Below are 144,179 nucleotides of genomic sequence, written 5' to 3'. Positions count from 1 at the left end.
TCCCACATTTCCCATTTTCTAAAGTGATCTGGGCATACTTCACACTTGCAATAATTTTGGGATAACATATTACATATTACTTGGAAGTTTTCCTTCTAAAGATATTTTTTTCCTAGAATGTGAGTTTTGAAGGATAAAGCTCACATCAGATCTGCTATTCAAGGGCAATAAATTATATTCCTGTTAAAGTCAAAATCCTACAAATCCAGAACTAAGTGAGAAAGATCGTGGAAATAGCTGTGATCACCTGTCACATACTTTTTTTCTTGTTTCTACCCCATGATAAATCAGAACACTATGGCTTTGTTGTGGAAGTGCAAAGCACAATGGAATTGCTGAAGGAACATTTGGAGAGAAAGCAAAAGAGCCAGAGGTTATGTTTCCCTGCTTTTGTCCCCATCAGTAGTAAGGTCTCAAGCAAAGGGCACAGAAAAATGAAAGATTCTGCATGAATTTGCTAATCTGAAGGTTAATTAAGCCAATATCTTGTTTCATGAGTGGAATCAGGACGATGAAAAATTTATGAGTGTACCTTCATGCTATTTTGGTTGAACAGCCAAACAAATTGAACTGGTAGTGTATATAAAATTTGGACATAAGATACTTGATTTAGCAATGAACTTCATCTTCCCACCCCCACCTGGCAGAAAAAAAAGTTTCCATTATTTAACAAGAAATCTAAACCCTAAGACTCTAAATGATCCTATAACACACCAGAATTAAAGCGAAACACCTCTCTCTCTCTCTCTCTCTCTCTCTCTCTCTCTCTCTCTCTCTCTCTCTCTGTCTTCTCCATTCTGTAAGTTTTGCTCTCCTTCCCTCCCTCTCTCACACAGACTATACACACCACTCACACACACATCAACAAAATAGCTAAAATGAGAGAATACATCATCAGAAGTTTTGGAGCAAACTATATAGCCAAGAAGCATTCAGTGATCCATTTTAGTGGTTCCCTTACATAGATAAAGACCAGTTCCCAAAACAGATATTGTTACTCAAATGCTGCCAGCATAAGATACAGATAAAAATATTAAGTAGATGTCCCCAATTTGCCAACTCAAAATTGCATATTCTCCTAAGTAATTATTAAATACAAAGAGAAGGAGAAGAAGGAATAAATGTAATGTACTTAGTTTCACCATATTTAAAATGTAACATAAGTCACTACAAAATGGGCAAAAGATCTCAGCAGACATTTCTACAAATAAGTTATGCAGATGGAAAATAAGCATATGAAAAGATGTTCAACATCATATGTCATTGGAGAATTTCAAGTTAAAACAACAATGAAATACTACTACACACATATGAGAATGTCTAAAAATAAAACATTGTCACTGCCAAAGGCTGACAAATACATAGAGCAATAGGAAATCTCATTCATTGCTGGCAAAAATTCAAACTAGAACAACTTTGGAAAACAGTTCAGCAGTTACTTTAAAAACTGAATACAGGCTTTACATATGATCCAGTAGTTACACTGCTATGTATCCACTCAAATGAGTTGAAAACAGCACACGAATGCTTATGGAAACTTTATTCCTAATTGTGAAAAATTGGAAGCAAGGAAAACCTCCTTCAATGGGTGAATGCATAATCAAAATGTGGCATATCCATACAATGGAGTATTACCGAGCAATAAAAAGAAACGATCTATGTCAAGCTATGAAAAGACATGGAGGAACCTTAAAAATACATATTGTGAAGTGAAAGAAACTGAGTCTGAAAATGCTTCTTATTATATGATTCCAGCTATATAATATTCTGGAAAAGCCAAAATTATAGAGATAGTAAAAGATCATTGGTTGCCGGGGGTTCAGGAGATGGAGGAAGTGGTTAATAAGAATAGCACAAGGCATTTTTAAGGCAGTAAAACTATCTTGTATGATACAGTAATGGTAGAAAAATGGCATTATATATTTGTCACTATCCATAGAACTGTACAATGCAAAGAGTGAACCCTTATGTAAACTGTGGACTTTAGTTGTTAATAATGCACCAATTTTGGTTCATCAATTTTGACAAATGTACCCCAGAAGCTGTTAATAATAGGAGAAAGGTATGTGTGGTGGAGAGGGTATAAATGGAAATTATCTGTACTTTCTGCATAGTTTTTCTGTTGACCTCAAAATGCTCTAAAAAATAAAGCCAATTTTAAAAATATAGCAGTTTAATTTACCCAGAAGGGTATAGATTAGATTTTCTGAATCCAACATAATGAATTGAAGTAGGAATTATCTTATCACAAAATAAAATCCCTCCTCCCTATGTGGGACATGACTTCTCTGGCAAGTTGGGCCATGAGTCCTGGGATGAGCCTGACCCTGGCATCATAAGAGTGAGGAAGTCTTCTTGACCAAAAGGGGGAAGAGAAATGAAACAAAATAAAGCTTCAGTGGCTGAGGATTGCAAATAGAATTGAGAAGTCATTCTGGAATTTATTCTTATGCATTAAATACATATCCTTTTTATAGTTTTTAGGGATTATAATAGCTAGAAGGAAATATCTGAAACTGCTGAACTGTAATCCAATAGCCTTGATTCTTGAAGATGATTGTATTACTATGTAGCTTTTACAGCGAGATCATGTGATTGTGAAAACCTAGTGACTGACACTCCCTTTATTCAGTGTATGGACAGATAGATAAGAAAAGAAAGAAAAACAAATGAATAAATAATGGGGAGGTGTGGATAGTGGTGAATGGGATGTTTGGGGTGTTCTTTCTTATTTTTATTTTTATTCTTATTTTTATTTTTTAGAGTAATGAAAATTACATGTTATGAAACTGTTAAAGAATTGTTTATAATGATGTATGTATAGCTATATGATGATACTGTGAACCACTGATTGTGTGCCTTGGATGATTGCATGTTATGTGACAATATCTCAATAAAATTGCATTAAAAATGAACAGGAAAAAATAAAATTCCATTTCTCTCTACTGATTTGTACTTTAAATAGAATATTAACAACCCGAATGCATTTATTTCCATTGGAAACTGGAGACCTTATACATCACTGGTAGAAATGTAAAATAGTACAGCTACTTTGAAAACAAGTCTGGCACTTTCTAAAAGGGTTAAACAAATTTACTGTGCGACCCTCCAATTCCACTTCTAGATTTCTGTCCAAGAGACGTGTAAAATGTCCATATAAGAGTAATTTCACATGAATATTCATATCAGAATTATTCATAATATTCCCAAAGCAGAGATAGCCCAAATGTCCATCAAATGGTGAATGCCTAAGGAAAACATGATATATCAAGACATTTGAACATTATTCAGCTATAAAAAGTAATGAACCACTAATACATGCTAGAGCAAGGATGAGACTTAAAAAATTATGCAAATTGAAAGAAGCCACTGGTAAGAAAACTATACATTGTATAACTCATTTTTGAGAAATGTCAAGACAAGGCATATTTTCAGAGACAGAAAATGGATTCGTGTCTACTAGGGGCTGAAAGCAGCAATAGGATTAACTGGGATGGGTATAGAGTTATTTTGGGGGTGTTAGATATATTCTAAAACCGTATTTTAGTGATGGTTGCTTTATTATGTAAATTCACTAAAAATCATCTAATTATACATTTTAAAAAATTTTTTATAAGCTCAAATTTTATTATTAGATCCAACAGTCGCAAAATTAATCTGTCAGATTGCTACAAAAGTTTCTAAACATGTATTCAGTTTCTGTATTTATATCACTGCTGACTGAAATATTTTTGAACGGATCCTTGTCCAGGGACTACACCATAAGTAGCATTACTATCAGAAAAAGCTAAAATTACCTTACACCTAAATTTTAAATTTAATTATACTTTTAAATTGAGTAGATTTTATGGTATGCAAACATAATTTAATAAAGCCATTGCATACAAATATATTTGAATATAAAGAATACATCTAAAATTTATAAAAGGTTGAATATACAAATAAATTTTTAAAATAGCATAGTAAATAATTATCAAACGTCTTGATATAGATGTTTATTGTTTTATAATAGTAGTGTTTCCAACTAAATTATAAACTTCTGAAAGTTTTAAATAATGTATGCTTTGGCACTACCAAACTGCCAAGCATAATGCTGAGTATGAATAACTATTATTGGATTATTTGATGTAGATATAAGGCTATGCAATGTTACTTAGTCTACAATCCCAATGAATTACTGTAAGACTAAAGCCAAATCAGACTCACATTGACAAACTATAAAACAAACCCAACACAATTTCTAGTTCATTAGCTCAATTGTTTAACTGTCTGCTGGCACCATAATTTTTAGAGCCAGAGAACAGAATACATGGTCTCTGCGATGTATCACTCATAAGTTACAGCATACAATTTCAAATTCTAGATATAAAAAGAACAGGAAAATGTGATCAGTACTCAAAATAAGGTTGTCAACAGAAACAGACCGTTAGATCATCTAGATTGCAGAATTAGTAGAAAGGACTTTATATCACATATTATAAATATACCAAGGAGGTAAAGAAAAATTTTTTTTTATAGTTAGTAAGAAGATGAAGAGTATCAAGAGAGAAATGAAGAATACGAAAATAAAAAGCAAATAGAAATTCTTGGACAAAGAAATATATTTGTGATTAGAGTTCCAGCATGGCCGAAGACAATATGGCAGAAAAGAAATAACAAAACGATTGCCAAAAATTCCTCATAATTAATATAAAATACTTAACTGAAGCTCAGAAAACCCTTGGGGAAATTAATGCAAAAAAAAAACTATAGCCATGTACATATTTATAGCCAAAATGTCCAAAAAGAAGCATAAAACAAAAATCTTTAAGGGGCCCAAAACAAAGCAGGCACGTCAGCAAACATTAGACAGTGACAGCAAGAGCGAGTGAGAGAGAGAGAGAGAGAGTCATATTCCATAGCAATTAACAAATCCAGTAGAGTAACGTGTCACTAGACAATTGATTATGGTCCAGTCTTTTCCCTTGATTGTTGTTTTCTGTGGTTTCAACTTCTCTGCCCTCTAGATCCTTGTTCCACCCCATCTTTTCTTTGCCACAAAGAATGACCCTTGATTGGACATGACTAACATCCCAAAATGGCATATTCTTTGTTTGAATTACCATACATCTTTGAACATGTTCCTTATCTTGTATCTCATCAACTTCTGCTCCCAGTTGGGTTAACCCTTACTCATTTTTAAAGACCCAGATGCCTCTGATTTGTTATTTATAGAGTAGATGGTTTAATAGTCTTTCAACTATTGTAATATGCCTTCATTATTTCCAAAATATTAGATTGTATTTTTATCTCTCCCACTAGAATATGAGTTCCTAAAGGAACAGCTCAGAGCCCAGTGTCTAATAATGCAGTGCTGAGCACAAAATATACGTTCAGTAAATGTCTGTTATGTTCATGAGTATATAAATGAACATATTTCCTTATTTAAAATTAAAAAATGATATTTTAGTCAGCTTTTATAGAAAAAAATATGAGCAAGCCTAGTTTACTTTCTTGAGATTACCCTCCCTTTCCATTTCATAAATTTTAGAAACTCATTATGCAAATATAACATATTTCTATTAAGTAACACACTTGAGCCAAAATCTAAAATTACTTTTTTTGGTCAAGTTTGGCTTAATAGGTGACATTTAATTAGAAGCTAGAATTTATTTTAATCAATGTTATTTACAACATAAAATTTAAATTACAGTGTTAAAGAGTAAAACTACAAGAAAAGAGTCAAAGCAATACCAATAGATATATAGCTTGAGACATAATTTTACGTGTTTGAAAAAATATTTTCTTACTGAGGGACATTATTAACTTCAAATTTAGACCCAGCAGTTACAGAATGATTACACATGATGATTTTTCTCTTTTATGGGTCTATGTATACCTGAAAAGTGTTACTTTTGAAACTCAAAGTAGAGAATGAAATTTGCCTCTTTAGTGTGAAACCTGTTCTTGTTTTGATATTGTACAGATACTCAATTCCTGCTAGAACTTCAAATAAACACAATAAAAATAAGGTAATTTCTCTCATGGCTATCAATGCTCGTTAAACAAGAAAAAGCCTGCTCACATGCTTAAGGTGTTGAAAACTACAGCAAAATATTCATTGCTTTCTTATGGATGACAAAGCTTCTTTCAGAGAATTCCAAAACTGAGACGGGGCAGTTCAGCGGGTCTCATCTTCAGTGCACAATTGGACTGCAGGTCACAAAGTGCTTCCTCTTGTCTCAGAGTCAAGTACTCAGTCAGGCCGGAAGATTCAGAACAAGGGTCCTTCACCCATCTATGCCCCTGTGTTCAAAGGGAGAAAAACAGCTCTGTAATTTTGTTCCATAGCTCTTCTAAGTAGTTTTCAAGAAAACTTCAGACTTGCTGATTGTGTTCAACATACTCAAATCCATACAACAGCAGAAAAACTTCAATTTCCTTAAAAAAAAAACTTTCCCACTTTAGTAGTTCATTGAAATGGCTGCGGGATACAATGTGGAATGAATTCTAAAACACCTTTTGATCAAGGAACGCTATATAATATGGTGCATATATAAGAGCTGTAGAGCTGAAGGAGAATCAGGAATGAAAAAGGGAGTCCAGCAAGCCTGTAAAATGATGAGAACCAAAGCACAAAGTGTGTTCCAGAAATATCCCAGGACAGGCGGAGGCAGATGGGAACAGGACCAAAGCTTTCAGAGGTTATGTCACCAAGATGAAGTCTGACCCAGAAGGTTGCTAATAAAATCTTCTTTGCGGGTGGGCCGCGGTGGCTCAGCGGGCAAAGTGCTTGCCTGCTATGCCGGAGGACCTCGGTTCGATTCCCGGCCCCAGCCCATGTAACAAAAACGGAGAAACAGAATACAATAAAAACAAGAAAATGTTTAAAAATGTTTCCCTTTCTTCCTTCCTTCCTTCCTTCTATCCTTCCTTCCTTCTCTCTGTCTTTCCTTTAAAAAAAAAAAAAAAAAAAAATCTTCTTTGCTTGAGTTGTGTTTCTTTTCAGAAAAACATAGCTGCTAAGGAAGCTGAGCTGTGAAATACTTCAGCTCCTGCAACCATAACTTGCTTGCCTTAGGGAACCAGAAAGTTCCCAGCCAATGAAAAAGCAAGGACCCATTTAATGCTAACCTCAAGTTCCTGACTTGATGCAGCCATGAAAGTCCCATTTCTAGAGCATGCTCACTAAGCCCCCAACCCTCACCCTATCTTGCCTTTGTTCATTGTAATAGTAATTCTCCACCTCTGGTTAGGATTCTGATGTCATTTTCTGAACAGAGATATAAGTAGAAGTATGTTCTAGCATTACCAGGGACAGCAAGTGCTCAAAAACCAATGCTTTGAAAACTCCCTTGAATTCTTTGCTAATGTGCTCTCCCACTTGCCCCAAGCACCTGCATGTGCCACGATTAAAGAATCCCACTCTCCTTCCTTCAGGGCGAAGGCGCCTTTGGACTCCAGTCCACCCTTCTCCATTCTTTGGTTAGAGAATAAAATGTTGCTTTGCTTTACTGAATGGTTTCATTCTACTGGTGTGAGCGATACCCCGAGAGGAGACCTGTATTGGGGAAATCCGGCTACAGAAGGAAAGCACACTATTAGGGAGCTTAGGATCTGAGATTGTAATCAAAGCAGATTGTTAGAAAAATGGAAACCTTGTGCTGGCAACAGGGGGGACAGAAACCAGGATGTGGTGTGGTATTGGGGGCGCATGTGGAGGGCAGATGGAGACTTATTAGGCAAGGCTTATTCCACCTTAACCCTCACTACGATCATGGAAAACAGTGACTATTACACTATTTTTATCAGGAAAACATTTGAAAACAACACCTTAAGGCAATGCAAAACTTTCTCAGAGTCCTGAAGTGGCTCAGACTCAGGTCTCCCCAAATTCCTGTGTCCATCCTTAGCTATCCAGCCTCCCAAGGACACCTGGTCCTTCCTCCCCTGCTTCCTTAGAGCACTTTGATCTTCTCATGCACCTGATTTTATTGGAAACTTAGCAAACGAAGAGTAGTTTTGCTTTTTTATTTCCTGTTCCCCTTTCCCCCTAAGTGCTGTGAACTCCTCTAGAAACTTCTGTCTAATTAAATCTTTGGAAAACGCAGGAAATAAAATACAGATCTTTAGTGTCTTAAATATTGGAGTATCTTCTGATTTAGTTTAGTCTTTCCCTTTATATATATATATATATATATATATATATACATATTTAATTTTTTACTTAAGCAGTTTTATTTCCATTCTATACAAATGATCTCAACTGTACAATCAATAGTTCTTGGTATAATCACATAGTTATGCATTTACCACCACTATCAACATGAGAACATTCTCATTTCTTTTGAAAACAGAAACAAATAAACAAACAAAATCCCCTACCCCTTGTGACCCCCTGTTAATGATATTTAGCTTTGGTGCATTGCCTTTGTTACAATTCATGAAAGAATATTACAATGTCCCTGTTAATTATGGCCCTTAGCTTGCATTAATTATATTTTTTACCATATACAACCTTATTATTAACACCTTGTAATAGTGGTATATGTTAGTTCTAGTTCATGGAGGAACTTTCTTATATTTGTACCATTAACCACCATCTTTACATCCTAGAGGATAAAAAGTGGGTTTTTATCCATTAGGTTTCCTTCTGGTGAATTACAGGACCCAGGCCTTCCTTTCAACTACACACACACTCAGCTTTGTTACTTGCACTTATGGTACTGTGCTATCCATTTCCAAACCTTTGTAGTCAGTTTCCTTTTGCAGCCAATTTTACCAAAGACTCTGTTTCCTTTTTAAATGTTTTCTGCAGGACCTCACATAGACCCATTGAACTGGCCCAGGTGCTGAAACACATTTGCTAAGCAAGCCAGATTCTTGCAGCCTTGCTTCATCTTGAAATCACCCAGCAGAATCAGGTCTGCTTTCTTGAAATCTCTAATTCACCTTCCAGCTCAAACAGCCTGTTGAACTCTTTTCCTCTGCCAGGCCACCCAGATTTCTGTAAGATGTGGAATGAATTCTAAAACACCTTTTGATCAAGGAAAGCTATATAATACGGTGCATATATAAGAGCTGTAGAGCTGAAGGAGAATCAGGAATGAAAAAGGGAGTCCAGCAAGCCTGTGAAATGATGAGAACCAAAGCACAAAATGTGTTCCAGAAATATCCCTGGACATTTGAGGGATAGGCATTGAGGGATGAGGCATTTCTAAAGCCTCATTCCAATTTTACTAAAAAAAATTAACCTCAAAGAACTTTTGTCACCAGTAGAAAGAAGCATTATGACTATTTCAGGATTTTCTGGATTTATTTTTGTTTTTCCAAAAAAAATGTAAAGTCTGTCATGGAACCAAGAATTGATAAGGCACTATCAATACAGATGTTGACATGGTTCCTCCAAGACAAATTTCACTAACTATGACTTTTTAAAATAAGAGTTTTACTTTGTTTTGCAATTCCAATATCCATTTAAAATAATCAGCACTTTTAAGTGTTAAATGGTTCTGACTCATATTGAAGTATATTTTCAATTTTATTAGAAACATTCATGCATTTTTAGGTTGTTTAACACAGATGACATGAAATGGAATAATCAGTGCTTAATAACATGGGATTACTGGTCCAGGTAAGAAGTTTTAGTTGTTAATAACAGGTTTTTAGTGGGTGTCCCTTATTCCACTAGTTCAGTGAAATGATCAGAAGATTGTAATTGTGCTTCATAGAATTTTCAGAATTTTTCTTTGACGTAGACCTAGAAACCTTTTTTTTCTTATGCCTCATTTTCAAAAATCACTGCATTAGACTCTGACATCTTTTTAAAAATGTTAATAAATTGTATAAGAAAGGACATACATAATTAAATTCAAAATTGCAAAAAGTAAACAATGTAATTCACTTCTAACCTATAAAATCCAGGTTATACAATACTAGCAAGAACTGTAAAATAGCAGGGGGAAGCTGAGTTATAGTAGAAAAAATAAAATTTCTTCTTTCATATGGAGTTTTCTTTCTGTTTTTTTTTTTTTTTTTACAGTGGTAGAGCAGGTCCACGCCCATGATTTTCCCAAGTCAGTTGGAGGCGCATCAGAGGAGGTTAGGGTCTGCAATCGGGAGGTTGAGTCTGACCGAGATCATGGCTCTCCTGTCTTCCTCTGTGTGCTCTCAGTGCTTAGCAATATAAATGCCCCCACCCCTTATATATCCTCAAAATGAGCATAACCAAATAAAACAATGTTCTTGCACACTGCTCTACAATGCTGAAATACCAGCAGAGATTTCTATAAGGAACTGATCCATCACTGTTCCTCACATCACTGAGTGCTAGAAACCTACACAAAGTAAAAGCGATTTTTTTTTTTTTTTGTATATTATGGTCATTCCCGCTATCCAAAACAGCATCTCATCTAATCTAAGAACCAGCTTAAGAAACTCTATTGAACACTCACATTGAATGTGCTACTTACCCTTTATTTCATTAATAACATTTAGGTTAATGATTGGATCTTATGTTTTGATATATATCTTTGACATTTGAGAAGACCATTTTTCATGCTAAAGTATAGATAAAAGTCATAAATACTTTATCTTTAAAATTATCTGCTCTATGAACTATCCAGTAAACATCCATAATGATTTAGGACCAGAAAACATAAGCATGCAATTGCATTGATAATGGTATCTGGAAACTGATATCTGTATGGATGCTAGTCCACAAATCATTTAAGAAGAAAGAATAGTAATATTAGATAAACAGCTTCCTCAAGATTGCTTTACTTTAGCACATGCTTTTCATGAATTCCAACCAAACAGGCAGATCTTCAGTAGCAGAACTTGTTTTTTATTTTGGTCATAATTTTTTTTATTTTTTTCCCTTTCTTACCACTTGGAAAGTTACTCAGGCATTTTATGAGATAAGGTACATGAAACTCTGTACTGTACATATCATTACAACTAAATCTTATTTTACTGTCCCTCTCGAAAAGTGAAACCACAAACTGTCACTAGATTAATCAAATCAAAGCAATATTCCCTATTCAAGTGAAGCTACCGTTGAGCTGAAGCTATCAAAACTTCACTAAATCAAAATAGAGATATTGTAGTATAAACATCATAACAAAATTTGTTTGTAGTTGTGAACTCCAGACCCAACATATGTGCCACTCTTGTCTGCTCTTAGATAGTCTTCAAGGACAGGCTGGTAGTTAATAATATTCTCAATCTGGCAAATGTCCTAAATACTCTCTGCACATAATTTTTTCAGATGTAATTAAATTAGAATAAAATTATATACAAAGCAAATAGGAACACTTTTCAAGTTCCATTTTATTCATCAAAAGGCAGAGAAAAACAGCAAATTAAGCAAACATATCTGAACATTTATTTGTGTTTGCCAAGTTCTTATATAGAGCCAAGTATACAGTGACACTTGCTTTAGAAATTATTGACCCACGGTTCTCAATCTGTACATAAGAATCTTGAAAAAAATGAAAACAGATATACCGCGACTTGAGCCCATCCCAGAACAATAGATCAGATTCCTTCAGCTTGAAGATCAAGCAAGGATTTTACTTAGCAAATAAGCTATATTCATGGTCATTTTGTCAGAACTAGTGGTAGCTATTATGAGTCATTCGTTCATTCATACAATCAAGAATTCATGTATGAAGTTGTAATTAAATGATTATTACATACATTATATTCTAGGATATAGAAATACAAAATGAATTAGACAGAGTTCCAGCACTAAAGATGCTCACTGTGTTATGGATGCTAAACACAATAAATACATATTAAAATGCAATGTGATTAGTATAGTCACAGAAATATTGCAATGCAAAGTATTTTATAATGCAATGTGTAAGCAAAATCACCAATCATAGATTGTAGAAAGAGAGTAAGGAAAAAAAGTATGCTTAAAAGTGTTTGAGATGTTAGGGTGGGAAGTGACATTTAATTCCTGAAAGGTGATTTATACTTTTTAAAATAAAATGTATGTGAAAGAGACAGGTAGGAAAGCATTTCAAAGCATCTTCTGAAATGCAAAGGCATAGAAATGTGAAGAGCAAGACTTGGATATGGGTGAAAGGAATATAGAAATTGTGGGAGAAGGATTGGCACCTTAAGGCTTTAAACATCACACTGGTTAGATATTTTCTAAACGTCATTGACAAGGCCAGTGATCCCAAGAATTTGAATTCACAGATCAGTAAAGTAAAAGTAAAGGAAGTACAAAAAAAGAAATAAATCCGGAAAAGAAAAAGAAAGAAAAGAAGTGAAAGAAACTCTATAAAGCTCTCAGTTTTTTATTTTTCCCTGTAACAAAATTGAGAAACAACGTATACCTTTATTGGCACCATTAAAACTGAAATGTCATTGAAAAACCTAGAAGGAGGATATAATGTAAAAATAAATTGAAAACATTTAGTTTTATGCACATCGTGTAACATTGTCTTTTATTTTCTCTTTCTTTAAAGACAGGTAAAAACGTCATCAGGGTTTTGGGAGTCACTCGGGGGACTTGAAAACTTTTAAATCTGGGGCAAAATTAGATTTTATTTTTATCAAATCAATTCTGTCAGAGAAGAAGGAAGTGTGGTGGGGAGCAAGGTTACTTATTTTCTCAGAAATTGTTAAGATTGCATTTGGGTCAAGTTTGCTATTCCAGAATTTTTAACTTCCTTTAGCCAGAGGGTATAATTTAAAGCATCATCTTTTGGAATGAAGTTATTTGCATCAGGTTCATTAATTTAATATCTTCTTCACAAGAGCAAAGCTCACTTTTTCAGATCATTGACATTATTTTAACAAACACACTGAAAGGTATTTTTCTTTTCTTTTAGACTTTTTTTAAAATAAGACCATCTGCTGTGCAGTAGTGTGCTGAAAATGTGACTGATTATATGAAAATCCATACAAATTTATATTAAAAATAGAAATCAAAATTAGACCTCTCCAACTTTTTCACGTAAACCAGAATAAGAAAGGTCATTGTTCTTACCTCAATAGATCTTTAAAAAGACATTAACAAGCCCACTTAGTGAGGAACTATTTAACATTTTCTGGCATTACCAAAAACAATGATTTTCTGGCCTTTATACTCTAGTAGGCATAGTCTCTGACTGGTCAAGAAAATTCTTTTCCACAGGTCTAAATACTTCAGGAGGATAGATTACAAGGAGCTAAGGCAGATTTGCGATCTAATAGTTTTGTGCTCCTTGTAGAATTTTCAAAAGTAACAGAGGTATTAAATTTTGAATAACCTATGTAGAATTCTTATAGTGAATAATTTCTCTAAATATAAAATTAATTTATGTCAATCTTTCACCAGTTGTAAAATTCGCATTAGAAGTTTTCCACATTGTCAATAAGCAGAAATAAAATAGCTAGTAGATGGAGAATTAGAATAATCAGTGTGACTGAAATCATCATGTTATACGTCTGGTTAATATCTCTGATTTAGCTATGTTTCCCCACCTTCATTACAAAAATTGTGGCTTTGCAGAACAATCATGGATAAAATATAGGATTCCTGCATTGGTGTAGAATCTTGCATTGTTGTAGAACATTTGTTAAAATTGATGATAGCACATTTTTATAATTGTGTTATTACTAAAATCCAGGATTTGATTTAAGGATCAATGTGCAGTATAGGTCTTATGGATTTTTATTTTATTTTTTTCAATTGCCATATATGTAATATAACATTTCCTCTTTTAATTACATTCAGAAATATATTTTAGTGTTGTAAGTCATGATCACAATTTTGTGCTGCCATTACCACGATCCATTACCAAAACATTTCCATTATTCCAAATAGGAACCTTGGGCATTTTAAGCCTTACCTTCCATCCCCTTGGAACCTAGATTCTAGATTCTGATTCTATGTGTTTGATTATTCTAATAGGTTCAAATCAATAATATCATACAATATTTGTCCTTTTGTGTCTGGCTTATTTTACTCAACACGATATCGTCAAGGCTCATCCATGTTGTCACATATATTAGTATTCATTCCTCTTTATGTCTGAAGTGCATTCCATTGTGTATATATACATTTATTTATTCATCTATTTGTCAATTGAAGGTTTCTTCCATTTTTTGCCAAGTGTGAATCAGGCTTTTATGAACATCATGTTCAAATATCTGTGCAAGCACCTGATTTCAATCTTTTGGGTATATATCTACTAGTGGGATACCTGAGTGACATGGTTGCTGTATACTTAGCTTTCTGGGTAACCATCAAATTGTCTTCCACAGTAGCTGCATCATTTTACACTGCCAGAAGCAATGAATGAGTTCCTACTTCTCTGCACCCTCTCAAACATATGTCATTTTCCTTTTTGTTGTTGTTGTTTTTAACAGCCGCCATTCTGATGGGTGTGAGATTACAGCTAATTTTAGTTCTGATTGCATTTCCCTGATGGCTAGTGATGTTGATCATTTTTTCATATGCTTTCTAGTCATTTGTGTATCTTTATAGAGATGTCTGTTCATGTTTTTTGCTCATTTTTAATTAGACTGTTTGTCTTTTCATTGTTAAAGTGAAAAAATTCTTTACATATATTTGTTATTAATTTATCAGACATGAGGTTTCCAAATTTGACTCCTAATTTGTAGGTGGTATTTTTACTTTCATGATACAATACCTTGAAGAACAAAACTTTCTTGTTTTTTGATATGATCCCATTTACCTGTTACTTTTTTTTTTCTTCTGTTGCTTTTGCTATGGGTGTAAAGTCTAAGAAACTATTGCTTTTATATTTAAGATCATATTTGATCAATTATGAGTTTATGTTTACATGTGGTGTGAGGTAGGGGTCCTCCTTCTTTTTTTGCAAATGGAGATCCAGTTTTCTCAGCACCATTTGATGAAGACACTTTTCTTTCCCAATTGAGTAATCTATATCACCTTTTAAAAAATCAGTTGGTCATAAATATGAGGGTTGATTTCTGAGCTCTCAATTCTATCACACAAGTTTATATATCTGACCTTGTGCCAGTGTCATGCTACTTTGATCACTGAGACTTTGTAATAAGTTTCAAGGTCAGGATGTGTGAGTCCTCCAACTTAATTCTTCTTTATTAAGATGACTTTGCTATTTAGAACCCCTTACTTAACCTTCCATATAAATTTAATGATTGATTTTTCCATTTCTGCAAAGAAGGTTGTTGGAATTTTATTGGGATTTCATTGAAGCTATACATTGCTTAGGGCAGTATTGACGTCTTGATATTAAGTCATCTGAGCCATGAACACAGAATATCCTTCCATTTATTTAGGTCTTTTAAATTTATTTTAGCGATGTTTTGCAGTTTGTGCATAAGACCTCTACAACTATTTTTAGACTTATTCTTAGATATTTAATATTTTAGTTGTTATTGTGAATGGAATTTTTTTCTTGATTACTTGTTCTTATTGCTTACTACTTAGATATTGAACCACTACTGACTTTTGACTATTGGTCTTGTACCCCACCACTTTGCTGAATTTATTTATTAGATCTAGGAGCTCTGTTGTGTATTTTTCAGGATTTTCTGTACATAGCATCATATTATCTGCAAATAGGGAAATGTTTACCTTTTTCCTTTCCAATTTGGATGCCTTTTATTTCTTTTTCTTGTCTAATTGCTGTGGCAAGAACTTGCGGTTAAATTTTGAATAATAGTGGTGACAATGGGCACCTTCATGTTTTTCATGATTTTAGAGGAAAAGCTTTCAATCTTTCACCAAGTAGATTGCTAGCCATGGTTTTTCATGTATTCCCTTTATCACGTTGAGGACATTTCCTTCTATTCCTAGATTTCTAACTGCATCTATCAAAAAAGGTGCTGGGTTTTTTCAGACGCCTTTTCTGTATCAATTGAAATCATCCTGTATTTTTGTTTTGTTTTGTTTTCCCCCTTCTTTCTGTTAATATAGTGTATTGCATTAATTGATTTTTTGATGTTGAACCAGCATTGCATACCAGTTGATAATGGTGTATAATCTTTTTACTATGCTTTAGATTTGGTTTGCTAGCATTTTGTTGATCATTTAGCATATGTATCTGTATTTATAAGAGATATTGGTCTTTAGTTTAGTTTTTTTTCCCTGTGGTATTTTTACCTGGCTTTGGTTTGATGATGATGTTGGCCTTGTAGAATGAATTAGGTATTGTTCCCTCCTCTTTAATTTTTTGAATGAGTTTGAGTAGGATTGGAGTTAGGTCTACTTGGAATGTTTGACAAAATTTCCATGAAACCATTTGGTACTGGGTTTTTCTTTGTTGAGAGTTCTTTAATTTTTTTTTTTTTTGACAAATGTGTGCATGTAAAATATTTTGGATATGAGAAAGAAAGAGAGAGAGAAGGAGAGTGAGAAAGAGAGAGAAATGGAGGAAGAAATCAAGTGAGGAGCCCTATAATAGAGAATCAGCAGATGGCTCTTTGTTTTATTGAAAAAGTTAAGCTGTTTACCCTTCTATTAGCTGTCATCACCTACAACCATATTCATGGTGGGAAATGCTGTACATCTGTGTGCACCAGCTGCTTGTCTTGGTCACCATGGTGACAGGCCTGCTGGCCTTCATGGAGTTCCTCACATGGAAGAATGTACTTCTGAAGCTTCTGCAGTGAAACCTAATCTTGCTTCAGGGAAGTTTATTCTGATAGGTGAGTTGGGGCCTCCAGTAATTGTCTTTTGTGTCTTTGCCCGTAACCTTCTCTCATTGTTTGCTGGGGTGGTTTTCTCTAAAGCCCAGAGACTTCCCTCAGAGCACCAGCCTGTTGTGGGAATGTGGGTCTCTGAGAGGTAATGTGTCCTCACGTGGCTCAGTGGCTCTTTTGGGACACTGACGCAGCACCTGGGAAGGAAGCAGTTTTCCACATCTTCATCACACACCTGCGTTGTCTGCTATGTTGGAACTCTGGTCTGGTACTCTTAGTCGGAAGCATTTTTTTTTTTTTTTTTTTTTTTTTTTTAAACATTTTCTTGTTTTATTGTATTCTGTTTCTCCGTATTTGTTACATGGGCTGGGGCCGGGAATCGAACCGAGGTCCTCCGGCATAGCAGGCAAGCACTTTGCCCGCTGAGCCACCGCGGCCCGCCCAGTCGGAAGCATTTTGATGCTAAAGCATATTACATAGCCTAATGCAGAAGAAACTCAAGAAATATGTGGAAGGCAGGAAAGAGAGGAAACTATTTATTGAGAAATAACTCTTTGACAGCCACTATACTAGATTTTACATACATGTCGTTTCCTTTTGTCCTCATAATAGCCTGAAAATTAGATGTTAGCACTCCCGATTTAATATAATGAGGATTCAGAGAGACCAACTTAGTTTCCTGGATCACATAGTAATGGAGATAGGATTCTCATGTGGATCTGTATGGCCTCCACTTCCCAGGCTCTTCCCATTTTACTTTGCTGACTCCCTGATTTTAGTATGTTGTTGAAAACATGAATTCCAATAAGTGAACATATATTTTAAAGGGATTGATAAGTCATAATTGAATATACATATATAGATGTAAGGAAAATTTGGGATGGAAGGGAGTGCAGTTTAATTCGGAAGACTTTTTAGAAGAGATTTTTAGTAAACAGAGAGCAAGGGTTTGGGATGATGAACCCAAAGGTTATTTCAGGGATTTGCATTTCACAAGAGAGTGACAAAAAGCACTAGACACATCTTGGGAGGGGGAAGATGAGGTAATTATTAATTCAACCTCTTTACCACTAATTGGTTTGTTGAGATCTTCTATTTTTTCCTGAGTCATTGTAGGTAGTGTGCGTGTGTGTTACTGATAATTTGCCCATTTCATCTAGGTTAATTTATTTGTATACAGTTGTTCATAGTATCCACTTTTACCTGTTTTTATCTCAGTGGGTCTCTAGTAATGCTCTATTCTTCATTTCTGATTTTCATTATTTGTATCTTCTTTCTTTTTCTCCTTGTCAGTCTAGCTAAAGATTTGTAGATTTCACTGATTTTTTTAAAAGAACCATCTTTTGATTTTTTTTATTCTATTGTTTTTCTTTTCTTTTTCATTTATCTCCACTCAAATCTTTGTTATTTCCTTCATTCTTCTTGCTTTGGATTTAGTTTTGTCTTCTTTTGCTACATCTTCCATTTTTGGAGAAGACTATTTATTAACATAAATATTTAGAGCTATAGGTTTCCTTCTCAGCAATGTCTTTGTTAAATCCCATAAGTTTTGGTATGTTGCAATTTCATTTTCATTTGCTTGAATATATTTCATAATTTAGCTTCTGATTTCCTCTTTAAACTACAGGTTTAGGTGTTTAAGGTGTTTAACTTCCTCAAATTTATGAATTTCCCATTCTCCCTCTATTATTGGTTTCTAGCTTCATTCCATTGTAGTGAGAGAATATACATGATGTAATTTAAATATTCTTGAATTTATTGAGACTTCTTTCATGGCTTAAAATAAGGTGTATCATGGAGAATAATACATGTGCCCTTGAGAAGATAGTGTATTCTGTCTTTGTCTATATATTTCTGTTAGGTCAAATTGATTTACTGTTTTAGAGATGCAGGGCCTGAGCTTCCCTTCCATTTGTGAGGTGGACAGAAATTAAAGGTCAACAGACCTCCTCAGAGAGGAAAAGAATAAACAAATGGCATTGTAAACCTCTTATCTTGTGAAGCACTGAAATTCTTCTCCCAGGATATGTTGATAACAAATCTGCATATGTATGCCCTTTATCATGTTGAGGAAGTTTCCTTCTATTCCTAGATTTCTAAGTGTTTTCATCAAAAAAGGAAACCCCTGTGTCATGAGACCTTGATGAAATTCTGCTCTTATGCCCTATGATATGTCCTTGTCCTAAACCCTTATAAACTGCACTTTCCCTCCCCCCATCTTTGTGGAGCACTAGTTCCGTTTTTCAAGATGGCTGTCACCAGGAAAGACTTTCCCCTGCTCATAAGTCCTATTCAGACCCTATTCAAACTCATGTCTGGCTCTGTGCGTGGCATGTTCTTTGGTCTTCAGTTGTGTTGATCCAAGCTCTTGAAGAGACAGTTGGAACAACTGTCTTTTCAAGGGATCCATTTAGATCCTTTACTTTTTTATTGATTTTCTGACTGAGAGTGATGTGTTCAAGTCCATTCATACTGATGTAGAACTGTCAATTTCTCCCTTCAGGTCAATTAGTATTTGCTTCAAAAATTTGAGACTTTGCTGCTAAGTGCATATATATATTTATAACGGTTAGATCTTCCTGTTTAATTGCCCCCTTTATCACTGTTTAATGACCATCTTTGTTCCTCAAAACTATTTTTTACCTAAAGTTTATTTTATATAATATTAGTATAGCCATATCAGCTCTCTTTTGCTTAGTACTCGAGTGGTAGAATTTTTTCCATTCTTTCAGCCGCAACCTAGTTGTATCTTTGAATTTAAAGTGTGTTGCTTGCAGACAGCATAAAGTTGGGTCATAACCTATTGACTGGGGAGTATAATCCATTTACATTTAAAGTCACTATTGATAATATAGGTCTTTCATCTGCCATTTGGCTATTTAGCCTTTGTAAGTCTTTTACCTTAATCATGCCTCACTTCTTAATAGAAACCTACTTTTATATGTATTTGCTCTGTTTTTTTTTACCATGCTGAGTGCCTTTTCTTTTCTATCTGGACACATTTTTCATCTGTTTTCCTTGTATTACCATAGGTTTAAATTTTAATATCATAAATATTTAACAATCATATTTGGTTTGATAGCAACTTAAACTCAATAGCATGCACATATACATTTCCTGTAGACCAATCTACCCCCACCAGTTGTTTTGTATTTGTTATCACTTATATATTTCTACTATGTAGGTCTACAAACTTAAATATATCACTTTATGCATTTGCATTTTAGCACATGTAGAAAGTAAGTAAGAAGTGGAGTTACATACTGAACATACAATGAAATAATACTGGCATTTACAATTATCCAAATAGCTACATTTCCGAAGAGCCATTATTTCTTGCTGCTTTGGACCCCTGTTTTCTAGTTTGCTAGCTGCTGGAATGCAATATACCAGAAACGGAATGGCTTTTAAAAGGAGGAACTTAATAGGTTGCTAGTTTACAGTTCTAAGGCTGAGAAAATGTCCCAGTTAAAGCAAGTCTATAGAAATGTCCAGTCAAAGGCATCCAGGGAACAATACCTTGATTCAGGAAGGCTGATGAAGTTCAGGGTTTCTCTCTCAAGTGAAAACGCACATGGCAAACACAGCCAGGGCTTTTCTCTCATCTGGAAAGGCACATGGCGAATACAGCATCATTTAATAGCTTTCTCTCCTGGCTTCTGGTTTCATGAAGCTCCCCAGGAGGCATTATCCTTCTTTACCTCAACTGGCTGATGGACTCTGCTTCTTTTGGCTATGTCATTCTGCTCTTCTCTCTCTGAATCTCTCTCATACTCCAAAATATTTCCTCTTTTATAGGACTCCAGAAAATGATCAAGACCCACCCAAATGGGTGGAGACATGTCACCTAATCCAGTTTACACCACTCCTGATTAAATCACATCTCCAGGGAGATGGTCTGATTAGTTTCAAACATACAGTATTGAATAGGGATTATTCTGCCTTTATGAAATGGGATTTAGATTAAAGCATGGCTTTTCTAGGGAACATACACACTTTCAAACCAGCACACCCTCTCTAGTGTCCTTTCATTTAAGTTTGCAGAACTCCCTTTAGCATTTCCTTTAAAGCCGTTCTAGTGGTGTTGTGCCCCTTCTGCTTTTGTTTATCAGAAAATATCTTCATCTCTCCCTCATTTTTTAAAGAGAGTCTCATTGGAAATACAATTTTCAGTTGGCAGTTGTTTTCCTTCATCTCTTTAAGTATTTCAGCCCAATGCCTTCCCTCTGTGATTTCTGATGAAAAGTCAACACTCAAAGAAATTGGAATTCCCTTGTACGTATCACTTTGTTTTCTCTTGCAGTTTTCAGAACTGTCTTGCTGTCTTTTGCATTTGATAGTATAATCAGTATATTATGGGGTATATGTTTCTTCATATTAATCCTGTTTGGTGCTCTCTTAGATTCTTGTATGTGTATATCCTCATTTTTGGCTAAGTTTGGAAAGTTCTCTGTCATTATTTCTTTGACTATCCTTTTCGTCCCTTTTTTCTCTTCCCCCTCCTTCTACAACTTCCATAATGCATATACTGATGCGCTTGATGATGTCCCATAGTTGTGTTAGGCTGTTTTCACTTTTTTGTTTGTTTGTTTGTTTGTTCATTTGATTCATTTCAAGGGTCTTGTCTTCAGGTTCACTGATTTTTCTTTTATTAGCTCCATTCTGCTCTTGAAACCATCCTAGGCATTTTTCATTTTGGTAATTGTAGTTTTTAACACCAGTGGTTCTGTTCAGTTCTGTAGTTCTGCTCAGTTCTGTTTTAAAATTTCTATCTCTTTATTTAGACTGTCATATTGTTCATTTCTTGTTTTCCAGGTATCCTGTAGTTCCTTCTCTATTCATTCCTTCATCTCCTTAAGCACTTTTATAATCACATTTTAAATGCTTATTTTGTATGTCTACATTCTCATCTTCTTCAAGGTGCTGTCTACATTTGTATCCTCTTCCTTTGGATGGGCCATCAGTTTGTGTTTCTTTATTTGTCTTGTACTCTTTATTTGAACACTGTACATTTTAATAATTCAAAATGTTAACTCTGGGATTTATTCCCTGGGATGACTGTTTCTTGGTTTTGAAGCCAACTGTTGATAAAAGAAAGCTTGTCTTGAACTTGAGTTCTCCTATCAAGAAATTCTGCCCAGGGAGAACCCAGGGTGCAGGGTTTTCCCTGTCTTGCTGAGCCTCTGCCTTATCCTAGGCTTTTGTTTGTTAGTTGTTTTGAGGTTCCCCTGTTTCCAGGAGTTTGGTTGTCCCCTCTGTTTCCCCGGGGGATATTTCCCCCTCCAAGTTATGTGATGTCTGCAGACCTTTGTCCCAGACTGTCTGCCTATATAGCTTTTTTAAAACTCTTTTCAATACCTCATGCTGCTTTTTCCTGGAGGAAAAATTTGGCAAGTAGAGACAGTGAAATGACATGTAACATCAGAGATCAGAAACCTAAATCCAATCAAGAAATCCAGATGAATAGTGTGCAGGTTTGAACCTACTGTGTACCCCAGAAAAGCCAAGTTATTTAATCCTCATTCAATATTGCTGGGTAAGATTTTTTTTATTGTTTCTATGGAGAAGTGACCCAACCAATTGTGGATGGTAACCTTTGATTAGATGATTTCTCTGGAGGTGTGTCTCCACCAAATCAAGGTAAGGTTGCTTACTGGAGAGCCTTAAGAGGGAATAATTTTGGAATAAGCTTGAGAACACCAGAACCAACAGAGTCCACATTGCCAGAGATATTTGGAAATAAAGAAGGAAAACACCCCAGGGGAGCTTTATGAAAGCTAGCTGATGTCACCATGTGCCCTCCCAGCTGAGAGAGAAACCCTGAACTTCATCGGCCTTTCTTGAGTGAAGGTAACCTCTTGTTGATGCCTTAATTTGTACATTTCCATGGTCTTAGAACTATAAACTTGCAACTTAATAGATTCCTCTTTCTAAAAGCCGATCTGTTTCTGGTATATCTCATTCCAGCAACTTTCAGACTAAAACAGGTGAGAATAAGAAAATCTTTCTTTTATATGCTGCAAAAATGAATGATTATCCATAGAATATCCCCATCTTTGGGCATCCACAAGTAGTCTGGTTCTGACTTTGCTTAACCAACAAGGAAATGACTGACTCCATGCCGCCATTCACCCAGGTATCACAAACCCTTTGTTTCCAAAGGGATCGATTGACTGCAGTGTTTGTATTTACTTTTTCTACAAAGCTGCGAATTTTCAGCCTCAATCCTTGAAAGAAGAAATGTCCATAGAAGTAGCCAGGTTTCACAAGATAGCAAATACTGACACAGTAGAAAAGATTTGGGTACATTTCTGGTGGAATAAGAAGAGAAACCTGAAGACTTTGTTAATAGGAATGCTCAATGATGACAAAGAACTATTTAGATCAATATATAAGAATCCTTTCAGGCTGACACAGTAAGACCACACAGCAGAAAACTAGGATGTGGTGAGAAGAGTGATAATACAGAAAAAGGAAGAAAAGAGTTTGAAGAGTTATATGCTTCTCCCCTTCTATTCTTCCTTAGTATTTCTTAACATGTGTTGATGTATTTGACTCTTTGAGGTCAAACACTAAAGAGAGAAAGAACTAGAAATGGAAGCACATAAATGGGCTCAAGGTAAAGAGTCAGAAATTCTCTGCTTCTAGTACATTTTATTTTATTTGAAGCATGTGGTGATGCATGGCACAAATTACCTGACTTCTCAAAAGCAGTATAAAAGCTTAAAACTCACAGCTTTTCTTTCCCATAAGCTAAGCTTTCCCATGTTGCATTTTATAAAGCTGAAACATTTACTGCATCTCACAGTATATCTTACATGGTATATTTTGTTAACATATAGAGTTCTTTGGAAATAAACAAAAGAAACTCAGTAGGGAGACTTGAACGAAATTGGTTTTATTTTAAGGACCTAAGGGAATCATAGTATTAAATGGAAACTTTAAAACTCAGCACCGGAAAGGACATGAACCAGAAGAAATTTAAGTGTCTTAGTAGCTTAGGATGAGTAAAACACATTTCTCTTCAGTGCTATGCAACCTTACCCAGTGTGAAAAAAGGTAATTCCCTGAGAGAGGTTTTGTGTGTTTTTCTAAAGAAATGGTTAATGCATTCTTGGTAACTGAAAAAACAATAAATATATATTATAACACATATGCACACGTTCAAGTTTTTCAAAATGTTCAATCATTTAAAAATTTTCAGGGGATAATTGTGGCGGGACAGTGCCTTAGGAGAACAATTGTAAAAATGGTGCTTCTGTGAAGATTTGCTCACAATTTCATGATGCATTCTACTATCTAAGCCTCAGATTTTTTTTTCTTTGAACTGTTACTGTTATTTTGACTGTTGATTTCTTGCTTGGATTGCATATCCTTCTTTTTAACTGGATATGCTTCTTATCATTTTCTATCCCTCCATGTTTTTATATGTCATTGAGAACTAATTAAAACCCCTTTAACCATCCATCGATAGACATGATACATGGTAACATACCAATATTTAAATTCAGCACTGCGGTTTCTAATTCTTCCAATAAGTGTTTATTAAATGCCCATAGTGTCATTAGTGCTAGAAAGTCACTAGCAATTAAAATAGTGAAAATATCTTCCCTTGTTTTAATAAAAAAGATCTTTGACGTAATTGGAATTTTTCCTAGGTACATGTTGCTCTATTTCTTTCATTATCTGTTAACTACAAATGCCCTGAATGTTTAGTAGAAATTATAACTATTCCAACATTTTGTAAACTTCAGCATTTAAATTTATATTTGTGTATATGCCATTGACAATGAAGATAGTCATTTGTAATAGTAACTAAAATTGGAGTCCTACTGTAGTGATTGAAGTGGTCTGCTCTGTACTCAGAGAAAGCTGAATATGAGATCTCGCCCAAATCTATCTTGGGGCTTCTATTGTACACCTTGTTCGTGGTTTCTCTTTTTTTATACACTAGTACCTGTATCATTTTCCCTAGTTGAGATATTTGAAAGATTCACCAGACCCACAGAATATATCCATATAAATCTTTTTTTTTTTTTTTTTTCACATGGGCAGGCACTGGGAATTGAACCCGGGTCTCTGGCATGGCAGGCGAGAATTCTGCCACCATTTTTGCACCACCCCATATAAGTGTCTTATATAAAAGCAAAGAGGCCCTGCAGCAGCAGAGAAATAATGCGAGCATGCAGCAAAAGTCTAAGAAGACTTGTGCAGTGCAAGCTCACCAAGGACCCAGCCGTACAAATGGAATGTTCTGAATGTGACTTAAACGGACAAGATCCGTGCAGGGACCTCAGCCGATGGAGAGCCAGGAATAAATGAAGCTTTCAGTACAAGACCCTTAAACATTCCCTTAATCTTACAACCAAGCCAGACCTGTCAACCTGGCTTGCTTAGTTATAAACCATTGGTAAGGAAACCACCAGTGGAGATTGCTGAGGGAGATTCTGACTCTAAATAGCATCTCATAAAACCCACTGCCTTTATCTTCCCCAAGAGTCAAAAAACCAAACATCCAGGTGTCTCCAGAGATAAAAAAGGAGTCGCTCCAGCTATAAACAAACTCTATCTCCCAACACCTGATTTAATCATACGCATTTGTCAACATATTGAATATCTTTCACCTCACCAGATGGGATGAGAATATAGGTCCTAAACCCAAAATCTAGAATGAATTTGTTGAGACTATGTGGTTATGGGGTACCACATCTCAGTTTTCTTTTGTGGGGTCCTGCTGTGTCAACATGAAAGGATCCTCTAAAGATCTACATAGTTCTTTTTCATGAAGTTGTAAGTATGTGCTATGCTACAAAATCATATTAGAGCTTTGCTGACAGTCTAAACTAGATTTTATTTTTTCTCTGCTGGAATGTCTTTCCCAAGTATCCTTTTGAGTGGCCTCATCACATCCTTTATATCTTTACTGAGAACTCACCTCAGTGGAGCCTCTCCACATTATCCTTTTAAAATTTTTAATGCCCTTTTGTCCAGTGATTTTATATTCTTCATCATTGCTTTATTTTTTTCCCTCCTAAGCACTTATCACTATATAATGTATATAATACTTCCTTAACTCATTTTGTTCGTCTACTACAATTGAAGATAAACTTCAATAAAATAGTATGCTAGATTTTTTGTTTGCTTGTTTTGATTTAATTTTTGGTTACTATTTCACTAATTCTTAAAACACTGCCCAATATACCATGCACAGAACATGTTTTGTCTCAATATTGTTCATTGTTTTGTTTTACTTTAAAGTTTTGATCCAAATACTTGACAATATGTCATGAAGAGATACACTAAGTTTGTGAATACCTGTCTCATTAGGTTGTACAATATAGATTAAATGAAATAATCCTCATGAAATTGATTGCTTAGAGTCCAGCAGTTAAAGGTAATATGATGCTAATACCGTAGGTCACCTGAACACAAATCCTAAAAAATTATTAAAGGACTATTTCATCCACATCTATTTTGAGCCTTTCCCTTCCTGGAATTTATAATTTATAAATCACAAATCTTTTTTATCACTACTTTGTAATAGTCTTCTCAAGACCCAAGATTAAATTAATTTTACTCCAAAGTTATCCGTTATCCATAATAATCACATTTCTAAATATATACATTGATATTATGCCATACATAAACTGTTCAGTTATTAAATCTTTTAGTTTATGGTATTGAGTTGCGATCCCCAATATCATAAAATCAGTTTGTAAAAATTATATTTAAAGAAACATTTACTATCAACCAATAGAACATAATCAGCTCCTTAGTCATAGCCATTTATTGTTAACTAATTATAAGTAATTCATTTTCTTGAACATGAATTTCTTTGAATCAACAAATACATTATCTACACTTTGGCATAACACATAGATTCCAGGAGACTATATAATTCATTGTATTTTCCTTAAATATGTTTTAAAAAAACGTTATATTTTCACTATAAGTTTCCCTGTCTACAAATTTCGAAGTCATAATCAACTCCTGTCTTTGCCAATACACACACTGAGTACATTTAGTAATTCTGGGGACTCTACCTCTTTCCATTCTTATTCCTTAACAGTCAATACTTAACAAAGGAACAAGAGCAATCTTTTAAAAGTGTAAGTTAGATCATTCACTCAGAACTCTCTACTGGTCCCTCATTCGGCTTGGTGTTAAAATGCAAAGCCCCAACAGTAGTTTACAAAGCTCAGCATAATCTGGCTCCCCATTGTCCCTCAGATTTATCATTTTCTACTTCTTTCCCTAATGCGCAAGCCACTTTGTTCTTCCTGCTCTTTTAATATGGCAGATATGCTTCTGCCTGAGCGTTTTCTCACTGCCTGAGGTTTCATTCTTGTTATTTTTCTGTCATTCAGATATCTACAAGGCTTATTTTTTCGCCTTTTTCAAATGACACCTCTTCAATTAGAATCTTTCAGTTTATTCGCATTTAAAAGTGCAACACACCTCTCCACTAAGGTAACATTCCTGACTCCCTTATTCTGCTCTATTTTTTCTCTTTTATTCCCCCAAAATCAGTGCCACCTTGTAATATAATTTGAGTTGTATATTACTCATTAAGCATGCTATTGCTTATTATCTGCCCCTTCCTACGACCCCCAAAATTCCATGGCAAGTAGGAATTGCTGCCTATTTTCATTTTCACTGATGCTTCACAAATGCAAGGCCCAGAGTGGGCATTTGACAAATATGTATAGAATAAATGAGTGCATCTGTTCTCATTAAAGAAATCATTTACATTATTTTCCTTTGTGTTATATGTATACTATTGTTAAGTGAAATAAACATGGCCAAAGGATTATTAAAGGAAAAAGCAATTTATTAAAAATATAAAAAGCGTAATTCATTCACATATTTGCATAAGAGATATTGTTAAATGACTGAAATATTTCTGGCACAAGGCTAAGCAGTGATACAAAGGTACCTACGGGGAAGATAGTTGGGCAGGTAATTATCGCATATATGATTCTGTGTACAATAAAATCATACTGGGGTGGTGCAACGGTGACTCAGTGGCAGAATTTTTTCCTGCCATGCCAGAGACCCAGGTTCAATTCTTGGTATCTGCCCCTGTTAAAAAAAAAAAATTATACTGTACTTTCAGCCTCCAAGGTGCTTGATTTGCATTTCGGGTTTTATGTTAGTAACAGAAAAGCAAATAAAGAATGGATTTAATATAGCACATCACATTATAAATAGTAAAATATGCCTCTATTAGAGTTAATGACAGCAAGTAACCTACACCCTCTTCCAAGCATCCTCATGCCCCAGAATATATCATGAACTTCAGTTTTTTTGGGATACATGTTCATTATAATACTTTATTATACATAGAACGGTATCTATTAAGGATTCTACTTTTTAAGTTAGAAGCCTATTTCACTGCAAAAATGCTCAGTATATATTATTAATGTGGGATAATAGTCAGTTTCATCTTTTTAAGATATTTGGAAAGGGTTGCAGATCTCTTTTAAATGATTAGACTGCTTGGGATTTCCTTGACTAGGGGGTGCCCTGCTCTGTGCTGACTTCATTACCTGGAGCAGTAAGGTGAGCTCATTTCCTTTGTACCAAAATTGAAAGCTGACTGCCTCTTGGTTTAAGTGTGACTTATTGCTCATTAGATTTTATATATTATCTCACCAAGCACCATGGGGAGAGTTATCATGGGGACTTTGCTGATTGCTAGACTGCACTTAGCACTGATAAATATGCAGATGTGTAGAATATTAAATGACTTTATTAGCAATCAAGATATTATGCCATTTGGTTCATCCTTCTGATGAAAAACAGTCTAAATCCATCTAATATTTTTTAAAACTCTCATTTTATCCTTTTAAGACTATTTCCTATGTTGAGTGAAAGGGTACAAACAACTGAAATCACCAAAGAACTGTGCCCCCATTGTTACCTTATTTTAACTGAAGAAAGACCAGTAAATCGAAAGCAATTTCAAAAACTTAACTAGACAAAGATTAGAGCAGTAAAAATTTTCAGTTCAATAAAATTGACAATCTAGCCAAAAAATAAAACGGTAAAATTAAAGATTTTATTCAAAAACAAGTGAAGAGTAGAAATCTATTGAAATCATCTCTTACTTTACAAAAAACTTTTAGGTTACCTGGTAGGTTCAAATGGAATCTCTTACACTCACAAAAGTAAACTTTACTTTTTCATGTAACCATTCCTCTAGACACGCATTAGAAGAGAAGACCCTTGTCTACTTTCAAAGCCTGATAGTTTTACCTGTGTTTGGAATCTCAGCCTTTCCCAAGTGCTCAGCATCCTTGACAAATGTCTTGTATCTCTCTTCTATATTTTCAACCTCTTCATTTGTATGCCTCATAAATTCAATGCATTCTTTCAAATTAATTGATCTTCCCTTGACTGTCACTGCTTCATAATATTTTCTCTTTTTCCATTTGCAGCCATGACTCTTAAGAGAAAAATAAGTCAGTGTCTCATAAGCTAATATAACCTGAGTGTGTATGATTCTAGGGACTAGACTCTGCATGTGAATGAGTGTGTGTGTCAATTTGAATAGAAAATTTTCAACAGTGAGATAGGGACAGGCATATTCTATGCCCTTAGAAAATTTTCTACACAATTGAGAATCAAACGTTACTATTTATTGGAAAATAATAGAGAATAGAACTGCTAAATTTTTCAATTCAAAATCCAAATGCTATATACATAAATTTATAGTGGCATTGATGAAAACTGAAATAATAAAGGAATACTTTATACATTCAGGAGAAAATAAAGCATTTTTGCATTGAATTTATAATTAATTTCTTTTTAAAATAACTACAGTCGGGGTGGCATGACGATGGTGGCTCAGTGTCAGAATTCTCGCTTGCCATGCCAGAGACCTGGTTTCGATTTCCAGTGCCTGCCCATGCAAATAAATAAATAAATAAACAGACTCATTCAACAAATATAATGTATTACTAAAATAAGGTAGTAATAGAAAAACAAATCAAAGAAGCAATTATGTTAATAGCTCACTTTTTTTAGTTTTCCAATTCCATATTTTTTTAATTCCATACTCTATTGATCCTATCACTTTTTTGCTGGGTCCCTACATACCTCATTTCTCAACTTTCCTTCCACTCTAGATTAAATTCCATGGCAAGTCATTGCAAACATTGTCTTATCTATGTTTCTTCTGACTCTTTTACTTTGTGGAACTCCCTTGGCAAAAGTATTATTCTGATTATATAAAATTTTCATCCATTACATTTTCTCAACTGCTTAGCTGAATTTAGCTGGAGAAAAGCACAAACCCTGCTAACCAATGTTGCTTTAAATCAAAGACCATTAACCTGAACTTGATCTGGCAGGTTACTAGCCAGTTATACTGTCTTTACCAAATCTCCTGACTCTCTCATTTTCCTATTCAACTATTACATCCTTCCTATGTATTTAAACTGACAAAATATCCTTCTTTTTCCTCACTTTCACCTGTCATCCTGGTTGGCATTCTCAGTTAAATATTAGAAGTAATTCAAAGAGCATTGTGTTGGTTTGAAAGTATTATGAACCCCAGAACAGCCATGTTTTAATCCTGATTCAATCTTGTGGAAGCAGCCATTTTTTCAACCCTGATTCAATACTGTAGGTTGGAAACATTTGATTGAATTACTTCCATGGAGCTATAACATGCCCAATCTTGGGTGTGATCTTTGATTAGATGGAGATGTGGCTCCACCCTTTCCTGGTGGGTCTTGATTAGTTTGCTGGAATCCTTTATAAGAGGAAACATTTGGAGAAATGACAGAAGCCTCAGACCCAACAGAAACATCACATCAGAGCTGACACAGATGAGGACATGTGGAGAATAGAGACATGAATGTTTGGAGATGCTTGGGGTTCAGCAGACATTGCCATGAAATGCTAAGTGAGCCCAAACCTGGAGAAAGCCAAGGGAAGCCAAGACATGAAAGCCAGCCATGGAGAAGTAAAGTGAGGAACCCCCACAGGATGAGAGGATGAAAGCCATGTGTTCTAGTCTGCTAGCTGCCGGAATGCAACACACCAGAGACGGATTGGCTTTTAATAAAAGGGAATTTATTTTGTTGGTTCTTCAGAGGAAAGGCAGCTAACTTTCCACTGAGGTTCTTTCTTACGTGGAAGGCACAGGATGGTCTCTGCTGGTCTTTTCTCCAGGCCCCTGGGCTCCAACAACTTTCCCCGGGGTGACTTCTTTCTGCATCTCCAAAGGCCTGGGCTGAGCTGCTAGTGCTGAGATGAGGAATGCCGAGCTGCTAGGCTGTGCTACATTGCGTTCTCTCATTTAAGCATGAGCCAATTAAGTCAAAAAGTCACTCATTGCAGCAGACACACCTCCTAGTCGACTGCAGGTGTAATAGCAACAGATGAGATTCACCTACCATTGGCTCATTTCCACAGCAACAGAACTAGGTGCCTTCACCTGGCCAAGTTGACAACTAATCTAACTACCACACCATGGAACCCAGGAGCAAGGGGCCAACAGATGCCAGCCATGTGACTGCCCAGCTGTCAGAAGTGTGCCTGACCCATCAGCCTTTCTTGAGTGAAGGTAACCTCTTCTTGGTGCCTTAATTTGGACACTTTGAATAATGAGCATTCATGTACAAGTTTTTTGTGTGAGATGTTTTTGGTTTCCTTGGTTATATTCTTAGGAGTAAAAATGCTGAGTCATATGGTAACTCCATGCTTGACTTTTTATGAAATGCCAGTGTTTTCCAGAGTGGCCTTACAATATCACAGTCCCACCAGCAATGTATGAGGGCTCTGATTTTTCTATATTCTTGTCAACACATTATATGTCTTTTTATAATCATACTAGTAGTAGGTGTGAAGTGATATCTTATTATGGTTTTGACTTACATGGCAATAAGGAAAGGAATAAGGAATAGGTGCTACTTCAAACTCCTATTGAGATTAAACACAGTTGCACAGTGAAAATAGTGTTATGACCTTTATTCTCTGAAAGGAAAACATGCTCACACAAACTCACATACATGCACATACACAAGGACAAAGGGCAACAATAGCATCTACAAAAAAAAAACATACATTTGTGCATATGTGTGTATATAATTTCTCTGTACATAAAATATCTAAAGAAAATCTGTAGGGCAAAAGGATGGATGAAACAGAACAAATTTTGGTACCAATCAGAACTGCATTGGAATCTTGACTTCTCCAGTTACCGCTATTGTTATTGCTTCAGAAGATAACCAACTGACCTCAACATTTAAATAAGAATTGCAATTTCTGGGCGGGCCACGGTGGCTCAGCATGCAGGAATGCTTGCCTGTGATGCCAGAGGACCCGGGTTCAATTCCCGGTGCCTGCCCATGTTAAAAAAAAAAAGAATTGCAATTTCTGAAATTGGAAATATATTTTGGAAATTTCAGGTAATGCAAGTAAAACTCCTAGCAGATGATAGACACAGAATTGGTACTTAAAAATATGGTAGTTGTGAGTACAAAAATCATATACCGAAACCAATGTATAGTAATAAAAATGATAATGATGTGATTTGGATCCAACTAAATATATTTTGAAACACCAGCTCTCCACTCTTTCAAGAAATAAACATGTAGAAATTATCTCTCACTATGATTATTCCAAAAACTTTTAGTACTAAAATGATGATAGTCTTTTGTCAAGTAATAGTTTGGAATGCCCTATCTTTCTATGTTCATTTGTTATCTCCAACTCATGTTTCAAAATCAGGTTCATATATATTGATAACTTTTGTTCTAGTTTGCTGGCTGCCAGAATGCAATATACCAGAAACAGAATGGCTTTTAAAAGAGGGAATTTAATAAGTTGCTAGTTTACAGTTCTAAGACTGAGAAAATGTCCCAATTAAAACAAGTCTATAGAAATGTCCAATCAAAGGCATCCATCCAGGGAACGATACCTTGGTTCAAGAAAGACAGAGAAGTTCAGGGTTTCTCTCTCAAGTGAGAAGGTACATGGCAAACACAGTCACAGTTGCTCTCTCAGCTCAAAGGGCACATGGTGAGCAAGACATCATTTGCTAGCTTTCTCTCCTGGCTTACGGTTTCATGAAGTTCCCCAGGAGGCTTTTTCCTTCTTCATCTCCAAAGGTCGCTGGCTGGTGGACTCTCTGCTTTGTGATGCTGCAGCATTCTCTGCTCTCTCCGAATCTCTTTCATTCTCTAAAATGTTTTCTCTTTTATTGGACTCCAGAAACTGATCAAGACCCACCCATGTTAATCCAGTTTAGCAACCACTCTTGACTAAATTACACTATCCAGGGAGATGATCTGATTACAGTTTCAAACATATAGTATTGAATAGGGAAAGGGATTTTGATTAAACATGGCTTTTCTAGGGGACATACATCTATTCAAACCAGCACAACTTTATTCTCAAGAGTAACTGCTTTTTCCATTGTCTGTCTTGTCTATCTCTGCTAAGATACTTGTATAATGTCATGATTATCTTGTTTACCATATCCAATAGAAAATGAGGGTCTGAAAGTATGACTTCCTATACTATTTATATGTATATAATGTATATATACATATAGCATGTGTATATATACATATACATGTGTAGAATTTAATGAGTACTCAGTGAATATATGTTCAATCCTATTATATTTAATGGATACTATATTAAATGTATGTATATTAACAAAAGGTCAAAATATCACAAAGAAATCCATCTGTTTCAAATGCAGGCTAAATCTTCATCTTTAGCCTGCTGTCATATAAGAATTTCTCACCCTCCCAAGCAACTTTTTCTTCATATTTTTTGAAACATTTTTCTGTAATTGTCTCAATCTTCACTTTTCATGGTCCTGTGCATTTACATGAACCCCCAACCCTACCTCGACTTATCTTTTCTACCTCAGGAATGGTCTCATGCAAACACATTCCTTGTTGCAAGCCTAGCTGACACAGTGGCCGTTGTTTGTATCTGGGATATAGAAAGGATGGCTAAGAAATAGGAGTTTAAGTTAGATTTACTTTCAAGGGCATCTTAATCATTTTCTTTTATGTAAACAGTAGCTATTTTTTTTAAGTAGTTAATTCTGTTTTGTTAGGAAAAATTTAACACAGGTCACTTCCTCTAGTCTTTCCCCTTAACCTTTACTGACTAGGACAGGCAACACGTTAGCATGGTGACCTACTTTGCAGTCTGCTTTATAAAGGATTGCTAAGTGAATGAATAAAGAGGAGGACACTTCAGCTATGAGATTATCAGTGGCTCTAGGCTTAATGTAAAAATCTTTTATGACTGCTATGGGTAAGAAAATGGCTAAACTCACTTCTAAGTTGTAGGACTGGAGAAAGGAAGCAAGTATGAGACAGGAATTCATCTCTGCTCTGCATTCAACAATCTCTTGCTCACATGGGCATTTTGAAACCAACTGCTGAGCAAAACCTCCAGGTGAAAAGTTTCTTCTTATCCAAAGTGAAGCTTTAAGGATTTTTACCAGGTTGAGACAAACACCTGCTCTGAGACAGACCCTAGATTAGGTTCAAGGGAATTATGATAGCCATGGCCAGGCAGCGAAAATTCAGGAAAAAAAATAGTGACATTTAGATTTAAAAAGGCAACACCACTGAAGTCTAAATGCCATGGTGATCAAGACTCTTATAGAAAATGTCAATATAAAAGCTCTTGTTCCTGCATGTGAGTGATTCGTGGTCAAGGACTCCATTTCAATGGCTCTCTGAATACTGACACTAAAAATCATGAATTCCTTAATGGGGGAAAGATAAATAAAAAGCAACAGTAGCAATGAGTTGGTAGCATATTCCTTTGGAGAGGCATCCACAATATATTTGGTATTATGCCTTTCATGGCTACCTAAAAATACTAAACAGAATGATAATGCTTGCTTAAAAGCAAAATAAATATAACCGCAAACATGATTATGATTATAATTTTGATTATTATAAAGATTCAAAACTACAACGTGCTTGTTTATTCAATAACTATTTATATGACAGGTTATTAAAACATTTTATACCATTAAGTTTTACTCTTCCCTACAGAAAGTGGGGTATTCTGAAATAAATGATATAAAGAAAAAGAGAGGGAGTGAAGGTAGGACAACATACTTTCTCTCCAGTGTATTCTAACTTGGAAAAAACTTGTACAGGGAATAACTAGATAAGAGAAGTCATTCTAGATGTGTTAAGAAGTAACTGTGACCATAAGGACATTGTTTTTTACAAGTGCCTTGAGTGCAATTGCGTATTTGTTTCTCAGACTGTCTTTGCTTAATAATTAGCACATAAATAGTCCCAAATAGGATTGGAAGTTAACGTTTCATTGACCTCACTTACAATACCTAAAGGACACATCCACATTTAAATTCAGGGGAAAAATTAGACTAACTAAACTCTCCCGAATATGATAACCTTAACAAACAGGAACAAATTCAAAACAGTGTAATGATTTTTGAAAATTAAGTTTGCACTGTGGCCTGCACTATGGTAAGCATTTACTTGAACATCAGGTTACTGTAACCAAGAAATTGGGATTTAAGGGATGATTTTGATTACTGAATTATTGCATTGATGTTCTCTTTTGCTTTCTGATGTATTAGAGTAGGCAGAGGAAAGTACCTGAAAATTTTAAATTGTAATCCAGGTGCCTTGATGTCTGATAATAATCGTAGAGCCTTTATCTTGTACCCTCACGAAAAATCTTGTAACTAACCTCTCTTGTACCTAATTATCCAGTTTTTCAACTTTAGAATCTTGTACTTACTAAGGACAGCCCCTAATGTTTATCAGTGAAGGGTATTGGGTCAGCCCAGAACTAAGCAATCCCAAGTCCTAAATTACAGTGTTAACCAAAACTATATCTAACCAAAATGGACCCCCCTGGCATGCGTAGTAGCTTAGACTTTAACCTATAAGGCACCAATACCTCAATTTAATACTAAAAATCATGCCCATCATCATATTGTTTGCCATTTTCTTGCATACAGTCTGTGACTAAGTGTGTAGTCAATCTACACTTGCTCAATAATTAGATCACCTCTAATTACATCATCTGGGGCCACAGTGCTCATTATTCTAAAATCTGCCCATCTTTTAATGCTATAAAACAATCATAATTACTGTGGTTCAGGGAGAGACAGATTTTGGGGCTGATAGGCCATCTGATTTCCTGCTAGCACCTAGTAATAAACCTTTTCTCATTTTGAGTCTCAGAAATTGGTCATTTGAGTTCATGGGCAAGAATCCACTGCATTTGTCCAGCAACATTGACATAAAGAACAGGCTAGTAAGACACATAGAGAGTTAAGAGAAATTTCTGCCATTCAAGAGGGAAAGTGAGTACTGGCTGAAAACAAGGTCCCTCAATCCATGCTGCTTGGGTTTGAATCTCAGCTTGGTCATTGCCTCACTTTTACCATAACTAAGCTATCTGAACTCTCATTGCTTCATCGTCCTTATGTATAAAAGGGGGGCTGATATTAAGTTCCTTTACCTTATAGGATCCTTGTGAGGATCAAGTAAGTTAATGAATGCAAGGCTCTTAGAACTGTGCCTCCTCTGTAGGAAATAGTGCAGAAAGAATTATTTTGGCATATTGCAGCAGTTTTCAAAAGAGTGTTATTATAGCTAACTGGTTCCTCAGTTGTACGTTTTGTTGTTGCTATTTTTCATTTTGAAAAATGAATTCCTGTTATCAGAAGTGAAATTAAATAAGTTCTTCACCAGTACTAAATGTTTAGTGTCCTCTGCAATCCTTAAGAATTCAAATTTTTATATTAGGAAATATACCAGTGTTAAAAAAATAAAACAAGATAGAGTTTCCTATGGCTGAGAGGTTTCAAAAGGAGTAAGGAAGCCATTCTGGAGGTTATTCGTATGCAAATCTAGACCTGAGATCCACTGTTACAATACGCAAAGCCTCAAGCAGCAATGTTCTTGAAAATCCTAAGGACATCTAGAAACCATAAAGCAAACCACAAGATAAAAAAACTCAGTTAAAAAAAAGTCATTTGAAAGACGATCAGAGTACCCCAAATATTCAACCACAAGCCACTTTTGCAATCTTCTTTTTCTTTAAAAACCCTTGCATGGAAATGCTTATACAAAACACAATTTGGATTGTTACCTGCATGTGTGCTCCCTGAATTGCAATTCTATGACCCAACTAAACACTTTATTGCCTTGCCCCTTAGATTGCTATTTGTTGGTTGATAGCAGACTGAGACAATGGTACAGTGAGAATCTAGTTTTACCGATAATTGCTATATGACTTTGAATAAATTCCTTTCAAACCAGTTTTATTTTTATTTACATGTATGTACATAAACCTGTAGATAAACCTCCATGTTTTTATTTTGTATGATTGGAATGACATAATAGGTAAACTATGATTGAAAAAAAATAACATTTTGTTCCTTTATAATTCCTAATTATATCAGATTAAGCACCTTTTCCAAATTCCATTGGCCATTAACGTTTTTTTCTTTTGGAAAATGTTTAATAAAATTTTTGTACATTTTACCCCATTTTTAAGTGGTAGAAACTATTTACATATTTCCAGATAGTTCTGCTTTCATAGTAAATGTTGAAAATATTTTTTGCCTAAGCTGTGAATTGATTTGTTTTTCATAGTCCTTTTATTATGATAAAATTTTATTTTACATGGTCAAATAATAATTTTTTCCTTTGTTTATTGTTTCTTGGTTTTGAAGACCTTTTCCAATTGAACTTGATAAAAATAATATTTTGAGTTGCCTCCCAATTATAGACTGATAGAGATATAGAATATAGGTGTAGATAAAGATATAGATATCTTTACTTTATCGTGATTTTTTTGGTACCAGGAGAGGTTGGATATTATTTTTAGTTTTATCACTTTCCAAAAAAGTAATTGACAGTTTTCTCAACAACGATTCTAACTCACTTTTTAAAATCAGTCTTGAATTTCTATCTTTATCATACAATAGATTGCCATCAGAATATATGTTATTCAAGTAACTGCTGAGCTCTAAATTAGTGAAATATTTCATATTATGTATATATAGAGAGAGATTAAACAATAAAGTAGTTTATTGAAGTTTGGATAATTGTGAATTGAAGTGATGACCACTATCAAAGAAATCATTGGAAATTATGTATTATCATAGACTTCCCTTGCCATGAGTTTAATTCACATAAAACTACATCATAGTGGCTAAAGTGGATATAGAGTCCAATCTTATATAAGAACTGCCAATGTAGTTTGCAATATACTCCATTATGTACAATATTTTAAAAGTATAGATCTCATACTAGATGTGTTGGTCTTATCTGAAAAGGAAATTGTTTTTTTAATCTCAAAATTACCATCAGATTGATTTAAAATTGAATAATTTCTAAATTATTCATGGGGAAGAAGATGGTATATAGACTTTGCATTTCACATGACCTTAAGTTCTTAATTTTATGATTTTGAAATTCATGATCTTGAGTACTTTAAAAAAAAAAAAGCATGTGTGCTTGTTTTAGGGTTTCCAAGACCGCTCTCAGTTTCAGTGATTCACTAGAAGGGTTCACAGAACTAAAAAAAGCTTTTTTCCCATGGTTAAGTTTTATTACCACAAAAGGCTATAGAATAAATTTACCAAAGGTAAAAGGCACATATGGTAGACCTGAGGAGAGACCAGATGCAAACTTCTAGTTGTCCTCTCCAAGAAGAGTTATGCAGACAGTGCTCAATTCTCCCCGGATTGATATGAGACAACACACACAGGGTATTGTCCACCAGAGAAGCTTAAATGAACCTTAATGCTCAGAGATTTTATTGGAGGTTGGACGTATAGGCATGGAATACCTACATGACTGACTTTAGTTAGTCTTCAGCCCTTTCAGAGATTAAACTGACACCACTTGGCCCAAGCCTCAGTTTTAACCACACTGTTAATATAGACAATTGCCCTGACCAAAGTCCCTAGATTAACAAAGACAATTTTATCAAGCATTATATTCCAAAGATTTGGAGGTTAACTCCCACTAGGCTATCAAGAGACTAACTTTTCTTTAGGGTGTGCAGGGTTCAGACTATAGGCCTGCTGAATTAATTCTTTGTTATACAATAGGAAATTTATCCACTTAATGGATACTATAGAGATATGATAAATACTACATTACAGATATCATAGATACTAATTAGGAAATGGCTGCAAATATATCCTATACCTAATATCCTAAAATAAAATTATAAATATTTGAAAATATGCTCATGTTTCAAAAGCATAACGAATATTGCTCTATTTTACTGATATATTACAAATATATATATGCACACGTGCACACATGTATACTTTTTTATTTTAAATTAATGTCCTCCAACAGCAGAGAAAGGATATTCTAGAAAACTCTCAATATGTCATTTTCCATACAAGTAAAGAGATATGATGAGCAATTGGTATATGCAACAATGCACTGCAATCTCCAGAAACCTCTTGAGGGTATCAGAAAAATATCTTCTTTGAATATCTAGAAGGAAAGAAGTCAATCTAATCTGATCTATGCAATTTGGTCTTTGAATACCAAAGTTGCTGTCAGTCATCCTTCTGAATTAATGTTTAGCACAGCAGGGAACATGAACTTATGCAAAAGCCAAATTGCTGCCAATAATACAAAAAAACTTCAGAAGTTTTCCATTTGCAAAAGACATATTTATTATAAGATATTCTCCATTTTTTAAAGATATCATTATTAGTTAGAAATAAAATGCATTTTAATTGTGTAACTAATATACATGGCTTGTAAAAAGACTCTAAGTAAAAATATTTTATTAATGAATTTTCCTTTTCCTTTATATGCTTCTTATACTATGCAATTAAAATGGGCATTAAAGTGCTCCAAAGAAATAATTTCATGATGAGATAACAAAATATACATTTTTTTTCCATACATCAAGCCATGTTTTGAACATAGTTTATAACCGTACCGGAGAAACAATCCATTAATAAAATGTTATTTTTTAATCATGGCTATGCAAATATTCTAGGCATACATTTTCCTTAGACACTTTAACATTATGCTAACAAGGATCTTGATCATATTGGTTGTGAAAATGACCTAGAATTAAATCATCATTGTTTGAATTTTTTTCTCTTTTTCTTATCACATACACACACTTAAAAAAGTGGCTAATATATGAAAAAAAAGAAAAAATATACATATGTCCTACTAATGGTAGTAAAGGAATAATAATCAAAAAAATATTCCCTATAATCTGTCCAAAATTAAAAGTACGCTTTTAATAATGGTCAAAATTTCTTTGAATAAAATAGAACTTGTCAAACTTTTGGCTTTTAAAAAATCTAAAACAAACTGATATAATACTCAGTTTTATATGACCATCAAGGTATGGTTGTAAAGTATTAAACAATTTGCAATTTAACTTGAGGATGGTTATCTGGTCTTTCCCCTTAAAAGTAAATAAATGCTCCAACAATTAGGAAAACAGTTTACTGTAGTTGTTAAGAGGTGGGCTTTGTTGTCAGATTAGCTGGATTCTAACTTTGTCTCCCTCAATTACTGGCTATAAAATTTTGGTAGGTGGGATGTGAACAGTATGTGGTTAATATGAATTTTGGTGATCACATGAGTTAATCCATAAAAAGAAGTGAACATGGTGTTTGGTGGTTTCTTGTTATTCAATACCTTGATTAGAAATCTGTTAAATATTGATCTGAAAGGATTTAATGCTTAATAGTGAAACTCTTAGTATACTTAACTATATTAAAGATAACAATGGGGTATTGGCTAAGCATTTGGGCTCTGGTGTCTAATTATTTAGAATTGGTTCCTCTACAAATCTCTTACTAGTTGTTTGATTTATTCAAATTATCTAATCTTCTGTACCTCAGCCTTCTCATCTGCACAATGGGGATAAGTAAGTGAATAATCAGATTTCTGTCACAAAGGTTTATTCAAAATTTTAATGAACTCGTTTGTATTAACACATTGCAGGGATTTATTTATTCTAGGTTTTATTACCATGCTTTATTAATTTTTTCAAGTTTACATATATCCTCCTTTTTGTTAAAATAAAGCCCTGATTCCTTGAACTCTTAATCCTGAAAATGTGATGTTATTTTTTAATTATGTTTTATTATGATATTGCTAACTTCAGGGAAATATGTTAATTTCAGTGGGGGGAAAATGCTCATCAAAAGAGTTAAGGTAGATTACTATTACTTAATCATTTATATTTTTCAAAAATGGTAATATTCATGTGAATCACAATATTTTATATATTGGTAGTATACAATTTCATCTTTAAACACTGGGTCTAGAAAGAGAGAATACAGACCACTTTCCTACCATAAAAATCTAAGAAAACAAATAAATTTTTAGTAGGAACATTGTATTTTTTTCAAAATATAGAAAAAAGGACATTGAGGGAAAAATTGAAAACTTTCCCCCTAAGATCAGGAACAAGACAAGGATGTCCACTATCACCACTATTATTCAACATCGTGTTGGAGGTTCTAGCCAGAGCAATTAGAAAAGAAAAAGAAATACAAGGCATCAAAATTGGAAAAGAAGAAGTAAAACTATCACTGTTTGCAGACGATATGATACTATACGTAGAAAATCCGGAAAAATCCACAACAAAACTACTAGAGCTAATAAATGAGTACAGCAAAGTAGCAGGTTACAAGATCAACATTCAAAAATCTGTGGCATTTCTATACACTAGCAATGAACAAGCTGAGGAGGAAATCAAGAAACAAATTCCATTTACAATTGCAGCTAAAAGAATAAAATACCTAGGAATAAATTTAACTAAAGAGACAAAAAACCTATACAAAAAAAACTACAAAAAACTATTAAAAGAAATCACAGAAGACCTAAATAGATGGAAGGGCATACCGTGTTCATGGATTGGAAGACTAAATATAGTTAAGATGTCAATCCTACCTAAATTGATTTACAGATTCAATGCAATACCAATCAAAATCCCAACAATTTATTTTTCAGAAATAGAAAAACCAATAAGCAAATTTATCTGGAAGGGCAGGGTGCCCCGAATTGCTAAAAGTATCTTGAGGGAAAAAAACGAAGCTGGAGGTCTCACGCTGCCTGACTTTAAGGCATATTATGAAGCCACAGTGGTCAAAACAGCATGGTATTGGCATAAAGATAGATATATCGACCAATGGAATTGAATAGAGTGCTCAGATATAGACCCTCTCATCTATGGACATTTGATCTTTGATAAGGGAGTCAAGCCAACTCACCTGGGACAGAACAGTCTCTTCAATATTGGTGCCTAGAGAACTGGATATCCATATGTAAAAGAATGAAAGAGGACCCATATCTCACACCCTATACAAAAGTTAACTCAAAATGGATCAAAGATCTAAACATTAGGTCTAAGACCATAAAACAGTTAGAGGAAAATGTAGGGAGATATCTTATGAAACTTACAATTGGAGGCGGTTTTATGGACCTTAAACCTAAAGCAAGAGCACTGAAGAAAGAAAGAAAGAAATGGGAGCTCCTCAAAATTAAACACTTTTGTGCATCAAAGAACTTCATCAAGAAAGTAGAAAGACAGCCTACACAATGGGAGACAATATTTGGAAACGACGTATCAGATAAAGGTCTAGTATCCAGAATTTATAGAGATTGTCCAACTCAACAACAAAAAGACAGCCAACCCAATTACAAAATGGGAAAAAGACTTGAACAGACACCTCTCAGAAGAGGAAATACAAATGGCCAAAAGGCACACGAAGAGATGCTCAATGTCCCTGGCCATTAGAGAAATGCAAATCAAAACCACAATGAGATATCATCTCACACCCACCAGAATGGCCATTATCAACAAAACAGAAAATGACAAGTGCTGGAGAGGATGCGGAGAAAGAGGCACACTTATCCACTGTTGGTGGGAATGTCAAATGGTGCAACCACTGTGGAAGGCAGTTTGGCGGTTCCTCAAAAAGCTGAATATAGAATTGCCATATGACCCAGCAATACCATTGCTGGGAATCTACTCAAAGGACTTAAGGGCAAAGACACAAACGGACATTTGCACACCAATGTTTATAACAGCGTTATTTACAATTGCAAAGAGATGGAAACAGCCAAAATGTCCATCAACAGACGAGTGGCTAAACAAACTGTGGTATATACATATGATGGAATATTATGCAGCTTTAAGACAGAATAAACTTATGAAGCATGTAATAACATGGATGGACCTAGAGAACATTATGCTGAGTGAGTCTAGCCAAAAACTAAAGGCCAAATATTGTATGGTCCCACTGATGTGAACCGACATTCGAGAATAAACTTGGAATATGTCATTGGTAACAGAGACCAGCAGGAGTTAGAAACAGGGTAAGATAATGGGTAATTGGAGCTGAAGGGATACAGACTGTGCAACAGGACTAGATACAAAAACTCAAAAATGGACAGCACAATAATACCTAATTGTAATGTAATTATGTTAAAACACTGAATGAAGCTGCATCTGAGCTATAGTTTTTTGTTTGTTTGTTTGTTTGTTTCTGTCTTTTTTTATTATTATTATTATTATTATTTTTTTCTCTATATTAACATTCTATATCTTTTTCTGCTGTTTTGCTAGTTCTTTTCCTAAATCGATGCAAATGTACTAAGAAATGATGATCATGCATCTATGTGATGATGTTAAGCATTACTGATTGCATATGTAGAATGGAAAGATTTCTAAATGCTGTGTTAATTTCTTTTTTTCTTTAATTAATAAAAAAAAAGAAAAAAAAGGACATTGAAATGAAAATCCCTAGCTGCATTTCGATCTTATTTGTACAGATATGCTTCCTAGTGTAGTTGACTGCCTCAATGAAAATAGCTTGACACATTTCATTTGTGGATTAAACTACTTTTATTTAAGTGATTAATTGGAGTGTTGAGACCAATTTTTCTATGTTTCATCTGCATTCTATCAGAGACTAGAATCAAAACTGGAGAAGGCAGCCCTTTGTAGATGAGATCCGGGTGCAAGGCTATGGCTCTCACCTAGTTATGTGACTTTAGGCAAATAATTGACTAGTTCTGTGAGTTCAGCAAGTTAATTAATTTTTCTACATTGCTTTTAAGTACATGCTGCATGTAAGATGAGACCTTGAAATACATTATCTCTAAGGTATATCTCAGCTCTGATCTATTGGAGCTCAAAATGCCCTGAAATTCCAGGCTTATTTTATTTTTTGACAACCAAAAGAATCTAGAATTAATTCAAGTGACATTATCAAATTCTAAAATTTTAGATTTTAAACATTATTAAAATTTAATCAAACACTGTTAAACTGTAAATCCAATTGGTACCAAGATATTTGGGGTCAGAATCATATCTAAATATTAAATAAACCATCTTAATATATTGTAATTGTAAATATTTTGAGAATTACAAACTATAATGGAGCAAAAACATTGTATAGATGCAATATCTACATCTTCACTTATATTTTGGTATATGAAGGAGGGAAGAGGGGCTTATTTGAAGGCCCTTAAACATAACTAGCCTAATTATATCAATTAACAGTCTGATTCTTAGTTTGCTAGACTGGTGATATTTTAACTTTAGAAAAGCAGCAAGTCAGTCCCCCGTCCACACTTTTTTTTTACATGGGCAAGCACCTGGGTCCTCTGGCATCGCAGGCAAGCATTCCTGCCTGCTGAGCTACCATAGCCCACTTTCAATCTCCCTGTTGAAGTTTCTTCCCATCTCTATGTTTTTAAGGATCTCCAGAGGTTTTTCAACCTATGGTTGAACCCAAAAGGAATCCCAGGACTAAATTCTCGAGTTCCTGCTGATCTGCATGGTCTGCCCGTGTCACCCAAGCTTGTGCGGGGCCCACCCACTTTCATCCCGGGCGCTGCTCCGCCACATCTCCTGATGCTGCCCAGATCTGCTCCAGTCCACCCGTCGCCTTCCTGGTAGAGCTGGAGCTGGTGTGCCCTAGTGCTTTTGTGTGTGTGGTTTGCACTGCTCCAGGCCAGCAGGAAACAGTTCCTCCTTTTGCCATATATGAATATTCATGGAGGATCCTACAATGAAATCTCAACTCTTCCAACTATTTTAGTTTTACACACGGTCTTTTTCTTCAGGACATACAACTGTAGAAGATTGGGCATTACATTCCAGCTCTTATGTTCATCCAGTGTATTATGTTGAATTCCTCCCTTTTATTGACACTGCTAATGTCCCTCCACAGTGAATTCATCAGACCCCTATGCCTGTCTGAACTCCAAGTAAGAACAGAGTGCCAATACCATGGAGATCAGCAGATGCAGCTAGATACAAGGTGGAGGATGGCAAAGGTGAGGAATGTTTTGGGGTGTTGTATCATAGTACTTTGAATATATACCTGAGTTCAGATGATGATCTAGGTGATACAATTTCATGAAGAACCCTTCCTTAGTTTTTCTTAATCTATAACGACTTTAAAACCTTCAGTCAACAACCCAAGTCATGGTAGTACCTTCAACCAGCAGCTGGAAGGCAATTCAATTCCTTTCCATCCTGACTCTAACTAGATGGAGCTGAACCATACTCCACAAGCTAAGGGCAGTCCTTACCTGATTGCCTTTCAGACACCAGTCCTAAGTTCAAAGGTCCAGGCTACCTGCACTTCTGACCAAATGGCTGGAATTTGGTGGTGTCAATCAAACTAGGATTTGAAAATTAGCTAGAACGATTCACAGAACTCACCAAAAGTGTTATGCTCACAATTATAGTTTTATTATAATAAAAGGATATAAATCAGAAACCAAAGGAAGAGACACATAGGGCTAGGTCTGAGAAAGTCTCAAATGCAAGATTCTTTTTCCTCCCCATTTGAAGCCAGGAAACATCACAGTCCTGGCACAGAGATGTATCTTATCCATCCTGGAAGCTCCTTGTGGCTTTCATTGTCCAAAATACGTAAGGGATTTATTACTTAGGCATGACCAATGGACTCAGTACCCATGGGGTTAAACTCAATCTGCAGCCCCCCTCCAGTTCCAGAAGTTGAGGAGGTCAGAGTGGCCTGACCTGACTCAAAGTCCCAACCCCCTAATCCTATGGTTGGTTTTTCGGGAGTGGTCAGCCTTCACCCTAAGACTGCAAGCAGGGGTGGCCCCACTCTGTCACCTCATTAGCATGTGAACTATCAGGCATGGCCCTGGATTCTCCATGAATAGCAAAAATGACTTACAGGAAATATGAAAGATATGGAGGTTTCCCCCACCCCCAAGACCCAGGACAAAGGACAGACTTCTTTTGGAAGACCAAATTCTTTACTATGCAGTTACTATTCTAAATGTTTTAAGAGATAGTAATTCACTACGACACAGTGGGGGAAAGTTTACATTAGAATAAACTGAATTTATGTTGTCATTCTAAGCAAAATTGTGACCAATGAATGCATTCTCTGATGAGTTTTCAAATAAACAAGTAAAAACTAGAAAATGTCTTTTTCTAACATGGTAATACTTTTCTTTAAGGTAACCATAGTGGTTCAGTAGTAGAATGCTTGCCCTCTATGTGGAAGACCTGGGCTCAGTTCCCAGGCCATGTACCCCCAAAATAAAAAAAAAAAAGAAACGCAACCATAAAACGAAATTGATTATTTGAAAAGGGAAAATACACACACACACTATATTTACATATATTCATATACATACATACATACATATATATAAAGTGAAGAAAAGCTTGGAGAACACAATGAAAATTACCACTTCAGAATTGTCCATAATTTTTATTGGAGTTTCTTTCCTACTTTAATTCAGCTGCACAGTTTGTTGGTAGCATTATTGTATAATTTTCTTGTTTAACAAACTTATACCATACTGCCATGCAATTTTATGAACTTTGCTTTTCACTTAAAGATTGTTACATATTTGTGTATCTCTACCATTACCTAGAATTTGCAGCCATTACCATAATGCCTATACATTAACATTTTATAGATACAGCACAGACTATTAAGCCTTTCTCCCTCATTGACTATTGAAGTGTCTTTCAATCTCTCACAATTTCAAGTTAAGTTTTAATCAATACATATATGTGCAGAACATTATTTTTATTATTTCCTTGGGGCAGATTAGAAAATATTTGGTTAAGGTGTAAAAGTATTTTGAGACTCCTGATAACTGTCATCATCGTTTTTAAAAAGAATACCAATTTACACAGTTATCTGTGAGATATGAAAGCTTAAGAAACATTTTAACTTTTCTAAATTTTCAAATCTAAATTGTATGCTTCAATAGTTTAAAGTCAGTATATAATAAATAGAGTTGGATAAAAAATAAAATCACTTAAAATAATTTCTAGTTTGTCGAGAAGAGTTATTAAATACACATGGATAATCTAGTTCCTAATGTAATCAAGACCCACTTTGAATGGGTGGGGCCACATCTTCATCTAATCAGAAGGTCACATCCACAACTGGACATGTCACATCTCTGTGAACATAATCTAATAAAAAGTTTACACCTTGCAATGTTGAATCAGGATTGAAAGAAAAGGCTGCCCCCACAAGACTGGACCAGGATTAAAACATGGCTTTCCTGGGGGTACAATACTTGTGTCAAACTTGCACAATAGTGTTAGGTTTTATAACTGGCTATGATACATAAGGAATAAGTATATATTTATAGGGATAAATATATAGGGGATATTACCACATAAGACTTGTAGGATATATGTGAAAAATATTTTTCAAAGCTTCCTTATCTGAGATTTATGAATTTATTTACTTTATTTTCCTTTTGAAACTGTTTTAGTATGCTAAAGCTGTCGAACTGCAATATAACAGAAATGGGTTGACTTTTACAACAGGAAGTTATTAGTTTGCAAGTTTACAGTTCTAAAGCCATGAAAATGTCAAAATTGAGATAACAAGAGGAAGATACCTTCTCTGGAGAAAGGCTGTTGGCATTTGGGGTTCCTCTACCACATGGGAAAGCACATGGCTGGCATCTATGGACTGTTCTCTCCAGATTCTATAGCTTTCAGCTTCTGTGTGTCCTTGCTTGCTCCTCTAGGATTTCTTCTGTCTGTAAGCTCTCTCTCCAAGTGTTTCTCTCTCTTATACTCATAAACGACTCCAGTAAAGGATCAAGACCCACCCTGAATTGAGTATGTCACATCTCAATTGAAACAACCTGGTCAAAAAAGCCTACCTACAGTAGGTCTGTACCTACAGGAATGGAGTAAAATGAAATTGGCCTTTTCTGGGGTGCATAATACCTTCAAACCAGAACAGAGACTATAACTGTAAATTTCACTTTCATAAATAGAACCTAAAAAAATAAAATGATTCCCCCCATGTATTATCTCAAAAGTTATATTCTGACTGTTACTTTCTCTCCTGAAGTAGATTCCTAACTAGTAAAATTTATATATTATAGCCATTTATTAAAATCACATACATGTTTTTTTTTTAAACTGAACTCAGTATTAGGCAGAATTATCCAGTTTCAGAGCTATCTTCTTCCATAGGGACAAGTTCGTCCTCGTAAAATACATGGAAACAAGTCTTGGAACAGAGTAGTTACTTACTCTGTACTGCCTGATTTCCAAGAGTAAGGAGGGAAAAAGAAGCTGAGTCAAGTATGCATTCTCCCTGCACCAGAACTCATCAAACATATTGTTTCTTCCATCTCCATGGGAAGGAAGAAGTGGGGAAAGGGCTGAAAATGTTTAAGGGATAATCTCTATTCTTATAGACCAAGGGAGTGAAGAAGAAACTTTTTCCATAGATATTTTGAGATCCATTGAACACTTTTCCAGGTACTATATACATAGTATCATATGTAAGTCTCCCTACGGTACAGAGGAGGAAAGAGAAACATGCTGAAGTTAAGTAGCTTGCTTAAGTTAAAATATCTAAAAAGAAAAAGAGCTGGCATTTGAATGCAGGTGTTTGGATTCCTGGAAAATTCATAGCCAGTTATAAAACCTAACACTATTGTGCCAGTTTGAAACAAGTATGTAGCCCCAGGAAAGCCATGTTTTAATCCTGATCCAGTCTTGTAGGGGAAGCCTTTTCTTTCAATTCTGATTCAACATTGCAAGGTGCAAACTTTTTATTAGATTATGTTCACAGAGATGTGACATGCCCAGTTGTGGATATGACCTTCTGATTAGATGAAGATGTGGCCCCACCCATTCAAGGTAGGTCTTGATTAGTTTAAAAGACGAAACATTTTGGAGAAAGCTTAGAGCCAATGTAGACAATTGGAGATCAAGGTAGAAATAACCTAGGTGTTAAGCAAGATCTCACAGAAATAGTCAGAGCCTGAAGAGAAGAAATCTCCAGCCCCAGCAGATGCTAAACTAAGAGATGGAACCCAGAGTTTTGTCCCTGAGCAGTTAAGTAAATGACCACAAATGCTTAGAGAGGAAACCACTGACATCAGAAGCTGGAAGCAGCAGAACTGGAAACATGGACCCGCAGACACCGGCCACATGCCTTCCCAGCTAAGCCTTCCATGAGTCAAGGTATCTTTCTCTGGATGCCTTAGTTAGGACATATTTATATCCTTAGAAATGTAAATTTGTAACTTAATAAATTCCTTTTTAACAAGCCATTCCTGGTATATTGCTTTCTGGCAACATTAGCAAACTGATACAACTATATTTTCACAGTGTAATTTCAAATGCTATGCTATATCCTTAAAACTAGTCACTTAATAAATGAGTGTATCAAACTGTAGAGTTATATTAGGGTTAAATTTTTTTTAATTAAATTTTTTTTTTTTTAACATGGGCAGGCACCAGGAGTCAAACCCGGGTCCTCTGGCATGGCAGGTGAGCATTCTTGCCTGCTGAGCCACCGTGGCCCACCCAGGGTTAAATTTAGCCTCAGAGTAACAGGCTGCTGATGCAGGGCCAGAATTGGTTTATATACCCCTGATTGAGGCCTAGTTTGGGCGGGGAAATTTAGAGATAGGCAGAGTATGAGGAATCCAGGAGGCTAGGCTTTGCTGTTCATCTGTATCTTCAGGAGGATATGGTTTGAAGCCTGACAGGTGATACACAATTAGTGCATCATTCTTTCATATGGATAGATGGATGAATTAATGGATGGATTGGAAAATGATTGGCTGGATCGAACCTAGCTGGATTTGAGTCAGGATGGGGTAATTGGCTTAGATTCTAACTTTAAGTTTAATACCTTGGCAGCAGCCGTGAGATAAGAGCACAGGAGTACAGCTAATTAAAAAAGAATAGCTGCATGACACCCAGATGCAGAAAGTGCAGTACTGCAGATCTTCACAAATTTTAATAGATGGGGAACCTGGATGGATCCAAATTCTGATTCAGGCAGTCTGTGGCTGGCCTAAGATTCTGCATTTCCTAAAAGCTCCCAGGTGATTATTGTGCCACTGCTTCAAAGGCCATACGTTGAGTAACAAAGATTTAAAGAACAGATTTAAACACATTTTGTTCATTATAGCAACAAGGCCTACATTATTGTCTATCCTACTATATTAGTTACGCATTGTGTCATAATAAATTACCATATACATAGTGGTTTAAACCAACATACACTTATTAACTTACTGCTTCTATAAGTCAGGGATCCAAACGTCTTCACCCTAAGGCAGACTGCATTCAAGGCATGAGACAAGGCTGGGTCTCCTCTGAATGCTTGATCAAGGAATGACTGCTTTCCAGCTCACCCAAATTGTTGACAGAATTGAATTCCTTATAATTGTAGGACTGAGGGAGTCAGCTTCTTGTTGGCTGTCAGCTGGAGGTAACCCTCAGATCCTCAAGACCTTTCTTAGTTTGTAGAGTAATCCTCAGTTCCTTGCTATAGGAGTTCCTTAACAAGCCACCTATTTCATTAAAACCAGCAAGGGAAATAGAAAGACTAAAGACAAAGCCATGTTTGCATAATCTTGTTGTTCTAATTTGCTAACTGCCAGAATGCAATATATTAGAAACAGAATGGCTTTTAAAAAGGGGAATTTATTAATTTATTAAGTTGCTAGTTTACAGTTCTAAACCACGAAAATGTCCCAATTAAAGCAAGTCTATAAAAATGCCCAAATTAATGCACCAACAAGGGGTTACCGTCACTCAAGAAAGGCCAGTGAAATTCAAGGTTTCTCTCTCAACTGGAAAGGCACATGGTAAAAATGGCAACATCTCCTAGCTTCCTCTTCAGGCCTCTTGCTTCATGAAGCTTTCCAGCGGGCATATTCCTTCTTCATCTCCAAAGGTCTCTGGTTGCGTGGGCTCTCATGGTTCTCAGGGCTGTGCTGCTCTCAAGCTCTTTTCCAAAAAATGTCTCCTCATTTAAAGGATTCCAGTAAAGTAATCAAGACCCAACTGGAGAAGGAGTGGAGCCACATCTCCCTCTAATCCAAGGGTAATACTCATAATCAGGTGAGTCACATCTCCATGGAGATAACTTAGTCAAATTTCCACCCAGCAATAATAACTGAGGATTAAAGAACATAGCTTTCTTGGGGCATACCACAGATTCAAACTGGCACACATGTCAAGTAGCATATTCACAGATTTGGGGGGATTAAGATCTGGGCATATTGGGGGAGGCATTGTCCATTCTCCCACAGTCATTTAATTTAGTTTATTTTCCTCATATAACAAGGAGTTTAGAGGTATAAGTTCATTTAAAAGACCACATTTATGTTCAAGTTAGAGAGAAGGAGGAAGGAGGAAGAAAGGAAAGAGAACACAAGGTGCACGTTAACTCTAGAGTATAATTTATCAACTGTAATTTTTCCATGGAATCATCACAAGATGCAAGAGAGACCAGGAAATCAATAATTTAGCTATTATAGCCAGAAATTTAATGATAAGAAAGGAAGAATGGGGTTAGATTTGAATTTTTGAAGAACCAGTTGATACTTAATACCATAATTTTAATATCTTATTATAGGAAAATTTTATATTTTGCCAATTGTTAAATTATAGGAAAAGTGACACCTACTTAAAAAAGAGATATTTTTCATTTTATTGTAAATGCAATGACTTCATCAGCCTTTTTTTATGAGAGCTACTTGAATAAATGTGATTCCTTTTCTTCTCAGAAGAGCTGAGAATTTGTGACTGTGATTTCCATATTTACACTCTTATCCTATACAGAGTTCCATTAGTTCTATGTAATCCCCCATTATTTATTTTTCTCCTGGGACAGCGAGTAGAGATTTAAGAATGAACTTAAGAAATTAGGTTCTGTAGCTTTCAGCTGTCAGTGAATTAGAGCTGTAGCCTTTCCGGTTACAACCTTCATGGTATGGTAACTAGAGGGCTGTCAATCAACTTTGTCTGCATATATTTTCAGACTGAGCGGAGCAGAGCAAATGCACATTGGAAATGAATTTTGAACAGTTCAGCAGAGGAGAGGTTTTCTCTCAGAGGAACAAGGCATTCCGCAGGAGTTAAGGTCAGAACTGACGAACTTCAGTCAAAATGCTCCCAGATTTATACCGCGGAGGCCGGCAGTAGCCTTTGGAATCCCCTGCCTGCCCTTGTCTGAGCAGAGATCTGAGCAGTTTTGATCCTCAGAGCACAAAACAAACATTTCTTTCAACTTGGCATCGTTTAAGACATAGAGACGATCATGCAACATTGTGCAACTTTTAAAATACCGATATTTAATAGCTGATCTTTTTATTAGAATATTTCAAGCATGTTATATTTTATTCTGTGCATACTGTGAGGTTTTATAGAATAGGGTAATGTTTGACACACACACACACAAAAACCTTATAATCAGTAGGTTTTTATGATTCAAAAGCAATTTTTCAAATAAAGGCAGACAATTTATCCTAAGGCCTGAGCACAGTTTGGGTCAAACAGCACACTAGCAGAGTTCTGTTTCTATTTATGTTACTTTTAGGAAAGCTGTGCCTTGGTTTATTTTCAAGAAAGACAAGATCATTTTCTACCTTTACAATGTGTAAAAGGATACATGTATGGAATGATTCTTTTTTAAACTGAAAAAAAAGGTCGCATATTCTTCCTCTGAATATAAATCAAAATGTTATATATTATCTTTTGAGAAAACTTTAATTGAGATGGCTCTCTGGAGTGGAAAAGAAATCTGTTATAATCTTATAGTACTGGAATGAAAATATTAATATGTATTTCTAATAATAGATCGAAGTCCCAGGTATTTAGAACGCAATCATAATTCATCTGCCAAAATTAAATCTGTTAAAAATCAGTTTAGTAATTTCTAATACATTAGTGAAATACAGAGCTCCCATTAATTGCATAAAAGCTTTTATCATAAAATGTGTATTCCAACTTTATTTTAAAGAGGAAAAATTATCTAATTTTTTCTGCTCTAGATTTTCTTATTGTATCAATACGCAACAGCCCTTATTTGAACTCTACTGGATTTATGAGATTTCTGATAAACAGAAAAGAAATTAAAGTACACAAAACTATACCTTAATCTATGTTTTGCTTTTACTGTCTTTACTAGTCTTTGGCTTTAATTTTATAGAATAACCTTTATAAATATAACTTATTGAAGGACAGAATCATATTTTAATTATATCTGTATATACCCAGTTTCTGAAGTTTATCTCATAAACAAAAGGTGCTTAATACATTACCATGGAAAAGTGAGGCAAGGAAGAGACATAGAAAAATTACTACAGCTCCATGTTCCCTTTCTCTGTTTCTAGCTGTCTACAGATTGATAATGTTAATCCAGTACAAACTACTCAGCTTCTTTAATTGTTTCTGGACAATTTATACTTCAGATTTCCAGTGCCCCTCACATCTGTTGTAAACCTATGCATCATTACATAAAGATAGTTTTTGTTTTGCTATTTTTACTTCTACTTGGAAAAAATTAAGATGACTAGAATTTGATAAAAGAAAACATTAGATTCTATTTAGAATCAAATAAATGACTTCCATTAATTTTCTAAGCATCTACTGAGTGAAATGTTGATGTCATCAGTGTTTTAGTCTCTGTGTCTTACACTAAATTTTAGATATTTTTCATTAACTCTTGGGCAATCATGAACAAGAATATATGTGTCATGGATTTAATTGTACATATCTGTTATAGAGTTGTATGGGATTGCTTTTTCAAGTTATTCATTTAAATATTTTACAGTAACCATTTAAAAATAAGCAAAGCTATTAAACAGTAAACTAAGAAACACTGCTACAAGAGTTCTATTATTCATTCAAATCTAGAAAGAGACTCAAATAAATTCTGTCAGCTATCTGAAATGTTATTCATATCTCCTTCATGTCAAAATGAAATAAAGTATAATACAGCAATATTTCTTCAGGAACAAAAAGTCATCGGACAAATGACCACTTAAATACTTGGTTTCTGGGAACATTAAGGTCATGTCTGCATTAGAAATGTGAAGACATAAATGAGACAAATTTCCAAGATGAAGTAAAGCTGAAAGCTCTTCTTGCCAGGGCAGGCCAGCTGCCTAGCTAAATTATAAAACCATAATGTTCACGACTTTATCCACCAATAAAATAGGAATTATACTACAAGACAATTCTGTCAGAGGATGTTATAGATATAATGAGATAATGTCTTTGAAGTGCTTTCACTGTCTCAGATGGAAGAAGATTACTTTTATTCCTCAGTAAAAAAGAGACCCATGGTCACTAACATTTCACGTCGGTAAATGTACCTTCTTTAGAAAAGTGATGCTATTAAAATAATGATACATAAAGCTCCTCTGCTAAACCTACTATAAAGCTATATTTATCAATAATGTTGGCATGAATCTGCAGCTGACGTTGGGGAGCATCTCAAAAATTATCAACTATTTGTATAAAATTAGCAGCCAAGGGCATTTGCTGCAAGGTTGGCTGTATACATGAAGACACAGTGGAAAATGCAGCTCACTTTGTATAACAAAGGCGTTCCTCTAATTATTATGCATATATAAATAATGACAGTTAATCCTGTTGAGTGTGGACCAAAACTAGAACTTATTACATATAACATATTCAACAAATCTTGCCCTTTGAGCCTCCATAGTTCAGTGATATAATTGATTTTAGTTGACTCACCTAAAGTGAAACGTACACCCAAAACTACTCTACATGGCATTAAATTGGGCCATGTCCTCCTCTTGAACTGTCAGGCTTTCCTTTCAGTATGGTAAAGAATTAATCAGTCATTTCATCAACAAGAGATATCATAAGGCACTTTCTTTCTCTCTTTCTTTAGTGCCTCAGTTATCTGTAAAATTGATGTTGCTTCATATTGTTCTTGTAATCAATAGATCTAGATTCAAAAGAATTAAATGCCTAAAAATAGTGATAAATGTCCATGGATATTATCACAAACTTTTAATCTCCATGGGAGTAAATGTTAGTAAAACAAAATAACAAACCTCTCATAAAATAACCTGTAAATGTCAAAATAGACAATTTCTTGGTAGAAGATCACACATTGCTCCTAAGCATTTCAATCAGAATGTAAATAGTACTGGCGTTTGCCTTCACCATAAAGTACTGATAATCATATATACGTTTAATGCTTTCAATTAGATATTTCCCTAGTTATAAAATGTGTAATTATTTTCCTTCATCCTGCAATGATTTTCTTAGGTGGGCCTTTGTGCCATAATGTATAAATTAGAAGTCTGCTGATAGTGGTTAGTTTAAAGAGGTCATAAAAAATAGGCTTAAGGATAATATGATCCTTTTCTATCACCAGACATTGGTGTAAAAAGATATGATGCCTGGCACCTCTGCAATCATCTTTCAGCAGGAACAGAAGAGAGCCAATATGCTGAGGATGAACAAACTGAAAAATATAAAGAAATTGCACCATTGATGAGACAATTGAGATGTTGAGCTGGGCAATGATGAAATAGTTTTATGTCTAGACTTTGTACTGAATCCTCCAACTGTTTAAGTCATTTGAGTTGGGTTTTCTATTATTTGCAGTCCCAAATAGCTCAGTTTATAAAGGTAACGTGGTTTGAACTACATGTATGTGGACTTCAGGTATTTTCCAGGGGATTCTGAGTTTTCGGATGAGATCAACAATAATGGCCTTGGAATAAGCAGGAGTCTATAACTAACTTAGAGTTCATCTCCCTAGGAATGCTGTCATTGTCAGTCATGCAAGCCCAGAAGCAAGAAGAAGAGTATGATCGGTGAAGGACAGTGGCATTTAGAGGAATTTTATTTAGAGAGCCATTTCCCCTGTTCTTTTCCGTTGTATTGAGATAAACAAAACAGCGATTGTCTTCTTATTTTGAGAGACTGGAAAGTGAGTCTCTGCTTTGAGGCAGACAACTTCAATGGCAACATTTTTCATTCAGGCCTGCCTGATCCAACCTGTGCTGGCAGCAAGTACAGCTAGGTGGCAGACGTTACGAAGAGACCAATATTAATTTAGAAATTTGGAATTCCACCACTTCTGGGTTCTCCTCTACTGGCAAATGGTTAAGGTAATTATTGTTGAATCTTAAATGTGTCAAAACATCTCAGAATTTCTTAGATTTCAAACTTTGGGAAAAGGCAAAGTGTTCTGCTTACTGGTCCGGAGAGGGCCCAAAATAAAAGTTCTTACCATTTAGAAGAAGCAAGGCCTTATACTGCAATCCAAATGACGGAGGCCTGGGAAACTAGTTTAAAATAAAATTTACCTAATATCAAGCTAGTTAAGATTCAAGTCAAAGCACTCTGGCTCTTAATAACTAAAAGTATTAGGTCCATATTAGTAATCATTAACTTACACAGTGTCCAATATTGAACCCAATCATTGAGAAACAAAGAGTTGTACAAGATCAGTGTTAACCCAAAGGATGAGGGACCAATTTGGCATTGGGGCAGTTTTTGCATGAGATTGGTGGAGAGCATTTCATGACGCTTGCTAGAGGATATAATGCTTAAAATAAATCTTTAAAAAAATGGTTAAGAGGGGATTGTGGGAAGATGACAGAGTAAGAAGCACCAGAAATCACTCCCTCTACCAAAACAATTATTAAAGAAGCAGGACTGTTTGAATTGAACTTTTGAATCGTTGGGGTCGAATATGGATCACTGTGCAGCATTTAGGGTAGAGTGGCAGGAAAAGGTTAGCAGAAAACTGTGATGTATATAAGAGTGAATTTCACTTGCTGTGCAGCAGCTACCATCACCTAATCCCCAGCCTTTGGCAGGCAGAAGTAAGGTCCTCAACCTTGGACACCTGGTGCAGTTTGGTGGTGCCTGGGTGGATTTAAGACCTAGTTCTCAAGATTCTGGAGTATGTGGACCAATTGATGATCATTGCTCTTGATTAGCTCTGGCTCTGAGTGCAGCTGTTGTTCAAACCACCTCAGGCAAAAGTGGCAGGAGAGATTCAAAGAAAGTACCCTTCTTCAAAACTTACCAGAGAACAGTCAAAGGGCTGCATTTACTGAAAAAGTGCCAGATCAAGAAAACACAGCTTCAAAGAACCATAGGAGAAGCTAGCCCCCCACCCCCCATCCTCTCTCCAGGGCAATGTAGAGCAGCTGGTGCTCCCTTTTCAGCCTCCTTCAGGCTGGGAAAGACTAGGAAACTCCTCCCCAGTTCACCCCTCACTCCTAGAATTTGCACTCCAGACAAAGAGCTTGGGACAGCAAAAGTGGTATAAGAGACTATTGAATTGGGTTGCCTAAGACAAAGGCTTATCTGCTTTAAGTCCTGCAAGGGATACTAACAAAAAGGAGAAGTCCTGCAGGGGAGTACAAAGAAAGTCAATTCACGAAGATTATGAAAGCTGCTTTTTACATTGGTTTATCTGATTTTCTTAGTTTCTGACACTCAAGAAACTCTGTCATAACACTAGCTGGCTACAAACTCAGGAAATAGACATTTCAGAAAAAATCACAGAGTTAACATTTTAAAATATTAAAAATGAATAGTTTGAAACAAAAGATTAAAAGACACACAAAGAAATAGGAAATTATGGTCCATCCAAAGGAAGAGTTTAAAAACCCTGAAAACACCAAGTGAAGATACAGACTATTCACATACTGGGCAAAGATTTTTTTTTAATGATCTTCTATATGCTCAGGGAAATGAAGGAAAATTCAGAGTAAGAATTAAAGAATATTAGGAAAACAATGAATGAATATAAGACTATCAATAGAGGGATAGAAATTTTAAAAAGGAACCAAACAGAAATACAGGAGTTGAAGACCACAATAACTGAAATGAAAAATTCCCAGGAGGGTTTCAACAACTGACTGGAGTTGGCAGAAACGTGGATTAGTGAACTTGAAAACAGGACAATTGAAATGAGACAGGTAGAGGACCAGTAAGCAAAGAATTAGAAAAAACCAAGAGACCTATGTGACACTATCAACTGCACAGTTACACACATTATAGGAGTTCCAGAGTGGGGAAGGAGAGAAAGGGGCAGAAGGAACATTAATGAAATAATGACAGAAAACATCCCCAACTTGGCAAAGGACATGATTATGAATAGCCAAGAAGTTAATAGGGCACCCAACAGGAGAAGATTGAAGAGAATTATGTCCAGACACATGGTGTTCAATCTATTGAATGCAAAGGACAAGGAGAGAGTTCTGAAAGCTGCAAGAGAAATGCAAAATGCTATGTACAAGGGAGCCCTAATTAGATTGAATGCTGATTTATCATCAGAAACTATGGAGGCAAGGAGGTAAGTGGGCTGGAATCCTTAAAACGTTGAGAGAAAACAATTGCCAACCAAGAATTTTATTCCTGGTGAGTTTCTTCTCCAAAAATAAAGACTAGATTAAGACGCTCCAAATAAACAAAAGCTGAGAGAGTTCAGCACCACTAGACCTGCCCTACAAGCAATGCTAAAGGGAGTTCTTCAGACTGAGAGGAAAGGACACTAGACAGTAGATCCAAGTAGTATAAAGAAGTGAAGACCTGCAAATCAAAGTAAAAATTTAACCAGTTAGAAAACTAGGCTGTTTCAGTCAGTCAAGATGAATATATAAGCAATATTAACATGTCCAAATCAGTGATCACTATCCTGTCTGTAGCTATACTTTTTTACCCAAGAAATTTAGTTGCAAAGGTAACAGCTGATTTCAGAATCGTGAGAAGGAATAAATATATTTCCATGGTTATAAGTGGTTAAAGAACAGGCTGAATTAATTATGTTCCTTAATCATGAGATTCTTCTATACTTTGTACATAAAATACTTTACTTTGTTTTTTTCTGCCACTTCATCTGCACCCCACTAATGTGTTTGTTACATCATCGAATATGCATGTTATCTTAGAAAGTATTTAATTTAAAAATGGCTAAGAAGTGGTTTGACAGGACAAGAATATCCCAGGTAGTTGGATCACTATGTACAAAGGAAATAAGTAAAGTTAAGTATGAAACTCAGGAAACTGTTTGCTCTTTAATCTCTCAGATTCCAGTAGATGAATAAACTATGTTTTAGAAAGGAAAGGATTCTCCTAAGTACCAGTCAGTCCCTTGAATGTGTTCACAGTACTCCCCGCAGATCCCCGATGCCTCATTTAACCTCACAAAACAGTTGTTGCCTGTAAGCATTTCTGTTCCACATTTATCCTTAATTTCTCTAAAGGTCAATATTTCTATCTTGTTCTTAGCTTAGTTCTTGAAGGCAAAGTAGAGTATCTGGCACAAAATGATTCATGACTGTGTGTATATACTCATATCAAGATGATTTGCTTTGATTGCAAGAGAAATGAATGCTGAAAATAATTAAATATAGGTAGTTAAGACCTAGGTAATTGTTTATTAGTGTTTCAAAAACTAGCATATGTTAAACAATGAGGAATTATTCTTGGAAAACTAATGGAACTATTCAATGATAGTAACTTGGCAGGGAGATAATTATAACAATGCCATTAACTGAGTGATTACAAGTTTCTAATCTATGATTGAGCCTAATTGCCCAACATACCTAAAGACACAGCCTCTTATTAGTAATAAAGCTGGCATTCTGATATATTTTTGAATAACCCCAGTGTCTAGTTCTCCTTTCATCCCAAACTTGGGTAGAGAAAAGTGGTATTATTGTAAAGATTTAAAGACATTACCTAAGGATTCCTGTAAACATCAACATCACCATAGAGGAATATATTTCTCATGGGGATCTGTGGTGCTGAGAATGTCATTATGGAGAAGATTACATCTGAGTTGGAGCTGGAAGCCTGATTAGTTTCCCCTACTCAACAGGTAGGTAGAAGACACACAGATGCTAAATGTAAAGGGGGAAAGCATGAATTGCAGCACAGAAAAAAAAAATACAAAACATTTTCAGGAAATGTTAGATCATGAATTGATTCACAGAGTAGCAAGAAGGAAATAGGCATGGAGTAAAGTAAAAGTGCTAGGTTTGTTTACAGAGGGTCATGAATGCCATATTTAGAAGTTTGAACTTTACTCTAAGATCAGACAAGCCTCTGAGTGTCTCTGACCAGATCTCGATTCCTAAAAGGTAATATGGGAAGCCATTAGCAACATCTATTAAGAAAGTTTGGGATAACCCAGAGGAGCTGGAATATTAAAACAAACTGCTGTCTGACTCTGCTTAAATACCTCACTTTTATAATGCTTATATATTTCAGTAAGAACTGTGAAAATTCCACTGACTTTTATAGAGTAAATTGAAATGAATGAATCATTGATATTGAAACAATTGATCTTATGGCTCATTAAAGTTTACAAAGATTGGTCCAGTACATAATCACGAAGGTCAAGTGATTTATGGAAGAGACAAAACTCATATTTTTGTTTCATTTTCCCTCATGCTGTCTTTATTTTTTAATTTTAGATAAATATATGTAATTTCCTCTCATGAAACCACTTATAATCAAGACTTTGGCTTTGACTTTCACTGTTTAAATACCTCAGACCTTACACCAAAATCTGATTTCTTCTCAGTGTAGGAGTTTGGAAACAACATCACTGAAATAGAGCTTCAATGGATAGGAAGTTGGCAATCCTTCAGAATTTTCATGGGACTTTTTATCAATTCCTATCCAAAACCTATGCAATCTTTCTTAGATTTCCTTTTGTGTCATAGTTTACACTTTTCAAAGCAATTTTTGCAGATCCTAAAATTTTCAGTCTGGTATTGAGAGAAAGTAACAATGTCTTAGGTAATCTTCAATATCTATTACATGGGAGAAACTCTTCCATTATTCATGAAGATCATTAACAGTCAATATGTTGTATATATTAATATTGAATGCTTTGAAATTGTTTTTCTCTGTTAAATAATAAATAGCCAGTTTTGTTTAAATGAAGTAATATTTTAAAAAGTCACTGTCCTTCATAAACCATTTTTATTCATAAAATATTATTTCTGATTTGTATTTTGCTGAGTTAAATCTGCTGATGCTTTCTTAAGTATGTTTGTGTCTAGGTTTGAAAGTGCTGTTGGACAATAATGTTCTTTTCTTTTAATGTCTTTAGCAAATTTTGGAATGAAGGTTGTGTTAACTTAAGAAAATGTATTCTTGTTGATCACAATACTCATGGCTTTGAGACTTTGAATTGGTAAATATTCATGACAAAGTGTGATACTTTCTGTGGGATCTCAACCACACAGAAATGTACCCAGATGAAAGACCTAGAAGGATATGGCAAACTGTAAACTGCTTGGGATTCTGGATGACATTTGTGCTCTTTGCTTCTTATGCTTTTCAGTTTTCTATATTGCACAATTAACTTTTAAAAAATGTTTAAATATTTTTAAAACTTTCAAAAAAAATAAATAAAATGATTTGGAAACTGTCCCTGAAAGAAAATGAATGAAGACACTTGAAGGGTCTGTTTTGGATTGGTAAGGCTGAGGAAATGCAATGTATAAAAATGGGTTGACTTTTATCATAAGGATTTATTAACTTGCAGTTTACAGTTTTAGGCTGTGAAAATGTCCAATTCAAGGCATCAACAGGATGATAGCTGAACACTGAAGACAGCCTGTTGGCATCCAGAAACCAGTGTCACATGGGAAAACACGTGGCAGGCGTCTGCTGGTTCTTCTCTCCCAAGTTTCAGTGCTTCCAGCTTGTGGCTTCAGTGGCTTCCTCTCTCAGCTCTGCTGGGGCTTTTTCTATGAGCTTCTCCTAATTTCGTCTTCGCTTCTGTGTCTTTTTAGCTTCTGTCCTTCATTCTCTTGTAAAGGACTCCAGTAAGAAGATTAAGACACACCTTAAATGAGGTGGTCACATCTCAACTGAAATAGCCTAATCAAAAGTCCCTCAGGATTGGATTAAATTTAAGAACATGATTTTTCTGGAATACATAACAGTTCAAACAACCACAGGGTATTTATTGTAAGTATTTGATAACCACTTTTTTTTTTTGCATCTGTTTTGGTAAATTGTGTTTTCAAAGAATTTTTGGTTCACCTAAATTATGGGATGTATTGGCATAAAGTTATTTATAATAATCTCTTTTTATCATTTTGATATCTATAGCTTCCATAGTGTTGTGCCTTTTTCATTCCTGGTATTAATAATTTATCTTTCTTTTTTTCTCTTGACCCATTTTACTAGAGTTTTTCAAATTTATTTCTAAGGAACCAACTTTTGCTTTTATTGTTTACATTGTTTATCTGATATGATTAATTTCTGCTATTTATAATTCAGCTCCATTGCATGGATGGTTTATACTTTGCTATCCCTGTCCCCCACCAGGTTTTTTGGGGTTTTTTGGTGGTGGTTGTTGTTGTTTTTTGCATGGGGAGGCACTGGAAATGGAACCCTGGTCTCCGGCATGGCAGGCAAGAACTCTGCCACTGAGTCTGTGGCCCACACTTGCCACCAGCTTTTTTAAGGAAGAAATTTAGATGAATGTTTTTAAACTTTGTGTATATAACCTTTTAAAACTTAAAGTTTATTTGTGAGAACTGCTGTAAATGTTGTTATGGGTTGAATTGAATCTCCTCAAAGATATATTGAATACATAATCCCAGTTTCTTACAACGTGTCTACCTGATAATAGGGTCATTGCAGATGTGATTAGCTGATACGGGGTCATACTGAAGTAAGATGGGTCATTAATCCAATAGGGCTGGTGACCTTGTAAAAAGAGCACAAAACACATGGAGACAGAGACACACTCAGGAAAGGTCAATATGTAGATAGAGGCAGAGACTAGCTCTGAGCCAAGGAGCACAGAGGATTACAGTTTATTACCGGAAATAACAATGAGGCCAAGAAGAGTTCCTCCCCTAAAGCTTTCGGAGAGACCCTGGTCCTGTCCATACCTTAATGTCACACTCCACAGCCTTCCAGAACTGAGATCATCAATTTTTCTTGTTTTAAGCCACCAAGTTTATGTCATTTTGCTACTATAGCCCTACAAACTAATATATAGATATTCTTTAATTTCTGAATATTGGAGATGCTCTCTATAAAATACTGTTATTGACTGATTTAATTCCATTGTGGTCAGAAAATATTTCAATTTTTGTATTTATTGAGACATTTTTTGCCGCTCAGTATAAGTTCTTTATTTTCTTGAATATTTTATGTGCGCGTTTTAGAATTGTATTCTTTAATTGTTGGGTATTACGTTGTAGAAATGTCCATTACATCAAAGTAGTTGACTGTGCTTTTCAGATCGTTTATACCCTTGTGGGTTTTTTGTCTAGTGGACTATCGATCACTAGAGAACTGTGCTAAAGTACTAACTTTGCATATTTGTGTATTTGTATATTACTCTTTTAGTTTTGTTAATTTTTTGCTTTAGGTATAATTGTTTGATCTTAAGTCTGTTAAGTCGCCTTCTTGACGATTGGTAGTTCCCTCTTTATTTCTGGCGATTGTTGTTGTACTGAAGTCTACATAGTCTGGTAGTAATATCATCACTCCAGCTCACATGTAATTAGTGTTTTCCTGGCACATCTCTTTCCGTCCTTTTACTTCGAACATTTACATATCTTTGTATTTAAAGTTGTATCTCTTGTAGACAGCATATGGTTGTTTTTGCATGTGTGTTTTGTGTAAATCAAGTCTGGCAATGTTTGACTGTTCATTGGAGTATTTAGTATAATTAATAAAATTATTGGAACAGTTGAACTCAGGTGTTCCATTTACTACTTATTTTACTTTTCCCATACCTCATTTCCTACCTTTTATTGTGTTAATTAAATACTTTTAGTGATTGAGTTCTGGAATGTCAATATCTATCTTTAATTCACCACGATCTACTTACAGTTAATATTTGTACTATTTTGAGCAGAATATACAAACTTTGAAAATATCTTTTCAATTATTATCTCATTCTTTGTGTTATTGTTGTTATATACCCCAGATTTTGTGTAATGATTTTAAATTTGAGCAGCCAGTCATATATTTTTTGAACATTAGAAACATCTTTCTACCTTTCCCACATATTTACCATTTCCTGTGTTTTTCATTTCTTACTGTATATCTGAATTTCCATCTTATTTTATTTCATTTTAGCGCAAAGAGTATCACTTAACATTTTTTGTAGTGCATGCCTTCTGATAAATATTTTCTCAGTTTTCTTTTATCTGAAAATGTTTCTTTAGCTTATATTTTATAAATAATAGAATTACTAAATTTATATTCCTGGGTTGATAGTTTTGATTTGTTCTTTCTTTCAGCACTTTAAGAATTTACTCTATTTACTTCTGGCCTCCTTTTTTTTTTTTTTTTTGTAATGAGAGATCAGCCTTATTTTATCATCATTTTGTTATATGTAATATGTCCGTTTTTTCTGGCTGCTTTTTTGATCTTTGTATCTTAGAAGTTTTATCATGGAATGTTTAGGTTTATGTTTGATATTCTTTGTATTTATCTTGATTGGTGTTCACTTTTCTTCCTCAAGATGTCAATCAAAACTGTAAAACGAATTTGGAAGAAAAATTTTTTACAACTATTTTTACTGCTACATTTTCTCTCTCCTCAACCTCTGGGCTTCCAATTACACTGATGTCACACCACTTGACTTTGTTCCATTGTAATTGGTCTTTGTTGTTCAGTTTGGATAAGTTCTCTTCAAGTTTATCAGCTTAATTCTTTTGCACTGTAAGCACCACTATTCAACTCAATTAATAAAATTTTCCCTTTGCTAATTGTGCTTTATAATTCTAGAACTTTCATTTGTGTTTATTTTTTTATAATTGTCATTTCTCTGCAGATAGTGCTCATCTGTTAATTCATTATGACCGTATTTTCCTTCAGGTACTTGAACATATTTAAAGTAGCTGCTTTAGAGGTCTTTTCTGCTATTTCCATGTCTGCCCATTTTTTGTCATTCCCAGATGCATCATTGCAATGTAAGAATTTATTTTTAAATATTCCATAGCTTTATTATTTTACAGTTGCTGTATGTAGAAGCATGAGTATGACAAGATATTTCACATCACAAGAAACCTCTATTGATGCATTTTTGTTAGTTTAAATTAGTTTATTAGTTTATATCTATAAAGGCATAATGGGCCATAATAAAAGAATCTTTAGCCAATGCTTGTGTATAATGTACAGAATGTCCTTATTTCAAGGTAACATATCCAAGGACCCTCTTTTAGACAAATATCTAGAGGTGGAGGACTCGTGTAGAAATTGTTCAAAATTGTGAGTTGAAGAGAGAGAAGTCATAAGTAAAACAGGAAGAAAATGAAAGATATTTTAAGTAATAGAGAACTTGTGTTTTGATTTATTAAAAGTGTCTTCTATTTCTGTGTATGACCAGAGTGAAGTGTCCGAAATAAAAGTATTTGTACTCTCTAATATCAGAAAGCAGGGACTGATCAGAAATGTTCCAAATAATCCAGGCAGTAGAACTTTGTGATAGGTTCTCCGACTATCTCCAAAACCTCTTAATAAGAAGCGCCCTCCTTCTTTACGCTGTCTTCTGATAAACAACTTCTGAAGGTCCAAGCACTTTCAGCCTGGTAATGTAAGTACTCAATTCAACTCCCCCCACTGGTTGAGAGTCAAAGAAGTAAGATCATTGTGAAGGGGTTGTGTGTAAAAAAAAAAAAAAAAAAAGTTCAGACCAAGGGATAGTAAAAGAGAAGGAGATATATACAGTGTTTCATGATTTTATTGAATCAGCCCAATTGAAAGGCTGCTCCAGTCAAGCTTCCAGTGTATACAAAAAGGCCCACGGCAGTGGAGAACACAAAGACACAGATCTAACTGCAGAAGAAGGCTATTTTTCTATTTTTTAAAAATTTATTATTATAAAATTAAAGGTAAATAAATATCAAGGGAGGAAAGAACTGATCACTCAGAGGAAAATAGCAGCACCTTTCCTGGTTTCTCTCAAACCAAACAGGAGGAAAAAAGTTCAATAAGCAGAGACCTATAGAAATGGAGTTTTATATATTTAGTTCAAATAATTTGCCTGAAAACAGCTTCTTAAAATGGCTCTTACCTCCATCAAAGGATAAAAATGGCTTTAATTTAATGTTAGTAAGAATAACTGAGAACAGGATATAACTATATAATTTTTAAAGAACCCCTTGACTAAAAAACATACATTAAATAAATGTGCTCATCTATCATACTTTCTCAGAGAACAGTCTTATAATTTTTTTTCAATTACATAAAATGTTGATTTGGTCAGCATTTTTAAGGCAATATAAATTCTATAAAAATTCTGCTTACAAACATAATCAATTTCATCCCAAGTGATGTCAGATATTTATAATTTTCCTTCATGCAGTCTGCAAATGTTTAAAATTGGGTGGCCATATTAAATACAGTTATTTTCTGGGAGAACGCAATTTTTGCCTAAGCAATCATGTTTGTTAAGCAGATTCCTTGTACATTACTTGTACCTTAAAGAAGCATTTTTTGTTTTGAACGTACTCAGCATTCTGATAGCAATTCTTGTTTGTCATTCTTGGCTAAAATAACTGGTTTTGAGGAGACAGAGATAATTTGTTTCTTGTTTCTTTTTGCAGAGTAAATTATACAAAACCAAAATTATATGTGTGTTGACATTGTATATAGCTGTTTATGGAAATGAATATATGTGTACATATGTAGAGAGAGATGTTTAATTTTCTAATTCTTCATTGAAAAGTTTATTCTTTGTAGTATGAATACACATTCCAAGAAGACCTAGTAATATTTAATTGCATACATACTTCTGTTCCTAATCTTCTATTTATGTGTCAAAGTGATTGTTTAAACAAATTAAGAAATTGATGCATTTCTCCCAAAACAAAATTGTCATATAAAAATAAATAAGTGACAAGCTGGTGCGATGGTGTCTTAGTGGCAGAATTCTCACCTGCCATGTTGGAAACCTGGGTTCGATTCCCAGTGCCTACCCATGCAACAAAAGATTTACAGAAATTATTCTAATTAATTATATTAGAAGAAAATAGAAATGATATGTAGAAATGAAATCAGGGGTTAAGGTTGAAAAGTAATTGTAAGAGACAAACTTTAATTTTGAAATTACTTTTTAAGTTTTCCTTCTCTGAAAATTGGGAGTACAGGGATAGGAAAGTGGGAGGAAATGGTAGGACAGTTGAACTGTCATGAAGAGTTCAGGGCTAAAAAATTGACCTATGACTCAATCTATTTATTAGTGGGAATACTTAGTCATCAAGTCTTATGCCAACTTCTAGGGAAAGTGAAATAAAAATTTTGAATTCCTACTATGTATCAGGCAGTATATATATAAATCCCACACATTATCTCCTTTATTAATATGGTACTGTTACAGCTATCCTTTTCAAGTAATGGATGTAATAGTTTTAATGATATATTTATTTTCTGCAAGTTGGAAACAATACAAAGGTTTCATAGTACTTACAGTCTACCTACACATCTAATGCCAAATGTTTGCCTAGAGATAGAACCTACTCTATAGTAAATGGCCTTTCTCTATAGGTAATGATTTAAATAAAACTACATATGGAAAGTAATAAACTTAATAACTAATTGTAAATCATGTTATCTATCCCTCAATTGCTCCCGCACTTCATCCCTACTTTTTTCTTTTCTTCTGTCATTCCTTCCATCTTTCCTTTCTTTTTGTTGTTCTTCCCATAATATTGTTTTTACTGAGAATGAAGAATTGCCTTCATATCCTAGAGCTGATCCACAATTTTAATTCGGCTTTACGACTACGTACTGAAATTTGGATTGAATAAACATTATTCAAGTGTTGCTATTTTATCTGCATAACTATCATTTCATTGCCTTAGGATGACACCATATGATAGTCTTCACTTCTTGCTTGGCTTCTAAAGAAAGATGATTACAAAGATGATTATTATTTTTAATACAAAAAAAATAAAAGATTTTCTCACAGTACTCTCATCATCAGTTGATATTTAAATAATTCTCTTTCACAACAGTTTTATCATCATCCTTGTGAATTGTCCCTTCAATTTTAAATTTTTGAATTCTGCCAGACTGAAGTTCTCACTGGTTTTGATTGGTACCAATTTTATTTGAAATCTAAGTTTATCAAAACTTCATGAAATTCTTTCTTTGTTAAGATATACACAATTCCCTCTTTGTAATTACTCTCCTTTGTATTTGTATTTTACCATGAGGTATTTTCAGTGTCAAAAATTAGCAAAAGATTGACAAAGAATGCATTTCCATGGATAAATACTTGTACTCGGTAAATACACGGGTTGTATATGTGTGGATATTTGAATGAGAACTAATTTTATTGATGATACCTTAGTACTAAGTATTTTCATACCATCAGAATTTGCCAAAGCTTCATTGACAAATCCACACAACAGGTTGGCTTAAACAAGAAGAATTTACTGGCTTATGAAGCCAGATGTCCCAAATAAAGGAGCTGGTAAAGCCAGGTTTATTTGCAGAATCTGGGGCATTCTGGTGATGAGTAGCTGCAGTCACCACAGTTCTCTGACTTGCAGCTCTGTCTCTATGACATGGTGATACACTTGTCTCTTCCTGTGACTATCACTGGTTTCTAGTTTCTCCTGATGAAATGCATCCACATTTCCTCTTTCTAAGGCCTTCAGTCCTAATGATTAAGACCTACCCTGATTTAATTTGTTACACCTTAACTAATAGTAACAACTTCAAAAGCTCCTATTTATAAATGGGTTTACTACAATGCACATTGAGACTGGAACATGTCCTTTGTGGGGTACATGATTTAATCTCCAAAGGATATTATAAAATTATTCCATTCCTTTTGCAACCTTGTAACTGAAGAGACTCAGAAACTGGTCACCTTGATGACTAGGCTTCTTATATTAGAATAAGTAAGATGGGGCCTGATGCTAATGGCAGAAATTCCAGATTAGAGGAGAAGATGTGAGCTATGACCAAAATCAGACAAAAAAGAAAAGAAAAACCTAAACAAGTACATTAATATTTTATTTAGCCAAACCCATTAAGTCTCATCACCAATTCTTCAGTGTTGAAGAAGGTAGATTATAGAATCAACTTAAAACCTTTGCTATTGTTTACTTCATCTATGTGTATGGATCTCACATCAAAATACATTTGCAGATATATACTCTCTCCACAAGGTGCTAGGTTAAAAATATCACAAGGTAATGTTATATCATTGTGATAGGAAGGGAAATTAAGAAAAATAATTGGTCTCAGATTTCAAAACCTTACAAAATGTGGATTTATATCAGATAAGATGAAGCTTTTGGTTAGGTAAAGACGTTTTGGGGCCTTTTAAAAGTGGATGTTTACAAATATAAGGATTTTTCCTAGATGCTTATGAGACATTTTGGATAACGGGAAGTAAAAAGGCAAGAGGAGAGAATGTTTTAGATGAAGAACAGAGCACCAATTGAGTGTCCTTTGTTCAAAAGCAAAAGAAAAAAAAAGTGAATATTGAGGGACTTTAGGAAGAATAATATCCAATTTTCAATACTATTGTTCCATGGTGTTATGTAATTCTTGCACTATTGTCATCAATCCTGCATTAAAAGTCTTAAAATCAGTGACCATATGCTGGTGGTCTTGTGGAAAATAAATGAAGGTGGAATTTGTTCACATATGCAGGGCGTTATTGAGTCGGTGAATCAGTGTAAAGATCTGAGCAGAAATTTTTAATAACATTGACCAGAGGAATCAAACATCCCTCCATATTACCCACCCAATCCTAATGGATATTGAGGGGCGGAATATAATAGGTTCTCAAACTTTTGGGGAGAGATATTAGAAGGCAGGATGATTTGAGACCTTATGTCCTGACACAGACAGATGTTACATGAATACTGAAGTTAAGAATCTGTCTACCACAAAATGAGACATGCAGTCAGGTCTTCCAAGATTCCATTTGTTTGTGCTGCATGGTATACAGGGAAATGCTGAATAACACACACTGGTAGTGTTGAAAGGGTCAGAGAAGGTGACCCAGTATAGACCCTTGCCTGAGCTTTTGGGCTTCATCAGGAAGAGATTAGAGGACAAATTTAAATTTGAGACCCCTTTTCTAAGGTAATCTAGTCTAAGTACCCTAGTTGGAGATTTACTAAATCCTCCTTAAGATAATGACTTGTCAGCAGGAAACGTGATAAAAAGTCTTGGGGGACTTAAAGAAAATCACAGCAATTTTAATCTACCCTTTCTTGATTTTGTGGATATTAGCAGAAAGACAGGAACTTGGCTGGTAATGCAAATATATTCAAACACTATTTCTTTTATGTCTTTGCTAATCACATGTTAAATAGAACAATCATTTTTATTAAGCTATACAATAATATGAATTAAGTACATATCACTAACGTGTGTGCTTAAGATCAAAAGAAGCATGGAGTATATTTTCTGCCTAAATATTCATTAATTCATTGATGAGAAAGATATCATGGTGGAGATGTTAGAGGACATGATTTGGAGTTAGGCAGGTCCAAGTTTGAACTATGGTATGTCACTTACTATACCCCAATGTTGCATTGTGAAAGTTCCTTACAAGTGTTTTCTTTTTGTTGGCATTCTTTTGCTTGTAAAGGGGATAAGCATATCTACTCCCCACTGGGGTTATAATAAGAATTACAATATACAGGGTAGCATTTCTCAAGCAGAGAATGTGTAATGGCAGTGAAACATAAGGTGAGCTTAGTTGGTACATGGAAAAGCGTTGTTAAAATATCACAGTGGTGACATATTTAATTATGTGTGGGTGTGTGGTGTATGTGTGTGTGTGTGCACACGTGTATTAATTATGAAACCCATAATGTCACAAAGGAATTAAAAATGAATACAACTTAATTATAAAGAAAATCAAGCAAAAAAATCAGAAATGTTCTTAACGTGGCAAAATTATGAAAACAAAGTTTCCACATGTCTTTATGGAAATACATTTAAAAAAGTCAAAGGAAGATTATATAGAAACCATGCCTTCAAGTCCAGTCAACATTCTAATACTGTAGTGATTGTCCTGGTGGCTTTCATATATATCACTTTATGTAACTCTAAAAGCAATCCTGTGAGCCATGAACTTCACTTCACATTTTACAAGGCAAGTGAACCATAGTCCATATACTTCGCCCACCACCACACATTGGGTTTGGCACATCAAAAACACCAGCCCAAGTCTTCGAAATATCTTGGCCCTTTTACAATTCCACTCTGCCATAACTACCTCTTCTCCTAGCCTTTCTTTGTCTCAAATGATGTGTTATTTTAAATTGTATGGTTCAACAACAGAATTGTTCTGAACAAAGAATTCTGTTGGCTGATTTCACCAAGCCAGAATACTTCTTAACTTAAAGAAAAAATGAGAGCCTGCCCATGATCCCCACAAAAAAAAAGTTAAATTAAAATGAGAAATATGGGCATTCTAGCATAGATAATTAACTTGGAAAAGCTAAAAAAGGAAAACATTCCAGTGAATGTGAGGGCTACATGCTTTCTAGTCAATAATTTCCTGATTAGAGGAATCATTGTGGGGATTCTTATTATCTATGGTTACCATTGGCTTTTCTCTGATTAAATGGGAAATTCCTAACTGAGGGGAAGAAAAGAAATAATACATGGTTTTTAATTAAGTGACTTTTAAAAATTAATTCATTGTGTAATGATGGTCTAGAAAATCAAATGAAGGCAAAATTATAAGTGAATCGAGCAATAAATTCAGATTGCTTACACATAATTGCAAGGGTTAGTTAAATTTTGGAGAACGATAATCATTTATAAAATTACTTCCTTGTTTTCCTTCACTCTAATATGTACAATAAATATTAAAGAAGGAATCAAGCCTCTCTTTTCATCCTTGTTACTTAGTAAAACAACATATTTAGGAAAAGATATCAAGAAGCATCTGAAAGCAACATGTGAGAATGATTTACAGAGCTCTTTTACAGTTACTGAGGAAATTCCGAAAAGTAAAAAAAAGAAGAAAGTTTGTATAGAGATTAAACATGTAAAGGAAACTATGGATGAGACAGTAAGAGATTTTTCCTTGGTTCTGCAGATAAAAAGTGGGTTTTGAAATAAATGATAATCAGATAGAATTAAGGAATTATGTAACAGTTCAAGTGGACAGGGTTACGGAAAATAATTATCAGCCTATGATTGGTCTTGGCAAAACTTCCTCACAAATACCGAAAGTCAAAAGAATAAGGAATTGAGGGTAGACTGTGTGGTTCTATAAAAAATCATTATCGATATATTATTACATGAAAAGGGGGAAATTTGATGAATTTTCAGGCTTTATAAGGAGATTCATTATATCAGAGAGGAAATACAGAGCTAGAAGAGTGACGAAACTATCTTTCCTCTATTCTTCTTTGCTCCCTTACAATTTTCCCTCCATAAATGTTTTTTGATATTACACTCTGCAAAAACTCTTCTTCTGAGTGCTAAAGAAGAGACAAAAATGAATGTGAAGTCTCTGCTAATGAATACTCATATATTAGTGGACACAATAATATCGATTATAGTTCATTCTAATTCGGGTAGAACAGAGTAAGTACCATGACAGAGTGAGTACAAATTAGATGAAAATTAATTCTTCACAGAGCTAGAAAGGGAAAGTTTTATGAAAAAAATTAATTTGTTCATGAAAGGTTCCTAAGAAAATTAAGGGACGGAGATAGGCAGGAGATGAGAAGAAGGAAGGAATTTCCTTCAGGATTCAGACTCCGGTAGCAAAAGCTAAGTGATGGGGAAATTTAAATATCTGTTGAGATTGCCCAGTAATTCAGTGTTCTTAGAATAGAAGGGTCAGTCATAAGGAAAGTGGCCAAGGATAAGCCTATAGAAAGGTAATTTGACTCGAGATTGTGGGGGGTCAGGGAGCAGAAGGAGCCAGACTATGGGCTTTTTTATTATTATTCAGAAAGGATGGAAGAAAAGCTTAAAAGAGACTTTGAACAAAAGAGTAACATTAAAGTATTGAAACTCTAATAAGAAAGTGGCAGACAAAGGATGGACTGAATGAAGAGAAGAAGCTTTGAAGCTAGTACAATAGTAAAATTGAGAAGCAATAGATCTAAATTAAAGGGGAGGGAAAAGTTCAAAACAGACACTAGAAATATCCCAGAAATAAAATCAAATAGGACATGAAATATAACCTTTGGTGACTCAGTTGAGAAATATACTTGGATGGCTTTAGGAAAGAGCATGGATATTTCTTTTGCCATTCTTCAATTTAACACATGATATGAACTAAGTTATTGAAAAATGCAATAAAAATTGCTTGATACTGAATGCAACATGAGAAATGTAAAAAACAAAATAAAATTGACTGAAAATTTTAATGGGCCATGACTTTTAAACCAGATTATTACATCACAACTATATTTACAATCTTCTGAATTGGTCCCTAGCATTAGGGTTAAATTCTTTTATCATTAACATGTGTTCGAATCTGTTCCATCAGTTCAATATACACAACCTAAGGCACTGACTCTATTTCTATGTAAGATCGTTACCTTCAATGTCCAGAAGATTTTTTCACTCTGAATTTAAACTAGATTAATAAATTTGATCAAAAATATCAGTAACAGAACTAATTATAAATATGCTTGTTACTTATATTTGAAAAAAAATCTTAAAATGAAGTCGCATTTGAAATTCATACACTCACTGTCTCCTGAAATTTGCCTCTAAATACCTATCATGAAAACCATGATACAGTTGCATTTTAAATTAAACATCATATATAAGTGTAAGTTAAGTGTAATTTCATAATGCCTCTTAATTACTTGTTTAATAACTGTCAGACCTCATAGGATCTCAGAAATTAAATATGCAAAAAACATATAACTCGGCTTTTCCATCCCCTTGACAGTGTATGAATATTCTCTGTTAAGAAATATGGTGTTTTACAAAGTGTGTTTTCTATTCTAGCTTTAAATTACTTTGCCTTTAATTTGTATTTACCCAACAGCACTGTACTGTGGAATACATTGGTTCCATAGTTTACTTTAATAATCAGACTGATATTTGAGGTGTGGGGATGTTCAGGAATCAATGGATTCCAAAAATGTCATGTTACTCATGAAGAAATTAAGCAACACCATGTTATATAGCTTGCCGTAAGTCATAAAAAAGATGAGTAGTAACGCTTAATCCGTATTTCAGGTTTGTAGCTTCTCTACTCCAATAACTCTAACATGTTACACCTTTCATTCAAGATTCCTAAATGGGGCCGGAGGCTGCTTTGCATGTTCTTTTATATACATCATGGATATAGTTATCCGAAACACTAGTTTGCTTTTAAATTCAATTATATTAAAGCAACATGTATATACATTTGCTTTTTTGACTTCACATGCATTTTCTCATTAAATAAGAAAAGGCAACTTTCCCAAGGAAACATTGATAAGACTTTGTAAATGATTCAGAAAGGGTGGTGAGGGAAAAAAAGTGCCTTGAAATATCCCCAGATATCTGGTTTGAGATAACCAAGTGAGGATATGGAGTGTGCCATTATGCATGGTATACATTAGAAACACTGTGTATGAGAGAGAGGAAGAGAATTAACCTGGAGTTCAGCTAAGTACACCTTTCCTATTTGCTTCCCAATTGAAAGCTGTCTCTCCCTGGTGGCCAGTCCCCATGCTCTACCCTTTGGCTGTTTAGAGTTCCACTGCAGGACCTCAAACCACAACGTCCTCTCCTCCAGAGTTGCTCAACATATAGCAATGCTACTTTACACATTTCGTGTACCTCATAATTTGAAAATTATTTTTATGGACTTTAAATACTTTTCTGCTTACCATAACCCCTGAGTCAAGTGGACAAGTTTTATAATCCACATTTTGCAGATGAGTAAAGGATGTTTCATGATTTTAACTCATTGTGATAGACTTTAGACTGACAGCCAGGTCTGCTGCTCTCAGGGAAGCATTTTCTTTCTTCCTCATCTCTTAAGAATGACCAGAACTCAGATAGTATTTCTAATTTACTGCAAGTAATTAGAAGACAATTTAGATAACCATTGAAGAGTCATTGCACAATGTTTTGCAATCAATTTATTATATAGTACAGATATCTCGTGAAATTTGTAACATTTGTACAGTTTGTAATGCTGTAAGAAATCGCATGGGTTTCTTCTAAAAATATATTGATAATGTTTAGAGTTATAGCTCTATGACAAGCAATTGTTGAATCTGGTACTGAAAATATACAATTTCAGTAAAGCTTTATTTTTGGAAAAGTTAGGGTATGATTGTTGTTATCTAAGGACTGTTATTCCAAAATTATTCTTCAGAAAAAGCTGAAATGAAAAGGGGTGTTGATTTTTTGCTTTTGGAATCTCAAGTTGCTGAAGATAACACTTTTGACAATTGAGTCTCTCATGAAAACACATTTCATCAACAAAATATCATATATGACATGCAAACTTATATAACAAGTGGTATAAATTGATGGAGCATGTTGAAAAATTGTATTCAAAGGTAGGACAGTTGTAAATTAGATTTTATGATAACACTTTATACATTTTGTGAGGAAAAAATATGCTAAAACTATCAGTTCAAAGAAGCACTACGAGTGGAATGAGATTCATCTACATTAAAAGAGATCCATAATAAATTAAATATTTAAGTAAATAAAAGAAACTGAAAAGCCGAATAATCAGATATAGATTGGTGTATATTTCTTCCTCTTTCATGTCCAAAGGAAGAATATAATTTTTAAATTTGGACAGCAGAATTTCTTCATTACAGTCATGCAAATTCACTTTGATTAGTAGAATTTTCAAATGGCTGACAATGCAATTAAGAAACAAGTTCTTTTAATTTAAGGAATCATTTAAATCATTTGAAAGGAACAATTCCTATGATTATTTATTTTACAAAGATGCATTTGATTGAGAGGGATTATTGGATGCTATTAAATGTCTTTCATAGGAAATATTAATTAGTCAATCTATTAATTATAATTGTTTTCAAAGCTATTTCTTTTAGTTAAGCCTATTCTATTTTTAAATGGCCTTAGCCAATGTGCTATTAGTATTTATGAAATTAAACTCTATGAGTTTGGAGAATTTGTAAGTAGATTCAAGTACATCAAATGTCTTTCATTGGATTCAATTCAATAAAATGTATTTTTCCTATTTTGTGAGAAGACCTATGTCATGTCTTTTGAAATAATAAGAAAATTAGCACTTGGACCTGGCACTCCAGGGCAAACATCTGGGGCTGCTTGTTCCCGGTTTCATGTTCAAGGTATGGTCAGGCCTTTCCTTTACACCTAACACCTCCCCAGGATGCAGAAACAGAAACAGACAGAAACAGCTGTACACAACAGAGAAGATGGCAGGAGCTCGGCGCCGACTGGGAGATGGCCTCTGGGCATGTCTATACCTTCCCCAGCAACCCTGATTCTGTCAACAGTAACAAGAAAAACAAACGATTAAGGAATATGCATGTTCTTCAGTTTAAAAGAGTTCAGTCTGCAAAACTACACAAAATTATTGTTCGTTCTTATATTTTCTTCTATCTTTAATATTTATTGGTTTATTAATCATTCATTCAGCAAATATTGTGCCCCTACTATGTGCCATGTACTTTTTTAGGCACTGAGGAAAATCACTGACAAAAAATTCTCACCTTTGTGCAGAGTGCATTCTAGGGTGAGAATCTGAAAATAAGTAATTATATTGTATTTTAGGTCATGGTAAAGGCTAAAGATGAAAAGCAAAATAGGAATCATGAATCCTGGATACAATGGAAGTCTGGAAAATCTAGTTGCCAGGCTTCAGCCCCTGTGATCAAAAAAAAAGAGAGCCTAGGAGAATTTGGAAGCCAGTGCTTGGTAACCAAAGAAATAATATTCAGCAGAGTACATACCACTTTGATCAACATTTAAAATTCAAAATTCAAATTGCTGCTGGTATTAGCAGCAATATCAAATGCAACAACATTCTTTCTAAAATAATTGTGGTATACTGACAAACTCGGCTGAGCTTTGTCCCCAGTTCCTGGGGAAGCAACCTGGCATAAGTTGTTCTTTAGGGTGGGACCCAAAACCATACTTGATAGTTGCAAGACTGGGTCACCCACACTTGCAGGCTTAGGATGGGGCTGGTCACACCAGAAAGGCTAACCAGATGATTAAGGCCTTGGAGCTTGAGTCATCTCATATCAGCCCAATTCCCTGGCCTCTGGGAGCAGAGGGGGCCTGCAGACTGCATTCAACTGGGTGAGCACCGATAACTCTATCAGTTATGTCTACACAATCAGACCCCATATAAATTTGAGACATTCGATGTCATGAGGAGCTTCCACGATCTGTAAGACACATCTCTGTGCTGGGAGAGTGACACCTTCCGACTCCATGTGGGGAAGACCCAAAAGGAGGCATTTGAGACACTTTCAGACCTTGCCCTCTGCATCTCTTCTTCTGGCTTCTTCGTATTTGCATTACTTTATTATAATAAAGTTATCATAGTTATAGTGCTTTGAGTAGGTTCTGCAAGTCATTCTGACGAATTATGGAACCCAATAAGAAAGTGGGAACCCCCAAATGTATAGCCATTTTTTCAGAACTGCATGTGGCCTGGGCCCCTGAATTTGCAACTGGCATGTGGGACTATCCTGCGGAGGATTTCCCTCAGCCTGTGGGGTCTGCTCTACACTCCACATAGTTTAGTCCTAACTAAATTGGACTGAGTTATTGCAATATTTGTAGTGGATGTTGGAAGCTGTTGGGGAAGTTGTAGCAGTTTCTACACAATAAAAGTGTGATTTCACCTATGGTTTTCTCATCTTTCCCCCAAAATAAGGACCCAAAGTTTGAACTGTCACCAAATGTATCCCCGAGAGATACTCACTTTTCTTTAATTTCAGTTGCAACCCCACTTCAATATATTTGGTCTGTAAAAACTAATTTATATGCCAAAACACACCTACACTGTAAAATATTAAGTGATGATTAAGGGAAGAGAAATTGATTAATATATATCAATATATAAATAATAAAGCCAAGAAGAGCATATGCAGATATACTGAAGTTCGTTTTTCTGTATTGGTCACAAAGTTGTATTTTTCATTTTTAACTTTCTCCTTCCAATAACTATTCTTTATACTCTTGCGCCCAACTAACACTCATTCGGGCTGGTTTAAAAATTCATCGTGAAGAGTTCAGAGACCTTAATGATCCTGTCCTTATTGACTTAAGGGAATACTGTGCAGTACCCCAGAAACTTTCCTGAGCTTCAAATCTTTGTCTCTTTGCCTCAGTGTGAAGCAATTTTGTATTGGCCCTTGTACCAGTTACTATATGACACAGCATTTCAAAAGTAGTGCCAAGGAATAAACATAAAATAGAAATCTGTGATTAATTTTCTGAACAGACTGGACCTGAAAGCACTAATAACTTTTTTGCCACCCTGAGGCATATTCAAAGTTCATGTTCAGGGTGGCCATGGCGGCCGAGATGGAGGTTATACATAAGCTTTATAACATGGGTTTTCACTTAGCAGGACGGATGTTATCACCATCAGTACTTTGTGTGTCTACCCTGCCAAAAACAGCAGCCAACACTGACTCACTAATCATGTTGTATGTCCTAGCTATTTTCTCAGTAACAGAGTAATTCCAGAAGATCCTTTTCAGTATGGAAACGCCAGAGATTTCTCCTAATAAAAAATAAATTTACTGGATATGAATTTTCTCTCAACACACCCTCTTATGACTTATTGAGTGTTTTGTTTGTTGTAATGATGCCCCAGGGCACTTAGAGGAAGATCTAGAAGTTGCTACAAAACATTATGTTTGCAGAAGTTCATATGTTTGTGTGCTGTCACTGATTGAATGAGGCCATGGTTTCTGATTCTTCTCTACTTCCAAATCTCATACAAATGATTCTTTGTAGAATGTGAAATAACATTCTGAATCCCTGAAGAAAGGAAGTTTGATATATGTCATGTCTAGGCTTCTTGTCTAGCCCTTGTAGTACAAGAGATAGCATAGAAGGAGGTAGGGATGAATACTGATTGCAATATGGGCAGGCACTGGAAGGTATTGCCCAGACATAGTGATATAACTTTCCCTTTTAGCACTTTACCCCTACACTCACCATTTGAATCAGGTCCTTCTCTTTCCTCATCACTAGAATTTAGAGGTGTGTGGTTAGCACAGCTTGGGAACTGTATTGGAGTATATACATAGGTGAAGCAATTTTTCATGGATCTCACAGGAATTATCAAAATATCATCACATGCTAAAAAACTGTTGACTCGATGCTGGTCACTGAATGTTTAGAGTTTAACAAACCAGTCTTCTAGACAGAGGATACCAAAGCCATGTTGCCAATATAGATTTTAAAAGGGCTATAACTATTTGACCAATAATAAAATGTAGGAATTTCAGAAAAGGGCATCTGACATATACTGTGAGTGAGTGAAATAGATTTAAAGACAATATATTGGCTGAATCCAATGTAGAATGATGAAACTAAATTGGGCAGCCAAAGATAAATGTAGAAGAAGGCAGAGTAATGGTTACAACTGTGAAAGCACATGCTGCTGTTGAGAAGCACAAGCAATTACTAATCTAAACAAGGTGCTAATGAGGATGGGAGATATTTGAACATCTTGTGAAAACTAAAGACTGCTTTTTCCCCTGATGTGGTGAAACTTTGTTGTAGATGCAGAGGAAAATCGACTGCTCAGCCACAAAATTAGAACTCTCTACTGAGGTAGAGGCGGGTTGAAGGGAAGGCACTGCCAATAAGGTGCTACTGATAGAACTAAAAGGAACCACAATCTTGATTTTATATGGTATTCAACTATGGACGATCAAGATGGAGCCAGCCAGAACCCAGGGAAAAGAAGGCAGAAACAGGCAACATACATTATCTCTCATGGGCTTGTTTCTATGGGGCGCTTCTACGATTCTGGTCTTCAAAGCCAGCTCAGTAGAACTGGAAACCAGGCAGAGTTTTGTGACAATAAGTTAACAAATAACTGAGAGTATATATTTTCCACTAATGTTGTCTATGATAAGCATTCTAATAGAAATAGCCACAGACTAGACCGGTGACTGGTCAACTATTTGAAGAAATTAGATCCTTATTTGGGTAGCAGTTTGTACACCCAAACAGGTAATGCTAATAATAGAAGGTTCTGTGAAAAATATCTTATTTATAAAGTTAATTTACTAATGAAGGAAGTGATACTGAATAAAGTGAAAAATAAGTCAAATCCCTAAATTGAGGATATCCAAAGCAGAATATGAGGTAGACTTAGAGACTTATTTAATTTTATAGTGTCTATTATTTTTTTTCATGAAATATTGTGATATTCAGGGTGGGCCATGGTGACTCAGTAAGCAGAGTTCTCGCCTGCCATGCCGGAGACCTGGTTCAAATCCTGGTGCCTGTCCGTGTAAAAAAAATAATAATAAAAACATTATAATATTCAGAATTTTGGGGAAATTCTACAATGGATGTAGAATTATCTGACATGCTCTATATGAGTTGTGTGGATATAGGATATGTGTCTGTGTGTCAATGTTTATAGTTTTGGTGCTATTTCCACAACAGAAATTAGCTCCACAGTTTAGGATTTAAATATACACTACTGTTTTACAGTGATACAATAGATACGACAAAATATTTTGCCCCACAAACTGTTGTGAGGATCCTATCTGTCTCTATCTAATTTTGAGCTTTATCATCAACAGACACTCAGTAGAGGTTTTCTTAGCAAGAGGGGTTTTACATTACATGCTGTAAATCACAGTTCAAAATTACCTGAGTAAATTTATTTTCTTTAACAAGTGCTTTATAAATATTCATTTAAAAAGTCATGTTTATAAATTGAAACGGTCCTTTGTAAATGTCCAATTACAATCATTTGGCAAGTATAAATACACTTTGTGGCAAACAATACCCTGATTTATGCGTATCCCATTAGATATGACTGTGAACTATAATTATCCTAGTGGACTATAATTTTGCCTGCCCAGTCATTCATAGAGTTTAATACACTCAACTGAGACTGAATTTTCAAAGCTGTTTCTCACAGTGGCAATGATGTATGTGTCACCGCCCTCTCTCATTCTGTTTTGTTGAATAAATAATCTCAGCTAGGACCTCATTCATGCCATTTAACTCAACTTAATATGTCCAAAACATAATAATATTAATTACAATTCATTTTTGCTCACTCTGAACATACCTGCTTGCAACCTTTGCTGACTTTTTTTTCTTTCTGGTATATTTGGTCATTAAAGGCTATCATGATGGTGGTTAAATTATCTCCTTGATGAAGCAAATTGCCTCCTTTATAGCATATTATGTATGGGTAAGAAATTGCAGCTAAAATATGGGTGTCACATTTGAACAAAGATTCATGTTTGCTTCCATATTTTACCTTGATGACCCATCACTCCTTCTAACTTGATAGATAAAATAGATATTTAGACTTTGATATGCTTTTAGTAGCAGCAAATATTAATGCATAACTCACTGTCATCATGAGAGACCATAAAAGCAGAATCCCTTTAGGTAGATGTTTGCATAACATCAAAATAATGGGCCAGTTCATATAAATCACCCATGGATAGCAATGCAATGTTATATTGTACCATACTAATGTGAAATGCCTCTGTATAATGCAGTTTGAGTTGACATTCACAGTAGAGTTGTGGAATGTAGTTCCCATTTTTTAAATTTTAGCTGACTTTCTATGTAGAACAGAATCTATCCTAATAAAGCAATTATTTCATGTTTTCTCACACCATCAGTAAGATTCAATTTACAACAATTGCTCTTTCCAACATTTTGCTAGTTGTATACTGTTCTTATTGTTTCATTTTATAATGCAAAATAAGGTAAGCTTACAGTGAAATATGAAAATATAAAATTGAATGCATCAATTTAAAAATAAATATGTAAAAGACAAATGCTGTTTTTCATAATGCAAATACCTTCACTCAGCCACTGCCATCTATTAAAGCTCCTGCTTCTGAAAGTGCTTGCAGATTGTCATCAGTGTTTGTCCTTGACCTGCTCCCTACCAAATATAACCACAACTGTTTGGTGATGCCTGCTCCTGGGATCTGCCTCACATTGTCACTGTTGGGGACATCGTTATTGCCAGGAAGCATTAAATGGTGGTTCTCCCCTGTGCCTTGAAGACAAGAGTGGTGGAATCCCAGACCTTCAGAATGGACTGTTAACTGGTCCTGAGTACAATGCTGTATTCTATGCCAGTGTATATGTTTTGGCTATAATATATTTGATATTTCAAAGCAATATTACTTTCTCTTAAGGCATATTATGGAAATTTAACATAGGCACAATTTTCAGTTTTTATTTATAAACCTGTCTTACCTTTAAAGTCGGGAACTTTATGTTAGTCAGGGTTCTCCAGAGAAAACAGGATGAACAGGATATATATATTTTATATATATATAAAACAAGTTGGAAACTCCAATGGAGGAGAAGATGAATTCCCCAGGAGAAGCTGGCTGGCTGAAGTAGAGGTAGTAATTCTTTCTGACTTGTGAATCCTCAGTTCTGGCTTTAAGATCACCAACTGATTGACTGAGGAGGATCCCCTCATTGCTGAGGGCAGCCTGTTGATTGTAGATGAAGTCACTACAGAGGCAATCAACTGACTTTAGATGCCAATCCATCTATGAAATACTCTGACAATAACAATCAGTCCAGTGCTTGCTTGACCAAACAACTGGACACTAGTCCAGCCAAGTTGACACATGAAATTAACTAGCACAAGCCCACAGGGAACTGGGCATGTATATTCAAGGTGGAAAAAAAAGTGTAAATATTAACCAACAGCTAGAATATATAATAGCACAGAGAATTTGAAAATTCATGATTTCAAGCAGATGTGCAATAAACACTCCTTGGGAGGATCCTTTTCAAGGACAATGTGCTGGTTTGAATCTGTGGTGGACCCAAGAAAAGCCATGCCCTTTGATCCTCATTCAATGTTGCTGGGTGGGAGCATTTTGATTGTTTCCATGAACATATGACCCATCCAACTGTGGGTGGTAACTTTTGATTACATGATTTCTATGGAGGTGTGTCTCCACCCACTGAAGGTGGAGTTGCTTGCTGGAATCCTTTAAAAGAGGAAACAGTTTGGAGACAGTCCCTTTTGTTAAAACCACATGAAAGCCAGCAGATGCCACCATGTTCGCCATGTGTCCTTCCAGCTGAGAGAGAAACGTTGAACGTCATAGGCCTTCTTGAACCAAGGTATCTTTCCCCAGATGCCTTAAATTGGACATTTCTAGAGACTTGTTTTGATTGGGACATTTTCTCTGTCTTAGAATTGTAAACTAGCAACTTATGAAATTCCCCTTGTTAAAAGCCATTTCGTTTCTGGTATATTGCATTCCGGCAGCTAGCAAACTAGAACAGACATAGACGTTATCTTTACCAAAGGGCTTCCAATCTCTTATGCCCAGTCACAATAGTTTTCTCCCAGAATCCATATGTGTCTGCCACCCAAAAAAGAGCTCAGTTTAGTTTCATGATAATACAGCCAAATCATAAAATACCTTTTAATCTGTGTATACTATTAAATATACTGACATATATATAACCCTTTATATTCACCCTTATACCTTTATATAAGCATTGCTTTTTGAATTTTTGTTGTTTAAACTGTTTTTCTTGTTATTGTTATTTTTATTTAATATTTGTTATCACTTCATTATCATCCATATAGAAAGATAGTTGCATTTTTTTCCAATTTTATTTACTTAAGGTTAAGGTTAAAGAAAAATGTCAACAGTTTTTTTTTTATCACAATAATTACAGCACCATAAAAATCACTAAACTTTTAAATCTCTGTGGTCTATGTCCATTAAATTTCCAGTCACTTCTAAGGATGATGCATTATATTACTTCAGTGAATGCTGGAAATGATGTCCTGTTTCACACTATGAAAGTCCAATTTCTATGCACTGGTCTTCTGTAAGTAACACCACAGTTTTGGTATTCACCTTTAGAGATCAAAATGTCCCAGACTTCACATTCAAACAGTATTAAATATTAACTGTTTTCCCAGGGAAAAAAAGCAGTATTCTTCTTTGTTTTCTTAAGATAAAAAAGCATCATAAACTCACTTGTGTTCCCTCTGTTGCTCGTTGCCTCTGTTAGCAACTCCAAGACACATTAAATGAACAGAGTGTTTGCTATGACAATAGACCCATTTGAAGAGGTGAAATCAGAAGGGTTTAAAAGTAAAAGGAATATTCTCTTTTTCAGTATGCTGGCTAATGGTATGTGCATTCATTTTGATTGAATTGTATGACTGATGGAAAGAAAGTAACTTTTTGGTGCAGAAGCAATTACAGCAGGAATTGCTATCCTTTACTGAATGAACAATGCTATTTATAAAGGAAGAAAATTACAAAGGTTTTGTTTCCTGCTGCTAATTTTGCTAGGGTACTAAATTAGTATGATACTGCTGGGAGCTGCAGGAGATCTTTATGATACAATAACAGGAAGCAACCAACCTGATGAGTGGTGTTAATCATTAGAAGCTCCAGGTTACTGAAATAGTCAACAAGCCACCAAGGAGGGATTGTCCCCTGCCCCTGATTCAAAATCAGTGTTGAAGGTAACTTTAAATAATAACTAAAGCAAGCCAAATCAGTGATTAATTCTTGACTTAACAGCATTTAGCAGGAAGAAACACAACTCTTAATGGGGATGGCATGGCTATGTTAAAGGAAAATCAACAACAAAATGATCCCACTGCTATTTTCCACTTTCAGCTGTGCATCTGATTACAAAAGAATTAGTGAATATTTCAGAATGTCGATGTACCACTAAAATAATTTAAACTTTGCTTGAGAGATAAAACCTGCATTTATCAAAATATTTGCAAGGTACATAGTATGAAAATATGTGCATATTAAAACTCTGAAATATTTGCAAATTAAAGCATTTTCCATCATATTATATATTGTGGTAGACTGAATTATGGACCCCACTTTGGACATGCTCTTGGTTTTGGTCTGCATATGGACCCATTGTAAATAGGATCTATTGAAACGTAACTTTAGTTAACGTGCCGTCCAAATAGATCAGGTTGGACTTTATACTTGTAAGAATCAAGCCTAAATTTAGCTTTCACAAAAGGTGACACAGGCAGGGAAAAGGGAGGGCCTCTGATGCAAGCTTAGAACTGGCACCAAATCCTTAATGGCCAGGGTCATTAAAAATGTAAAACATACTATCATAACCTGCCAACCCCCAACTAGGACCATTCCAGCCAATCCTAAAGAACACCTAGGGCAATATATAAGATCCCGCAAGGGTTCCAGGCACTAGAGTAACTTTCCAGAAACCTACAACCTCCAGATGGGTCCCTGGTCCAGGTAAGTCCTGAAACCTAGAGGGCCCAGACTCTCTAGAACATCAGATGGTTCCATCTCCCTATACCCCATATTAGTGACAGACCCTTCCAATGTGAGTAAGTTAAAATGGTCACAGCCCAAACACCCCTAAAGAGAGATATGGGAAGTTCAAAGGTGATGGTGGAGTTATACAGAGAAGATAGGATTTAACAGATGAATATGAATGCTGAATCATTAAACTGATATCTCTTTTAGTCCCCAGCATTTTAGAGTAGCTAGAAGAAAAACCTAAAATTGTGAAATTGAAATCCATGTCAAACTCTGAAATATGCTCTACAACTAATTGTGGTGCTGTGCTTTGAAATTTACAGCTTTTTTGAATATGTTATTTTTCACAAAAAAAGAAGAAGGAAAAAAATTCAACTATGATGATAAAAAAATATTTAAGCCCTTTAGCCTCTTATATTCTGGAGCAGCTAGAAGGAAAAATATAAGAGGAGCGTGTGGTACCCCATAACAAACCTTGGGATCTGTCCTGTAACTACTTGTTGAAGAGTGCTTTGAAAACTGTTGCTTTTTAAAAAATGTCTTTGCTTTGTACAGATGTCATATTGTACAATAAAAAAAGTTTAAAATAAAAAAAAAGTAAAACATGATCAAAGGAGGAAACTTCGGGGAGAAGTTCAAATTAGTTAGATTATCCGGATAGGTTGTAACCTCTGGAGCATGCAGTCAGTGGAGAAACAGGACAGATTCTGCAAATTAGGCACTGTACAATCATTTCTGCATTCTATTGTTTGAGGTGCTAGCCACAATTTTGTGTTTGGCTAGGCGCCAGGTCTTGCATGATCGTGAATAAATTATTTTCTTCTCCACAATCGAATGAGCATTAGTTCTCCTTCAGGTACAGCATTCTTTCTAACATACTAGAGTCATTTATAAACTGAATGAAATTCAGTCATAAGGAAAGGATGCCTCAGGGAGCAGCCAAAAGCTGGAGGTCAATAGAACCCAGAAGGGAAAGGAGAAGACAGCACCACGTGCACTGTTATGTGACAAAAAAGCCAAGGAACACCAAAGATTGATGGCCAGCCAGAAGATGTTAATCCCAAGAGTCAGCAAGCCTTCTAGTCTCTGAAACTGTGAACCAATTAATTCTTGTATGGCATTTGTTTGGCAGCTAGGAAATGAATACATCCATGAAAGTAGGATCCACTGAATATTATTAGCTCTGGAACTCCTTCAATTTTTGCATAAGGAGACCAAGGTTACTGTGATGTTAAGTCCTCCAGAGATTACAAAGCTACTCAGGGCATAGCATGTCAGTTCAGTGTATATCCTAACAGAACTCCTTCAACAGAGGATGGAAACTATTCTTTCTGCATGTATGTCCTACCTTGTAGTCTTTTACCTTCTGGTGGTTACAGAGTATACACTTATTGCTTACTTCGGTGAATGAATGAAATCATCAGGTGTAGGTTCTAAAATGCAGCATAAATTTTAAGTATACTTATGACGCATCTAGAGGAAAGTAAAATTTTCATCAGAAGAACACTTGTCAAAGAGAATTAGCATAGCATATACCAGGTTGAACACGAAAGAATCATATTTTATATTTCACAAGTCATGTAACATCTTCATTGTTATAAGGTCACTGCAGGAATAATTGGGTTGCAAGGGTTATTTTTCACTTTCTGAGTGGTAAATGCCAATGTTAACATGATGAGATGATCATCAGTGACCATACTGGACATATCCTGCTAACACAATTGGTTTTTACACAGTCGTACAATCCATACATCCCAGGATTCACACTTATTCTACTAGAAAATTGTTGCTGACTGCTAAAAAAAACTGGATTTTTCTTTTTTCTTTTGTTATTTTCTTAAACCATGCATCAGCGGAAGGCCTATTCACATATTCACAGTCATCCTTCAAGCTGAATTACAATACATGTTGCTTGACTCCCGAAGGCTATTTTCAATATTCAGAAACTGACAAGCAAGTCTGACTGTTGACCTACTCCGAGATTCACTAATTATGTTTGACAAGAAAATCTTGATCCAATCACAGCATTCTGCAACTCATTTCTTTTTCAGAACTTTTAAGCCTTTCCAGAATATGGCAGAACCAGTTGCCAGGCCATTTGCCTGTGTTTAGTACAATGTAGGAAATTGAATTCATTATATTATGATGAAGGCAGGCCATATTCACCAATGTGAAATAATAGCTACAATGATAATGCATCCTGCAAGAGAGCTTCTTAAGTTTGTTAAGTACTTCTGTCATGCCTAATTTTCTTTTTCTTTTTCTCTTTGGAAGCAGATTTGCTGGCATTAAAATAGTTTATAATAATAGAAGTTCATATTTATGTAATACTTTTTAGGAAGGACACTTATCAGATTCCTAAAAGGATTTCAGTCCTTAAAATCTCACTAAACTATCACTTTTCTTTATATTAAACTTACTGTGTTTACCCAGGACCAGTGCCCTGCAACATCTGGCATAATAGGGACAATATAACAAATACTCAACATTTATTTGTTGAATAAAATTGCTAAGAGAATAATCAGTAATTATTTCAAGTTTTAAGCAATGGACTGAGCCTTTCTGAAGCATTTAAAATTATCTCATTTTATTATCATAGCAGTCATAGGAAATAAGTCCAGTTATTATTTCCATTTTACAGAGGAGGGAAATGCTAAATGACATTATAAACAGATTTTGGTGGCTTAAAGTTATGAAGCTATATTTTCCCCCAGAAAATTGTATTCTTAAATTTAATCCATTCCTAAGGGTGTGGATCCAATTTAAGTAGAACTACTTGACAAGGCTACTTCTGTTCCTTAATCGGTATAGGTCTTAATCCACGTACCAGAGTCCCTTGTAAAGGGAATGGATGCAGAGAGAGAGAGAGAGCCACAGAAGCAAGAAGCTGCAAAAATCTGGAAAGCAAGGGAAAGACCAGCAGATACTACCATGTGTCTTGCCATGTGGCAGAGAATCTAAGGATTGCCCACAGCCAGTCTTTAGGAAAAAAACATCTCCCTGATGATGACTTTATTTGGACAGTTTTGTAGCCTCAGAACTGTAAACTAATGCATCCCATTTCATGGAATCTGCTTTTAATACCCTAGCAAATTAAAACACATTATCAAGGAGATTAGAGATGAATTTCGTACTTAGGCTTTCTAACTTCAGAATTCACTATATTATATATGCCTACATGTTAAACGTGAAGATATTTTAAAAATCAAAAGTGGTGGAAACCATGTTATTTTGCTTTTATTAGCAAGCTATCTCTACTGCACGACTGCATTGAATTTCTGAGGAATTTCTGTGAGATTGTGAAACCATTGGCATTGCATCCTTAGAACTAAGTAGACACAGCCTTCGTACTTTCCTTATAACGAACTTATGATTGGTTTAATGGGTACCAGATATGCATGTAATGAATTAGCAGTTGTGCACCTCTTGGATTCACACCATGGAAAATTTTGAATATAGAAAAAAGTCTACAATTCTCCAACTCCACTCAGCCACACTGGCTCAGATATAAATGGCCTCAATGCCAAAGTTATTTATGTTTCCAGAGCACTGACATGTGGGGCATAGAAATCATGGAAGAGAATCATGGATCATCTAGTCCCAATTATTACTCAACAGATAAACAGCCTTCAGTAATTTGAAAATCTCAATGCATACCAAATCATTATTCAATTTAGATATAAATATATGCACAATACTTTGAGGAATGATAAATAGAATACAAATGAAACTCTGTAACATCACATGCTCCTAGCTTTAATTTAATTTGGTTGAGAATATACTAATTACTTGGTGATTCTTGAGTCGAAAGTTCAGCACTAGAAGCATATTTCCCTTTAAAAGCCATTATCATTTTTAGAGTTCCTTAAGCCAGAAATCCATATGCAATGTTGTTGATTTTTTTTTATTAATTAAAAAAAGAATTAACAGAACAATTAGAAATCATTCCAATCTACATGTACAATCAGTAATTCTTAATAACATCACATAGTTGCATATTCATCATTTCTTAGTACATTTGCATCGATTTAGAAAAAGAAATAAAAAGACAACAGAATAAGAATTAAAACAATAATAGAAAGAAAAAAAAAACAAAAGCAAAAAACCTATACCTCACATGCAGCTTCATTCAGTGTTTTAACATAATTGCATTACAATTGGGTAGTATTGTGCTGTCCATTTCTGAGTTTTTATATCCAGTCCCGTTGTACAGTCTGTATCCCTTCAGCTCCAATTACCCCTTCTCTTTTTTTTTTTTTTAATTAACGGAAAAAAAGAAATTAACCCAACATTTAGAGATCATACCATTCTACATATGCAATCAGTAATTCTTAACATCATCACATAGATGCATGATCATCATTTCTTAGTACATTTGCATCGATTTAGGAAAAGAACTAGCAACATAACCGAAAAAGATATAGAATGTTAATATAGAGAAAAAAATAAAAGTAATAATAGTAAAATCAAAACAAAGCAAAACAAAACAAAAGAAAAACCTATAGCTCAGATGCAGCTTCATTCAGTGTTTTAACATGATTACTTTACAATTAGGTATTATTGTGCTGTCCATTTTTGAGTTTTTGTATCTAGACCTGTTACACCGTCTGTATCCCTTCAACTCCAATTGGCCATTATCTTACCCTGTTTCTACCTCCTGCTGGACTCTGTTATCAAGGACATATTCCAAATTTATTCTCAAATGTCTGTTCACATCAGTGGGACCATACAGTATTTGTCCTTTAGTTTTTGGCTAGACTCACTCAGCATAATGTTCTCTAGGTCCATCCATGTTATTACATGCTTCATAAGTTTATCCTGTCTTAAAGCTGCATAGTATTCCATCGTATGTATATACCACAGCTTGTTTAGCCACTCTTCTGTTGATGGAGATTTCGGCTGTTTCCATCTCTTTGTAATTGTAAATAACGCTGCTATAAACATTGGTGTGCAAATGTCCGTTTGTGTCTTTGCCCTTCAGTCCTTTGAGTATATTCCCAGCAATGGTATTGCTGGGTCGTATGGCAATTCTATATTCAGCTTTTTGAGGAACCGCCAAACTGCCTTCCACAGTGGTTGCACCATTTGACATTCCCACCAACAGTGGATAAGTGTGCCTCTTTCTCCGCATCCTCTCCAGCACTTGTCATTTTCTGTTTTGTTGATAATGGCCATTCTGGTGGGTGTGAGATGATATCTCATTGTGGTTTTGATTTGCATTTCTCTAATGGCCAGGGACATTGAGCATCTCTTCATGTGCCTTTTGGCCATTTGTATTTCCTCTTCTGATAGGTGTCTGTTCAAGTCTTTTTCCCATTTTGTAATTGGGTTGGCTGTCTTTTTGTTGTTGAGATGAACAATCTCTTTATAAATTCTGGATACTAGACCTTTATCTGATATATCATTTCCAAATATTGTCTCCCATTGTGTTGGCTGTCTTTCTACTTTCTTGATGAAGTTCTTTGATGCACAAAAGTGTTTAATTTTGAGGAACTCCCATTTATTTCTTTCTTTCTTCAGTGCTCTTGCTTTAGGTTTAAGGTCTATAAAACCGCCTCCAGTTGTAAGATCCATAAGATATCTCCCAACATTTTCCTCTAACTGTTTTATGGTCTTAGACCTAATGTTTAGATCTTTGATCCATTTTGAGTTAACTTTTGTGTAGGGTGTGAGAGATGGGTCTTCTTTCATTCTTTTGCATATGGATATCCAGTTCTCTAGGCACCATTTATTGAAGAGACTGCTCTGTCCCAGGTGAGTTGGCTTGACTGCCTTATCAAAGATCAAATGTCCATAGATGAGAGGGTCTATATCTGAGCACTCTATTCGATTCCATTGGTCGATATATCTATCTTTATGCCAATACCATGCTGTTTTGACCACTGTGGCTTCATAATATGCCTTAAAGTCAGGCAGCGCGAGACCTCCAGCTTCGTTTTTTTCCTCAAGATGTTTTTAGCAATTCGGGGCACCCTGCCCTTCCAGATAAATTTGCTTATTGGTTTTTCTATTTCTGAAAAATAAGTTGTTGGGATTTTGATTGGTATTGCATTGAATCTGTAAATCAATTTAGGTAGGATTGACATCTTAACTATATTTAGTCTTCCAATCCATGAACACGGTATGCCCTTCCATCTATTTAGGTCTTCTGTGATTTCTTTTAGCAGTTTTTTGTAGTTTTCTTTATATAGGTTTTTTGTCTCTTTAGTTAAATTTATTCCTAGGTATTTTATTCTTTTAGTTGCAATTGTAAATGGGATTCGTTTCTTGATTTCCCCCTCAGCTTGTTCATTACTAGTGTATAGAAAAGCTACAGATTTTTGAATGTTGATCTTGTAGCCTGCTACTTTGCTGTACTCATTTATTAGCTCTAGTAGTTTTGTTGTGGATTTTTCCGGGTTTTCGACATATAGTATCATATCGTCTGCAAACAGTGATAGTTTTACTTCTTCCTTTCCAATTTTGATGCGTTGTATTTCTTTTTCTTGTCTAATTGCTCTGGCTAAAACCTCCAACACAATGTTGAATAATAGTGGTGATAGTGGACATCCTTGTCTTGTTCCTGATCTTAGGGGGAAAGTTTTCAATTTTTCCCCATTGAGGATGATATTAGCTGTGGGTTTTTCATATATTCCCTCTATCATTTTAAGGAAGTTCCCTTGTATTCCTATGTTGTTGATTTTTGTTTCCTTTCTTTGGGACACTTCATCTTATATAATTTTAATGAAAACTAATTTTAAAAAAGTGTTTTACTATTCTGATAAAGTGAAAAATGAACAAATAAAGTAGGCAATGGCAGTAAATCTAGATTAAAGAACAACAGATATTACAGATATGCCAAGAAAGTCCATGTAATTGATGAGTAAATTAGAGGAACAAATCTAAGATTACAAAACAGAAGAGGAACAGGTATCACTATATGAGTGGTTGGCCATTTATAGAAAAGTGATCGCATTCACTAATTCCAACTATTTGATTACTCAGAGTGCATTTTGGTTTGGGGTAATTTTCCTTCTCTCCTGAAATGTTAAGGTATTTTTAGCTTCCTAATGTAAAACTTTTGGGGAATTCAAAGAAACAGAACAAATAGCATCAGAATCGTCTGGAAAAGCTGAGGTTCCTAGTTTGTGTATTTGCTGTTGTTTCAATTGTGCCAACTAACTAAGGTGCTGCAAACCTAGGAACATGCTACAAAAGACTTTCTTGAAAGACACAAATTTGAAGTTCCTCCAAAAGCAAGCATAAGCATGTGTATGCTCTGTACTGCAACTGTTAGAGTAGTGGGGCTAAATGTGGCCATGGAACTCAAATCTGCATTCAGAAATACGCTTTACCTAGAGGTGTGGCTGCTGCGAAGTATTGAAGCATGTTTGGCCCACAGGCATATACATGTCTGGGTGGTTAGGAATATCACCTATTATATGATGCAACCCAATATAAAAGGGTGAAGTCATTATTGAACATCAGCCAGAGGATCAATATTAGGTTTTTTTCCACAGGCAAGAGGAAATGTATTCAAGCAGAATTTCCCTATCCAAACTACATAGGGAAGTCAACCTTGTCTGTCTGGTCTACCCACTTGGGTGTGAGCCTGAATGAGTCTGTGGCTCCTGCTGCAAGTTCAGCAACATTATGCATTTCTGCAGTATCCGTCATTTGGAACGTTTGGAGATCAGCCCTTGCCAGACTTAGTGGAACTGGAGCAAGAACCACCATTTCACTTGGGAATTCACGTTCCCTACAGGTCCCTTCATTAGGCTTCATTTAGGAGGTAAAAACATGGAGTCACTAATGACAGCCTTTAGGGCATATAAACATTTCTTCCACAGCAGTGGACTGGTTTCATCACAAGCAGAGTATGCTGTCCTTTATATCTGTGCTTGTTCTGACAGTGGCAAGAGGAGTGATGTGTGTGCTCTGCTATTTACTTTATCACCTCCCCACTCCATGCCCCTCAAATGTTTCATCCAACTATAGCAGTGATCATGGAGACTAATTTGCATTTCTGTGCAAATGCAAAAATGTGTTTTTAAATGGATGGTCAGTTAAAAGTACAACTTGGCTCACTGTGTGGCACTTGGTTGAAAGACTTCTGAATCGTTTTCTGATTGTGGATTGTTCTAAAACAGAGGAAATGAGGGTGCCATTCTCTGGCATTCCAGCCACCTGTACCCTTTTTTACTATAGGGAAAAATTAATGAATTATTAATTTTCCTGAATCACTGTGAGCAGGCCTGTGAAGCTTTCCTGGAAGTGTAATTAGGAAGCTTTTGTAATCATCTCTGAGAGGACAGCCTATTTGCATGAATCTGTTAACCCGTCTTTCTTCTAGCCAGCAGGATACTGGAAATGTGACACTTCTGAATTCTTAGAGCCCCAGCTAGGATCACAAAAATATTGCAGCTTCATGGGGTATCCAAGTGATTTTTTAACAAGCCTTCCTGAGCTTCAGTGGAACCCAGAAACAAAAGCAATATGTTTTAAGGGAACTTCCACAGCTGTGAGAGGCAAGAACTATGGGTTCATAGAGCTTCATACCTCCAATTAAGAAAAACTTATGACACACTAGGCCTTTCCACCACTTGAATCTATCTAGCTTTCACAATAGTTAGTATATCAGGTTCAGATCCTACCAATACAGGTACATCATGAGAGAAATTCTAACAGATGAAAGAGAGACACAGTAAATGTCTATATAGAGAATCCGCATGAGTACATGTGAGGAGATAAATAACAATGGCAAGTAAAAAGTCAGGAGCCAATCGGGTAGAACAGAGAAGTGAGTGTGACACTATATGGAAATATAAGTAAAATGAAAAAAGTGTTCGTGGAACCAAGGAAGGTACATGATTTTATATCCATTAATGCTTGGTAAATTCTTAATCTATCATTGATTCAGAATGGCAAAATACCTGGGACTATGGTAGGCTGTTTAAATTCCCATTTACCATGCCAAATAGTTCTCTGTTCTCTTCACTATTCATAAGCTTGTCTAAATACATATTTTCTTGGAGTAAGAAGGAATTTTATTACCATTCATGTTAAGCATTACATTATTAACTAGAAAAAATTCTAATATATATATATATATATATACCACTTATAGTTTACTTTGATGATATACATACTTTGACTTTGCAGTACTACATAAATATTTACATAAAGTTTTAAAACAAATTCAGTAATGCCCACTTCATTGCCATAGAATCATCCACAAATTGATTTTGTGAAAACTTGGAGGTTTTCAGGAGGAGTCAGGGTTTAACAAGAAAGAAGTTGAAGAGGAATGTTTGGGGACCTATGCTAAGAAGTCTATGAAAATGAGATGAGTTTGTGGCTGATGGAGTGGAGAAAAAAGAATAATCCAAAGACTGAAGGTCTGACTGATACTGTAGAACAGACATGGCTGTTATAAAGGAAAGAACAAGCCAGAAAAGATGCCAGTTCTCCTTAAAGACAGGATAATGAAGTTTGTTTGCATTTGGAGTACTCCTGATTAAAGACAAGGAATAGGCTGCTGAAGTGGGGTAGAACTGAAAGGAATGCAGGCTATTACACATGATGTATAATTAAAACATTTAAGTAATGGTGGAAATTGTTGCAAAGTCTCTGAACCAGAAAGCAAGAGGGAGAGTAAGTGTATCCAGAGAGTTTGGCTTCAAAGCATTTTCTTTCTCTCATAATGAAAAAACCATTATTTTGAAGGAGTAATGGGGAGCAATGCTGGATATTTCTTCCAGCCAAGCTGTGGAACATGAGACAATGTTTGAGTACAGGCTTATTATATAGAAAGTCACTTAACAGCATTTTTATAATTCTTTCCTTATGAATTAAATTTGAGTTAAATATTTTGAATGTGTGTCAAAAATACTTCCATTTTGATTCGAAATACTTTCCATTGCAAAGCTTTATGAAGCACATATGACATTTTGTCCATTTTTCCACTGATGTTAATTTGCTTGATCATTTGATCTGATGATGTCTTCTAAATTCTTCATTGCAAAAGTGAAAGTTTCCTTTAGTACTATGTAGATAAGTTATGGGGTGATGCTTCAAAACTGTGTAAATGATTTTTAACATCCAATGCTACATTTATTAGCTGATATTCTTCTTTTTATTTAAAACACTTTCTTTTTTTCAAAGTCATTTTTATTAAATATCATTAAAGACTCATGAATAATGTGTTAAATACAGAATGTTATAATTGATTATTTTCATTATTCTTTTTGATGTTTAATTGTCTCTAATTTAGCCCCTAGGATCCCCTTTTATTTTAGCTAGAGTCAGTGTACTTTGACATATCCCTATTAGTTTTTGAATACTTCCTTGCTTTCTGGACCTCTTATTTATCTGAAATTATTCTGTTATGTGCATATGGATCCATTTTTTCTTTTTTCCAAATGATATCTTAGTTGTTATAACACCATTAACAAAAAAAACCTAATTTGTGTTTTTTCCCCAGTGATTGCTAATGCCGTATTTATTTGTGCAGTGTAGCAGTTTAAATGTACTTTTATCTCTTTCCATCAGAAAGCTGTCTTTTTGGGCTTCAGTTATAATTGGTAGACTTAGTTCAATAGACAGTTTATGTGGAAAAGGAGCAAATAGTATGCATTTTGAAAAACTTTGGTTCAGTAAACCATCCAATGATCAATCAATCCTTATCTTGAAATAATAAATACATAATAAATAATAAAGATCATTAGCTCTTATTACATATGATTATAAAGAATCAATAGAAAAATGAAAAGTCACCTATATTTTAGTATTATTAACAACTGCCTAGGTGGAAGAATTATGAAAAAATAAAATAAATGTAATGCAGTGCTTCAATCTCCCAGTTATTGTTCAGTTTCCTAGTTACTGGATAGGTAAATACTATCCAATGTGTTGGTTTAAACGATGGAAAAATATCAATTTATGATTTTGAGGCTAGGAGGAGTCATCAAGATGATATTTTCTCTCCCAAAGATGGTGCCATTTTTAGACTGGTTGCCAGTTATTCCTAGTTCTTGGATTTCCTGTCATAGGGCACGGCACATGGTGGCATGTTCTTTCTCTTCCCAGTTTCTGGCTGTTCTCCATGGTTTTTCTCCCTCTATGTCTGAATTCTGTTGTTTTTATAAAGGACTCCAGTAATCTGAATTGAAGCCCATCCTGAATTATTGGGTCAGACTTCAAGAAGTGACATCTTGAAGAGATCTTTTTTTTTTTCTACAATAGGTTGACAACCATAAGAACATGTCCAAACTGGGGTACAGAATTCAATCTACTATACCCAATTTAAAAGGAATTATCTCACTTGCTTTAATTTCATGCACTATGGTTTTGTTTCTCCTGTATGATCTCATGTCTTAAAAAAAATGTTCCTTTGCTTCTAATATTGTCAAAATGATGCATTTTATGCTCATTAATTTTACTGGCCTGACGGACTAAGGGATAATTTTTAAATTATAATTCCCATGTGGAAAAATATAAAGAAGCACAATAGAATGACACATAATTACTTTATCCATTAAAAGAAAGCTTCAAACTAGTAACTAATTTGTAGAGGTATGAAAAAATTAACCTGAACTGTCTCATTTGATTCTAACTATAATGCTGTTCTTTGTAAACAAAAATAATATTACTGACGGATCCATAAGTAACACACTCTGTATGATGTCCCAGCATGGTGATGGATTTCCATGACTTCATTCACATTTTCTGAACCAGTCTCCCTGAGAGCAAGATATTTGACTTAATTCAATTTGTGTCCCTTCTAGCTGAACTAACTGTACATTGTTAGACTGCTGGCTCTACAAAGAATCAATTCTGGAAAATTTTTAAAATGTATTCAATAAAATTTGAAAGACTTTGAATGTTATAAACAGTAAAGTTATAAGGAGTTCACTGCAGAAACTAAGTTTGAGAACCTACAAGATAATTAATTGGAAAACGTTAGGATTGTAGTATCCTCTTATAAAATGTTGATTTCAGACCACCAATCCTAGATTTAAACTGGAATCTTCTCATCAGCTGTCCTACTAACTATTCCAGGAGAAATTTAATTGAACAACAATATTAATCCATTAATCCATAAAAATTAAAAGACTGACCTAAAATTTCAGGTAGAGTTTAAGACTACTTTATACCTAATAGCAGAAACCTCATTCAGTTTCTGTACTGATACTCTATCCATTATATTTTCTGAAATACTGGGATAAAATGGATATCCTTAACAGCATAATGTCCTAAATTTTATAAACCACTTATTCCACCATCAGGAATATTTACAAATTGTAAAAATTTGTAAAAATTTTAATGCTTTGCTTGTAAGAACTATAAATGCTTTAAAAACGTGCTATAATCTCAATCCTTCACTGGAAATTTGCTGGGAAGAGGAATCTTGCTTAAGTCTCTGTTGTCAGGAAGCCTCCCCCACGCTATGCAATGAAGAATATGATAAAGGTTATAAAGGGCCCCGTTTCTGAGCTCTTCAGCTTCCTTCTGGAATTTTCTATTCTTTTCATTGTCTCTTTTAGGGCCTGTTTTCAGAATATAAAGAGAAACCTTCAAATCAGAGAGATTTGCACAGAACATGTAAATCTGTGATGCTTGATCTCAAAAGACAGCAATGTGTTTTTGACATTTGTCAGACAAGTAGTACCTCTGGAGTTTCCTAGTCTTAGAGGAACACTTTCAGGAAAGATTTGGTGTTTCCATAATAAAAGAAGAAGGGAAATCCAATTGAGCCAGTCATTTCAGCAATCTCAGCCTAGGGATTTGGTAGAATGACTAATGCCATAGCAAGAAGAACTATAGCGGGGTTATAAATACTGCGTGTCTTTGGTAATTAGTGAAAATAGAAACCACTATCTGATTTTATTGGACAGCTAAACCCAGAAAACTATGGGTATCTTTTTGAAAGACTGCTACAATCTCTGCTTTAATTCTTTCTTTGTCTATTTTTTCATATTTCGATTATATATTGGTGCTTTCTTAACTTGTAACTATAATGTGAATATCTGCAGCAGAAAGATTGTTTCATCCAGAGAGTGTCACTGCTCTTAAATAATATTGATACATTTTTTCTTTATTTCTTCCTTCTTTCCTTCCTTCCTTTCTTCCTTTCTTTCTTCCATGTAGTTATGTACTGAAATATCAACACAAATAAAGGGCTTGTGATCCATCAAGTTTTAATAACTAAAACAAATAAATTCATTAATAGTAAGTAATATTCACTATAGGATTTATGGTAAAACTCAGTTATTATTCCTATGTACTTGTGAGAAACAGAAAATAAAAGAAAGTACATGTAGCTTACAGAGAGTCTGAATCAAAGCTTTGTGTTAGATAATTTATACAAATTATATATCATTTAGTTTTAACAGCAACAAAAAACTATCATAAAATGCAGATATTATTTGATTTAAAGATTGATATTTTGATCTATTGACTGAAGACCCCGATTAAAATCATATGTATTAGTAAATTTTTGAACAAAGAAATAGAAATTGTTAGATGATTTTAATAACAACTTGAGTTCAACCTTAATTAGATCAAATGCTTTCGAACTAAACAAAATGCTTTAGGTTCTTTAAAGAGTGCATACATTTGGAAAAATAACTCTTTTATCCAGGTACCATGCACCCTCTTTAGTTCTAGTTTACTCTTGAGTGATGGACCATAATCGTTTTCTCAGTTCTTAATAAACTTCTCAATCTGAGGAGACTCAGTTGAAGTGGATCTCACCACAGAAGCACAGAGCATTAAGAAAAATTTATTTTTTCAAAATTCTTCTTAAAATTTTCATCATCATAAGAACAGGGTTTCTATACCAGTATTAAATAACATTGTTGGAAAAAGGATATAAACTCTACATTCCTTTATCTTTTCAAGACTATTCTCTTTGGGGGAGTCCAATGTGTAGTGACCAACTGCTGTACATAAAAGTCTAAGTTTTCCATGAATTCCCATAAAGTTAACAAGATAGTTTCTGAAACTTTCCAGCAGCTTTTGTAAACACAAAAATTCACCTGAATGCTTGAGTCTAGCTTGTTCTTCAAATTTGTTGTGCTTTATTCTCTAGAGTCCAAGATTACTGGATAAACAAACAGTAATTTTGGAAGCAAACTGATGATTCCAAAAAGTTTAATGCTATTCTGCAGCTGAAAAACCATAGAGTCTCATAAAATCTACCATAATGGCATGGTTATTCTTTTAAATAAAAATATGTTATAGAATAATGAACATACCATTTGAAATGGTTTTTAAAAAACTGAAATTGTTTACATATCTTTTGTTGCTCATTTGTTTTTTATTAATTTATTAATTACACTGGTTCTCCTACATATTTGGGGAAATGGTTCACAATTATTTTTAAGTAACTCAATATTATACACCATAGGCACAGAAATATTAATAATCATTGTTCACTATGCATAGATAGAAGTATATATAACCACTGAGGAAAATTCAAGGTTAAAAGTGGAATATTATAAAATCTTGATCATGCTTATAAAGAATATGACTTCGGTTTACTGAAAAGTTCAAACAATTATTGAAAGAATCTGTTTTCATAGATATATTAGGTTTATTAATCAGAGTTTAAGTTTATTGGAAGATCTGGAAAAGGAAATCAAGTATGTGCAGTTTATCAATACAGTTAATGAGCATGTTAGTATGCATAATGACAGGTAACTAAATCACTAAAATACTAAATGAATTTCTAAGAAAAACATCTATATAAATCTGGGGCTGGATAAATTCTTGAAAGTTCATAGGACTTATACCTGGATAATTTACATGAATAAGAGTTTGAAAAATGAAAACTTCACTAAGTGAATAAATACCATCATATTGACCTGAGAAGACATAACTTCAGAGTTCAAAGAACAAGAATATTTGTGATTAACAGATTATATACATTATATGAACTTGGGTAAGTTATTTAGCCTCCATTATGTGAAAAAGATAACTCTTGGAAATGCTGTTAAAGGATTAATTGCATTTAATTAATTGCACTTACTCTACTTGAACCAGTGCTTCTGTGACTTTTTGTTAGAGTCACCTGAAGTGATTAAAAACAAACCAAAGAAAGCTATAAGTATGACAAATAACTCCAAATTACTAGTGATGGAACCTGGGCATCAGTGCTTTTATGTTTATTTGTTTGATTTGTGTATTTATTTATTTTTGCTGTAGTGGGCCAGCAGTCTTGAAAGCAAAACATTTCATAGAAATAGAGATATCATATGATTTAGTCTGTTAACGCTGCTGGAAATACAATATGCCAGAAATGAGCTGCCTTTTATAAAGGGAATTTAAGTGACAAGTTAATAGTTCTAAGGTCATAAAAATGTCCAAACTAAGGCATCCAGAAAAGGATACTTGAATCAAAAAGGGGCAAATTACGTTTGAGAGTTCTCTGTCAGCTGGGAAGTTACATGGGAATTTCTGCTAGCCTGACTGCTAACTTTCTCTCCTGGCTTCTCCTTGCAAAAGGCTTCCCTGTGGGCATTTTCTTTCAGTATCTCCAAATGTCTCTGTCTGTGCTCTAGCTCTGAAACTTTTTCCAAAAAGGATTCCTCCTACAGGACTCCAGTAACTGACCCAACTTGAGTGAATGGAGCCAAGTTGAGGACTTAACTGCTCACCTGGAGGAAGTAGAGAAAGAACAACAAACTAATCCCAAATCAAATAGAAGGTGAGACATAACAAAGATTAAAGCAGAGTTAAATGAATGGGATAACAAAAGAACATTAGAAATAATCAGTAAAACCAAAATCCAAATAGGCCTACTCCAAGATGCATAGTAACCAGTTTGTCAAATGTTGAAGAGAAGCAGAAAATCCTAAAAGCGGCGAGAGAAAAACAATCCACTATACACAAGAGAAACTACATAAGACTGAGTTCAGACTATTCAACTGACAAAATGGGGGTTAGAAGGCAGTGGCATGATATATTTAAGGTCCATGAAGAGAAAGACTTCCAGCCAAGACTTCTGTATCTAGCCAAATTGAACACCATAAGTGCATGGAATCTTGAATAAAGTATGAGATTTTGTTGGTTTGTCCAGGTCAGTGTGATGCACCACTAAGTCCCAGAGTGATGTGAACAGTGAATAAAGAAGTATTTGCAAAGTCCCCTTGGGGAAATGGGGAGACAGGGAGAAAAATTCAACTTCCCTATTTGGAGAATTAGTGGGGGCAACCAAATCAATAGGCTGAGCCCTCAATCTTGGGTTTGCCCTTACGAAACTTATACCTGCAAAGGATAGGCTAAACCTACATAAAATTGGGTTGAAGAGTCACACCCAGAGGACCTCTTTTGTTGCTCAGATGTGATACCACCTCTAAGCTGACACAGCAAGCAAACTCACTGCCCTCACCCCTCTATGTGGGACATGACTCCCAGAGGTATAAACCTCCCTGGCAATATGGGACAAAAATCCCTGGATGAGCTGGGAGTTGGAATCAAGGGATAGAGGAAAACCTCACTTAAAACGGGGAAGAGAGAAATGAGACAAAATAAAGTGTCAGTGGCTGAGAGATTTCAAACAAAGTTGAGGGGTTATCCTGGAGGTTATTATTACATATTATATAGTTCTCCTTCTTAGTTTATGGTGTACCAGAGTGGCTAGAGGGAAGTACCTGAAACTATAGAGCTGTGTTTCAGTAGTCATGTTGCTTGAAGATGAGTGTATATTGACATAACTGTTACAATGTGACTGCATGACTGTGCAAAATTGGTGCCTGAGGCTCCTTTTATTTAGAGTATGGAGAGATGAGTAAAAATATGCACAAAAATAAAGAAATAATAAGGGGAACAAAGTTTAAAATAAACTGAGTAGATTGAAATACTAGTGGTCAATGAGAGGGAGTGGTAAGGGCTATAGCATTTATGAGGTTTTACTTTTTTCTTTTTATTTCTTTTGCTGGAGAGATGCAAATATTCAAACAATGATCATGGTGATGAATATACAAGTATGTGATGATATTGTGAGCCATTGATTATACACCATGTATAGAATGTTTGTATGTGAAGAATGCTTGTGTGTTTGTTTGCTTTAAGGTTTACAATAAAAATATATTTTAAAAAGTGAGAGAGAGATTAAAATTTTAACAAACTAACGCTAAGAGAATTTTTCAACAAAAGATTGGATCTACTAGAAATAGTAAAGTGAGTTCTTCCAGCTAAAAATAAAAATACAGGAGAGGAAGGTCTGAAAGAGGGCAAAGAACTGAAGAGTACCAGTAAGGGTAACTTAAACTTGTTGATTCTCTGTCTGTTTGTTCTATTTACAGAAAAATGTGGTGTATTGAAGTCTCCTACTATTATTGTTGAAATGGCTATCACTCCCTTCGGTTTTGCAAACTTTTGTTTCATGTACTTTGGAGTTCCTCGAGTGGGAGCATAAGCATTTATGATTGTTATTTCTTCTTGGTGAATTTTCCTTTTTATTTGTATATAGTGACCTTCTGTGTCTCCTGTGATGTCTTTACATTTAAAGTCTATTTTTCCTGATATTAGTATAGCTACTCCTGATTTCTTTTGGTTACAGCTCATGTGGAACATCGTTTTCCATCATTTCAATTTCAATCCATTTCTTTCTTTGTGTCTATGATGAGTCTCTTGTAAGCAGCACATAACTGGGTTAGTTTCTTAATCTATTATGACAATCTATATCTTTTAATTGGTAATTTAGTCCATTAGCTTTCAAAGTTATTATTATAACAGCATTTCATGAATCCACCATCTTATCCTCTGGTTTTTATTTATAAGAACTATATATATTATTTTCCTTTTTTTCTCTTCTTTCCTAATGAACAGAGATGCAAAAATTCTCCACAAAACACTTGTAAATCAAATCCAATGACACATTAAAAAATTATGCAGCACAACTAAGTAGGGTTTATAGCAGGAATGCAAGGGTGGTTCAACACAATATCAGAAAGCTTTAACCATTTCATTAACAATACAAATAAAATACAAAGTCAAAATCAGTACAGAATTTCATCAAAGTCAGCTACAGGCATGGTATGTCATAAAGCAAAATTCTCCTCTGGCTCTGGACATGTAAAACACAGAATAAATTATCTGCTACCAACATACGAAGGAGGGACAGTCATAGGCTACCTATTTCCATTCCTAAAGGAAGAAATTGGGAGAAACACAGGAGTTCCAAATGTCTGCAGGGCAAACTCCATTAGATTTCAAAGTTTAAGAGTCATTTAGCCTCAGGGCTTTAGAAAGCAGCAGTACTCACCTTTTCAAGGGCCTATGCAGTAGGCTGATTGCTTCTCCGCTTTGTTAAATCCTCATATGAGGCACTGTTCTCTAGGCCCTCCCTTTCTGGAAGCTTAGAATTTTCCAGACAATCAATTTCTGTTTCTTTGTACCCAAGAGTTCAGTTCTCAATTTATTTCTTTCCTGTCATATTACACTATAAGAAGCAAGGAGAAACAAGGCTGCACTTTTCACATTTAATTTGGAAATCTCTTCTGCTAAATATCCAAGTTCGTGACTTTTACAATCTGCCTTCCATCCTAAACCAGTCTTCAATTTTGCCAGATTCTTTACCACTTTAAAACAAAGATTCCCTTCCTTCCAATTTGCAATAACATGTGCATCATTTCTGCCTAAGGCCTTATCAGAGGTATCTTTAGAATTCACATTTCTACCAACAGTCTCTTCAAAGTATTCTAGGCCTTCTCTATCAAGATCCTCAAAACTCTTCTAGGATCTTCCCCTTATCCATTTAAGAAACCCATCCAACATGCTCGTTATTTGCAAGCCACAGTACCCCACTCCTGGTACCAAAACCTGTTTTAGTTTGAAGTCTGCCAGAATGCAACACACTAGAAATGGAACAGCTTTTAAAAAGGGAATTTATTAAGTTGTAGGTTTACAGCTCTAAGGCCTTGAAAATGTCCAAATTAAGGCATCCAGAGAAAGATACCTTAACTAAAAAGAAAGTGTTGATGAAGTTCAGGATTTCTCTCAGCTGGAAAGGCACATGGCAACATCTGCTAACTTTCTCTCCTCACTTCTCATCTCCTAAGGCTTCCTTGAGGGCATTTTTCTTCTGCATCTTCAAAGATCTTTGACTGTGTGATCTCTGTTGGCTCTATAGCTTCTTCCAAAACGGTTCCCTCTTAAAGGACTCTAGTAAGCAATGCTGCCTTGAATGGGTGAAGACACATTTCCATGGAAACCAACTAATCAAAAGTTACTAACCACAATTGAGTGGGTCATATCTCCATGGAAACAATCAGAAAGATCCCACCTGACAATATTGAATGAGGATTAAAAAGCATGGCTTTTCTGGGGTTCACAACAGAGTGAAACCAGCATAGAAGATGTCTACTCTTACTCTCCTGTTAATCATTTTTCTGGAGGTCCTAGTTAGTGTCACAAAGCAAGACAAAGTTTAAAAAATATACATTACCAAAGATGATGTAAAACAGTTTCCTTCACAGAAAACAAGATTTCTTAGGGGTTTGAATATCCAAGGAAATCTAGAAATGTTATAAACAACAAATAAATTGCATTTTCACATACTGACAATGTCATAAACAACAAATAAATTGCATTATCACATAATGACAACTGGAAAATAAGATAAAAATAATATTTAAAATAAAATAAATTTAACCCAATATATGAAAAAGCAACAACAGTATACTGCTAAATTGCAAAACATTTCTCACAACAATTTAAAACTTAAAATTAGGAGAGTGATACCAATTTCATGGTTTGAAAGTAATAATATTGTCAAGATCACGATCATCTTTGAATTGCACCATATATTCAGCATAAACTCAGCAAAAAATCTCATAAACCTACTTTTTTGTTTTGTTTTAAAGGACATTGTGAAGCTGATTTTAAAATTTGTTTTGAAGTACAAAAACAGAAAATCTAAAATAAAATATACCTAGAACAAAATTGGAGAGCCTGCACTATCATAGTTTGAAAACTATTATCAATGTATTGTGTTGTGGTATACGCATAAAGATAGACTTCTTATAGATTAAATGAAATAATTCAAAGCGTATGAAAATACATGAGTTATATCTACTAAAATCCACTTGTGTCTTGCCCTCCAACTGATTTCACTTAAAGTATTTTCCCGTATAGCATCATTTGATTTTGTTTTTTTCTCATGGGCAGGCACACAGAATTGAACCCAGGTCTCCAGCATGGCAGGCAAGAACTCTGCCATTGAGCCACTGTCGCACAACCCATCAACTGATTTTTGACAAAGCTGATGTCGACAAAGAATAGTCTTTTTCACTAAACGGCAGCAGGATGACAGAATTTCCAAAGAAAATTATTTGAGCTTCTCCTCATGCCAAATGAAATTATTAATTAAAATTGTGTCATAAGGCGGGCCGCGGTGGCTCAGCGGGCAGGAGTGCTTGCCTGCTATGCCGGAGGACCCCGGTTCGATTCCCGGCCCGAGCCCATGTAAAAAACAAACAAACAAACAAAATATAATAAAACAAGAAAATGTTTAAAGATGTTTCCCTTTCTTCCTTCCTTCCTTCCTTCCATCCTTCCTTCCTTCTCTGTCTTTCCTTCCCTTCCTCCCTCTCTCTTTAAAAAAAAAAAAAAAAAAAAATTGTGTCATAAAATTAGATATGAAAAACTCAAGCTAGGGCGATGCGATGGTGGCTCAGTGGCAGAGCTCTCACCTGCTGGAGACCCGGGTTTGAAAAAAAAAGCTCAAGCTATAAAAGTTATAGAAGAAATACGAGAAAAATTTTTCTCAAACATAGAAAGGGCAGATTTTTGAAAGAATTTGAGAAAAAAAAAACCATAAAAGAAAGAAAATTATGAATATGCATGTTAAATATATGCATATATATATGTGTGTATTTATAAATGTTAAAAATTTTGGTGTATTCCACAATAGAATATTTCTGTGTGTTAAGAAAGAACAAACTATGGATATACACACAACTTGAATAAAAAAGTACAAATCATTATGCTGAACAAAAAAGAACACACTTTGTTATATTATTTATATGAACTTTTTCATCAGGTGGGGCTATTATATAGTAATATAAATTTAGCATAAAAGGGCAAAGAGCAACTTGTTGGGGTGGAAATGTTCTTGAGTGATTTCAACATCACTATTTAGCAAAATGATGAACTGATTATAAAAATGAGTGCATTTTATTATACACTAGTTAACCAACATAAAATAGATATTTAAAATAAATATTCAACAACAAAACTCAAAAATAAAGCCCTATCCCAGAACAATTAAATAAGATTAATCTGTGGTGAAATATGTTTATCAGTGCTTTTCACAAATCTTCCTGAGTGGTTATAATAAGCAGACAACATGAAAAATATGTGATTGCATGGAAATTGGGGTGTCATTCTTGTGGACCTCTAGTATTTAGCTTAAATCTTGTTTGCCAGCAAGAGACACAGTTTTCCTTTTTTTTTGTTTGGTTTTGTTTTTATTGTTACAGACTTTACTCATCAAAGATGAGACTAGTTTTGTTCTAACAGACTCTTGGTGATCATTCCAACAACATAGAACAGGGTAGGCCATGGTGGCTCAGCAGGTAAGAATGCTTGCCTGCCAAACCTGAGGACCTGGGTTCAATTCCTGGCGCCTGCCCATGTAAAAGAAAACAACAACAACACAGAACAACACCTTTGACTCAAGAAAGAAGTAAGTAATTAGTAAATCTTCATACTGAGTGCATTGTTCTTTTGTCTTGCATAAGAGAAATTCCAAAACAATAGCAGTAAATATTTTATGAGACGGGCTGCTTTATTTTACTTATTTTTCCAGAGCATGTTATGCTCAAAATATTTCACACAAATAAGTGGTGTTTCACTTTTGATTAATGTGCAGTCCCATTAATTTTAAAAATCTAAAAAGAGAAAGAAATATCAATGACTCTTCTAGAATTTTTTCTTGTGCAATCTCAGTGGTCATGAACTGTTTTATGTAATAATATTAAAAAAATAGACATTTTGGAGATATAGTGAAGAATACAAAGTAGACAAATTTGAATATGGACTCCTTTCTTTGATAAGATTGGAAGATTCAAAACTGACTGATAACTGCTACCTCCCTGTCACTACTTACGCACTATACTGTGTCAAGATTAAGAATGCCAGTGTCGGGGTCTGACATCCTGAGATGAATCCTCTTTCTATTACTTACTAAATAAGTAGCCTAGTATAAGTTAATTAATAATTTGGTAAAAATAACTGTCTCATAATGTAAGCATTCATTGAATTGATGTATATTTGTTGTCTAGAATAGTGCTGTGTCTATAATATGCACTCAATAAATTACAAGTGCTATTACTGTTATCACCCCTTGTTGACAAACCTATAAGATAGACATTGATTTTTCCACTATCTAGACCCATTTTATAATATCATTATATGGTATGGGAAAGCAAAATTTGCAGTTATTAAAATAAGATGACAGCATATGGCCATTTAATATTAACCCAAGAAATGAAGAAAACCATGAATTTAGTCTCTTAAAAGAAATTACTACGTTTGCTGTAATGAGGGAGGAAGTTCTGTGTTCAATTAAGATTCTCACAAAGCTTTTGTAGGAAAACTTGGCCTGCCCCATTTGCTGAAGCAATAGTACAGGATTGGCAAACGCATAAAATATCTGCTCTTACTCCCTCTCTGCCATGGCAGATATCACCATTGCGTCCTCAAACTTACCTTGTGAGATTAAGAGGGTCTGAGAATGCTTTTTGTAAAGATCCAGGTAATATCTTCCCCTGAAGTTGATGCATGGGCATAGATTATCCTTATAACTATGACCATTATGAACATTTTTTCCACTTAGAAGAAAATCTCAAAACGATATCCAATGAAATTTAAACTGAAAATAAAATTGAAACAATAAAAATAAGAACTAATACAGTGCAGCTATAAATTAAGCATATGACTAAATAAAATTCATAACATTGCATCAAACTAAGGTAAATTAAACTGCAATAAAACAAGAGCAAGAATAAAATAACAAAGGTAATTAAAAATAAAGAAGTGTAAAAAAAGAAATAACCTTGAAGAGGTAGGTAAAATTGAAAGCGGACTAAATCCCAGTGTTTCAAACCCTTTCCTCAGAAACAACCAATTTTTGTGAACTAAAAGAAAAAGTGGGATCTATAGACTTTGAGATTAGGAGTCGAAAGAAGACTCGGGATTTAGCATGCTGTGGCTTTTACAATCCTTTTGTTCACATCTGGCAGTTTGAACTGTCAGGCATCTATCCAGCATTTGAATGGACAAGGGAAGGAAGACATCTCGCAGGCATCCTCAGAACTCAGCTCCTCATATTCATGCCTGATCGCTCTATAGTGGCAAAGTAGAGACACTTATATCTATATAAAATAAATGCTAGATACACATTTGAACAATAATAAATAGGTGGCAGATCATAAAACTTAAGCAAAGATGTCTTTTAATTTCCACCTTGATTTTTCTTATAAAATATTGCGAATATTATTTTCACTTAAACGAGGGATTAACTGATTTTTTTCCTTAAATGCCATAAAAAGAAAAACAGTTATTTCTCTTTAAATCTACTCATAAATAAAATTGCTAATGTTATGCCATTCAAAAGATTATTATGTCTAGTACAAGATAATCCATATGAAGAACAGATTTTATTGCTTTAGATGAATTTGTCAACTGTGAATTAGAAAAGAAAACTATATTAGGTTAAATGGATTTATGGGCAAATAACCAACTCTTAGCAACAGAATGTTAAGGAAAAGCTGGTTTAAAAGTTAAGGCGCTCATAATGCCAGCTCAGAATTTATAGCTAGCAATTTTATAGGCCAAAGCTACTACGCAGCTTTCCTTATCCTGCAGTATGAATAGGATTACTCTTCAAAGCATTATCCTAATGTGGAATTAAACTGTCAAGTTGGCCTGCTTGCTGCATGGACTTGTGCATAAGATGAATGTAAGCCTGGGTTCAGTTCAATATTGGTCCATCTCTTTCTTTCCTTTGAAATACAAAAATACGGTTACATGCCCAACATTCCTATTTAAGTACTAAATCACTGCAGCTTCTTTTATTGAAGGGTGTATTAACAACTACACCCTTGTAGTAATCAATCTTTATTATAGAGCTAATTTTTTATTGGTTGAAATAAATAACTGCTGCAATTTCAATTATTTTTGTTTAAATAAAATTGGGGTGAGGATCATGATTAAATAAATAAAACATATGTTACATAAAATTGGGAAATGGGTAAAGAACTTGTAATAACTGTCAGTCTCTACTAGTAGCAACCATAATTCTTTAACTAAACTTATTTTCTTTGATCACTAGAAACTCTTGGAGCCTTCTACTTTGTGTTCTGTCCATGAACATCTTCAATGGTTGATTAACTACATTACCATGAATTTACAGGACATTGCAAAGGTAGACAGAAAATTATTAATTGTACATTAAAATAATTCGATAATTTGCTACTCTGAATCATACTGAGTGTAGAAAAAAATGAAAAAGATTTAGTTTCATATGAGAGAAGAGACTATAAAGAAGCAAAATTTCAGTGTGTAGAATTAGCTTTAAAATTGCTTCTTTTGGGGAGATATTTATAATTGGTTTCCATAAGTATATAGAAAATCATTTAATTGATGCTTTCTGTAGCAATCTACTTCATTTTTAAGCAAACTTTTCACTATCATGTCACAAAGTAAACAATTTAGCCAAATCCAATAAAAGTATTTTTCAGAAACTTTCTTTAAATCACTTCTAACGAGACTAAATATTGAGTTGTTAATGTTGAGTCAATTCTTGTTTTTTAAGTATTCCGCATTATACTAACTGAAGAGAAAAAAAGTAACTTTCTCTATTTTCTCATTGTTTAGAGAAATAATTATACCCAGGAACAGCAATTTTTGCATGTGAGTATTCTTAACAGTTCTCTGCCTTATCTAGTTAAAACAAATAGTTATGTAGATATAAGGTAGATATGGAGAAAGATTTTAGGGAGAATCTTCTGTGACTTACTTCATACATTTCAGATCATAGGAACATTCAGTCAATTAGTGTGTAGCACAGAGTAATTTTTCTTCAAAGTATTAAAACAATGTGGTTTTTAGTTGTAAGTTAGAAACAAAACCAAAATACATTATTTATATGCATTTTCATGTGTTTTCCTATGCAAAAGTAATACAATGTACCACCCATTTATAAAATCATAAAATAAAAGATTCGGCAGGCACAGAAAAAATGGACAAAACCACAATCTTGCAGGTACATTTTTATTTCTAGGAAGATTTTTGAAACATTTGTTTTCAATCATTTTAATATTCACTATTACTATAATTTTCAGATATTTTACATCTTTAGGCAGTATAATTTAGTAATTCACTAAATAACAGGACTGGTTCTAGTTGTAAGAAATTCTTCCAAGTATCAGAATATTGGAATTCAATTAGGTATATTAAACTCCTTTAAATAAATTAAAGCTTTTAAGTTAGAAGAGATCACTGTGCAAATTATCTTAGATTAAGGAGAAAAATATCATTAGATCAGAAAACCTCTTAGAAGATGTATGTGCTGTCATTGAACATGTCTATAGTTTGAGACAGCATTTCTCCTACATTGTCTTGTTGAAAGGAAAAAAAAATGTATTCTTTATTTTAGGTTTGAATTATGGAAAATTTCAATTATTTAAAATTCCCAGAAATGTTTCCCCTAAAATAAAATATAAGGCGGGCCACAGTGGCTCAGCATGCAGAGTTTTCGCCTGCCATGCCGGAGACCTGGTTTTGATTCCGGGTGACCGTGTATGCAAATAAATAAATATATAAAATAAAATAAAATAAGATACAAATCTCAGTATGGTTGGAATATTTTATAATGAGAAAAGTATGTATTTTCCTTGGTAAATGATCTCAAAACGGAAAGGAATATATGATCATCATAGATATTTTTTAAAAATACAGAGTTTTAAATGTCACCACCAATCCTACCAACTAGAAATAATCGTAGCTGATATTTTATCAGATTTTCTCCTAATATAGGTATAATATATACATATGTATAAGTTTACACCATATTTTTTCAACTCTATGCAACTTGCACATATTTAATCCTATCACTGTAGTGTGAGAGTTTGCCCATGTCAAAAGAGACATTGTGGAAAACACAACTTGCATAGTTACTTTATATATCATTGCCATTGTTTTCTTAACATAAATTTTACAGACTCTTGTGGAAGCTTCCTAGAGTTTCTGAAAATTTCCTTAGGATAGTTTCCCTGGACTCAAATGATCAGATATTAACTTTTAGCATAAGAATAATGTAGCATACATAACTTGAATTGTCAAAAAGGAAATGCAAATACTCCCACCAAAAAATAGAAATCTACTTTAAACCCGCAAGTAGTCTTCATTTCTCTAAGCCTCATGTTGACCTAGGGTAGATTTCTCAGATATTAATATCACCATAATTCTTCATAGTCCCTTCTTTAAATGTTTCCTCTCTTCATGCATGTGTTTTCTCGACTCTTTCAAATCAGTTTCTTCTGATTTCACCTGCTTGAGTGAGACCATCATCACAGATGAGGAGGAAGGAAAAAAACAGTATCTGCTTATGTGAAACAGTAGGAAAAGATCCATATTCTTTATTTGATCTAGGTGCTTAGAGCTGCTGGCCCTATATTTACTTTACTCTGCTGTTATGCAATCTACTATTGACTCTCCTCCAGGACATTGGCTGATTGGTAACCTAGCTGCCACGCCCCCTCCCTTTTTTAAATGCAATTTTATTGAGATATATATTCACACACCATATAATCATCCCAATTGTAAAATCAGAGCTTTCCGGTAACATCATATAGCAATGAATTCATTATCACAATTGCTTTTTGGACATTTTCATTACTCCAAACAAAAAAAATTAAGTATAAGCAAATAAGTAAAAGCGGAAGTAAAAAAGAACCCCCAAAGCATCCTATACCCTCCTCCACCCACTGGTTGTTTAATTTTTTCTTTTTGTTTTCTAACTCATCTGCCCATTTGTCCACACCGGATAAAGGGGATGTCAGTCACAAGGTTTTCACAATCACATGGCCACTCTATAACTTACTCAATCATCTTCAATAATCAAGGCTATAGGATCACAGTTCCATAGTTTTAGGTATTTTCGTCTAGTTATTCCAATACACCAAAATCTGAAAGGATATATCTAAATACTGCATAAGCATAACCTCTAGAATGATCTCTCAGCTCTATTTGAAATCTCTCAGCCACTGAAACTTTATTTCATTTCTCTTCCCCCTTTTGTTCAAAAAGGATTTCTCAATCCCCCGATTCCAGGGTCAGGCAATGCCTCTCCACCTCTACTACTTAAAATAATAATCATAATGATATTCCTTACTATTTTCTGGTCTTTCCAACTGTGAAGAGATGGGGATTATAAAATGGTGTGGATTAATGACAGTCATCCGAGAATTCTACCTACCACAGTGTGATTTATTGTAAAGGGACTTAATAGTCTAGGCTGTTTTACACTGGAATTGACACTGAGACCCTTGTCTTTTTTGTGTGCTGATTAGTTTATATAAAGGAACCATTAATAATCTCAGTTGGGGATGGGGGTTATGACTTCAATTTTCAGAAATCTGGGAGACTAACTAGAGAATCAAGCTGGACACTTGCAGATCACTAAGTTGACTTCTAGTTAATTGACCTATTTTAAATCTGTCAGTGCTTTCCACACCACACTGTGCCTCATGTCCCATAATTCCAACTAACAGTCTTGTGCAAAATTAGTTTTTAGTTGTTTGTTTACATTTTGGATAGGAGTGAAGGAGGACAGTTTGGACACTAAATTCTCCATTATTGCCTTTCACTTATCGTTCATCAGTTTTTTATCCCATCTGCATTTTGCCTTGAATCACTTTGTATATTTGCCATACAGCGTTCAAATTTTATCATTTTCCATCTGCCATGATCTCCTCTCTTCTTTTTTATTCCAGTAGTAGCTATCTATTGCTGCATAACAAATTAGCCAAAAATATAGCAATTTTATATTTTTGTGTTATTGACTATAAAGAAAGGTATATATTTCCTGGTGCCTACCCAAGTCAAAAAAAAAAAAGTTTTTTTTCCTGGAAATTCCTTATAATACTATGAATTACATTTATCTTATAAGAGTTCCAGAACAATATCTTTTCTTTCTAGAGTTAAACAGCAAACATTTGTTATTTTACAGCTTTGGTGGGTCAAAAATTCAGAAGTAACTTAGCTGGGTGATTTTGGCTCAGAGTGTTTCATGAAGTTGTACTCAAGATGTCAGTGCAGCAGTCATCTTGACAGGGAACGGAGAATCTGATTCCAAAATGGCTTACTTACTTAGCTATTGGCAGGAAGCTCCAGTTCCTCACTGATTGTTGGCAGGAAGTCTCAATTCCTTGCTATGTGGGCATCTCCTTCCAGCTGCTTGAATGTCCTCACAAAATGGCAGCTAGCTTTCCACAGAACAAGTGTTCTTTTAATTTAATTGTCATATGACTTGGGAAGGAAGATGAGATAAATGCATGCATATAATCCACCACTTTGTATGGCGGTCTGGACTAAAAGTATATTCCATTCATTTGTGTCTTTCTTTTTGCATTCTATTTTGACATGGTTTTATTTTGTGCTTTTGTGTGCTCATATTTAACAGTGTTATTTTTCCCTCATTGTTCTTCATGTCAAATAATTCACAGTGGTTTCCTCTCCTTTGTTCTCCAGGGGAAAATGTTTCTCCTAAGAATCTCCGGCATAGATTTGGTAACTACTAACATCATTAAAATATTGAATTTTCCAACCTGGAAGCATCATTTCTCTATTGGTTTTACATCTGCTTATAAAATGTTATGGTTTTATAAACTCAACAGTAACAATGAAAAATTAATCATATAAAATATCTAGCTGCATCTTTGGAAATATTAGTCTTGTAACCTTTTTTTTAATCTGAAATCTAAAGTTTACAAATTAGCTAATGTTGCCACCAGGTATTTTGGGCTATCACATATCACTTTTAGAACATAATGCTTCTTTTCTCATGACACGAAGTTTCTTTAAATCAAAATGAATCTTAATATAGGTGGATAAATGACCCACATTTTTCCCACAAGGCCACAATTAATACAATTAATTTTACTCAAAGTGAAGTGATGCTTCTGTTTCAGTGTTATTGACTATTAAGAAACGTATATATTTTTTCCTGGAGCCTACCCAAGCAAAAAAAAAAAAAAAAAAAGGTATTTTTTTTTCCTGGAAATTCCTTATAATATGATGAATTTCATTTATTTTATAAGAGTCCCAAAAAATGTCTTTCCTTTCTAGAGTACTCACTGTTTCAGTAGCAAATAAATTTTATCAAAATATCATTCTAAATATCATGGTAACAGGAAACTTCCACACAGGTCATTTTGGGGGGGGGGGTGGAAGAGTGTAAGAGGGACTTCTACTTTAACTTTAGATTAACTTAGTAATTACTTGCATGAGTGCAAAATCAGTTTGTAACTATTTGTGCATATCAGAAAATGCCCATTTTTACCAGCAAATGATAGTTTTTACTAAATTTTTAATGCTACCAGCAAAACAAAACAGAATTGACAATATACTGAATACTATTACTTAGACTTTATAGCCAAAAGCTACAAAGTAAATGGTTCCTTTGCTGGGGAATTTAGATGATTTCCACAAAAGGATCAGCAATCTCATTAAACTCATCTGAATTAAGGCAGCTTTCTTTAGCTGTCCTTCAAACCCTACTGATATGCTACTTTTACCTTATGCTAATACCAGACCCTTCTGTTATAGTTTTTCTCTTTGATTGAAATAATAACAATTAAGACCCAGGGTTGGAGAGACTGCAGAGGAGAAAAAAAATATTTAATACCGTCTTGTGACTAATTTAGGTGCAGTTTAGTTTCCAGGGTTTGCAGATATTCCCAGGAAGGCAAAAACCTGTTGAGAACTGATGATGTAGATGTGTCTTTGTTATATGTTAAAGATATTTTATAGAAATATTAAAATAAAATAAGATGGGCTTATTTTATCGTGGACATGATGATTATATATATATATTTATATATAAAGAAAAGATGGATATAATTATTGAGATTTTGGTAATCAAATATACTACATTCTTATGTTTAAAGTCTATACAAGAACACTAATTTAAAAATTCTGTTATAATTTCTTTTTTCTTTGCATGCTATATGGCAAGGGTCACATTTCATTCCTTTTCCATGTGAGTATCCCTGTATAACAGCACCATTTGTTGAGTTTTTTGTCTAGTTGTTCATTTGTTTGTTTCTTTGTTTGTTTTGGGAAGTGCGTGGGCAGGGAATTGAACCCAGTTCTTCAGCATGGCAGGTGAAAATTCTACCATTGAACTACCCTCGCACCCCTATTATAAAATTTTTAAATTTAGGATGAGTAGGAGCATAGAAGAGGGATACTTTAATATTAACACAGATGGGGAGATATCAGTTGGTACATGAGAAGAATATGGTCTTGATGCACGAATGGGGGATTAGCAGAACCTAATAACGATCTTGCCTGGTGGGTTTAATGCAATCAAGTAGCTTGCCTAGATGTCATGAAAAGTAGTGATACCCAAGGTTGACTGAGAATGCATGCCCCATTAGATGCACTCACATTCAATTTTGTAAAATCGTTGCTTAGCTGAAATTTTTTCAAACTATATTCTTAAGGACACTAATTTATATGCAGAGGAGAGAGCCCAGATTTGAATGAACTGAAAGTATAATACAATGCAACTGGACCAAAAGATTTTATGCAAACTAAAATATCTGGAAAAGTAATTAATAGAAAAAACAACTGGGGTCTTCTATACCATGCTAGAGAGTATGAGACTCACTAAAGACCATTGAACATGTAATCATAGTAGAATAACATGCTTAGAATATTCATTTTTTGAATATCTTGAGGTTGAGTTTGAAGACACTTGTTAAAAGACAGCTGTTGAGTTATCATGTCCATATCGATGACCAGAATTACAGAAGTAACAATGGACTTGGGGAGCGCTAAAGATGAATTCAAGTTTAATAAAGAGCCAGCAGCCAGTTTGGCATGACACAATGAGTGCATTGCAAGGATTATGTGAATAAGATTCTAAATTGCCTCTCAGATTTCTGCTTTTAGAAACTAGGTGGCTGGATTCACTCCCGGTAGGAGGAGGGGTGAGTGAGGAAAGCCGGATGATGAGTTCACAAATAACTAGATGGGGACACCAAAAATGTTTAACAAGTAAAGCTTAATTTTAGTTTCCTATTTAACTTATTGTGATGTAAAAGCTTTGGCATTAGTGTTCAGCTTAAGCAATTTTCAGCATTAGCTTGGCACCAGTTTTTCCCATTGGCACTCTTAAAATTTGCCCTGGCTTCAGTGCCAATACTGCCAGAATGTTCTTGGCAGCCTCAGGATCTAGGTGTCAAAATGTAAAATGATTCTGTTCCACTTTCTTTTTAAGTGAATAACTTTTGTAAAGCTAACTTTACTTCCTATTTTGTGATTTAAAGTGAATTTCTGGGAAACATTTTTCACTTAAATGTTTATTAATTAATTCAGCAGTTCCACTATTTTTCTTGTGGTCCAGCCATTTCATTATATCTGTCACATTCGCCCAAGTCCAGTCCTCAATCCACTGAAAAGTTAGCCCTTTAGAAAATAGCACCATGTATTTAGAAAGCTGCTTTCCTGCAGGCATCACATTAATGCAGTTTGATTTGTTTTAAAATGGGTCCCCTGGAAACAGATTCTGATACAGGGAGTTGTGTGCAGAATGTTTATTGGGGAGTACTCTTGGGCGATAGAGGTATCAGCAAATGAAGAAGGGTTAGACAAAGCACGGAGCTTATCCATAAACCTATGGCTGCCAAGCCATCAGCTAATTCCACAGAGAGGTCTACAGCTGAGATGGCCCATTCCAGTAGTCCCAAGTTTAGGAAGGTAAAGAGGCCAGGTCTTGGCATTCCTGCATCAGCTGAACTCTTGGCCACTGCTGGGTAGGAGAGTAACCTTGGATGGATGAAGCAGTTTCCTGTGACCAAGGCAATCTCTAATGTGAACAATCAAATCTGGCAACAGGAGAGTGGATGCCTGACACTCATTAGGAAATCTGGGCGAAGCACCATAGAATCTACCACATAATCATTTAGATCATTTCTAAATCCTCCCTGTTTTTAAAAGGATGTGAATTCCCATTGTCTAGATTAGCTCCAGGTAGAACTTTCTGGTCCAGTTCTACATTTACCTTCATCTATGTAATTTTTAAATTAAATTATTGGTTATTAATTTTTGGCTTCTGAGTTTCTAAGTTATTTTTATCTGACTATTTGTACATTTGGGTTCAAGGCATTGAAAGCAAAGTGGTCAGACCTAAAGGCAGTGCAGCATAGAATTGCAAATAACCTTGAACATAAACTGCATGTTGCTCTTCAAAGATTTGTATAATACTAGGATATAAAAGCTTGAACAGAATGCAGAGAAATAAAAGCCTGAAAGACAGTTAATTATATAATGTTTGGAATACTAAGTCTGTATCGTTGAACAAAAATCCCTTTCCTTTTTTAGGTACCTTTCTTATGTGCCTAAAAACACTCAACCAAAAAACAAATTCTAAAGAGAACAAGCGTTTATTCATATGCAACTATTTATTTGCATTTTTAAATAGACAAATTGTTGGAAGTGTACAATAAAATCATGAAGAAAGTATGGGGTCCCTGTATGGTCTTTCTCATGCATGCAGTTTTACTCTTGATTTGCTGTGGTGAATTTGTTATAATTGATGAAGATGTGTTATTATATTTATACTATTAACTATAGTCCAAATTATAATCGGGCTCACTGTGTGGTAAAATTCTACATATTTTTTTAAATTTTTATTCTGGTAACATATATTATCTATAATTTCACATTTTAATCACTTTCAAATGTACAATTGAATGGTTTTAAGTACATTTAAAATGTGTTACCATCACCATCATCCATTACCATAACTTTCCTGTCACCCCAAATAGAAATCCTGTACCAACTAAGTATTAACTCGCCATTTCTTACACCCATTCCATCCCTGGTAACCTGTATTCTTGTTTCTGACTCTGAATTAGCCAATTCTAATTTTGCCAGATATGTGAGATCATGCACATTTTGTCCTTTTGTGTTTGGCTTATTTCATTCAACAGCATATATTCAAGTGTCATTCATGTTGCCACATGTATCAGAGCATTATTCTTTTATATGATTGAATAACACACTATACACATAGGCAACACATTTGTTTATCCATCCCCTATATTAGGACGTTTGGATTGCTTCCATCTTTTAACAAATGTGAATAATACCACTACTATTTGTTAGACTCCCTGTATTCCATTTCTTAGGATATAAACCTAGAAGTGGGATTGCCAGGGCATATAGTAATTATACACTTAATATAAAAGAACTATTACAGTTTCCCGCAGCAGCTGCACAATTTTACATTCTCACCAACATGAATGAGTATTCTTGTTTCTCCACATCTTCTCCAACACTAATGACTAATTACGTAAGCATCTTTTCATGTGCTTACTAATGATTTGTATATCTTCTTGGATAAATGTTTATTTCAAGTCTTTTGCCCATTTTCTTGATTGCATTGTTCATCTTTGTGTTGTTGAGTGTAGGAGATCTTGATATCCTGGATATTAAGCCTTTATCAGATATCCAGATATATGGTTTTCAAATATTTTCTCCCATTCTATAAGGCCATTTTTTTTTACTTCCTTGATAAGTCTTTTTTTTTTACTTTTGATGACATCCCATTTATATTTTCTTTCATTGCTCGTGCTTTTGGTGTAAAGCCTAACAAACCACTAAAACTCTACGTTTTCTTTCAGGAGTTTTATAATTTGGGCTCTTATGTTTAGTTCTTTGTTCCATTTTGAGTTAATTTTTGTATATAGTGTGAAGTAGTGGTCCATCTTCATTTTTGCATAAGTATTTTTAGTTTTCCCAGTACCGTTTACCGAAGAGACTTTTCTTTCTCCATTGAGAGGACTTGAAACCCGAGTCAAAAGTCAATTGGCAATAGGAGATGTGAGTTGAATTCTCACCTGCCATACGGGAGACCCAGGTTCGAGTGCCAGCCCATGCACTTCCCAAACAAACAAGCGTCAAACAAAAAAACAAACAAGCTTCAAACAAAAAAACAAACAAACAAAAATTCAGCAAATCGTATTGTAATAATAAGATACTCATGTGGAAAGAGAATGAAATGTGACCCCCACTATATAACATACAAAAAAAAAAAAATCAATTGACCATAGATGTGAGATATCTCAATTTTATTCCAATGTTCTATATGTCTGTACTTGGATGAGTACCACACTGTTTTCATTACTGTAGCTTTGTAATAAGTTTCAAAATTGGGAAGTGTGAATCCTTCAACTGTGTTATTCTTTTTAAGATAGTTTTGGCTATTCAGGGCCACTTATCCTTCCACATAAACTTGATGATTGGCTTTTTCATTTCCACAAAGAAGGTTGTTGGTGTTTTGATCGGGGTTGCATTGAATCTATAAATTGCTTTTGATGTAATTGAAATCTTAACAATATTTTGTCTTCCAATTCATGAACACAGAATGTACTTCCATTTATTTAGCTTTTCTTCAAATTCCTTCAGCAATGTTTTATGATTTCCCATGTACCAATCCCTCTCACCCATGGTTAAATTTATTTCTAAATACTTGATTAGTTCAGTTACTATTGTAATTGGAATAATTTCTTGTTATACTCTTCAGATTTTTTCATTGCAAGTGTTTAGAAACATAATGATTTTGTATGTTGACTTTGAATCCTGCCCCTATTGAATTTATTAAATCTAGCAGATTTATTTCAGATTTTTCCATATATATATATAGAATCAAGTCATCTTTAAATAGGGAAAGTTTTGTCTCTTCCTTTCCAATTGACCACCTTTTATAACTTTGCTTTCTTGCAGTTATAAGTATGCTAGAACTTCCAGCACAGTATTGAGTAATGGTAGTAACAGTGGGCCTCCTTGTCTTTTTCCTGATTTAAGAGGGAAAATGAGCACTTTCATCACTAAGTAGGATATTAGCTATGGGTTTTTCATATAAGTCCTTTGTCATGTTGAGAATGTTTCCTTTTATCCCTAGTTCTCTAACTGTTTTTATCAAGAAGGGGTTCTGGGATTTGTTGAATGCTTATTTGTGTTATATGAAATATTCACATTTTCTTTTCCTTTTGTTCTATCAATTTTGTGTGTTACATTAATTATCTTAGGTTGAATAACACTTGCAGACCTGGAATAAATCCCACATATCATGGTGTATAATTCTTCCAATTTGCTGCTGGATTGGTTTTGTTAGAATTTTGTTGAAGATTTTGCACCTACAGTCCAAAAGGAGATTATTTTGTAATTTTCTTTCCTTGCGGTATCTTTTACTGTTTTTCAAGGTGATGTTGGCCTCATAGAATGACTTAGGAAATGGTTCTTTTCAATTTTTGCAGGGGGTTGAGCAAAATTGATGCTAATACTTCCTTGAATGTTTGATAAAATTCAGCCCATCTGGCCCTGGGCTTTTATTGGTTGGGAGGTTTCTGATGATAGATTTAATGTCTGATTGCTATTGGTCTGCTGAGATCTTCTGTTTCTTCTTGAGTCAATGCAGGTAGATTTGGTGTTTCTAGGATTTGTCTATTTTGTATAGGTTATCCAATTTGTTGGTGCATACTTGTTCCTAGTTTTGCCCTATAATTCTTTTTAATTATGTGGTGCTGCTAGTTGTAATGCGTCCCCCTTTCATTTTTGATTTTACTTAGTTGAATCCTCCCTTTTTTTATGTCAGTCTAGCTAATGGTTTATAATTTTTTAAAATCTTTTCAAAGAGCCAAATTTGTTTTTTGTTGTTTCTCTTTATTGCTTCTTTTTATTATCTATTTCATTTATCTCTGCTCTACTAATTATTTTGCTTCTTTTGCTAACTTTGTGTTTAATTCACTCTTTTTTTTCTAGTTCTTTCAGTTGTGATATTAGGTCTCTGATTTGAGATCTTTCTTCATTTATAATGTAAGCATTTAGAGGTATAAATTTCTATCTCAACACTGCTTTTGCTGCATCCTATTAATTTAAATATGTTGTATTCTCATTTTCATGCACCTCAAGATATTATAATTTCCCTGTGATTCCCTCTTTAAAGGATTGGTGGTGGTAGTTTGGGACTGTATGTACCTGAAAAAAAAAACATGTTCTTAAAGTTAAACCATTCCTGTGGCTGTGAACCCATTGTATATTGGAACTTTTGATAAGGCTACTTTGGCTAGGGGTAGCCCACCTCATTCAAATTGCATCTTAATCCTGTTACTAGAGTTCTTTATCAGAGAATGAAATTTAGACAAAGAGAGCTAAAGACACTGGAAACCAAAGCTGAACATTGATGGAAACCTGAAGAGAAGTCAGAAATCAGGAAATCTCACCATGTGCCTTGCCATGAGACAGAGGAAACAAGGATTGTTAACAACCAGCCCCCAGAATGCCAGATATTTGGGGAGTAAACATTGTCTTGATGATGCCTTGATTTGGATTTTCTTTTAGCCTCAAAACCATGAGCTAATAAATTTTCATTGTTTAAGTCAAAACATTTCATGGTATTTGCTTGTGCCACCTAGGAAACTAAAACAATTGTTAAAAGTGTGCTGATTAATTTCCATATTTGTGGCTTTTCCAGTTCTCTCTCTATTATTGATTTCTAGCTTTCTTCCATTTTGGTCAGAGAGTACATATTGTATTACTTGAATGTTTTAAAATTTATGGCACCTGTTTTTTTTGAATTGATGTATGGTCAGCCATGGAAATTGAAAAGGTATACTGGTGAAGTGTTTTATATGTATATGCCAATTCTAGCTATTTTATAGAATACTCAAGTTTTCTATTTCCCTCATGACCTTCTTTCTAGATGTTCTAGCCCTTATTGCAATTAGTGTATTGAAGTTTCCTACTATTGAAATGGAACCACCTATTTATCCCTTCAAATTTGTCAATATTTGTTTCACATATTTTTGGGCTCTGCTCTTAGTTACATATGTTCTATAATACTTATATCTTCTCATTAAATTAACACCTTTATCAATATATAGTGTCTTTCTTTGCCCCTTGTATCTGCTTTTGACTCACAGAGTATTTTAGGTTTATTAAAATAAATGCCCCATCTCTCTTTTGGTTACTACTTGCATGGTATATTTTTCCCATCTTTTCACTTTCAGCTTACTTATGTCTTTAAATTAACAGCATATAGCTGGGTCATGCATTTTTATTCATTACACTAATCTGTGCAGTTTCACTGGAAAATTCAATCCATTTTCATTTAAACTACTGATACAACAGTATTTTATTTCTATTTTTTTCTATTTGATCATTGTATGTCATATTCCATTTTTGTCCCTCAAGTCTTCCACCAAGTTCTACTCTCATATGAATTTGAGTTTTTGTACCATACCACGTTGAATTCCTTTTCATTTCCTCTGTGCATATTTTTAAAGACATTTTTTGTGGTTACCATGGGACTTAAATTTAACATAATAAAATTTATAACAATCATGTTTGAATTAATATCAGCTTAACTTCAATATATTTGAGCTGTGTTTCTATACCCCACTTAACCATCATTTTGTTGTACTTGTTACACATTTTATCTTCATACATGGTACTTTCAAAAACATACACTTATTACTTTTCATGCATTTGCATTATAGAACCTGTAAAAAGTAAAACGTAGAGTTGCATACAAAAATACACTATAACAATCCTGGCACTTACAATAACCCATCTGGTTATCTTTAACGGAGATCTTTTTTTTCCTCATTCTGCTTTTGTCTACTGTCTTTTGTCCTTTCCTTTCAGTCTTAAGAATCCCTGCAGTGGGTGGGCCATGATGGCTTAGCAGGTAGACTTCTCGCCTGCCATGCCAGAGACCCGGGTTCGATTACCAGTGTCTGTCCATGAAAAAAAAGAATCCCTGTAGGATATTGTGGTAGTTAGATTCAATTGTCAACTTGGCTAGATGAAGGTGCCTAGATCTATTAATGTGGACATGAGCCAACGGCATGTGAACCTCCTCTGTTGCTGATTACATCTGTAGTCGGCTAGGAGGCGTGCCTGCTGCAATGAATGATGTTTGATGTAACTGGCTGGTGCTTTCAGTCCAAGCAGCTCAGCATGCCTCATCTCAGCACTCGCAGCTTAGCCCCAGGCGTTTGGAGATGCAGAAATAAATCGCCCTGGGGAAAGTTGTTGGAACACAGAGGCTTGGCGAGAAGACCAGTAGAGATCATCTTGTGCCTTGCTGCACAAGAAAGAACTTCAGATGAAAGTTAGCTGCCTTCCTCTGGAGAACTAGTGAAATAAATCCCCTTTTATTAAAAGCCAATCCATTTCTGGTATGTTGCATTCCGGCAGCTAGCAAACTAGAACAGATGTTTTATAGAGCAAGTCTAATAGCAGTAAATTCCCTCGTATTTTGTTAGTCTGGGAATGTCTTAATCTCTCCAATTTTTTTTCACATAGGCATGTACTGGGAAGTGAATCCGGGTCTCCGGCATGGCAGGCGAGAACTGTGCCACTGAGCCATGGTTGCCCGCCCTCCCTTTCATTTTGAAAGACAATCCTGATGTGTATAATCTTTTTGGTTGTCACTTCTTCCCTTTCGACGCTTTAAATATTTTGCCCCACTACTTTCCTACCTCTTGTTTTGGATGAGAAGTTGGTTCCTAACCTTTTTTGGATTTCCTTGACCAAACACAATGCTTTCCTTTTAAAGCTTAAGAATGTATGCTATTTGAGATTTGCTGAGATTCATGTCTTTTGTTAAATTTGGGTTGATTTATTCCATTATTTGTTTGAATAGTCCTACAGCCCCTTGTTCTTTTTTTTTCTCCGTCTAGAACTGTCATAATGTGTATATTTGCAAGTTTGATAGTATCCTAAAAGTCTCTTAGACTCTGTTTGCTTTTTTTCATTCTTTTCTTCTTTCTGTTTCTCAGCACGAATTATTTCAACTGTCTTATTTTTGTGTTCACTGATGCTTCTTTCTGTCAGCTCTAATCTACTGTTGAAACTTACTAGGGAATTTTTATTTTGGTTATTTTCTTCTTAAACTCCATTAGTTGTGTTTGGTTCCTTTTTAAAATTTTCTCTTTATTGAGATTCTCATTATGTTCATTATTTTCCTGATATCTTTTAGTTCTGTCTTTGTGTTTTCCTTTATCTGTGAGTATTTGAAGATCATTTCTTAAAAGTCGTGCTCTTATATGTCATAACTCACATCTTATTCTTTGATGTTTTCTGAATTTGAATCTTGTTTCTTTGGATGAGCAATCTTTCCTGTGTCTCTGATTTTCTTGTGATCTCTTTGTTGCACATGGTACATTTTAAAATCTTACTATATTAACTCCAGGATTTTCACTCTGAGTTATCTGCTTCTTAAGTTTGTATACACCTAGTCAATGTGACAGATTCCCTTGAATGCTAGGAACTAGAAAAACAAACAAGTTGAAGCCAAAGTCATCTTTCACATTCATAGTCCTTGCAAATTCAGCCTGAACTGGCTCATATGCTCATTCAGAGTTCAGTATGTTATCATGGAGATCATGCTGAGGCAAAAGAGTGATTCCTCCTTTTCTTTATGAGCCTGGGTCTTGTCATTGATTTGCACTAGTGGCCTTAGAAATTTCCACATTTACAGAAATTTGAATGTCCCCTCTACTCCCTATGAAATAGATCCCCTCTATTGCATGTGTTAGAGGAGGTAATTTTTTGTTTTAGCTTACCCCAAGCTGCTTCTGCCTGCAAGACAAGTTTGGGGGCGGGGTAATCCAGGGTGTTTTGTGGTTATTTGGAGCTGCATGTACCCAGAAAAACATGTCCCTAAACTAAATCAAATCCTGTGGGTATAAACCCTTTATATGTAGGATCTTTTGATGAGGTTAGTTCAATTAACCATCTGAATTAGAATGTGTCTTAATCCTGTTACTTGAGTCCTTCATAAGGAGAATGAAATTCAGAGAGAGTGAAAAAAAGCCACAGGAAGCAAAGAACTGGAGGTCAGCAGAATCTGGAAGAAAAGGGAGAGGCTAGGAAAGGCTGCCCATGTGCATTGCCATGTAACAGAGGAGACCAGGACGAAGGGCCACTCTAACTTCATGTTTAAAAAGGAGAGATGGAAACGAGTTGACTTGTCCATCTCTCAGAGGATCTGCAAGGCTTTGAGGTTTTTTTCTAGCAGAAGTTAAATTACAGAGAGACCATTTCCACTTTCTCAGCCTTAGCGGTATTCTTGATTACAGCTTATTTGTTTAAGTTGCTTTTCTCACATCTCAGTTATGACATTTACTCTAAGACATAGTCTATTCTCCCAAAGCTTGGCCTTTCTCGAGTCTCAACTGAATGTAAAGGAGTTCAGGGGGATCACTGTTCTCTGACTTGGCTCGAACTCCAGTGTCTTTCAGTTCTTCTCAATCCCTTGTGTTTCCCTTCAGCTCTTACCACTCCTGCAGCAGATTCTCTCAACTGGGAGTCATGGAACTCCCCACCCTCTTGCATAGTTGCAAATTATCCCTCAGCCACCAAAACAGAGGGAACACAACAGATATATGAGGCACCTCTCTGCAGCTTCCTCTTCTCCACTAATCTCACCTAGTTCTAATTTCAGCACCAAGCTCCAATACCTCCTCCATCAGCTCGGTGAGTCTGCTGTACTCTGTTTAGACTGCAACTCCCTGCCCTGTGTTGGCAGAGGTTCTCCCAGCAAGAAAACTAGAAAATCCAAATGCATGTGGGGTTTCATCTCATTTGTTTCTATTTTCTCAAAATGTGATCCAAAGCCTAAAAATATTTGGTTCATGTCTTTTGTGCATTTTAAAGGTTATTTAAGGTGAGGAAAACAGTCTGATGCCAATTGACAGATGACTATCAGTGAAAGTTGAATTATCCAATTAAAAAAATTCTTTATTTGAAAATAAACCGACCTAAAAGAATCAGAACAGTTTTTTTCAATACATATTTTACAGCCACGACCTGAAGCATTATTTATTTGTGTAAAATTTATATTGAGGAGATATTTTGCACACAATTTTGTTAATGCCTCTAGACAGGGAGCATGTGATTTAGCTTAGATTCTTTTTTAAAGGAATCAGCAATCAAATATACCATCAACTGTTTCTAATTATCATAACAAATTTATAGATGTATTTATTAAATACCCTAATACACAGCTATCCCCCAAGTTAACCCAATGATGAATTCTCTTTTATTCTGTAACACAATGCAATGGTCAATACATTTTAATTATTTGAAAATGAATTAATAAATCCAATTGAGTATATTTCTACCAACTTTATTTTCACATGCGAAAGGTAAGACAGTTGTGCTTTTTAACATGAGCACAACCAGCAAATCATATTTTATAACAAATTGACCATTTTATAGACATTTCTTACTATTTTGAACAACAAGGAGTTAAACTATATTGGTGCATTTATATGCTAGTAACTTGAAAATTGTTATTTCAGATAGAGAAACTCATATATCATTATGTGATCATTATTAGACATGAAACAAAGAAAGAATATGATGTGTAAAAAAAACAGTAAGTGTGCTAACAGGGTTGCCTTTTTATTTTTATTTTTTTCAAACATAATTTGAGGGCAGACAATGCATTTCTCAGTATATTCTCTAAACTGAGTAGCCATCTGATAAGAGTTGTATTAAAGTAAAGGTCAAGTAATGATGACAAGACTTCTTCCATTTCACTTCGCTAGAGTTTGACATAAGCTGCAATTTATGCAATGTCACCAAACATCAATCACCCATGTAATGCCAAATAAAGAGATGAAATGGCCAAGTAAATATGTCCTTTAAATAATGCAGGGAAAGAGAAGAGATAAAATCAGCTGTGACAGGGTATACTGAAAGAAGAGGTCCAAATATTCTTTTACTTGAAAGGTTTGTATTTTAGTGACTCAAAACCTTGCCAATTTTTCTGTTCCTGTATAATACATTAACTATTGTTGTCCCAGATTAGTTTTGTTAATACACTGCAGTAAAATTAATATTGTTCCCTAAGAAAACGTGGATGAATTCATTTATTACTGAATACTTTTTATCTTATTGGTAGACACTTTGATAACTATGCTATAAATACTACTGGCATCATGATATTTTATGAATGTATTCTCACTCAATATCTTCGTTATCAAAGCAAGTTTACTTAAACAAGATGAGGACGATGATAAAAACCATGATATCTAAAAAGAGGTGCTGTTATAATCTGCAAAACACTTTCTTAATTTTTAAAATTTCTTGGATTTCTGCAGTAAAAAATAAGGACATTATTAGGAAACAATTCAGGAATAAAATGAATGACTCTGTACTTCATGTCTTTAATCTGTGTGACTACAGATAAACTTGACAGAAGAATATTCATTTGGGCACAGACTCAGAGAAAATAATGGCTGGCCCAAGCAACATGAGAAAGCATTAGCAGGAGAGGAATATAGTGGAGGAACTAAACAAGACCATTATAGAAATTTTGCATCAAACCATATCCAGAGAGGTGCTCTACTAAACTTTAGAGGTCGATTTTTTACAAGTTCTTTTTATTAACTTTATAATTATATTTTCAGTTAAAAATGATCTACTTAGGATATTTGAAAAGATAGGTAAATAAGCTTGATGAGTTCGCCTAATGGTGGCAGTCACTTAATGAATGGCCAAAGGTGGTAGAGTGGAAAAACACTGCGCCTCCTAAACTGGAAACTTGTTCAACTAGCAAATGAAGGAAACCCATGATAGATTCCTAAAACACGAAGGTGCTGAGTTATGAGATGGTGACTTGTAAATTTCTTATAAAGAGAAAAGACACCTAAAACCATTTTGACACAGAATCCATTTGACTTATTCATTTTTTACTGCATTTAAAAAGTGTAATGAAACAAACTTCATATACTCTCCTGTATTCCTTTTCTATTTCCTCAAGACCCTATTTCTTCACAGGTTATTTCTAAGCAAAAATTGTTTTATTGTAACCAAATAATACGGATTTTAAGAGAGAAAGCATGATTGTTTCCACAAACAAAATTTGAGTTCTTGGTACGATGCAGAAAGATGATGACAAAGGATATTGCCTTTATAGAAAAAATGGAAATGGGAAAATTATCTTTACCCTGATGCTATTTTTGTTAAATGATATAAAAGCAGCCATGCATTTGGATTCTAATATTAAACATGTCAGAAAGAACAAAATCTGTTTTCAGTAGTCTTTGCCTGATGATCAGAAAGAATTAAAAAAAGATAAACAACTATAAATGACTTTCTTAAAATGTATTCAGCTATTTCCAGTTTTCCTTTTTTTCTCACATATGCTTATTGAAGTCACTATAAAGAAGCCTTTTAAATTCTATGCCCAGATGAAAATGGCTTCATTATTTTATTCATTGTCAATAAAAATAAAGAGGACAGAAATAACAAAGCGAACAATGAATAAATCAACAACAACTCTGAGTAAAATAGTTTATAATTATATCACAAATTAAAATATCTTTTGATTGGTTATAATATTTCTCTTGTTACACATTTTTATATATCACAGAAAGCTTTAAAAGGAAATTTTTCTTCTTTTTATGGTCCATTTAATAATCATTTATTGAATCAAACCTTATGCCATCCACTGTCTTAGTTATTTGAGATACAGAATGGCAAAAAAGTGATTTTTCTTTCTTTTCCCAAGGAGCTCAGTCCAGTGGGAGAAGAGAAAAACACGAGTGCCCCATTCCTGTGAAAATGATGAATGGTATACTGGTATGAATGGAAAATAACACTGCAGCATGGTAGAATGTGTTTTGAAATATGATATGAAAAAGCATTTCTTTAACACATTGTATTTACATTTGTTCAGGAATATAATCTCTAATTTTTTTTTTGCGTGGGCAGGTACCAGGAATCGAACCGGGTCTCGGGCATGGCAGGCGAGAACTCTGCCTGCTGAGCCACCGTGGCCTGCCCTCTAATATTTCAATACGAGTTTTATTGACTTTCCTTATGCTGGGAATTTTTTATTTCATAAAGAAAGCTTGTAATATTCATGCCCAGGGCTGTATTTTAAATTTTCAGAAAATGTTGGCATGTGCTCTGCATGATCGCTGTCACACCGAGCCCTAACGCTGCTTAAGCTCTGTGCCCACAAAATACTGTTAATTTGAATTGTTGGAACGTAAAACGTTTATCTGTGAACACTGGCTGTATGTTTGGAGGTGTTACAACTTGTGATGTCTAAAATTGGAGGCATCAGCTATACGTGCATCCTATTGTTGTGCAAACAAAACTACAGGTGTTTTTTTGGCTTGTTTTCCTTGTCATATGGTTAATTTACCCAGACCTTTCCTCGAAAACATTTAATGTGACAATATGGCACATGATCATTCACACAGTAAATGCCATTACAAAAATCATTTGCTTCTGTAGTGCAAACACTTTCTCTATGAATTCATTTTGTTTTTCAGTGTTAAGATAAAAAGGGAATTTTTAATTCCATTGGCATTGTCGTCTTTCCATTATATTTCTTCTATATCTCAGGATACTGGCTACACAACCCAGTAATTGCCATGTATATAAAGTATCCAGATCTCATTTCAAGATAAGAATGTGATTTGGGTTATTTTTCACATATAACTCTTTATTTTTCATTCCTCTGTACTATTTTCTGAAGGAATTGACCATGTCTCTAAATGAATGCAAAGTTCCCTATTATCTGGTACATCCCCTTTTTAATCTTCCTTACCATTTATGAGTAAAATATACTACAGTGAGGATACTAATTGATTGTGATCCAAATAAGAAAATATGCAATGTTTTATTTAATTTTATTTTTGCATTACTGAGAGATCTTTTTTATTTAACACAGGGTGACAGAATCTTAAAGCAAACTCATTATTAGAGAAATGATGTGTTTGCATTAGGGTAGTTTATGCAGATAAAAACTTTCATCTTTTCATACTATAAAAAACTTCTTATAGTCAAAGTTAAAACAAATGAATAAATGGAGAACAGTTTAATATGACTAGTTTGGTTGTTAAATGTACTTTGTTCAGTGTAGATTACAGCCTTTTGTCCTTTTGACGGTGTTGAGTAGCCCCAAAAATCAAAGGATGTGGTGAACATGCTTTTCATAAACTATATTTCATGTAATAAAATTCTCCTTACAAAATGTTGCATATTAAACTCCTAGAACAATATTCACTTAACAGTAAAATTCCGTACACATCATTAGCATTCCCTCTTCTACATCCCTGGTCACTGCTTTGGAGCCAAGGTGAGGTAGGTTATAGTTACAGTTACACAGTTGCAAGGTACCAAGGATATGTGATCAGCCATGAAGATACGACTTCCCTTTACCACCATGAAGATACGACTTCCCTTTACCACCACGAGCACTCTGTAGTCACCCAAGGGGGCGCACGCGGAAATTCCTGCGTTTAATAGCACAGTAAGAAACTTGAAAAGGTCAAGATGATGATTCAAGCTTAAAATAAACCTTGTATTTTATTTTCTGTATCTCAACTTGAGATGGTCTATTGAAATTTCAAGAGCACCTTTCATTATTTTGATCTCACATGTTATATTATGTGGTTTTGAAAGAGAGAGCTGAGAGGAAGAAGGGGGGCAGAGGAAGAAGAAAAAGGACTCACCATGCATTTGACAAGCATGATATGATATTAATATTCTCATTCACTTTTACTTGCAGCAAGCATCAGTTACTAGCAAGATGTAGAAAATGAGAGAAAACAAGACTTATAATACAGGGTATAGACTACAAATAATTCAGGGAATCATCTCTCTGCTAATAAGTCCTTAAAGGGTAGCACTCTCTTATGTTTACAACTTCCTTTAAGGAACCCTTTAGTTCCTTATTATGAGAACAAAATCAACCTTCGATCATTCACTTATTAAAATATTCAACAATTATTGAAGGAGTACATTTTATTTGCCAAGGACTATGCTAGGTGTTAAAGATACAGAAGTAAACAAGACAGTCAAATTCTGGGGCCTCTTGAGGCTTACATTCTAGCGGGAAAGACAACAATATCAAAAAGAAATAAAATATATTGCTTGCTGAGGTTGACAGGTGCTATAAGGAAAAACAAATGAGAGAATATATGCAGAAAAAATGGCAAAGGCAGATGAACGCAATTTTGTTTAAGAAGGTCAGGAACAGTCCACTGAGAAGCTGACATTTATGCCAAAACTTGAAGATGAAGACGAGCAGTCCCTGAAAACATTTGGGACGAGAGCATTTTAGTGCATGCCAAGGTTCAGGCCAGGCCTGGAGGTGCTCAGCAGCCCCACAGCACCAAAGCCCGTGGGTTAGGATTCAATGGAGCAGTAGGAGTGGAACTGAGAAAGGTAAGGATGGTGAGTTTGAGTATGGCCTTGTTACTTGCTCTTGCAACTTTGGCTTTATGTTCAGGCATGTCAGTGTTCAAAACAAAAAATAATAATAATAATAGTGTCACTTATTGAAGGTATTTGTATTCAGTCTAACCTGACTTTACTAAAACAAAGAATCACGAAAATGCTAGAAAAATTTTACCGTAGAATAAGATCAGGATAAAATAAGAGTACTTGTCTATTCTATATTCTCTGGTTCAAGATTTCAACATTTGTGCTAAAGTAAACTTTGCCCCAGCTATGTGTTTACTAAAGTAGGGAAGATGGTTTGATTGCTGAAACCATCTGTGGTTGAATTTGGACATATCACTTCACTTTTCAGGTTCCCAGTGTTTTCATCTGTAAAAGGATAGAAGTGAAATAGAGGGTATATTAATGTTCCTTTATGCTCGAAAATGTCATGACTAAAATGAAAGCAATATTGCAAATATAGCATGTATGCCACAGAATTCATGTGAAAGAGCAGACTGCTAATCTTCTGTACTTTTGAAACCAAAATATTATATGCCCATCAATGAATATGGTATGAAGAAAATAAGAGACCCATAAGAAGATAGGGGAAAAAAAATGTTTAAAAAAAAAAAAAACGCAAAAGAGTAAGGAGAGTTCTTTGGGCAACTTTAAATTTCAAGACAGTTCTCCCAAGCAACCAAAGAACTATGCTGCCACCTACTGCCTCAATGATTGTCACCTACAAGATGTTGCTATTCCTTACCAAAAATAAATACTAAGAGTAATTAAACTTAATCATAAATACTAAAGCGTAGTAAGCACCTACATGGGGTCACAGGAAGGCTCTCACTTTCTAAAACAAAGATTACAGAATGTTTGTACATTCATTTTAAGTAATATACCTGTGAAATTCTGTTTATATTTCTTTATTTATTATAAAACAAAACAAAACTGTTATTTTCAGGTGATCTTTGGTGCAGGCTATTTCTCATGACCGTTTAGGAGACAAATGTCATTGATGTTTTGATCAACGGCCCAGTGTTTCTTTACAATGGGGTATACCATGTGTGCACCTTTACAGAAGGGCGTTTATCTGGGAGTCTCAGTAGAGAAAAATACAAAACATTTTCAGCCTTAGAAGTCAAAATATAAACTATTTTTAAAAAAGGAAAACCCCAAAGTAAATCTTGCTAATGACTAGTCGTATTAAAAATGAGTCGTGTGAGTGCTGACGTATGCTGGCTTTTTGAGCACTAATGTTCCTAAAATAACTACAGTACATAAAGTCCTTCCATTTGGAAACATTAGCACCTAAGCATCTTACAGAGGTGCTGAGAATGCAGCCGTTTGTTCCTCTGTAATTCTTTATTTTGTAAGAAAGTGCATAGCAGTGTGTGCCGTTTTTAAGACGTTATCTCGTCATTAAGGGCTGGCAGTGAATGACATTGATGAATTGATGCCCAATATCTCCCTCCCACCGTTTGTATGATTATGCAGTTCTTTGACTTTGTTCTTGTTCTTGTAAACTAGTCACAGCTGAGACAAACACATCTCTTCTTAACAAATAGAAACACTTATTTCCAGAAAACATAAAAATTGAGAGGAAATTAGTAAATCAGACATTAAAAATATTTAAGCTAGCGTAATTTGTAGTCTACACTGTTCTAAAAACGTCTCTATATATGTTTCCCGAGTTTCATTTGAAACACAGATTGTAGAAATTTGAGAAGGAAAGGGTGCATCAAATAATTTCTATTCTCACTCAAAGAGCAAAGCCACTCTGAGACACTCCGAGTGCTTTGAACAACTTAGCTTTAATGTTTCTATCCCTGAATCCTTAATCAAATAGATTACCTCATCAGAAAGATTTTTTTGAACACTTGCTGAAAATTTAATTTTCCTTTAAGAAAAGCAAACTCGTATTTTTCCCAAATATGTTTCATGCTGCATGGTACTTAAAACTTTGATAAAAATCACATCACTTATCTTTATATGTTATTATATACTCATATTTTCTCTCTCCATTCCACACTGTCATTATCTTTTACACCCTTTGTCTCTTTTTCTCAGTATCTTTTAATTCTGTCTTCTCTTAACTCTTTTTGTGTTTATCCATCTTCTAGGACATTGAACAACCAAGCTGAAGCAAGCACAGTTTCCTATCTCTTCATTTTTTGTCTGTAAAACATTCATTTAAAGGCACTAGGTACTTCTGATAATATTTTAAAGTAGAATTTAAAAATATTTAATTCATTATGGCATCCTGAGGACTAGAGGAAATTTGAGTATGATCCCTTCGGATCTCCATCTTTTATGCTACCTGTTTCTGAATTTTCCCTGAAATATAATTAAAAAAATGTATATGCTTTTTAGAAAGACAGACTGTCATGTGCGATAAAAGACTATCTTTTCCAGTTATGATTCATAAAGTAAAATATGTATATCCAAATTATACTGTTCTAGGTTTATATCAAATAGAAAGTAAATATAGTCAGCATTTTTTGTTGCTTTAGAAAAACAATTATATTTTTTGCAAAATCATGCTAATTATTGAGTATAATCTAACAATAGCATTTTTAATTGTTTTCCAATACAAAACTTTATTCCAATTAGAATGTATCATTAATTTGGGGTGCCATAATTTATTTTAACCTTTCTTTATGTTTTATGAGAAATCATATAGAAATAATATTTTAATTAAAAACATTTTATGTCTTTGCAGTTAATTTCTTATGATAGGCCTCCAGAGAGGATGCCTGAGTCAAAAGGTGCTCGTAATTTTAGCATTTTTGTCATTTCTTCCAAATTGAGGTAAACTCATTACCAAATAAGCCCAAATCCTTGTATCCGTAATTGCTGAAGAAAGGACCAAACATACACTGCTTACACCTCTGAAGCAGCTGCCGGAGAGCTCTATAAACCAAGGAAGGCATATCTCTTTCGAGGCTTCCATCATCTTATTTTTTAGATCTTCAACTTGAGGAGGGATGATTGTCAATCCTTCCAGTTCCTGAAGAGTAGTGACAGCCCTGGCATTTTACGTGGCATGTATGCTACAAAGCCACATTGAACAAGAAGAACGAAAACACTGTTTGTTTGGATTGCAATTCCATAATCTCTGAATGAAGACCTGAGTTTAATTTAGAAAGAAAAGGAAAATCTATCTTTTAGTTCTAATTTGATGTATAATCTGGGAATAAGAATAATCTAAAATATTACTGGGTTTAAAAATTTCCCGAGTTGGTTCTCATTTAAATATTAATACATATGTATAGGTTTATATAATTACATATTAGCCTGTATATATGCACACATATATGTGTGTATTGTGTTTATATATAAGGCATGTGTTTATTGATATTTATATGTGTATGTGTGCATATGTGTGTATATATATATATATTTATATATATATTGGAAGATACTAATTACATAATGCAAAACAAATTAGCAAATAATTGAGATCAATGTTGTGTTACTTTTTATTAGTCTTATGGTAAAGTAATTGGTTAATCAATTAAGGATTGAGACTCAATATCAGGAAATGTAAATGCCTAAGCATATAAGATGAACCTTTGATGTTGGTCCCACCATATATATTTCTAGGCTAAATTTTAACAGTGGACTTTAAGATGTCAATACAAAATAAGCAGAAATAAATACAACTTAATTAATTTAATAAATCCTTTAGATGTTTTAAATGTCTTTTACTAGGATAAATATTCATTTTATATACTAGCTAATGATACAAGTACAGTAACTTCTTCACTTCCATTAGCTTTATAAGCAGTCCATAAGTATTTATATCATTATAACTTTCATTTACTGTTGTTCTTGGAAAGTACAGGTTAAGAATTTGAAGTTAATATAAACCTTGAGAAATAAAAGGCAGGAAAGCAGGCAGGCAGGCAGGGAGGGAGGAAGGAAGGAAAGAAGGAAGAATGGAAGAAAGGAAGGAAAAAGTAAGGAAGGGGGTCTTAATTTTTTGTGTCACATGTTTATGGAAACCCTAATGATTCAGATGAGAATAGCCTAGTGATAACTTCCTTTCTTTTTATTCCATAATAAATTCATGCTAGAGACATGTGGAATTAATTGGAGGGGAGGTTTCAAGATACATGGGTCAAATAGTCACACGACACTGGCTTAAAATTGGTTTTGCATGGAGAAAATAGTTTCTAATGTTATCTATAATATCTCTAATATCTATTCCATTGTTGAATAACTGCTACTATTGGTAACCAGAGAAACTGAGTGTATTTGTTAGGGTTCTCTGGAGAAACAGAATCAATAGGGAACACTCGCAAATAAAAAATTTATAAAAGTGTCTCACATGACCAAGGGAACACAGAGTCCAAAATCCGCAGGGCAGGCTGTGAAGCCAATGACTCCGATGGAAGGTCCGGATGAACTCCACAGGAGAGGCTCACCAGTGGAAGCAGGAAGAGAGCCTGTCTCTTCTGAATCCTCCTTAAAAGGCTTCCCATGATTAGATTAAGCGTTACTCATTGCAGAAGACACTCCTCTTTGGCTGATTACAAATGGAATCAGCTGTGGATGCAGCTGACGTGATCATGATCTAATTCTATGAAATGTCCTCAAGACAGGCCAACACTTGCCCGACCAGACAAACAGGTACCACAACTTGGCCAAGTCCACACATGAACCCGACCATGACACTGAGAAAAAGGTATTGAGGGCTGAGATGACTCCAAAATCTCAAAAAACATTTAATAGAAATAAGTGTCTTATTTTGTCAGGGTTACTGTAACAAAATAAGAAAGACAGCTGCCTTAAATAAAGGGAGTTTATTGTCTCACACTTTTGAAAGCTAGGAGCACAAAATGAAAATGTGGACAGGATCAACTTTTTTTAGAAGTCCATAGTAAGGTAGTGGTGGCTTGCTGGCTGCCTCTGTCACATGGCTGACTCTCTCGGTCTGTCTTCTACCTTGGTCCGATGTGTCTCTGCTTATAAGGACTCAAGTGCTCTAGGAATAGGCCCACCCGGATTCAGTTTGGCCTTGCCTTAACTAATATCATCTTTAAACATCCTGTTTACAATGTGTTCACACCCACAGGACTGGGGGTTAGGACTTGAACATGTCTTTATGGGGGGCAATCCGTGAGAGTAAGCAACAATGTATAACCTCGCCAGGATTAGTGAAAATGACATAAACATCAGCTTTGATTTTCCCTAAGGGGACTATAAGGGATGTGAGAGCTTATCAAAAAATGTCTAAAATGTTTTTTCTGTATTTAAGTCACTAGCAATCCAGTTGGCCTCTCTCTCTCTCACACACACACACACAAGCATATGCCTACAATTAATACAGTAACTTGATACATCAATACAGCCTATCAGGTTTACCAGTAATATTGCATTAGGGGACAGTCCTACGAGGCCTACGGCTTTTCCCCAGGACTCACAAAGGCATCTGTGCTCAGGACCAGGTGCGTCTCCCTGTTGAGATAAAACATGGTCCTCTAGTAGGTAAGGGGACTGCTTATACATTCCTGCCCCTATCATCCTGAGCGTATGTAAATACTCACTTGAGACAGTCTGACTACAGTGCTCATGTTTTATACCATCAGGCTATTGGGCTGACACCCCAATGGTGCATCTGCCCCCGGTGTGGAGGGAGTGGCATCTTCCACTGAGGTACAACACGAGAGAGACACCGTGTATAGAAAATCTCCATGTGTTGGCCAGGAATTGACACCCACCGGTTATGGGGAACCAATACCCACCAGTGAAGCTGACTTTACTCTGCCTTTTCTCCGTGTGAGTGTGATGGTTAGGTTCACGTGTCAGCTTGCCTAGGGGATGTTGTCCAGTTGCCTGGCTAAGCAAGCACTGGTCTAACCTACTGCAAGGACATTTCCTGGCTTAAATAATTGCTCTTTGGCTGATGACATCGACAATCAACTAAGGAGAGCGTCTTCAGCAATGAGAGATGTTTAATCCAATCATTTGAGAGCTTTAAAAGGAGAAGTGATGACATCAATAGTCAGAAGCAAGAACGCTCATCTCTACTTCAGCCAGCCAGCTAGCCTCTCCTGGGGAACTAATGGAAAACCTCATGGGAGTTGCCAGGTTGCAACCTGTCCTACAGACTTTGGACTCATGCACCCCCACAGTTGCATGAGACACTTGTATAAAATCTTATATTCACAGAAATACCCTGTTGGTTTTGTTTCCCTAGAGAACCCTGTCAAATACAGTGAGCGAAATGTCATTCCATCTCATGCTGTGCGCGTACTGCTTCTGCTGGGGATTCTGACAGCTCAACCCTTGAAGTGGGTATGTTCCCAGAAGACTGAGCTCCTGGTAACAGGCATTGTTATGCTCTTGCCACCCTCCAGTGGTGAGACTACACCTTTGGAGATGATAATAGAGTTTCTCTTTTTTCCTGATAATTATCTTACAATTGGGGTGTTGGGGGGAAGTAAGTCTGTAAATAAATGTTCTCTCACCTAGGGCATCTTAGAGTAGGCAGCAGACTTAGGAACTAGAGAAGGAGGAAGACAGAGTTCTTAGATAGAGGCTGCCCACAACAGTATTTCACTATTTCATTTTATTTTATTCCTCTTTATTTTATACCATTAATTTATATGTTGAGTCCATTGAAAATATAAGCACCCTATGGGGCAGCTTATACATATATGTGACTTTATTTGTATTAGGAAGCCTATTTTAGGAAGGAGAATGCGGTGATTTTCCTAATTAACTTCAAAATAAATTTAATAACTTGAATTATACCTTTGTATATTGTATACTAAGCTTAAAAAATATCTATTTGTGCATTATTTTTATGCAACAAGCTTGAGAAAAATATGTCACAGTCAACAAATTTTGAAGCATATTGGAGAATTTTACATGCTAGATGTTTTACAATTTATTTCTTCCTCCCTTATTGGTTTAGAACTTAATTTCATTCCTAGATGAATATTCTTTGTGTATTAATGAATGCTTTGCTCAGAAGTTATTTAGGTAAAATACAAATAAACAAAAAATATATATTTGCTAATATACCAATCAGAAATTAGTATCAAATATCACATTTACGGGGATGCAATTATTAGATACCCAAGACTGCCCAGCTATTATCCTGCTTCATGTTCTAGGATATTTTATTTATATATTTACGGACATATTTAAATAATGTGGAATTAGTACTTCTATGGAAGAGGTTATATTGCATTTGCAGCAGACTTCACACTTTAAAACGTTGCAGAATATTCAACTTCAATTTTACTTCATAGTTTTCATCTTACTATATACAATTATAATTTCTTTATTGTTCTTCATTATTCCAGATTAACCTACTGGTCGGGGGTTGACTAAGAAATAGTTCATTGCAAATCATATACATATTAATTTATTTTAGGTCATGTATTTCAGGTACATGTTTCACAGTACCTGGACTTGCCTTAACTAATATCATCTTTAAAGATCCTGTTTATAGTGTGTTCACACCCACAGGACTAGGGGTTAGGACTTGAACATGTGTCTTTGTGTTTAATGAGTTTAGATAGCAGGTGATTTTTATCCTCCACAAAACCACAATAAAATTAAATATTGCATAATTCCTAAATTGAGGGGAAAAAGCTGAAATATGAAATAAAGCCAAATAGCTTTCTCACAGGAGATTAGACAAAAGTCAACTTGTTTTTATTTTCAGGGAAAAGATGCTATGCAATATTCAATACTACATCATATCTCTTTTTGTTTCCTCTGTCACCACTGCTGTTCAGAACAGTTTGTTTATGGGAGGTCTCATTAATGGTTCTTTACAGCTGACCCCTGCTGTAGAGGGTATTACCGCTCCACAGGTTTCTATCACACAATTTTCTGGGTATGTCAAAAGCATATGTCAGAGCAGAAAGGGCAGAGATAAACCTTGGGGATTCTAAAGAGTGACACCTGGCTGGAATTCAATTTGTCAGGAAATGTAAAGCTGTGTTGCAAAGCACCAAGAAGCTTGAGTTAGCTTAAAATGACTCATTTGTTGGAGTTTGAAATTAACTCTAAGGACCCTTTGTGACAGTGTTCAAACTCTGTACAAACATAATGCTGAAATATTTAAACCCAGTGCAAATTATGTTTTGATTCAAGACAATGAATATGCTTAATTAAACTGGCACTGAAAATGTAAATATTTCAGCTAGTATTGCATTAACATTAAAACCCAGGGAATTAAATTGTACATTTCTAATCTTTCATAATGATGGAATTCACAATGTTATTGTTGTATTTATAAGGGAGTTTCATTGTTAGGGAGCATATTCATTATGATACAATGGATTCACATCTAATTCCGCAGCATGGAATGGATTCAATGGTGCAATATTGCATACAACACTAATAACAGATTTTCAAAAAAAAAGAAATCAATGCAATATAATATTGGATTCTAAAATCGAACTCATGGAGAATGAGAAGATAATGTCACTAGGTGATATTTATAATCATAGCTATATTCAGTTTTAGCAGGCATTGTAAGTAAATTATTTTGATAATAAAGTCAATAATTGAAAGCTTAATTAACTAACTAAAAGTAGTGATCCTTACAGGGGAAAATATAATGCTTTATTTAAAAATTATTAGCAAACAACAACAAAACAAAACAGCAAATGAATAAAAAATACTCTTGATTTTCTAAAGTATCTACTTTGTATATGTAAATGATCCTTTATCATTTTATCTGAAGCCATTTCACCTTTTCTTGATCTAATGTTTAATTACTTCACTTATTCAAAAATTTTATATAAAGACAAAATATGTGAACTGGAGGTCCCTTACCCCAATATTAGAAATTGAATGCTATTCAAATTGTGAAAAATTCTGGAATTTTTCAAAGATTGCTTAAACTTTGTTGAATTTTAAATATGCTCTTAAACATTGGGGAAACAGTAGATGCTTTAAAATGTTTAAATGACATTGCTATTTTGAAATTGAGATAGCGTTCATCTGTAACATTCAATTTGCTAATCTCCTCTTTTCATATGCTTAATTTCCCTTACTACTCCATAGCCACCCTCATGCCAAAACAGAATTATTCAAGTGTATTTCTACTCTCCCAATCATTTGCATAGATATTCAAGAGTCTCAAGTGTTAGCAAAAAAATTAAATAGGTCTTTATGGAAAATTACTCATTGTATATTATTATTATTAACAAAATTCCCTGTGGTAGACAAACTCTAAATGCCAATGGTCCTTCCTCCTTCCATCCATCCCTTGTATAATCTCTTCTTTTTATGAGTGGCCTAGAATTTGTGACTGTGCTTCTAATGAATGAAATGAAGTAAAAGTAAGGGGATATCATTTCCAAGCTTAATTTATAAAAGGAAGATGACTTTGGTTTTGTGTGTGCTCTCTCACTTCCTTATTCACTTATTGAAAGACAAGCCACCTGCTATGTCATATTAGGCCCTCAAGAGAAGCCTACATAAAAATAAATTGAGGCAGACCTCCAACCAACAGCTAGTGAGTAACTAAATCCTGTCGATATCTTCAAGAATGATTATGAAAACTGACCCTATCCAGTTCAATTCTTCAGATGAGACTGCAGGCTTAGCCAACAGTCTTAGCCTTCTGAGAGACCTTGAGCTAGAAGATCCAGATAAGCTATGGCTGAATTCATTATCCACGGAAAATGTGAAATAATGAACGCTTATTGTTTTAAGCCACCGATTTTAAAATCATGTATTATGTAACAAGAGATCACTAATACAACTCTCACATTTCATACAGAAGTTTTCAATCAGTGAACAAAATGTATTGAGTTCACAATCAGTGTACAAAGGAAATGTGCGCGTTTCGGCCATTGAGGAATGAAACAAGATATGCTACTCATTCTCTTGTTGCTGATTTTTAGTGATTTTTATTGATAACTAGTGCTGCAGACACCTATAATTCATATTGTCATTTTATGTTCTATTTTAATTGTCAAAACCTCACAATGTTGTATTATTAGATACAGGTTATTATATATAGATACTAAATATATTAGATATAGGTTAATTTTATTTTTCATCTGTTATAGGTCTAGGGGTTTTGAATTACGCCAGTGTCCTTGGAAATCAGTCCTAGATGTAAAAAGGTATTGAAAATTAGAACTGGATATATTCCCTTTTAATTGAGCCCATACATACCTCCTCCCCCAGCCAGATAGATGATAGATACATAGAAAGATGTTGACATAGATGATATAATATTCAACTACCATAGCATCAAGTATTTAAGGAACATCTCAAATATACAGGCTTTCTTCTACCACTGAGCAAACAAAAAGTTGACCACAGCATATTGGGCTTTCAAATCACTCCATGAAATAAATGTAGGTTCCTTTGGGATAAACATTGAATCATTGTAGGGGAGAAGTCTGAAAAGGAGTGAGGATAATAGTTCTGGCAAAAACTCTCAGTGGCTTAAAAAAAAAGATTTGTGAATTTTGGATATAGTGGGACATCCAAACACACAAAACTGAATGTCTAGTTAGAGGTAAATAAGAAAATGTAGACTCTGACCCTAATCTGATTGTGAATCATTAGTCCATTTATTTATCTCTGTATCAAATCAAGATAAACTAAAGTCACCCTTAACCTCTCTCATATTATGCGTACTATCATTTTTGGCAGTAAAGATGATAAGGCTGAAAGTATATTTTAACTGAGCAGAAAATTACTTCAGTTATTAGAGGATTACTATTCTAGTTTGCTAGCTGCTGGAATGCAACACATCAGAGACAAATTGGCTTTCAATAAGAGGGGATTTATTTAGTTGACATATTGTTCTTCAGAGGCAAGGCAGCTAACTTTCAACTGAGATTCTTTCTTATGTGGGAAGACATGGGGCGATCTCTGCTGGCCTTCTCTCCAAACCTCTGGGTTCCAATAACTATCCTTGGGGTGATTCCTTTCTGCATCTCCAAAGGCCTGGGCTGAGCTGTGAGTACTGAGATGAGGTATGCTGAGTTGCTTGGGCTGTGCTACATTGAGTCTCTCATTTAAGCACCAGCCAAATAAATCAGACATCAGTCATTGCAGCAGGCACACCTTCTAGCCGTCTGCAGATGTAATCAGCAACAGATGAGGTTCACATTCCGTTGGCTCATGTCCACAGCAATAGAACTAAGCACCTTCACCTAGCCAAGTTGACACCTGAGTGTAACTACCACAATTATTAAACATTAACACGAAATTTAAAAGCAAGAGATTCAAGTCATCACCAAAGTGGATATTTCTGTCATTTCTGGCCAAGGGATTTATGACAGGCTAGTAGAGAAGTCATTGTTCAGCAATATTACAACCACACTGTATATATATCTTTTTGTTACTTATTATGTACATAATAAGGGACATTTTATTATTCAACAACTGCTCGACCTATTCAACAACTGCAGAATACAGGTTGGATAAATTAGATACTAACTATATAAACTCTTTTGTACAAAGGTTAAGGGTCTCCTGTTTTTGATGGTATCTCCTTATGCCACACTACAAAGTTGATTTCCAGTTACTTTCACTAAGATTAAAATTTCTTGACTTATTCCTGCATTAGGGTTTGACATTTGCCTATTTTATCACTATTTTATGTAGATTACATCACTTACTCTACCCCACAGTGTACAAAAGGCAAAATGATTAATGTTGTTTATTAGAAATGTATTCTTATAACAAAAGAATAAATCCACCAGAAAATTATTGCAATCTTAAAACAGTAATGTAGCAATATACATAACCTCAAAACATATGAAATGAAAACTGATAGGGAGGAATAAGGAAATAGACAAATTCACAATATATTTTGGGACACCAATAGCCCCGCTAGGCAATCTATAGAACTACTAGTCAGAAAACATATGATTACATACAACTGACATTCACAAACCAATAGAAACTAATTGACAAATAGGATAGCCATACAACAGAAGAATCCACATTATTTCCAACACTCATGGAATATTTGGAGAGTTAGACCATATCATGAGCCATAAAATAAACCTCAATAAGTTGAAATAATAGTAATTCTTCTGAGTGTGTTATCTCACCATAATGGAAATAAGTAAAATTAACAACAGAAAGACAAAAGGAGTATCTACAAACATTTGACTGTGAAGCAATATACATCCAAATAATCTCTGGGTCAAAGGGCATAGAAATAATAAAATAATTATATGTAACTGCCTGACAATACAAATAGAACATACCAAAATATGTGGAATACAGCTAAAGCAATGATGAGCACCAAATGCTTACATTTAAAACAAGAAAATATCTCAAATCAATAAACTATTCTATCTTCAAGAAACTAGAAAAAGAAAG

Source organism: Tamandua tetradactyla, chromosome 22, assembly GCF_023851605.1.
Source record: "Tamandua tetradactyla isolate mTamTet1 chromosome 22, mTamTet1.pri, whole genome shotgun sequence".
Classification (NCBI taxonomy): Eukaryota; Metazoa; Chordata; class Mammalia; order Pilosa; family Myrmecophagidae; genus Tamandua; species Tamandua tetradactyla.
This window is presented reverse-complemented; position numbering follows the sequence as displayed.